This window comes from Anastrepha ludens, chromosome 3, assembly GCF_028408465.1.
Source record: "Anastrepha ludens isolate Willacy chromosome 3, idAnaLude1.1, whole genome shotgun sequence".
In the NCBI taxonomy this organism is placed as follows: domain Eukaryota; kingdom Metazoa; phylum Arthropoda; class Insecta; order Diptera; family Tephritidae; genus Anastrepha; species Anastrepha ludens.
In genome coordinates this window covers 127681636-127825814 of record NC_071499.1, presented here as the reverse complement: position 1 = coordinate 127825814, position 144179 = coordinate 127681636, and the positions used below count along the sequence as shown (strand labels likewise).

At 38.2% G+C, this 144179-nt stretch overlaps 8 protein-coding genes across 12 annotated transcripts; 2 read left to right on the top strand and 6 right to left on the bottom strand.

Annotated features, from left to right (window-relative positions):
* The first annotated feature begins 3631 nt into the window (after window positions 1-3631).
* Window positions 3632-18620, top strand: LOC128859178 (neurogenic locus notch homolog protein 1). The gene is made up of 8 exons (XM_054095952.1): window positions 3632-3851; window positions 11867-12026; window positions 12373-12605; window positions 12770-12851; window positions 17322-17413; window positions 17467-17854; window positions 17914-18047; window positions 18116-18620. The coding sequence occupies exons 1-8, from the start codon at window positions 3849-3851 to the stop codon at window positions 18344-18346; spliced, it is 1323 nt and encodes a 440-aa protein (XP_053951927.1). The 5' UTR covers window positions 3632-3848; the 3' UTR covers window positions 18347-18620.
* Window positions 18621-19945: 1325 nt separating this feature from the next.
* On the bottom strand, window positions 19946-23282 carry LOC128859179 (ras-related protein Rab-35-like). Its single transcript, XM_054095954.1, has 3 exons — window positions 22139-23282; window positions 21044-21343; window positions 19946-20974 (listed from the first exon to the last, which is right to left on the bottom strand). The coding sequence occupies exons 1-3, from the start codon at window positions 22188-22190 to the stop codon at window positions 20724-20726; spliced, it is 603 nt and encodes a 200-aa protein (XP_053951929.1). The 5' UTR covers window positions 22191-23282; the 3' UTR covers window positions 19946-20723.
* Window positions 23283-24535: 1253 nt separating this feature from the next.
* LOC128859177 (protein suppressor of forked) lies at window positions 24536-28375 on the top strand. The gene is made up of 10 exons (XM_054095951.1): window positions 24536-24812; window positions 24889-25211; window positions 25274-25549; window positions 25645-25756; window positions 25814-26005; window positions 26558-26749; window positions 26805-27218; window positions 27289-27396; window positions 27693-27984; window positions 28063-28375. Exons 1-10 carry the CDS (start codon window positions 24780-24782, stop codon window positions 28287-28289), a joined length of 2169 nt encoding a protein of 722 aa, XP_053951926.1. The 5' UTR covers window positions 24536-24779; the 3' UTR covers window positions 28290-28375.
* A 2-nt stretch (window positions 28376-28377) lies between these two features.
* Window positions 28378-34529, bottom strand: LOC128859176 (uncharacterized). Its single transcript, XM_054095950.1, has 6 exons — window positions 33819-34529; window positions 33515-33739; window positions 30783-31652; window positions 30565-30717; window positions 30052-30408; window positions 28378-29985 (listed from the first exon to the last, which is right to left on the bottom strand). The coding sequence occupies exons 1-6, from the start codon at window positions 34263-34265 to the stop codon at window positions 28918-28920; spliced, it is 3120 nt and encodes a 1039-aa protein (XP_053951925.1). The 5' UTR covers window positions 34266-34529; the 3' UTR covers window positions 28378-28917.
* A 5121-nt stretch (window positions 34530-39650) lies between these two features.
* On the bottom strand, window positions 39651-42222 carry LOC128856755 (alkaline phosphatase). The gene is made up of 4 exons (XM_054092071.1): window positions 41816-42222; window positions 41318-41658; window positions 40669-41196; window positions 39651-40600 (listed from the first exon to the last, which is right to left on the bottom strand). Exons 1-4 carry the CDS (start codon window positions 41886-41888, stop codon window positions 39878-39880), a joined length of 1665 nt encoding a protein of 554 aa, XP_053948046.1. The 5' UTR covers window positions 41889-42222; the 3' UTR covers window positions 39651-39877.
* Window positions 42223-66147: 23925 nt separating this feature from the next.
* Window positions 66148-68269, bottom strand: LOC128856754 (UDP-glucosyltransferase 2-like). Its single transcript, XM_054092070.1, has 2 exons — window positions 67371-68269; window positions 66148-67196 (listed from the first exon to the last, which is right to left on the bottom strand). Exons 1-2 carry the CDS (start codon window positions 68030-68032, stop codon window positions 66266-66268), a joined length of 1593 nt encoding a protein of 530 aa, XP_053948045.1. The 5' UTR covers window positions 68033-68269; the 3' UTR covers window positions 66148-66265.
* A 6891-nt stretch (window positions 68270-75160) lies between these two features.
* Window positions 75161-90304, bottom strand: LOC128859175 (UDP-glycosyltransferase UGT5-like). 5 transcript variants are annotated; one of them, XM_054095946.1, is made up of 2 exons: window positions 89542-90304; window positions 75161-76177 (listed from the first exon to the last, which is right to left on the bottom strand). In XM_054095946.1, exons 1-2 carry the CDS (start codon window positions 90231-90233, stop codon window positions 75259-75261), a joined length of 1611 nt encoding a protein of 536 aa, XP_053951921.1. In that variant the 5' UTR covers window positions 90234-90304; the 3' UTR covers window positions 75161-75258. The 5 variants fall into 5 exon arrangements, with proteins under 5 accessions (XP_053951921.1, XP_053951922.1, XP_053951923.1 ...); XM_054095947.1 differs by lacking the exon at window positions 89542-90304 and adding an exon at window positions 87910-88625; XM_054095948.1 differs by lacking the exon at window positions 89542-90304 and adding an exon at window positions 84007-84808.
* A 4044-nt stretch (window positions 90305-94348) lies between these two features.
* LOC128857731 (UDP-glycosyltransferase UGT5-like) lies at window positions 94349-94975 on the bottom strand. The gene has a single exon (XM_054093474.1). It carries the CDS (start codon window positions 94973-94975, stop codon window positions 94349-94351), a length of 627 nt encoding a protein of 208 aa, XP_053949449.1.
* Between the last annotated feature and the right edge of the window lie 49204 nt (window positions 94976-144179).

Sequence of the window (144179 nt, the reverse complement as noted above, 5' to 3'; positions counted from 1 at the left end):
TGTGGTTGAAGTTTTCGGCCTTCTGAGAACATTTTATACCACCGATAAACGTTGCTTTGGTCCAAAGTAGCTTCTCCGTATGACACAGTCAACATTCACTTAATTTCGTTTTTCATACAAAATTTGATACCATCTTTTCGAATAGGTAAAAATCGAAGATGAGCCGAAACACGTGCAAGCAAAGCAGCTGTCAACAATTAACTGAACATTCAAAATGGCCGAACTCGTCGGTTATGAGTGAGAGACATGAGTACCAACATATCGCTACAAAAAAAATCGAAATTCGAATATACATAACCTGCGAAAATTCAAAATTCGCGATACTTTTTGAACACACCTCGTATAGGCATACAACTTTTTTGTTTCATGCAATTTTGTTTCGGTTAGTAGTTAAATAGAGCGACTACTGTGCTGACATCCCGATGTTCAAAGGGACAAAAAAAAAAAAAGAATAACAAATAACATAACTCCGGTGTTCGCAAAACTTCTACTGCGTTTTTCTCAAAACTATGTTTTTTGAACTGGTTATCACTGCAACTTGGTAGATTTCAATAAAATTTATACTGCTTTGAAAAACATAAAAACTCCTGCCTGATCGAAGGATTTTTTTTTTCAAAAATTTAGATTTTTTTAAACATTTAATTGTCGGTTTTTTCTCGAAAATCTAAAAACTATTTTCCGAGGTCGCCATATTGTTAATTTTGAACAAATAGCTTCGATCAGGCACAATATTATCTATTAATAAAACAAATTTCTTTTGTACAATCGATTTTAGATGAACCTCTAAGGACTTGTGATGATCACCGCAATGGACTTCTGAACAAACGGGCTCCACACAAACAGCGATAACTTTTACAATTATTAATATTTTTTTTTTTAATTTTGCTTAAGTCAAGTCATGATGTATTAATGCCATGTTTTTATTTTTGTAAAATAAAGCCTCTGACTACCCCTAACCCCTTAAATAGCACATTCGATAAGTAAAATGTTACATGAAACTAATTTTCCGGAAATTTCGAAGGCACAAAAGCTGTCGTTATAAGCGTTTTCTCGTAATTCTATCTATACTATCAGACTATACTAATCATCAGATTCTAAACTTTATTAATAATATTTGCTCAACGACGCTCAAATGAAATTGAATGAATTTTTCTCGAACGGTATGCCGTACGCAGAGAACGTTTCCGAACCGGCCGAAAAAGCCTGAGTGCATTCTGTAGCTGGCTTAATTCTTTTCCAAATACATACAAATGTATATAGGTATGTAGACTTATTTTTTTTAATTATCTTAGGTAGAATAGTTGTCTACTTGATTAATGCGTGGCAATCAATCGCAAAGAATTAGGGTTCGAAAATCATTAAATTTGGTAAAAAAAAAAATAGATTAAAAAAGTTAAGAAATATTTTGACAAATCCCAGGTAATAGTTGGAGCCTTTATGAGTGCCAAGAAAAAAATGTATTATTATCATAATATTTGCTTTAGTGAATTTGTCAGTCTTAAGAGAGGTCAATGAATAAAGTAAGCAAAGAATGAATGAAATTATTGTCGGCCTATTAGGTTAATTATTCATTAGATTAGATTTATTAATTATTTTCAATACGCGAGATGTGCTACACAAAGCTGAGAGCTTTAGAATTAAAAATTGCAGATAAAAAAAAAATTTGATAAAGCGGTTTTTAATGCAAATCTATTAAATTTAATTTGTGTTCGGTGGCAAATGTAAGTTTCATTTCGAAAAAAGGAAAAATTATGCGAATTATACAATACATCATTTTTTATTATAGCACAAAGAAATTAATTCAACAATCAAGTGGCTGTAATTCCAATAAGCATATTTTTTTTTATTTTTCGAAAAAGTAGTTATTGCTTATAGTTAGAAAATCCTGTTTCTATTATTATTATTATTGATTGGCTATTTGTGCACTGCGACCTGAATAGATCTATTCCGCAGCCATGTAGCCTACTCGAACAGATTGAGGCTATTAATAAATCCTAAAACTGCTATGGGCTTAATTTCTACCAGGAGGTTTGGATTTATAGCGCAATTTCCCAGGTAATTTAATCTGCGTCGTGCCACTGCCTGGCAGTCGCATAGAACGTGTTCTGCTGTTTCTTGTGCCTCTTTGCAGAGTCTACAAGAATCGTTTTCTGTCACACCTATCTTTTTCATGTGATAATTAAGTTTACAGTGTCCTGTTAGTAGTTCAGTGTAAAGTTTTATGTCCTTTCTGCTTAGGTTAAGAATTGCTTCTGCCTTTATCCGTTCCGGAACCCAAACCAAGGTAACAAAGTTTTTTGATGCTAGGGTGTTGAGGATTTTAAAACATTCCCAAACCAACCTTGATTGGAATGAGAAGCTATCCAGCGATTTTAGAGCTGCTTGACTGTCAGAGAGAATGTTAATATTGGCACCGCGCGTGCCTCTCCGTAGACATTCTCTGGCACACAGCTCTAAGGCGTGGACCTCCGCCTGGAAAATGGAAGTGGTTTTTCCCATTGCAACTGCTTTTTTGAAATGTGGTCCGGCAATTCCAGCCCCGGTACTGCCGTCTTCCATTTTGGACCCATCAGTAAACCACACCTCTGCGCCCTGTTTTAGGAGTATTTCATTGTTTCTCCACGCTTAGCGGTCACTAATGACCACTTTTCTAACAAATGTCCAATCGGAATTGTATGACTATGTTTATATACAAATTAGTTTGGTGAAGAAGTCGATTATTTTCTCGGTAAACGGCTGTAGTGATCGATATGTCATAAAGTATCGATCAAACAACTTGAAGTTTCTGCTCGTTGCAAAAATTTTACGCAAAAATAATGGATTATTTTCTCCCAAACTGATATACGTATGTATATGTCTGTATTCAGATGAGCCGCCCTGTATTGTACATAAGAAGCATTATTTAATCCAACAATCCTACGATTAAACAGTTGCTGTACTTTTAATTGAACACATTGAGCTAATCAAAAAATCGAGGCGAGGCGAGGCATTTAAAGCTTAAAGCCTTAATTAGCACCCAAATAACCCAACAACAGCACCTTCTTTCATCTGTGAAGCACCATATTTGCACGGAATCCACCTCCAGGGTGTACAAGTAATTTATTGTGGATCTGCAGGCGGCGCATCGCAAGCAAATTTAACGATTTTCAAAACAATTCATTTATTTTATTTATATATTTTTTTTCAAACTAACTCATATTTTTTTGTTGCCACATATGATATAAATTAAGGCAAACCTGCCTTACTGCCTCATTGACAAAAAAATCTAATTAACTTGTTCTTACTTATGTGCATTTATACTCCTAGCCACATCCCGCCCACGCAGGACACTCACAAAGCTGCGCTACTAAATTTAGTGTTGTTTGAAAAGGTGTGAAAAAAAAAACAACCAACAAAAGCCGTTCTCAAACGAAAAGCGGGAGTAGAAAGTTCATATTGAAAAAAAGAGAATAAAGAAAATGTTTGCAAAATCTACTCAAAAACTCAAACTAGTTTCCATACTTAACGCACAGACTTTAGCTTGCTGAGTTGTTGAGCGCACGCGTAGCTGTGAGACGACACCTCAGCCGCAAGCCGCAAGCGTCCCCTCAGGTGTGCTCAAATTCACACCGGGAAGTATAAAAGACAAATATCCATAGAAATCCGCAAACAGTTGTATTTTGTCAACAGAGATGCGCAACAGTGGAACTTCGTCTCTTACATATCTATACTAATATATATTTACAAATAAGTAGAAATCGTTTTGAGACAGAACTGCGGATTCTGTACTACAGTCAAGCAAAACGTGAGCTCGTGTGTGTGCGAAAAAGCGAGTGAAATAGTCGCTTAAAACATAAAAGAATAACAAAATGGTGAGTCCTCCTGCCGCAAGTGTTGAAATAATCAACAAACTGTGTTGGAATCACTGTAGGAATACTCATTCGGCCTTTGGGGGAGCAGTAAACAAATTCAGAACGTGACCTGAGTTTTAATTCTAACGCAATCAAAAAACAAAAAAAGCTTAAATAAAACTATATCATTTATTTTAAGCGTGATTGTACTTACGTACAGTATGTAGGGAAGTGTGTACATTTGCTGATTTATTGCGTGGCGACAAAAGGTGATGTGCCGAAAGTCCATTCGAGTGGGTATTTTATACATATGCCGGTGGTGCTTAAAATGAAAATGAGTCATTCTTAATGAAGAGGAAGCGTAATTTTGAGCATTAGCATACTTGTGAAAATAATTATTCGTTAACTTCTTTGAAAAACAAAAAAAAAAAAATTAGTCTAAGGAGTTTGTCGGAGTAGCGAAGTAAAAAGTTCTAAAAACTAGATAAAAGCGTGCCAACTACTCAGATTTGTTGCTAATTTCGAAAATTTGTTTACTCCTTTTTTAAATTTAATACAAGCTTTCCAGCTCAAGCGAATACTCGTTTAGCAAATCAAGGTATTCTATTGTTATTGTCTTTAACCTCTTCTGGGTGAGCAGGTATTCCGTCCCTTCCACTTTCGTTAACTTAGCTGGTGTAGTAAGACAGTGTTGACGTTTCGATTTCAGTTCTAAGCGAAGTAACGAGTAACGCGCGAAATCGAGCGAGTAACTTTGGCTGCCACGTCACCGGATGCTCGGCAGCAGAATTCTGTAAGGATAATAGATTACCAGGTTTGGCTTACAGCTATGTTGAAAAACCAGAAAACCAAAGGGTTAGGGGTAGTCAGACGCCCGAAAAAATGATGATTTTCAATAATTTTTTTTTGCTGGTCAATTGCTTTATTTTACAAAAATAACAGCATAGTTTCGACTTAGCAAAATTTCAAAAAATAATAATTGTAAATGTTATCGTTGTTAGTGTGGAGCCCGTTTCTCCAGAAGTTCCTTGCGGTGATCATCACAAGTCCTTGGAGATTCATCTAAAATCAATCGGACAAGAGAAATTAGTTTTATTAATAGATAATCGTGTGCCTGATCGAAGCTTTTTTTAACAATATGACGACCTCAGGAAATATTTTTCAGATTTTCGAGAAAAAAACTGACAATTAATTGTTAAAAAAAAATAGAAATTTTTGAAAAAAAAAACCTTCAATCAGGCACGAGTTTTTTATGTTTCTCAAAAGTAGTATAAATTTGATTGAAATCTACAGAGCGGTTTTTAAGTTACAGTGATCACCAGTTCCAAAGACATAGTTTTGAAAAAAATATAAAGTTTTGCTATCGATATCCGGAGCTCCCGAGCGCCCTTTGTTAGTTGTTTAATAACTCAAAAAGAACTTTGTCGGATTCACTTGAAATTTTCACACAATATTTTTAAGATATTATACTGTAAGAAAACGCAAAAAAATCCAATTTTATGAAAATTCTGATTACCCCTAACCTCTTAAGCGAGTAAATGCGGCTGCACCGTCACAGGGTACTCCGCAATAGAATTCTACCCCCTTTTTTCCGCGTATTCACACATTCTCCCAATCAGTCGTTTTTGTTTTTGTATATCACCGAAACAACCTCAGTTTTTTCGTGAATAAACCGCTGCCATGACCCCAGTTGCGCCAGCGAATCAGTTGATTTCAAATTCGCTAAGAGCCGGTAAACACTTTGATATTGGCTACACCTTCTGAATTCTTTTATCATGAGTGGCATCAGCGATGCACGAACTTTTTGTATAATCCTTGATTTCACTACTTTGAATCCAATTGCCCTGGAAATTTTAGTGCAGTCCCAATGTCAGTGATGATCAGTCTTTATTTAAGGCTTATTTTTTGTTTAGAGGCAACACAAAATTCTGTGGGCTTATGACTAAATAAACTCACAACCGTCTTATTACCTTTAGACGTTTTACATTGTAGTGAAATTTTATTTTATTCTTCTGAGCCAAAAACAAGGGCCTAACAATGAAAAAGGTGCAGGTAAAAGAAAACTCACGTTTTTTTTTCGAAAAATATACCCAATTAGTTTAAGATGTATTCAGTCTTAATAAAAAGGAGAAAACAAATATTACATAATAAAATAAATTTCTACGAACCTTATGTAATAAACTGTAAATGTATCCCTAGTATTTACACACAGGGACATGAGAGAGGAAATAGTTATTGCTTACAAGTCAACAAAGAAAATTTAACGCCATATTAAGTGAGAGTGTGGCCCGATTTGATGATAAGATATGGCTCGAATGGAAAATATCAGCTCTGGATTACTTTACTCCTGTTAGAACGACTACAGTCAAGGAGCACATTAGGTGTTTCCTGGGCTTACCATTGTATTGTAGTACTTAGTGAAACACCGACCTAGTCAGAGCTTAATTAGGCTACTACAACAACAACATTAAATGATCTTTATTCTTCCCTTTATTGTCGGCAGCCTATTTTATACATTTATCGAGGTGTCACTAGTTGTGAAACTTGTGTCACTACTTAAGTTTCTGCTGGTAAATTATGCACATAGGATAGCTCATAAATTCTGTAATACTAATGCCAATCTTTTTGAGTTGGTACAACACCTCCTCTGTGAATGTCCAGCATTTCAAAGAAGCCGTGCCAAATATCTTGGCTATAATTTCTTTGAAGACCTGGAAAATTTGGAAAGTGTCACACTGGAGGGACTAGTATCCTTCTTTAAAAGAACTAAGTGGTTTAAGCAACTTAGTTAGGGGATGGACATCAAATGCAGGTATCACAATGGGTCTCAGGGCCACCAAGTGTATTGTCTTAAACAAGCGACCTGGCTAATGCCTTCTCGGCGCTTTCTGGGGTGGTCTGATTTGTAATTATTGGTTTTTAAAATTAAGTTTTTGTTTTTAGTTGTCCCTTTTTTTAGTTCTTGGCTGCTATGTTTTTTCATGCGAATTTTTAGAATTTTCATTTTTATTGAGTCTGTTTTTTTAAGTAATACAAAAACAAGATACATCTCAAATCGCAAGGCTAAGGAATTTCTGTATTGCCAATCTGAATAAAATTAAAAATAAAAATAGAAAAGTAGCACAAAAATGTAACAGAAATACGTAGCTAGCGAAATTTAAAATAAAAAAGGTATCTAAAAATATTGCGGTGCACATTTTCGAAGACTATTTTTAAATGTGTATTTATAAGCAGTCTATTTTTAATTTCTTCAATCTAATAGGAATCAGAAACTAGAAAAATAAATGTTTTTATTGGCAAAGCTTTTTATTTGATTTTTGTTTTTGTTTATTTGTTTTTAGTGATATGATTTATTTTTTAATGCAACTTTGAAGTGACTCAACTCATCTGGTTAAGCATTGAAAAGCCAACAAAAAAATGTAATCGAACCGGCCAAACGGTACGTGGGCGTTCTTCAAACAGTGAACTTGATTTTTAAGTTAATTGCTTTCAAGCGAATTGGTTACGATTCTCTATAAATAGAGTTGCAACAATATTTTGCGAATATGCAAATCACAAGTGTCACAAATGTGTCATCATCTAGTTTTGGGATTTTTTCTATGCGAGTAAATACTTAAACACTCACAGATTTATATTAGCTGAACTCTGTAAATATGGACTTAGTCAACGAGCAAACAATGTGTGGTAAAAATCAAATAAGCGCAAAAGCAATTAAGTGCTGACAAATTAACTGACCGGCAAAGTGTGTAAATAAAAAAGATACGAAATTTGTTTGTTTGATGTTCGATGAGTCGAATCGGTCAACAGAATCGGGCATTGTAGACAAAACCTTGCGATAATTATTAGGTCAAGCGCAGCAACAGAATTTGGGAAAGATATTCGGTTCACTAAATTAGTCAGAATACAGTCTATTGTAAAAGTAATGCAATCTATTTGAGCAGAAAAGGTTTTAAACTTTCGCAAGTATTGCATTACTTGAGGCAGGGTTAGGCTGAGTTGACTGCTATCAGTGTACCGCATTGGCAAACCTATGTTTCTTCAGATTAGCTCTGCAGTGCCGTCATATCACTAAAAATATTTGCCTTCCCGCACACATGAATTACACCCCCAGATTAATTACAGAGCAGATGCCAGATGGTTACTGCTTCAGTCATGGCTTCTGCTTTCATCAATTCAGTTTCTGCAAAAGTCATTGTCGGTGATAGTTACTCATTCTTGTGTCCCGTTATATGTAAGTGACCTATAAATGTCTCCATGGTATCCATGGTATCCATAGCCTCTCTCATTGCGATCTTTCCTCCACTCGCATAAGTCTGTCTGTGTTGCATATGCGGACCTGTATTTATCTCTTATCCATTTCCTTCAGAAATAATTAAGTAATCAGAACGGAATCCAGGTTGCCTTCTGTTACTTGATATGTTCAGTGTCCGGGCACCCAAGCCAGGTGAAAGTCGAACTGCTTTGCCATCATGTTTAACGGTGTATGCCTGTAGGACCAGAACTTTTGTGTCCAACCGTACAAAATTGGTAAAAGCATAGCCGCTGAATCTTAGTATTACTGGATGCACCATAGACTGCGAGGTGCAGTTTGTGTGGAATACCTTGTGAGGATCCATGCGCCAGCTTATTGTTATTATGGAAGTCTTATTATAAAGTAGTTGGCTTCGTAAAGTTTTCACAAGCATTGCTTCCGTGTATGTGGCATTCATTGCGTACCTAAAACTATTGAAAAACCTTTCTCTCGAACATTCCAAAATCGCCTCATTGAAAGCTGTCTTTGTGGGTTTTGCTCGTCAAAGCAGCATTTGTTAGCAATAGTGTTCTAGTATCAAGGTTGTAAAGGACTTCGTATACTTAGGAACCAGCATTAACACCGATAACAATGTCAGCCTTGAAATCCAACGTAGAAGCTCTCTTGCCAACAAGTGCTACCTTTTACTAAGTAGGCAATTGAGTAGTAAAGCCCTCTCTCGACGAACACTCTACAAGACTCTCATCATTCCCGTCCTAACGTATGGCGCAGAAGCATGGACGATCACAACATCCGATGAAGCGACGCTTGGAGTGTTTGAGAGAAAGATTCTGCGCAAGATTTCTGGACCTTTGCACGTTTTCAACAGCGAATATCGCAGGCAGGGCCGTGGAGAGAGTATTCGGGTCCCGGGGGAAACTTGAGATGCGGGCCCCTTCAAATTTTTTTTATTTATCAAAATGCGTATTATGTTATAGTGATATAACATTTAAACATTGAAAAACTCAAAACACTCAGAATTAATTATGAAATATTGATTAAAATTAATTTTAGAAAACTCTTCAGCAGATCTGAAATAAAAAACGCAGCTGAAAAAAGTTAAAATTTTTTATTCATTTTGTGAGCCTTACAAATATTTGAAAATGACTGCCAAGATGCTTAGAATTTTGCTTTTCTTGCTTTAGCTGAGGCAAAAGCTCTTAGAATATCATCGAAGTCGAGTTTCCTTGCTAACTCAGATTCCAAATACAAAGTTGCCAATCCTGTTACTCGACTCTGAGTTGAACAAGAACGATGGTAGTCTTTGATCCTTGATAAAGTGCTGAACGATCTTTCGGCGCCAGCAACCGATACTGGCAGGGTTCACAATATTCGCAAAGCAATGCAGATGTTCGGGAACAGAGTATCCAAGTTTTTAGCTGTGATGGCATTCAACAAGTCGAACGGAGGCATACAACATTCCGAATTTCCAGTAAAATTCGCCTTGTACACACTCTTCAAGTGATACATCTCAATTGAGATTTCTTCCGACACATCAGAAGGGTATTTTTTAGCAAAATTAAGAGCTGCTGTCTGAAGTTCTGCTTTTTCAATTTTAGGAAATAGCCACAGGAATGAGAAAATGTTGTTTATGTTTTTAATTGCAGTAAACCGATTTTTAATACCAGTGATAACTGAGTCCATGATGACGAGAAATGTGTTCCTCTTGAAATCAATTTCTTCGACGGTCATATTTTCCGCTGAATTCTCAGGTTCTTCATCATTACGTTTCTTCTTTCGTCTTGTTGGCAATGTTGACGAAGTGTTTGGCAAACCTTTTGCAACAGTTTGACATTCTTTTAAAATCGATCCTCATTGGCTGCGTAATAATTGTAGATCTGCTACTAGGCATTCAAGATTCTTTACCTAGACGTCAATCGTTGCTTCTTTTCTTTGTAAAATCAAACTGACGTAGTTTATTGCTGTGAGAATCTTGAACCATATGGAAGACATTAAGACACATTCAAATTTACTTATGTACTTAATAATTCCATCGACATCGCGTTTCGTTTCTACGGTGAGATTAAGTCGTGTCACTTTTGTAAGAGCTTTCCTCAGTCCAGGTAGATTTTGAGCAAACGCTTTGACAGCATCAGCAGACCATCTTGCATCCGATAAGCGGTGAAGTGAAGTTGGTACACATTCTTTCAAAATATCCCATCGTATCGTACTACTACTGAATATGTTGAAACATTTTTGAACGACTCCAAAAAAAGTAATTGCGTTAGGGCAGCATTCAGCTGCATCGACTCCTGCTAAATCGAGAGTATGAGCTCCGCATGGTGCGTAAAGTGCATATGGATTTTTTTGCAAAATGTGACCTTGGGCTCCTTTGTACTCACCGCTCATGTTTCGCCCATTGTCATAACCTTGTCCACGGCATTCATCCAGTGAAATCCCATAATTTTCTAAAGTTTCACATATCAAAGCAGCTATCACTTCACCAGTTTTACCATGACAATCAGCAAAAACCAAAAAACGTTCTTCTATCTGATAGCTTTTTTCATCAGGTTGCAGTCTCAAACATCGTAAAATGAAAGTTGTTTGCTCTACGTGACTCGAATCAGGTGTCACATCAACTAAGATAGTATAATACTTGGCCTCTTTTCTTTCTTTTAAAATAACATCGATAACATGACGAGCACAGAGCCTTATAAATTCATTTTGCACATCAGGAGACAGGTGCATACCATATTATATTTATTCTTCGTAATCGTGATCATAACATTCGATATGGTGACACCAAAAAAAGTCTGTGACGGAACTCTGGTAGAAGTATTATTTACTATATTTTTTCGAGCAGGAAATTTCTTGGAATTACCCTCGAGTCCGGGCCCCTCTGAAAACTCCGGGCCCGTGGGAAAAAGTACCCGATTCCGCCCCCCCCCCCCCCCCCCCCCACCCCCTTTCGTCGGGCCTGATCGCAGGCGATGGAACGATCAGCTGTATGAGCTTTACGACGACATAGACATATATATATATATATATATATAATTGGCGCGTACACCCTCTTTGGGTGTTTGGCCGAGCTTCTCCTCGTATTTGTGGTGTGCGCCTTGATGTTGTTCCACAAATGGAGGGACCTACAGTTTCAAGCCGACTCCGAACGGCAGATATTTTTTATGAGGAGCTTTTTCATGGCAGAAATACACTCGGAGGTTTGCCATTGCCTGCCAAGGGGCGACCGCTATTAGAAAAATGTTTTTCTTAATTTTGGTGTTTTCACCGAGATTCGAACCGACGTTCTCTCTGTAAATTCCGAATGGTAGTCGCGCACCAACCCATTCGGCTACGGCGGACGACATAGACATAGCGCAGCGAATAAAGTCGAATGGATACAAACGCTCCGGCTCTGAAAGTATTTGATGCGATACCAGCTGGTGGTAGTAGAGGAAGAGAAAGGACTCCTCTGCGTTGGAAAGATCACCGATTGGCGCCGGTTAGCACGAGAAAGAAACGATTGGCGCGCTTTGTTAAACTCGGCCAAAATCGCGTAAGCGGTTATCGCGCCAATTAAGAAGAGAAGAAGATCTAGCATCGAAGTTTAAGGGTCCGTAATTTCTGTTAGGGTCAATGCTATTTTAAAAAAAAAAAGCAAATTCTGAAATATAGTTCCGTATGCGGTAGTCAAAGCAGCTGAGAGAGTTTTAGTTTGCCTCTCACAACTTTCATTTGAACTTTTTTGTTTTTAAATTATTTGTAGTAAATTTTTAACTACTTTCTCCTCTCTTCTCCTTTTTTCCAGCCTTCGAAAATTGCCTTGAGCGCTTTGCTCGTGCTTGCCGTTATCAGTAGCCTTCCAGCATCTTTAGGTAAAAATGTAGACAAACGTTGCGTGAATTGCACATACCGCACGTACTACACCTCTGGCGGCACAACGCAATACACAGCGCGCGACTCAACCGGTATTTCAAAATTCTGAATTCAATAGCACACGCTGAATTTCATAGCACAATTTACGCATCGCTCACACATACACATACGCACACATACACATAAATAAATGCAGTAAACGCTGACAAAGCTTTTCGGCGCCCAGTCAGCTTTTTGCGAACTTTTAAATCATTAACATTATCAGAATATTTGCTAAATTACTGCTAGACTAATAAAAATCATTTCCGTCACATTTCGCTTTCACTTTCAATTTGTATGCCATCTAACAATTTAGACCGCCTTTCTCTCTTCGCTTAGCCTTTTCAAAGACATTAGTAATTAAAGAAAAATTTCTTTAAAATTATCCACTTCGTGCAGGCGACACGTATGGCTGTCATGGCAATCCATGCGGCGTGAATGCTGTTTGCCAAGAGGCGTCTGGCGGTCGCCCTGTCTGTTCCTGTCCACCCGGTCATAGCGGCAATCCGCTGACTCACTGCAATCGTGGCGAATGCTTGGACAATGTGGATTGTCGTGGTGATTTGCAGTGCAAGGATAATCGCTGCGTTAATCCTTGTGTGGGTGCTTGTGGCGCCAACGCTAATTGCGAGGTGAGTTTGCTAAATCGAGGCGGTTGGTTTTTGCATAAGAATTGTGTGAATAGTTTATTGAGTGTTATGCCATGTTTACACAGAGATTGTATTTCAAAATGTGCAGCAATGTACTGAAATTTTAGCTTACTAACATTTTTTAATTTTTTTTTTTTTTTGCACAGCCAAGGAATCATGTTGCGGTCTGCAGTTGTCCAACCGGTTTTAGAGGCGACCCATTCACCGCTTGCCATCGCGTCGATCCTGGTGAGTGTATTTCTGAACTACATATACATTTGAAGCATTGTGTTGTAGTGTGTTTGCGCTGGTTATGTTGGCTATCAAGCCAAAAGACCTCAGCTCAATATCATAGATACATATATAGAAATTAAAAACAACTTTAAGTTTGTTTTGTAAAGCCCAACGTTTTAAGTAACCAGGGCTGCAATAGAGCACTATGCCAAACACCTTCTATGACTCGTTTGCCTGTTGCCCAATAGTGGTTATTATTGGGAGTGGAATTTGTTGAGGTCGTTCAACCTCAACGCATACCGACACCTTCAGTAGACATAGTACATACTTATGTACTTCTCTAAGCCCTGCGCTCTATTTCCATGTTAGGTGTCCATGCAAATTCACGTTCGATTGAAAATCACTCTTTCTGTACAACAAAATTTTAACTTTATTTTTTTATTTTTTTTTTGCGTTCGTCAACTGAGACGGAAATCTCATAAGACACCCGTGTAACGAATTGCATAACATTAAAGCAAAATAAAAAATGCAAACACATTCATTTTCTGCGCTGGCTGAATGTTACTCATACGCCCAGTTGCACTAATTCGCCGCATTTGTCTATAAACACTTTTTGCGCTAAGAGCGCTTGCTTGGCCCTGATCTCGGCATAGAGAAACACAAGCAGCCTACGAGGGTAACACAACGTAAATAACAACAACAACGTTAATAACCGCAAGCGATACGACGTAATACCGCGAACTGTGTGATATTTTTCCTCAGCAATTACAATGACATTTAAAAATCGCCGCTGCCAATGTTTAGGCGTACAATTTGAAGAGATAAAAAAGTATCAAAAGCATATTCGTTGTTTTTATTCCATAAGTTTAGCTGCTGCTGGAAGCAAATTAACCGCCCACTTATGTAGCTTTATGCGGATATGCTATTCGTCGCTGAGATTTTTCTATAATTTATTAATTACTGCAAAAATGTGATTGTTGGCCATTTATGGTAATCATTACTATGCATTACCTCAGCGCAATTGCTTGATTAAGTCAAGAGAAGTAGGCGCTTGGCGCCAAAAATTCTCAAGCGAAACAACTATACGCAAATGCGAAAACAAAGTCCATTCACACAGTAGTTAACAGAAAACACAGATTCGAAATCAGTTTGGTGGACACATCAATAAGCGGCTGCTGGTTCCGGTTCACCTTGAAGCGCTGCCAAATTTTTTTTGCGTTTTAATTTCGTCTTAAACTTTAGTTGTACTAAGAGTGAATCGAATCAAGTTAAAACTATGAATTACCTTAAAAGCCAAACAATAAATTTAACATAATAATCGTTTTTAAATTTTCATAAAAAAGGGTGCAATTGTGTGGCGTGTTTAATTGAGTATGCCGCGAAGGCAAATTCCACAAGTATTACTTGGTTGCGTTTGTCCGCTGTCTCCGTTTTGCGCAGTCAGAGCTGCCGTTGAACAAAATAATTTATAATTTTACTCAATGCATCGAAAAAATTTGTCTAAACTAAATTTTTTGTTATGGCAACAAAAAAATCGCTCGTTTGCTGGGAGATCGTCATAACAAAAAAATAACACCAACTGAAACCTGCATTTTGTGACAAGAATACACTTTTTTAGCAAACCCAAATAAAAGGTTTAACAATAACAGGTGTTATTGGTGAATGGATTGCGCTATCGAGAGATGATTAACGATTTTTTATGGCCGGAATTGGATGGCATTGATCTGGACAACATTTATTTTCAACAAGACGGCGCTACGTGCCACACAAGCAACGAAACCATTGATCCTTTACGGGAAAAGTTTCCGGACCGGAAAAGTTTTCTCTCGAAGAAGTGATCACCATTGGCCACCGAGATCTTGTGATTTAACACCTTGTGACTTTTTTCTTTGGGGTCACGTGAAAGAGAAGGTCTACGCCAACAGTCCAGGGTCTGTTCAAGACCTCAAAGATGGAATTCGTGCGGCTATCGAGGGCATAGGGCATCCAGTTTGCAACTCGGTTATGGAAAATTTCATGAAAAGAATATTGTCCTGTACGTAGTCGTGGTGGATATTTGCCTGATGTTTAACGGTATACCTTCCTCTTTATAATGAAATAAACATCCGATCATTTATATTAAGAAATTGCATTTTTCTTTGAATATAAAAAAAACTCTTATTGGAAAACCCTACACATGGTGGCGCAAAACTAATCACCTTATCGGAAGATTTATTGTATAATTTTTGAAAAGGCTCGCATGTCAATCATATTTTACACTTGTGAAATAGACAGCTGCAGTATACATACAGGCAACGAAGCGCGTAAAGCTAAAAAAAAAATACTTCCAGTTTTTCATTCTTTTTTTATTTAGTAAAAAACTTATTCAAAAACCAAATTGGATGACCGAATTCTGGTTAAATTATAATCAAATGGTTACCCTGTTTAGAGCGTTGTTTGCCATATTGATGTTGGTGTTGACGGGTTGTAAGCTTTAGCGCGCAAGTGCAAAACGTACATACATATCTACGCTTCGCTATCCGATCGACAATGAAATTGCTGCTCGGCAACAAATCACTGCCCGGTCATGTAAACAGGAAAATAAACTAAACTCTTTATGAAGGCGAGGGAAGGCAGACGTTTCCACACACACATAGGTACAAATGTAAAATAATAAAAAAATTTTAAGCAATAAAAGCGTAATTTAAATTGTAAACAAATAACATAAATATGATTAAAAAAAATGTCAGTAATAATAAACAATAAAAACAGCAAAATAAGTTATAATAAAAAAGCCAAAAAATGTGCCAACAAACTATAAACGAACAACAAGGGAAAACCCAAGACTTGTATTAATCAAAGCTGACTTGAATTCTACTACTTGGGCTTTACAGATTATATATACAGGGTGGTCCATTTAGCGTTTGGAATATTGAATGTATATTTTTCAGTGATTTTTTTTTATTTTTATTTGAACTAAACATTGCCATTAAGCTTGACAATTTCATTCAAATGACCACCACAGTTGGCTTTACAGTAGCCCATTCTAAATTTTTCAATATAATTTCGCAAATGTTTTTTATACATATCTCAACAATGGCAACTTTGATGTAATTTTTCTGCTCTCTTGAGTCGTCTCTGGATGGTTGGCGTCAAGGATGATAGATTTTTAAGGTTTGGCCAAAAACTATGGTGAAAAAGAATCATATTTCGGCTGCCATATCACAGGGGATTCGACAGTTGAATACTGCATTCACACACTCATTCAATCAGTTGTTGTTCATATGGCAACAAAGTGATATTGTGTTGATTTTTTTCGTATATCACTAACTCATTATTAGTTTTTTCGTAAGCAAATCGCTTCTTTACCCAGTTACGTCAGCCTATCAGCCGATTCTGTCAGATTGGTTGAAAACCGGATAACGGTATGTTATTGGCCACACCTTCTCAATTTTTTTCACCATTGGTCTGCGTAACATTTACAATTAACGGCGTTCTACAAAAAAAGTCTAGTATAGTTAAATCCAACCCTCCGTTTCGGCAGATTATTCGCTTTTAATGTTCCCCGACCTTATTCAGTCGAAAAGTAACTTATATTTAAACCCTTAACTAAATTTTTGACACATGCCTCATATTAGTTTAGCTGTCAATGTAAGAAAATCGTTAGTTCAAATTTTAAAAACTAAGTTGACCATCCCGTATTATATTACAACCGACCTTTTATTCAAGATTTATAAAGATTCTTAAATGAGTAAGTGGTAGGCGCAAGGTAGTGAGAGCAAGAGAGCATATCCGGGCCCCGGGGGAAAATTGCAAATGCGGGACGTTTCCAATTATGTCTAACTCAAATAAATACGTATACTTTTCGGAATTACTCTCGAGTCCGGGCCCCTCTGAGAACTCCGGGCCCGGGGTAAAAAGTCCCCGAATTCCCCCGCCCCCTCTCGTCGGGCCTGGGTAGACGGATCTCGAACGGATCACCATCAGCACTAACGATTTGCAGATTAAATAAACAACCGGTCCCTAATTAGAGGATAAACAGAAAATCATACCGGCTGATGGAAAACTGCAGATTTAGAGAGTAAAATCACCTGGAATTATATCTGGCTCAGAGCTGACTCCCTAAAATTGATGGGAACGTTTTGTATTGTAACAAAAGAAGAAACAAGCGGATAAATTAGTCAGATAGGGTTAGGAAAGAGAAAAAACGAGGAAGATACCTTTATACATAAGTCTTGGAGGCCAATTGATAATACTTCTTCATATCGAATTTCTGTTGGTGTAAACCTTTTTTTGTGTCAATCATGTCAGCTCAAAATTTCGGTTGGAGATCTTCTGATGGAGAACTGTGAAGGCTTATATACATAGTATTGTAATTGAATACTTTTTGTAACCAAATATTATTATTATTAGTTGCTATTGCGCCAGATTTGAGCGCATAGTGCCGAAATCAAATGTTAAGCTCCCATTATTTATCCTCACCATTTTTTCTCATTTTCTTTACAGACGAACAATGTCATCCAAGTCCCTGTGGCGCCAATACCAAATGTGAGATTATAAATGGCGTGCCCACATGCTCGTGCGTTCATGGCTTCACTGTAAGTTTACCCAAAATACATAAATACACGTCATAAATTCTGCCTTCCCATAGGGCAATCCCCTGAGCGGTTGTCGCCATGAATGCGAGCACGACGGTGATTGCAGCGCCCGCGACATGTGCAGCAACTACAAGTGTGTGCCCGCTTGCCAGCAGTGCGGCACTGGCGCCACCTGTAACTCCGTGTCCGGTCATCGCGCTGTATGTGAATGTCCCAAGGGTTACATTGGCTCACCATACACAGAATGCCGTCCGGAGTGTTATGGCGATGTCGACTGCCCAGCCAGTCGCCCCGCCTGTTTCTATGGCATTTGCAAAAATACGTGTGATGGCGCGTGCGGTGTTGGCGCTGATTGTAATCTGCGCGGTTTGACTCCTGTGTGCAGTTGCCCACGTGACATGACTGGCGATCCGTTTGTGCGTTGTCGCCCATTCACAAAAGGTGAATAATAAAGACTTTTTGGGGAGCGAAGTATAACATTGATGCTTTTTGTTTTACAGAGGATCTCTGCGAGCCTAATCCTTGCGGCACAAACGCCATCTGCATTCCTGGCCATGACAATACAGGACGTGAACGTCCAGTCTGCAATTGTCTGCCTGGTTACACTGGCAATCCTTTGTCATACTGCTCGCGGGTTTGTTCAACAATCGTGCACTAATTATATGGCGAAGTTTTATATATGTTTTTTTTCTATACTCACAGGGTGAATGTTTGAGCAACAACGAATGTTCGGACAATAAAGCTTGCATCAACTATCAGTGCGTCAATCCTTGCATCGGCAAGTGTGCGTCGGGCGCTACTTGCGAACCAAAGGCTCATTTGGCGGTGTGCAAGTGCCCAGCTGGATATTCGGGCGATGCTTTGGTGTCGTGTCGTCAAACGCGTGCCTTCCCCGTAGCCAAATACGATGGATGTGTCCAATGTGGAAAATAGAATAACTGAGATCGTTGAACAGGACGATGGTAACAACTGCCAAGCACTAGAGAAGATGCACATTTGGGGTGTAAGCTGCCATCTACCTTTTACACCGCGTCTTTCTGGGATTCTAAGTGGATTTTTTCTTTGTTTTTAATTTTTTTTCTTGTTATTAATTTTTTTGTACTAGATTTAAATCCTTTTACAAGCTGTTCCGAAATTTAAGATTTTTGTTTTATTTTGATTTATAAATTAAGCATATTTTTGTAATAATACTTTGGTTGACATATAACCGATGTGTTTTTTTTAATAAATTTTTGAATAAATTTAATTAAATTTTTTTTTAATTAAATTTCAGTTGGGATCGAATGGTGGTCTTAAATAGAATTAAAAAACAAACAAAAAAAGTTAAATTAAGAACAGAGTAGAAATCAATCCTGACTTGTCACTTGGTTATGAACGTTAAAGAACTAACATAACACCAGAAACTAAGACGAGAACAACCCTAAACAATTTATGGATACTGTTTTATGTGGTTAGAGCAATCAGAAGGAGAGTTTTGACTGAAATAAAAGTAAATATTAAGATTTTGAATGACACCTGCAATTCGAATTGGGTTCAGGGCGTTAATTCAAGCTTCCAAGTCAGATCCTTTATGGGAAGAACTCTACGGGAAGGGCAGCTTACAAGTCTATCGTATTATAACCCATGGGTGACTGTTTTATGTTGTGTCATTACATGAACGCAGACTTCTGATTTAAAGTAGTTAATTAACTGCGAGGAAGAGACGGCTGGCACTGCATCAATTGGGAGATGAAGTTGAATTAATAACTTCATTCTGTGGAGAGAAACGAATATTTATACCCGAAAAGTTTTTTGACGGGTTTTATGCAGCTGCTGACTGGATTAAAAAATTTATAAAAAATTAATTTGATTAAAATAGGCTAAAGAGTCTAAAATATAGAAGTTAAAATGTTATACGTATAACGAAGCATTCAACATTTTTATAATCTACGAATTTGAGGCCTAGTAGGAATTGCACGATTAAAAACAATAATTAAAGCTTATCAATACGAAATATCCAAAACTCAACAAATAAATAAAAGTATGGCCGTATTCAAGTCTTGTGCGCAAGTTTTTGCGTAAAATTTTTGTGCAAATGGTTTAAAACTGTTTAATGGTCGATCTTTAGCTACTGGGTGACGCTACCACTACTAACATTTTTTTCTGTGAAATGTCACCTTGACAACGAGCACAACCTTTAAATTATTTGATCCATACTTTAAAGAATGGATTTATTTTCCCAAAACTAATATATACTCGTACAGCAAATTCTACACACAATGCGGCCAAATATGCTGATATGCGTGTAATTCCCAATTTGGTAAAGAACATTTTAAACAGCTCAATATTTCTACAAATCTGAAATTCAAAGCCATTTGATATTGAGATTTTTCATTGCATACAATTTTTCGGAGGTTTACCATTGCCTGACCAATTTTGTTAGAATATTATAAATTTAAAAGTTACAGCTGAAAAATCAAAATATATCAATAATGATTAATGCTCTGTGCCAACCAACCTTCGGCTGCAGCGTAAATATTCAACACCGGCATATTTAATGATGAAAAACTGGTTTTCTTTGTATTTTTGACATGGTAAGACGTAGTATCACTTATATTTAGTAGACTTTACTGGTTTTTACTAATAATTGAATACAGTTTTATAAACGAAAGTGTTTCTTATGCTCTTTGCCAGTTGGCAAGTTGGCCAGTTGAAAGATGCAGCCTTGAAATAACAAGCTTGGGTTACTTAAGCTTTAAAGTAGAGAAATCAATTTAAGGGTCTATAGTTTAACTTAAGTATTTAAAAAAATACGTTCCATATGAATGTACATCGTGTGTATGTTATTGTATATAGTAGGTAATATGTATGTATACATGCAAATATCTGTGTATTTATAAAACGCTACGCTATTGCAGTTTGCTGCAGTTGTTGTTTTGGTGTGACTTCATTTTCATCGTATTTACCTTTTTTGTTTTACAAAAATCTTTTTTTATCATATACTTTTGTTTCCTAATTTTAGAATACCGTATTACTTTTGCAACTGCCAAAGCCCGCTCCTTTACATTACATTATGCTGAGTACTGCAACACTTCTACCGATTCGATTACACATTTTTACAACTGCCACACTCGAATACGGCTACGGTGTTCAGGTGTGTGCTAGTGGAGTTTTGTTTTTGTATATTTCCTAGCATACATATACGTGTATTGTTGGCGCATGTGTATGTGGTATGTTTTTCGTTTTTTAATAATATATAATTTTAAAATATGCTGAGTACTGTGGTTTTATTGCGCGTTTTACACAAAACCGTTGAGGGATTGCGTGCATTTCAACTGCAACATTTACTTTTTCGTTTACTCTTTTGTTGTTTCAGAGTGATACTGTCCTTTTGTTGTTCGTTTTGTGCGTTACGCAGCTTGTGCTGCAGCACCTGCCGCGTTATGGCGAGGAACATCTCCTCCACGTTGGTATTGTCTTTGGCGGACGTCTCGAACAGCTCAATATCCATTTGACGCGCAAACCGTTGCGCATCCTCGGTGATGACCACTTTACGATCTGGATCGTCATTTTTGTTTCCCACTACAGAGAAAATATGATAAGCACGCTTAGATTTGCAATTCAGATATTCTCAAACACTCGGCTATTTACCCAACACTTTGTTGACCACATCGCAATTGTTTTGTATCTCATCCAACCATCGACGCACATTTGCAAATGACTCCCCATTCGTTACATCGTACACGATTATCACACCATGCGTACCGCGGTAGTAGGTGCTCGTTATAGTGCGGAAGCGTTCCTGTCCGGCAGTGTCCCATATTTGCAATTTGATGCGGAGTCCATCGATGACAACAGTCCGGATCTTAAAATCCACCCCGATGGTGGTAATGTAAGTGCCGGCAAATGTGTCGTCTGAGAAACGTATCAGCAGTGATGATTTGCCAACGCCTGAAAGGCAAATGAAGCGCCAAAATTAAATTTAATTGAAAACAAACAAGAAAGGGAGGTTAAGTGGAAAATGCATAAAAGCAATTAAAAGTAAATAAGTAAAGAAATGAACTACGAATCAAATGACACACTTAAATGTTTTGCAGTCTTCTTCGAAAGTGTTGCCCAATGAGTGTGCTTAATCCGTCCTACTGCAAAGTGTGCGATTTTTAGCACGGATTACATTCCGACTTGTGTCAGAAATAAAGTAATAAACTCATACCGATTTTTTTGTTGAAATATTTTCAATAGTTAAATTTTCAAAACCGTAATTAAACCAATCTCCCAAACATGTTGTTTTTGTAATGGTGACAACATACTGGGGAGCATGGAGACGACCATAATATATGTATGTGACGTTATCGTAGCATTAAATTGGCTCTTTTTTATAATTTATTAAAAACAAAATTTATGAAAGTTTGATTAAATATACCACTTCAAATTACACAGTTTCGCTCATCAAAAAACAGAGGAAGCAGGCACATCCGTCACACAAACTAGCGGACCAACGACCAGCGTACAAAATTAGTCATCTTCTGTTTTATAGGCTAGTTGGCAGTTAGCACAGCGATGCATACACCGGCTATGTGTGCCTTTACTTGTTTCTTTGGTTTTCTGCATTGAGTTCTTTCTATAATTAGCTTATTTCAGGGACGTAATGCAGTTCATTCCATAGCATCTATTGACCCAAATTCCCCTAAGGATGTGCAAGCGTGCTTTTTTCAATTATGCTACATATTCCTAAGAGCTACTCACCACTATCACCTATAATAAGTAATTTAAATAAATGGTCAAAGCCTCGTGCCATGTCGTTTAGCTATTGGGCACGGGTGGCGTTTCCCCTTCGATTAACAATAGCAGCAACACCCACTCAACGAACAGCAACACAAGTAAACAATTATCCCAGTTAATGTAAGGAATTGAGCGTGGACTCGTTGATTTTCCACTATTTTGTGCGGAGTTTTTGTTGCTATGTTTTCACGCTAAATCTTATTTTTTATTTTCGGTTCGTTTTTATCGCTACAATGTCCAACTACACTGATTCTTATGCAGCACTGATAAGCGACTCAATCGGCTATGTAATGCGAGGCCGGTTGGTGGTAGTGGTGGTGGTGTTGTTGGGTGTGAGACACCGACTTTTAGAGTACGCTAATAACGCCTAATCTGGAAGAATGCTGATATTTATCGCTTCTGATATGCAAGACATGTTAAAAGTTGATTTTCAAATGTAGTTTTGACATTTGTAGTGGCTACTGAGATATAGTGTTGTCGATTAGCGCTGCTTTCAATACGAATTGATTTTGGCAATTTCGGCGAAGGTGGGTGGATATTAGAAATGACAGCACCAAAATATATGCACTGTTCTTGAGGTGTGAGATGTGCCCACCATTCAGGGACTTGTATATCACAAGCAGAATATTACGCTCCGTTTTTTTCTCTAATTTCTCGTGTCAAGTGACCAGCACCAACGTCTCCAACTCCCCTCATTCACACACTCAACACTTCACTTTGTAGACGACGACAACGGCAGCACCGACAATAGTATATGTGCTCACGGCAAATACTGTGACGGCAACGCAAACAGCGGCTGAGACGACGTTTCTTTCGCTGTTGCTTCGCTCCCTTTTCCAGGTCTTTCACTTGATTTCTCTCCTTTTGATTCTATGCTATGCAAACTGGACAGACATTTGATTTGAGGGTGGGTTATTATAAGTTTTTCCGAATATTTTCGAAGAATACACAACAGTTAGGTTTATTGTCCGTTTTATCAGAAAGCAAAATCTTTTAAAACTCGGCTGCGGTTTTTTAATTGAAACTTTATTTCAAACGCGACGTCTCATTCACTTTCTGCATTTACTTTAATCACAATCATCATCCGTCATTTTTGCTACTGCTAGTTTTTCTTTGTTTCGCAAGAGCTGCCACCAGAGTCATGTCATGACAGTGGATAAAGTAGTGATGCCTGATTATGTATATATGAAAATAAAAATATTACATATAAGCCATCCTCGATTCACTTTCGATCTTTGTTTGAGTTCTGTTCGCTTGACTAAAAATTTGAAAGCAACAACAATGTGTTAATGTTATATTTACTATTATTCGGATTTTTAAACGGCCAAGGACTATCACTCCGGCAACATTCATCAAATATGTATTATAAAGCCTCTTCGATTCGCCAAACGTCTGCAAGTGGCGAATAAATGAAGCAACTTTAATAAATAAATATATGTTGGTAGCACTGGAAAAGAGCTGCCAAAAATTACAATTGTTTGGAAGCACTTAATGAGTCTAAGTAAGACGGGGTTCATACAGGGAAAACTTTGTTCGTTAAACTCGTTACTTGTGAATCTCGTGCTCTGTCAACAAACTTTGTGTTCTCGTTTCTGTCTATGTTTTTGTTGACAGTAGACACGCTAGCTGCGAATCTTGCTCGATAACTTTGTTGTTGCTTTCACATGCAAACTTTTTCGTCAAGTTAGTAGAGCTTAGAGATAGCGAACAGAGAAATGGTGAATCGAAGGTGCCTACAATAAACATTAATGTTTATGCAGCTAAAACAACAAAGTTATCGAGCATAATGCGCTACCAGCGAGTATGACTATTACCTCATAAAATTGAAATAACCCATTATATTCAAAGCTGCCAGCTCCCTTCTCTGATATTATTTATTTTTAATATTCATTAAGTGCTTCCAAACAATTGTAATTTTTGCAGCTCTTTTGCAGTGATGCCAACACATGTTTATTTATGCCAGTTGCAACATCTATTCGCCTCTTGCTAACGGATGGCGAAACGAATACGGCTTTAATTAGATAATATATATTTGTATCATCTTTGTTGCGATCAAGTTTTTCTATACATATTATATGTGATATTTAATTTCGACATTTTTATATAAAACAGTTCACTTGTAAGAAAACTGTTTTTTACAAAAATATGCTTATACTATAGACAAACAAGCTTTAATTTCGGACAAGATGTTGTGGAAAAGTTTGAATACAACTAAATTGGTATAAAGAATATGTGAATCTATATTTCCTCGAAAATTTAAGTTTCAGCATATGGCATCATGCATTAGGTGTGGTGAGTTTTACTTAGTTAAAAAATGTGAAATGTCACAAACGTCAAATCCTCTATTGACGTTTGTGACATTTCACATTTTTTATACATGCTAAGGCAAAGTTTACTATCACTTCTGGCGTCTTTTGCGAATTTCTGAAATTTGCGACAAATTAAGAAATATATTAGAAGAAAACTATTGAAATTTCGCAAAACGAAGTACAGTTTGTATACAATACGTGATTTTGTGCGGGTATAACAATATATATATATATCTGTTGAGCGGCACTACAAAGGATAGCAACAACCGCGTGTGCCGGTACTTAAAGCAATAATCATGTCTGTACGGGAGCAAATTAAAATTGATATAGTAAGTAGATGTCGCGAAATGATTAAGATATATTTGAATATCTGAATTTTTTGTGAATATCAAAATTTTCGTGCAGGAATGGGGCCACGAACGTTTGGTGCGGTCTCAACAGGTGGTGGAGATGCGTCCCTATGACATCGAATCGTGGTCTGTGTTGTTGCGTGAGGCACAAACTCGGCCGGTAAACGATGTACGCAGCTTGTATGAATCACTGGTGAATGTATTCCCGACTACAGCGCGTTATTGGAAAATCTACATCGAGCAGGAGATGAAGGGTAGAAACTTTGAACGTGTTGAAAAGTTGTTTCAGCGTTCTTTAGTAAAAATTTTAAATATCGACTTGTGGAAGTTATATCTGACTTATGTAAAGGAGACAAAAGCTGGGTTAAGCACGCACAAGTACGATTTTTTGTTACGACAATTTAATGCATTCAAAATTAAATTTGATTTTTTTGTTATAGAGAAAAGCTTGCGCAGGCCTACGACTTTGCTCTAGAGAAAATTGGCATGGACTTGCATTCGTTTTCCATTTGGCAGGATTATATAAATTTTCTGCGCAGTGTTGAAGCAGTGGGTAGTTACGCGGAAAATCAAAAAATAACAGCTGTACGACGAGTTTATCAGAAAGCGGTGGTTACGCCCATAGTCGGCATCGAACAATTATGGAAAGACTATATTGCGTTCGAGCATAATATTAACCCAATAATATCGGAGAAGATGACTTTAGAACGTTCTAAGTAGGTGCATGTTGTTGTTGTTATTATTGTTGTTGTAACAGCATAATATCTATTTGTGTAACTTCGATTTGTGTTATAAAAAAATCTGCCTGCAGGGACTATATGAACGCACGCCGAGTTGCCAAGGAGCTTGAAATACTTACCAAAGGACTGAATCGCAATTTACCTGCTGTACCACCAATGCTATCCAAAGAGGAAATGAAGCAGGTAAATCTGCCACACTAATATTTCCCTACTACAACTAATTATTTTTATGTATTTCAGGTTGAACTGTGGAAAAAATTTATTGCTTTCGAGAAATCAAATCCACTACGAACTGAGGATACAGCACTAATAACGCGTCGTGTCATGTTTGCAACGGAACAGTGTTTGCTGGTGCTCACTCATCATCCGGCGGTGTGGCATCAAGCCGCACAGTATCTCGATCAAAGCGCTCAAGCGTTAGCAGAAAAAGGCGTGCGTATTGTGTTGCATAAACTTATAATTGTATTTTTAGAATTTCACAGTTGCACCAGTATACTTTTACTGCCACTCCAACTTTACCACGCATTTGTGGAGTGCAATTTGCGGATGTTGCGAATTTACGGCGTTACTTTGCGCGCAACTATAAATAACTTACGACAGTGCTTACTTGTGCAAGTCCGCAGTTATGCGGGAAAATATGCAAATAAAACGCTGTGTGCTGCGTGCTACGCGCAACACAATATTATTACAAATCGTCCAACTAGTTTCTTTTATTTATACAAAAAACTTGTCCACTGATGCTTGGTTGTATTGATGCAGTTGCATGTGATTTTTGTTAATTAAAACAAAGAAATAATTATACGAATTATGAAAAATGCTCAGTTGCTATAAATGTGAAATAAATAGTTTTGTGTTCCGCTAATCATGCAAGTGCAATGATGCTTCCAACGACATCGCCCACTCACTGTGTTCACTTGTAAATACGAGACCACTTGTTTCATTCACTTAAAATTGTTGTAATACTCACTTTTTTCTCATCCACAGGATACGCAAGCTGCTAAAATCTTCGGCGATGAATGCGCTAACATATTAGAGCGTTCGATCAACGGCGTTTTAAACAAAAATGCTTTGCTCTACTTTGCTTATGCCGACTTCGAGGAGGGACGCATGAAGTACGATAAAGTACATGCTATGTACAATAAATTACTGTCCATACCGGATATTGATCCGACACTGGTATGCAATATGCGCTCGTTATGAAAACATTAAGCAATTTTCTACCCTTCCATAGGCTTATGTGCAATATATGAAATTTGCGCGTCGCGCGGAGGGCATCAAATCGGCGCGCGCTGTCTTCAAGAAAGCGCGTGAAGATGTGCGCTCACGCTATCACGTTTTCGTTGCCGCTGCTCTGATGGAATACTACTGTTCGAAGGATAAGGATATTGCTTTTCGTATTTTCGAACTTGGTTTGAAGCGCTTTGGCGGTAGTCCAGAGTACGTCATGTGCTACATTGATTACTTGTCACATTTGAATGAGGATAATAACACGCGCGTGCTGTTCGAGCGCGTACTATCGTCAGGTGGCCTCACACCAACGCTCAGTGTGGATGTGTGGAATCGCTTTCTGGAATTCGAGTCCAACATTGGCGATCTCTCGAGTATTGTAAAAGTGGAGCGACGGCGAAGCGCTGTGCTGGAAAATGTGAGTAATAGCTGGCGGTTAGAGGTTAGAGACTTGAGCTGGTTGTAAACTTTTCGCCCTTTATTTACAGCTGAAGGAGTATGAAGGTAAGGAGACTGCACAGTTGGTGGATCGCTACAAATTTTTGGATCTTTATCCCTGCACAAGCGTTGAGCTGCGCTCTATCGGTTACACAGAGGTGAGTTGAAGTTTGCTAATATTGAATTCTACCAACAAAAAGGCTACACATTATTATTATTTGTATACGTTTGTAATTGAAACTTCAATGCTGCTTGCGCTGAAAACGCTAGAAAATTTACGTAAGTTTGCCAACTGGCTGCTTCAGCATTTTCTTTTCATGTCGTACGCTACAAATGCCCATAGCGTCACTCTCCTCACCTCATTAGAAGATTCTGCATAGTTTTCGAGTTATTGACAAATCATTTACTATATTTTAAATGTAACAGTTATTAACTGTCTCTATCGATCTTCCAGAATGTTGGTATCATGACGAATAAATCACTAGCCGCCACAGCTGCTAAACCAGATGAACCCGATGTGGAACAGGTTGTCTCATTGCCACGCCCTGACTTCTCACAAATGATACCCTACAAGCCGAAAGTGAATTCGCATCCCGGCGAGCACCCGCTTGCAGGTGGCACCTTCCCACAGCCGCCCGCATTGGCTTCGCTATGTGCACAGCTGCCGCCGCCGGTCTCCTTCCGCGGCCCGTTTGTCTCCATTGAAATGCTTTTCGACATTTTCAACCGCATCAAGCTGCCAGATGGTGCGTATTTTCTTTGCTGTTGTCAAACAAATTTGTTCTTTTGCCAATTTATCACCATTTACAATTTGCCCTTTATAGCTGTTCCCCTGCCCGTCGGTGATCATGGTTGCGATACTAAACTCTTTGATCTGGCCAAGTCGGTGCATTGGATTGTCGATGACAGCGTGTGTACCGGCGATGCGGGTAGCCTGAAGAGACGGCGCATGCTACCCGGTGGTGACGACAGCGATGAGGAGACGCAGACACCGGCGCCACCCGCCAATGACATATATCGTTTGCGACAGCAAAAACGATTCTCCAAATAAACTATGCATTAACACATTTTAATATACATTTAAATATACTTATAGCTCTTGGAACTTAGTAAAAGCGCTGAATTTTACAACGTAAACGTAGTTTTGTCAAAATATTTATTTTTTATTAATACTTAACAAAATGAGTAGGCTGATTTTTAATTGACTATAAAAGTAGCTTAGAAATTTTATGAAAATCAGAAGTGGGATATAATTGTTCGGCTCGAACAATATAAGCAGCAGAGTTCAATAATTAAAGGGTAATCCGCAAGGGATGTAATAAAACATTCGTTCAATTTAATACTAATTTTTAAGTTTCGGTTTAAGTCAAGGCGCATTCAATGGATAAAAAAAAATCTAATCAGCCGGATTATTGCTATCACATTTAATAGATTCTCCTTGGTTTAAGTAATATTTTCTATAAAGAGAAATTTCTAAAAATTTCCTTCTGACAACACTATCCGTGGCGATGTCTCGTCTGTTCTCTATGCAGGCTTTCTTCCAGTTGTTTTTGTTGTTTTAACTGGTAACGCGTTAGTTGTAGCCGTTATTGCGTGCGAAATTCCACAAAGTATTGTATAATGTTGACTACAGCAAGAGCGGCATCCCGGTGGGTTATATACATTTAAATCATGGTAGCTCAACCTGTTTCCTCCTTCTCATCTTTTGCATGCCCTCCATTCTTCTTCGCTCGCTCCTTTGCAAACTCGGTGGGGTGATGCCGTCTGCGATGCTTGTACAGCCCCGCGAACTGTGCAAACTGCTGGCAGCACATTTTACACTTGTATCGCTTCACATCCGAGTGCAGCAACATGTGCGCATAGTAGCTTGATCCCGCACCAAAGTCCTTGCCGCAAATAGGGCACACCTTTTCGCGTATATTCATGTGTGTGCGCATGTGACGCTCGCATTCGAAGGCTGTGTAGAATGCCTTGCCGCACAGCTCACATGGATGATCGCGTTGATTGCTATGACGCTTAATGTGCTGGTTGAGCTTACTGCCGCTTACGTAGCACGCACCACACTGGTCGCATATGAAAGGACGGCTCTTGGTGTGCGAGCGTTCGTGTAAGCGCAGCGTGGCGGCATCAAAGAACTTTTTCGGACATTTCGCGCAGGCGTGTGTGCGTTGATTGGTATGTCGCTTAAGGTGGCATTTTAGATTGCGCAGCATGGTGAAACTCATGCCGCAAATGTGGCAGACGTTGGCAAGTGCAGCGGCTTTCTTTTCGGGCACCGTTTCCGGCGTGCGCGTTGAGCTATCGACTTTACGTCTGCTTTTGTTGCTGTGCTCTTTTCGCATATGACGCTCTATTTCGGTATGTTTCTTGTATTGCACGCCACATTTTGGGCAAATGAAAGGTGCCACATGTGGATCTAAGAAATTTAGTAGTTCATAGTACTCATAGCAGGGTTTGTATATTTCGCCTTGCTGTTCGGCAGCAAAACGACGCTCCTTCTCGATCCGATAGGTGCAGCGAAATTCAACAATTCGCTGTTTAAGCTTCAGTGGTGAAATATTTATATTGTGCGCGTCACGTAACTTGTCGCTCATCGATTTGAAAAGCCCTTGACGCAAACAGCGACGCTTGAACTGGGTATGCTGGGTATTCCACAGTTGCGGATACTCGTCATATACCTTGATAATTTTCTGATTTTGCTGCTTGGTGAGCAAGAGTTTTGGCGCATCGCTAGCCTGCTCTGTCAGCTGCAAACAAACGTTATTTTAGAACGAATATAATTTCTATTTTCCGCCTCCCCTTATATTACGTACCACTTGACCCAAAAAAGCGAAATCATCGTAGAAACACCATCTCGTACCTCCACCTTCCACCTCGATGCGTTGTCGCTCACGCTTGTAATATTTAACATAGTCGTGCATTTTGCGATGCACTGTGGTCCAGGTGTAACGCATTTGGAAGTGTGAGTTTAGTTGTGACGTCATTTGGCGCCAGGCATTGCGACGTCGTTCACGTGTGCTGAAGTCTGCGTGGTCGGGGTCCCAAAGCATTGGATATTGCTCATAGAGCCGGATCAGCTTGTGCGTTTGATCGGGCGTGAGCCGAGCAAAGGACTCTGTTTCGATAATATCCGCATCATTGTCTGCCTCAACTTCATTTTGATCATCCAACTAAAATAGAAATTTTAGAAATAAGTGAAGGTGCTTAAATCAAGAGTACTTTTTCATTCCGTTTAGCCAAACGTATGCCGGGGCAGGTACCAGAACTTTTTTCACAATATTATGATACCGTCCTCCTTAACTTATATCGAAGAACAGTATACTCACATCTCGTAAAATACCGGAATCGCCATTCGAGGAATCATATTCCTCCGAAACCATTTTTTCATCCGCCATGCCCACTACATCTAGGGGACTATTGCTCACATTCGCGCTCATCGTAGATGTGCTTACTTCTGGTTCTTGTGTATTGAAATTGTACTGAAAATGTAGAAAATTTCGTAAAATACTGCTAAGTAAATTCTGTACTCTTAGACACCACTTACCGCCCTCGGCAGCTCTATTACTTCCAAAATTTCTATTTTGTTTCTTTTTCGTATTTTGTTTCTCTTTTCTACCATAGGCTCCATCTCTGCATTTGTGTGATAACCAGAGGGCACTACCAGCGTAGGAGCTGCTATTTCAGTCGCTTCTAAGTTTCCCTCATTTTGTTGGAAAGTTTTCGTATCTGTCTGGGCGGGGTATGCGCTTCCAATCTTTGGCATTTCAATTTCTAATTCATTCCCACAGCACTCCAACTTATTTGCTGCAAGTGTTTTCGCGGGTGGCATGCCGGCCACATTCTCCATTGCCACTTCGAAACTTACTTGCTCTGAGCTCATGCATTGTAGGAATTTTATTTCCTCATCATTCTTTGCTACTTCCGTGTTTTCTTTCTTTTCACTGACTTTCTCTGCCTCTGCATCCTCCTTTTCTTCTACTCTTTCTTTGTTTTCTTTGTTGTGCATATACTCCCCGTTTTGTGGCATATTGCCTTCTGAGCTTGCGCAACATTTTGTCGCATCTTTGCAAATCCTATTGCAAATCTTACACAGCTGCGGCTCGATGTGCTCCTTCAAAAATCGCAGCCGCTCATAGAATTCAAAGGAGGTCGTGTACGGTTGACCCTCCAAATGGCTTTTCAGTTCTTCGAGCTTCGCGAGGCGGCACCGTTTTCGCAGCATATTCAGCCGACGTTGCACGGCGTGTGGTTTGAGATTTATTCCATGTTGCTTCAATTCGAGACTGATGCTGCGGTATGCCTTCGCCTGCGTCTCGGATTTTAGATCGATTTTGTGTTGCTTATGCCAGAGCTCGGGAAATTTCTCATAGATCTCGATTAATTTCTCGGTTTTGAGACGTTGAAGGGCGGGGTTCTGTAAAGTAAATGAAAAAAGTATGAAAAATATTCATAAATTATTAAATGCTAGATAACGTATGGATACAAATTATGGATACAAATGCTGCCGAATAAGGGTGATTGCAACCTTTACTGTATGTTACGGAACTTTGACGTCAGGATATTGACTACTTTGCGCGAAGAAAGTAAAGCTAATGTCATCGATCAGGTCATGCCATGGTGTGAAATTTGGAGTTTGCTACCCCAAGAGGCTGTCCGTTGTTGTTGCAGCAGCAGAAGACATTTCTGGTACATTTTGCTTGAAAAGCATTCATCTGCCCCCGTGAGGATTTTGGTGCCTTTGCGGTAATCTTCTATTTGACCGCAAAACTTCGGCAGATTTCTGTTGGATTCACGGACCACGGTTGCTGACATGGTACCAAAGTCCTTGAGAGGGGCTTCATTTGAGCTCTTCAAAAATCACCGAATTAAACGCTCAATCACACTTCCTTAACCGTGGTTGCCAAAGTTCACTGATTGGCTCTTTTGCAGAGGAGTTTTTGTGAGTTCTGTGCAACAATCTGGGAAGGTCCACTAAGACAATATATAGGGTTTTCCAAACAGGTGTTATTTTGATATTCAAAGAAAAATGCTATTTTTTAATAAAAGGTGGTTCAGCTACAAAAGCCGGTGTTGATTTTGAATAAAATACAATTTTTTTAGGAAATTATTGTCACTTCTCTTTATTATGATAATATTGGTTGGCGGCGGCACACCTCCATCCGATGGTCCAAATTTTCGATGACGCTGAGGCATAATTGAGGTTCTATGCCGTTAATGTGCCGAATTATCTCATCCTTTAGCTCTTGAATTGTTGCTCGCTTATCGACGTACACCTTTTCTTTCAAATAACCCCAAAGAAAGAAGTCCAGCGTTGCCAAATCACATGATCTTGGCGGCCAATTGACATCGCCGCGACGTGTGATTATTCGGCCATCAAATTTTTCGCGCAAAAGAGCCATTGTTTCATTAGCTGTATGGCCAGTGGCACCGTCCTGTTGAAACCACATATCGTCCACATCCACATCTTCCAATTCGGGCCATAAAAAGTTCGTTATCATCTCACGATAGCGAACACTATTCATAGTAACTGCCTGACCGGCCTCATTTTGGAAAAAATACGGCCCAATAAACCGCAACAAACAGTCACTCTTTGTGGGTGCATTGGTTTTTCGGCAATCACTTTTGGATTATCATTCGCCCAAATGCGGTAATTCTGCTTATTGACGAATTCACTGAGGTGAAAATGTGCCTCATCACTGAAGATGATTTTCTTCGAAAATTGGTCATTCACTGTTGCCATTTCCTGTCACCATTCTGACCATTGACGACGCTTGAAATGGTCAAGAGGCTTTAGTTCTTGAGTCAATTGCACCTTGTAAGTGTGTAAATGCAAGTCTTTATGCAAGTCTCGGATGCTCTTAGAAATCTACGGCTCTGATGCAGCAGTTTCTAAAGACCAGGTCTTTTTCTATACTGACTGCTGGACCCCTCGGACTATCAATGCGAAAACATGGCAATCACGGAGAGGCAATTAACATCTTCACAGGCTTCGGCCTTATGAATGTCGTCATCGATCGAATATCGATCACTACCTATCGCAGGCAAAAAACTCGAATCCTCTCTTGAGACCCAGGTACCACTGGCATACTTAGGATACTCCGAAAAGGTCATTGTCGACTTATATCCTAAACTTTCGGTCAAATATCTAAATGTACTCCCAAAAATCAAATAAATAAAATAAACAAAACATGTTTTTATCTTATGAATGAAAGGCGGAAGATGCACAATGGCCTAAGCTTTGGGCTACATGTAATGAATTAACATTAATTTACATACCTCAACCCGTTTTTTCATAAACACCGCCATGGTGTCTGTTTGAGCGCTATTCACTGTCATGCCTTCGGTTTCATTCCCCCGCGTCTTCTCCACACACAACTTGCTATCAACTTCTGCTGCGCCTAAACTACTTGTCGTGCTAATGAGCGTCTCTTCGAAGTCCGTAGCTGAGCGGAGAGCGATGTCAAAAGAGCGTGACAATGCGCTTTGCTCATTTTCATAAACCTTTTTTGTATAGAAATATTAAAAATCGAAAATTAAATTTTTCTTCGCTTCCTCTTCACCCAATCTCGCGTTTACTCACTGCTGTTGCTTGACATGACCCACTTTCTGCCAAAGCTGCCACTGCTACCTCCACTTCTCCTCCGATTTCCCACACTGTGTATGCTGCTGATTCAATGTTTTCACCTCCAAATTCAGTATTGTTGTTCGTTGAGCTTATTCGCTCCGCTACCGCTGCCCAACGAGTAGGTAAAGTCTCACAACTTTCGTTTGTCGTTGTATCTGGCAGTGAGGCATGCGCCTCTGCGGTCCAATCGTAATGCCAGATATCCATATGCTCGGCAAACTCGGAAAGCGTACAGAGAGGTCGCTCCTCGCAGAGCAGACATTCGATGGCGAAGAGTTCGCCGACACAGTCCCAAACAAACACTTCACCACATTTTAAACGTTGCTGGCTTAATTGATATGTTGGCATTGTTGTTGCATGCGTGGCCGTCGCGCAGGCGCCACCAATGGGTTCGTTAAACATAACAAATTTCGATTGTTTGGAAGTAAATAAAGACTAAAAATTAAACTTTCCCTGCGGCATACCAAAAACGATTTCTAAGAATGTCTACTTCACTTATAAATGCGATTTGATGACGTCGCACTTAAAGTTAGAAAAAGAATACAAACAAAGTTTGTATTGAACGCAGCTTAACCATGCCAATCAGCGCACACACAGAAATATTGTCCCGATCACGATGACAGAGCGACGATGACTACGGTAAAGTGCGCCAGTTGAGGCTGAGATTGATGAAAATCACTGGCTCGAATAGTGCGGAGAAGCAGACACAAAAAAAAAAAAACAAGAAACGACACTCGACTACGTGTAATGGGCCAACTGGCCGTAGCCAAAAACGGGAGCCACAGCGACTGCACACGCAATAAAAGGGCGGCAGTAGGGGAAAGTAACTCTAACGAAGCCACCAAATGAAATCACAAAATCATAACAAAGCCAATACCACAAAATCAACGGGGCAAACAAAAGGCCTACAAAAAAAAAAAAAAAACTCAGCACGGGGGACGTCGACGACGGAGCAGAGTTGAATGAACGAAGAAGCAGAGGAGAAGAGCAGAGTGGCCGGTAAACAACAGGTATTTGAATGCTTTGGCTGGTTGACTGGCGGCAGCAACAGGTAGCGTGCCCAGCGACTACCGGCTTAAGACAATGCAGAAGAGCCAGACTCGTTGCCAACAAAAGCCAATTGGTGACACATACACAAACACGCGCGCATGTGTTGAAATGCCTTTCTCGTTGGCTGTGTGTAGGCAAAAGGGCTAAGTGGCTTTATATTTACCTACAATTTGTTTACTCTAAACGTTTGCATACAGTGCTTTACAAAAGTAAATGCACCGCAGATTCCTTTACTTGTTTATGCCATACAAATTTTCTATAGCTGCTTTTGATTCACCACTTTCCTGTACGCCAAGCGAAACATTTCTATGTAAAAGCAACAAAAGTTTAGCGGTATTCAAGCAGCTTGTGCCACCAGTGCTTCCAAGTTTAAGAAGGCATATTGTTTAACTATATTTGCTTGCCAAATTTAATCGTTCTCTATTTATTTGTATACTTTAAGATACATTTGGTCTCGTTTGCGTTTCTTTGATCACAACAAAATGCTTTACATTTTTTTTCTTCGCTAATTGTCAAAACAAAAATATTGCAGTGCTGCCAAATCATATTGCAACCTTGGATTCAGTTTTTTTGATTTTTTCAATACTTATTTGTATTTGGAATTAATGGTTGTAATGTTTTTATCACATTTTGTGGTGGGCGTCTTCATGTTGTCTCCTAAACGGGAGATCTCTAAACTTCTCTGTTGCTTTCTTATGGCAAATGATATTTTAGAAGCTGATTTTGATAACAGAACTGAAAACGGTAGTTTGACATTGCCAGGCAAAAGCCAAATACAATTTAAGTTCCTTTTAATGACACAGTGAGTGTCAGTCTGATTTCTTTATGTTAATCATCAGCATCAGACAGCATTACAGCTTCATTCGCAATTTTCTTTCAGTCGTTACGATTTTTGGCTGTTTCTCTCCAGTTCTTTACGTGCGTCTTTTTCAGGCCACTGATGACTTGGTCTAGCCAGTGCACTTTTGGCCATCCCACAGTGCGGCCGATTCCCAAAAAGCTGGCCAAAAGTCGAAAAAAAAGTTTCTAGATAGAGTTTTTTTTGTCTTTGGGTTGGCTACAGTAATGCCTTGAGTAGTGAAAACCGTTCATAGCAACGTCCTGTACCCTAAGTATCCTCTGTATTTTCAGTCGCAACGTGGCCTTCGTTTGAGCATCGTATTACTGTCGATGAATAGTGAAAGTTGTACACATTGGAAAGATTTTGTAATGGAGTAAATTGAACAAAACCAAATGGAATCATCTTCGGAAGGTTAGTAAAATACGAGAAATCTTTAGTACATATCAATACCTCGACACAAAATTTTTAGCTGCAGCAATACGTAGATACATTTTTTGCAATTTTTTTATAAAATTTGAGTTTTCAAACTGTATAGTAATACAACGCCGTCATATGCTGCTTTGAAACCTATTAAAGGTTACTCAAAAAAGTAATGGTTACTGAATAAAACAAGATTCAGCTGCTACCACTTGCTAATCAGCGACCCCGAAAACATATAAATTTACATGCATCTTGATTATGTTCTTGAATATACGCTATTTCACGTGAGGGGGTGGCCAATAGAGGTGGAAGGGGGTGGATTTTCAAAATTTTAAGATCAAATTCGTAATCAGCGACCCCGACAACCCTCGAGTAAGAAATTTTGAATCAATTACTTAATTTTTTGAGTTTTGGCCAACTTTTCGGGAATCGTCCTCGTGCCTTCGAAACCAGCGGATTATAAGTGGATTATAAATTTAATATTTAGTATTTTTAAAAGTAAAAAAAATCCAATTTCTGCATAGAGTAAAATAATTTTAAATTAAGTCTTATAGGTATACTTAAACAGTTGATTATTATTTGCAATACTTATTGTATTCAATAAAACAGTTTTATCTTTGAGGACCACTGTTGGCATACTCGTATATATGTGTGTGTATGCGTGCGCCTAAGAGAACTCAAATGCTTCTCTTATGCTGAACGTCATTTGAAACAGAGAGGAGAAATGCTATTTTCGTTGCCCATTGTTAGACAGCTGATTTGCTTTTCTGTTGTGCATAAACAAAACCGGTTAGTCTGTGAGTCGCTACTCGAAACGGAAAATTCAATATCAGCTTAAAAGGTTACCTGTTTGAGAGCAAATATTAGGTTTACAATTATTTACACACCCATTTGAGTATATATTTATGTATGTGTGTGTATGTGTATTAAGTGTCAACTGAATTGATTTTACGTGTAAAAATTCAATGCAATAAATTCAAGTTTTCTTAGAAAATATGCCAGCAATTCCAGTCATTTCAAGTCAGCCCCTATAGCCGTAACGACTACGTACCCTGTAGGAAAATCCACTAGTACCGAACTTATGCGCTTAGAGGGAATTGAGAATCATGAGAATCAGTTCGCATGCCTTCTCTTTTCTATGAAAACAACTGCTGAATTTTGCATAACGATTTCCTTGGATGCCAATCGCCATCGAGCGATGTCTCTTTGATTGTCCGAGATCCTGCATACTAGTCTTGAACTCGAAAAATTATATTCCGGATTTACACGAGGAAACATTTGGAAGGGAAACATTTTGCTCATGGGAGAAGGACGAACGGGGAAAAGAGAGGGGTTTTTTTGTTTTCCGTACTGGCGACACACTTTTTGCTTTTTATTCGTATTGACAAACTTAAAGAAGTAAACGTCTAATGCAACGAATGTTGCCGTAACAATTTTTCCTGTGTGACTCCGAATGAAACATCAAAAGAGAATTTCCAGTGCCTCCCTTCCAGATGTTTCTATGTGTAAATCTGGACATATTGCATGCAAATTGTAACTGTGTCGCCGACGTAGTAATCAGTAAGGAGGGTAGAGTATCAGCCTACCCATACTCCTATGTATTGGCCTACGGTTCTGGTGGTCTTGGGTTAAATTTTTAGGAGCGTACAGACATTTTTGTGATTTTTCTTGAATGATTGTGTTTCAATACACTAATTGGGTAATTCGCATCTGACTTCTGAAATAATAAGTTACATTCATTGAATTCGAAAGAAATTCCATCACCATACGAATTCGCGTTGGACGCTGTAGTCATTCCACGATCGTAGCTCGCAATGCGCTGACACAGGCTGACAAAATTTAATTGACTTTCAGAACTAAGAGCAAGACTACAATTGTCTTTGATGTTGATTATTTGATGATATGTTAAGTCCGAATATGACCTCAGAGTCATCATTTTCCCCATCAATTCCTAGAGTTCTAAATTATTAAAATACGTGGGTTTTGGCTACATTTAAGATTTTACGAGTATAACAACGAAAAAAATCATTATTTTTCTCGGAGAAATCTTTTGTTTTTACCTGCAGTTACCTGCGCTTACTTGTGGGTTGTTTAGGAGATGGAGAGCTGCACTTTGATAAACTTCAATAAAATGGTCATTATGTTACATAACCTCCAATATAGCCAAAAATATTAATTTCAACACATTTAAGACGGCATATCTCGAAAGTCAGGTACTGCGGCTATTCTAAGTTCATGTTCGTATTTAGTATGTCAGAAACCTTTCCAAAAGTGTGGTCTGTCTCTTGATTAAAAATTTGTGCCGATTTGCATTATTTGCATTTACTCTTCGACCTTCGACCCTGTCATGTTTTGTAGACAAATTTTGCTATTTCAGGCAAAATGGTTGAAAGTTGGCAAAACTATATTAGTTCTAAAACATAAACTTTCATTTACTCAGGCTATTCCTGCAGGGACATACATACATACCGTTGTATGTGTGTGTTAAAGCTATGGCTATTAAAGTTATGCAGGAATGCTTAGCCCTTAGCTAATGACGTCTCTAAATAAAAATAACTCTAATGGTCTGTGGTCTGAGTACATAGACGGGCTTATGCCGATCGCGTTAACCCCAGCTTCAGTCAACTCCTTCGAGGCAGAATCTACCTCAACTATTTCATTCATCCTTTTGTATTTATTCCTAGAAGCGATAACGACCAACTCGCTTTGCGACTTCCACAACATACGATTAGACGGTTCCGGAACATCTGAGATTTAATTAGTTGCGCCCAATCGCAGCATTTTCGAGAAGTTTTGCTTGGCATATCAACTACTACTAATTAGAAGGCTTTGAATTTGGTCTTTGTTTGTCAAACAGACCGAATCACACAACACAAATTGGATGCGGAACCCGCTTCTATAATAATATTTCTTGACAAATTGTCACACAACCTTAAGTTATTTGTTTTTGTACTTTCACGAACTCGGCTATGGCGGTCCTCTAGCGTATAATTAGGCGTCAGTTATGGGTTAGAGGTACTTTAAAAGGCTTGAAAGTACAAGAAGAGGATACCAACTCAACTAACCGTTACGAAAGTTTAAAAGTAAATAAATAAATAAATAATTGGCGCGTACACTTCTGTTAGGTGTTTGGCCGAGCTCCTCATCCTATTTAAGGCGTGTGTCTTAGTTTTGTTCCACAAATGGAGGGACCTTCAGTTTGAAGCCGACTCCGAAACGAAAATGGTTTTTATGAGGATCTTTTTCTAGGCAGAAATACCCTTTTGGAGGTCCGCTATTAGAATTTTATTTTAATTCATGTTGGTCGGCGATTCTAACCTTCGCATTCCCGAATGGTAGTCACGCACCAACCCATTCGGGTACGCCGGCCACCGAAAGTTTTGAAGCAGTTATTATTCCCACGTGTTCCTATTCCCATGTTTAGTAACAACCTATCAACGCCTACCAACTTATATAATACGCCACTGAAAGGCCGATTTAAATTGTCCAATGGGAGGCACCACTTTTATGCGTGGTGCTCCTCATTAATTATGTATTTGGTTGCTTATTTTTTAAGTACATGATTTCCTGAATTTGACTATGCGTCATCCCCTACATATGTATGTGTATATAAATACAATAAATAAACTAAATGATAATGAATATTGTAGCAAATCTAACGCATCAGGTGCTTCCTTCCCAACCCCCTTTCTACCGTCGCCATTCAATCTCTCGCTTTTACCACTCCATCTGTACACGCCGTTCTTCTCACGCTTGTGTCACTCTGCAAACACGCCGCGTAGGCAATCGCATGTGGCAAGAAGTTTTGCTCGTAGTTACCGGTGAAGAGATGCGCAAAAGGACCGCTCGCAAACACGCCTACATCGTCGCCACCGTGCGTTTCCGATTCCAGTGGCACCATCGAAGGGAACTGATAGTCTTTGTTCTTCATGTCGATTTTGTGCAGATTCTTACGTTTAATGGCACCATTCGCTTTGAGCACATTGTATTCGAAACCAGGACCATTGGCATAACTGAGTGTGGCATAGGGCAGATGATCATCACCCAGCTGGCCGTTATTAACGCCAATAATATCATTCTTCCGTGATGAGTAGCCAGCAACGGACATAGTGTGCGAATGATCGGACGTAACGACGGTGAGTGTATTGCGCTCGTCGGTGCGTGAGCGTGCCAAAGTGATGGCCTTATCGAATTCGGCCGTCTCGTCGAGCGCTTTCATGGCGAGCGTGTCATGATGTGCGTGATCAATGCGACCGCCTTCAACGAATAGGAAGAAACCGCGACCGTTGCTTTGACGTTCCAAAATGTCCAATGCGACTGAAGTCATCTCGGCGAGTGAGGGCGTTTGTGTGGCGTCGGCATCGAGATGGAAGGGCAAGTGATTGGCGCCAAAAAGACCCATGACGCGCGAGGTAGAAGCCGGTAGCTGTAGAGAGAAAAAGTGCTTGATAAGTAATTTGTTACTGTTGAAGTTGCGTTTGCTAGTGTACTCACATTCAGCAGCTCGCTACGCGTCTGCACATACTTTGCCGTATTACCATGCATGCCCTGCCATTCTTTAATCAAATTGCGGCCATCCAGCCTCTGACCCAATTCGCCTTCTAATTCGCGCTCGGTGTTCGGTAGAAAGTGTTTACGGCCGCCACCCAAAATAACATTCAATTTACGACCTACGTCACCTTGCACCAGTTGAGCGGCGATATCGGTGCACACAAGCGGATCGCCGTTATCGGATAACACCTCCGCATCATTCTCCCAATTACGATTGGCAATATGTGCGTAAACACCAGCTGGGGAGGCGTGTGTTACTGACGTGGTGGTAACCAGGCCAGTTGCCATGCCGTGTTGTTGTGCCCATGCGGCTATAGAAATGACGTGATGTTGACTGTTGTTTTGACCTAGACAATCATTCGGCTCGATGGCAGCGGATACGCCTATTGTGCCGTAGTTGGTTTTAACACCACCCAGATAAGCGGTGGCGGTGCAAGCAGAGTCCGCGACCTGGGTATTGGTGCAGTAGGTCTGTAATGGAAAGAGTAGTGTGAGCATTTGGGAAATTTTAATGAAGGTATGAGTGAAAAAGTGAGTTGAGTGTGCCCACTTAAATTTATATGAAAAAAGATAACGCTGTGACGAAGCCTACCTTACTGAGACCCACATAGGGGAAACGCTCGAAGCTGTATTGCTTTTCCTCGCCGCCTAAATAGACGCGCCCAGCTGTCAAGGTTGGTATGGACATGCCATCGCCGAGGAAGAATATAATATTTTTTGCAAGATTCATATTTAGTTTTGACTTCTCGGCAATCTGCTTTTCCAGTATATTCTGTGCAATTGAATTCCAGTAATGCGAATATTCTTCTTCCGTTATGGGTGCATCAAAGTTAATAATTGGCATGGAGCGTTTCTGCATGGAGTGAGAAGGCGCAGCGGCCTTGAAATTAAAGATCGGATGCATGTGGCGCTCGCTAGGCTCGTGATGAATGGCTGTATGAAAGGAAAAAGAGAGAAAAATTGAACTCGGTTAAAGCACAATAAAAAAACAAAACTTGAATGCATGTTGCAAGGAAAGCGTTCAACAACGTTGCATATCTATGAACTCAAGCAGCGTCTAGGCTGAAAAAAAGTACAGTCTCGCACTCACCATAACCTAGCGTCCGATATACAGCGAATTGCCACACTAATAATAGTAGAATAGATACGCGTAAACAACACATTTTAAAGGCTTTGTTTTCTGCTTTTGTTAGTGGCCCGAATTATACAGTTTATACGAAAGTCGCTGATCTCCGTCAACGTCCCCTGAGATCCTTTTTAAATTTAGCAAACTAACGCTTTGCTAGTGTACTAAGCAGCTCGCTTTGCTTACAGTTTCGGCACTCACTGATTGAACTCCTCCGCCAACGGTGGTACTTATAGTGATATTGCCGCAAATCTCGTAATAGAGATTCGGGCGGCCGGTCGGTCGCTTATCAGTCACAATGCCGCACTCGGGATGAGTCCAGTGGATTGCCTGTGATCTTGCTGGCCAATGTGCGCTGTTTGCGTACCGAGTGCGTTGAAAAACAGGCGAGCGTTGATAAACAGACGAAGTCGCACTGATGTACATACACACATACATAAATATATGTATGTTTGTGTGTAAATGCATGGATGCGCTTGTTTTTCCATTGTTGGACAAATTGGGCAAAGGCGGCTGTTGTTGTTACTAGTGCCGCACGTTTTTTGTTTTTTCTCTGTTTTGCCTAAACTCGCCAGAACGCTTGTCAATAATTTGTGTGCGCGTATGCGTGTGTGTGAGCAGTGCTACCCTGGCAGGAGGCCCGTCACACATACACAAGCATTTCGAGCGCGCTAATCAGCAGCCTGCCTGTTCACGTGGCGCAGCTGCCGTTCAATGTACGAACATCGAATAATCACGTGAAGTTTGCTGGATAGGCGTTTGTGGCGCCGAAACGTGCTGACATAATTTCTCGCAGGCGGACAACAACACCATAAAATGGAAAAGTTATGAGCGCTATTTATAACATAAATAATAAATGCATGTGCGTATATAATAATTTTCAATTGATAATAAATTTATTTGAAATAAAACTGTATTTTGTAAACAGGCGTCTGTGTGCGTGTGAACTTGTGCAAGTCATAGTTAGTTGGTGTGCAGGCCAAGTCGCTGGCCTAGCGGCTATAAATAATTGAATTGAAGCCAAGCGAGGTGTTTACACAAATAGAAGCGCTTATGAGAGCTGTGTGCATGTATGGGTGTGAGCCTGTATTTGAAATATTGAAAAAAACATGCGGGGTATTGTGAGCATCACGTTTCTCGTGAAAGTAAGGCTGATAAGCGGGACAGGCGACGATGCAAAATATCACAAAAAAAAAAAAAGGAGCACGAGCAAGAACAGCAAGCGTGTCTAGAGATTAAACTATTTTGCAAAAATTAAGTAAAGAATAACTAATTTTTTTACGAAAAATAAACCATACTCCCCTGCACAGGGGCGTAGTTGGTGGCTAATGGTTGCTTAGAGTTTGAAAGCCTGTGTTAACTCATTAGCGCAAGCTGAGTCTAAAAATATTTTTTTAAACACTTTATTGTTATTTCAATTCTAAAAAGGACCGAAGTACCAAAAATAAAATAATATGCAAGCTATAAATAAGTTTGAACTCGTTATAAGGGCGTACCAAAGTACAATAGCGCTTACTCTGAGCAAATATTCATGGACCGCGTCACAGCGGCACACGAAGCTTAACTCAAGCAGCACGTGAGCGTCATAAATGCCGAGCCTCTCTCTACCGATTCGTGATGTGTTTTTCTATAATAATATGACCCCATAGTCTTAGTCATAGTGACACCGCCGGAAGTTTGCGACCGAGTTTGCGGTAACATTCGTAATGCGTGCTTGTTCTTACACAGACCCATCTCCGGGTGGGGAATGGCTATTTCTAACTGCTGAGTCGCAACAGCTACTAGAAAATTTTTAAAAATTATTTCCTATCACTTAAACGATTCACGCGCACTGCAATGAATCTGGCATCTTTGGATTTTCGAGGAGCCTCAGTTGCGACGTTCCCTAATGGCTTTAGTGTAATTGCATGTAGTTATTTCAGCATCTGTGGCTCAAATATCAAATACTAATATAAAAAAACGTATTTAGCAACCCACCTGTGAAAGGAGGGCGACTCTCTCCAACGAAGCCAACAAAACCACGCAAGATATCAGAGAGCGCAAGTGGAGGTGGTTGATGATGAACATAACTGTGAGAGGCTGCCGACTCTCTCCATTTTTTTCCATCTTGTCTACAAGTGGTCTACGGACTTTGCTGCGATCTACCGGCTCTCGGGTTCCAAGGTTTCAAGTTCAAATTGGTTCTAAAATATTAGATATACCCGTGATAGCTCGGATTGAGTTGAAATCAAAAATAGCTATGGAATGAAATGATACGAGCTCAGCAATAATTCATGATGAATTGTACTTATTTTAATGAGCTTGACTCTGGTCTTATATAAGCTTATTAAGTAAAGGACTTTCGCCCGCATAGGTAAATGTTTTATCCTACTTGTTTGTGCTTGAGATGGGTGAGGCTAATGCCAGTTAACACTCTCTTCTCCAGTCAGCTGCAGAGTTGTTCGCCTCACTGTTTTCTTTTACCACGTCTGTGGCTCAGTCATAATTTTTTAATATCTCCGAATATACTTGGGGTCAGGCTGTAGGCCTCTAGTGAAACGTTTAACAACAGAGAATGATTGTGAAAAACGTGCCCTCGTAGGCACCTCTACAGACAGCCTCTTCAGTCATTTGCCTCTTATAGAAACAAATTAAGCTGCATGTCTCAAAGTAAGGGGAAATCGCGGCCTAAAGCTTTCATACACATAATAAGTATCATTTTCAGGAACCTCCCCTCTTCCTGTTATGAAGCATAGCACTACTGATCACAAAAAGTATCTACCATCCTACTGTATATAGTAAATACAGGGTGTTTTTTTAGCTATCGATATCGATAACTATGGTTTGACAGCTGAGAATGGCAAACTGTGTTAAAATTTCTGTTCGGCAAAGTTTGGTTTTGGTTTGCAGCCGCCGTAGCCGAATAGATTGGTGCGTGATTGCCATTCGGAATTCAGATAGAACGTAGGTTCGAATCTCGGCGAAATGAAGAAAAAGTTGTTTCTAATAGTGGTCGCCTCTCGACACGCAATGGCAAACCTCCGAGTGTATTTCTGCCAAGTAAAAGCTCCTCATAAAAATATCTGCCGTTCGGAGTCGACTGTAGGTCCCTCCTTTTGTGGATCAAGACGCACGCCACAAATGGGAGGAGGAGCACGGCCAAACACCCAAAAGGGTGTACGCGCCAATTATATATATTTATAAAAAGTTTGGTAAGTCATCATGAAACGTTTAACGCCAAAAAAAAATCTGTTCGTTAAGCTCATAGATCGCTTTGTCCATTTTACATGCGGCTTACACGTTTCCAAAAATGAATCAGCTAAACATGAACGAAATTTGGCCCCAACAAAACGGCAGAACGTGTCATAAGCGCGCTTAACCATCGACTTATTGCAAAATCATTTTGGTGACAACTTTCCTTCCAGAAGTGGGCCTGTTCACTGGCCTCCTCGTTCGTGCGTTTTAACGCCTCTGGGTTATTTTTTATGGGTCTATGTTAAATCATTGGCTTATGCTGGCAATCCAGTAACTCTTAAAGCATTGGAAGTCAATATTCAATCCACCATTGACGTCGTACGGCCAGATTTATTGGAAAAAGGAGTCAAAAATTGGACTGATCTAGTGGATATAGCAGGGGCAGACATATGCCGGATTTCATATTCAAAAGAAATATGTCATGAAACTATCTACCAGATTATAATAAAGAAAAATTCATTACAACAATATTTCTTAAAAAAACACCCGATATAACTGAAGTATTATATTATATTATTATATATTTAACATGCGCTAAATTGATTTCGCTATGTGTTTTGCACTTGCGAGCTCTTATTTTGTGCATAAATTGTTTTTACTTATTTTTTGTACTTCCTGTGTGGAGAAAAAAAACAAACCACGTTTTTGTTATTGATTTGTTTTCATTTTTTAATTAGTTGATTTAATGATGGATGACAAAATCTCTTTTTGAGTTTTTGAGAAGGAAATGGGTATGAGATTTTTTATATGTAATTGTGTTTTTAAGCATAAATGCATGTCTATACATAACAGTATCTACTTATACATACATATATACCTGTAATTTTTGGTTTACTAAGAAGGGCATCAAAAGCCATTGATTTTTTCAAATTTTTTTACAGAAATTTCACCTACAAAAATTGTCAAATACAGGAAGTACTTAACTCTGTTAATTTTTTATTTTTTAATATTTCATAACTACATAAGTAAGTATATAAATGTTAATAAATAAGTCCAGATTCCTCTTATTTTTTTAATAAAAACCCATAGCAATACCCAGTTGGGAATTGTCATTTTTAGTCAGCAGTAAAGTTCACTTAGGCGACTTATTTTCTTATAGATAAATTTTTCATAGCCCAGTCCTAATTGTAGCTCCTTAGAAAATTTTCACCACGAAAATTGGCTCAACTCTCAATTGACTTCGAATGGCTCTTCACCTACATACCTGCTAACTGCCTTTTTCCTGCCCAGCCGTTTTCATTGCAGAGTTCAGTTCCCCTAGTGGGTTATTGGTTAAGAGCGTATGTTAAAGTTTTTGCAACACCAAACCACTCGACTATTTTTTTAATGTAAAAATTAACCCTCTATAAGGCTCTCATCAAGCTCGTCCTATAGTATGGCACAGAAGTTTGGACGATGACAACATCCGATGAGGCGTCCTTTGGAGTGTTTGGACCTTTGCTCGTTGGTGACGGCGAATATCGTAAGCGATGGAACAATGAGCTGTATGAACTTTACCACGACATAGACATAGCGCAGCTGATCTTTATCCAGGGTTTCGTTGGCTGAATCATGTCGCCCGAATGCATACAAATGCTTCGACTTAACTTCATTTGGTGTTTCCAGCTGGCGCCGGTTACCTTGAGAAAGAAACTGATTTCCAAGAAACTGGTGTGCTTTGTTAAACTCGGCCAAAATCACGGAAGCGGTTATCGCGCCAATCAGGAAGAAGAACATCTTCGGCAATACAGCTGGTCACCTCTTCATGAGATCGATTTTCTGTTTATTTAAATAATTTTAAGCCAGAAAAGCCCGCTTTATTTTGGGATAAAAAGGAAAGTACAGCCGGTTGTGGCGTACAGATCTTCTTGTTGTTGCTGTTCTCCATATAAAATTGTTCAGAATGTTGTTAAGAATGCAGTCCGGCGGGTATTTTCTCTAACGCGCTTAGAGCCACGAGTCATGGTAGCGACTGCACTTCTTCTTCGCCTCTGTTCATGAACTTCTACGCGTGAACAAGTACGCCATTTTCTAATATACTCTACCCTTAAAGTGTCTATACTACCAGGTGCGGTGTATCATATTTTTCCACATTTCGAATATGTCTTTGATTTTCATTTCCTAGCACTCACAGTTAACGTTATCGAAACACAATATCGAGCTGTAAGAACTTTTCCTTTTTCCGCTAAAGCTTTTTGTCCACAAAAGGCGCTCTCGGTGATTACATTTCGAAAAGGACCCTGGCAGATAAGACCCTAAGAAGGGTAAGATTGTATATCTTTGTAGGATATTATTTCTCAAGAAATAGCTGCCTTTATGGCGTACAGCCATCGGAAATGCCTATTTGGTGGATTCCATTCGCTTACCGTCATGGCTCTTTGGATGTTAGAGTCTGTCTACCTAGAGCAAATTTCCAGCTTGGTCGTACATATACAAAAGAATTTTTTTAAATTTTATACATGTATATTAATACGTGTGTGAGTATTTACATACAATTGGACACCCATACATATGCACATATTTATACTTGACTGAACAGTTGAACAGCAGCAGACAAGATTAGCTGGAATGTTCTACATAGTACAAATAAGACGCCTCTTTGTATATTTCTAAATAAGTATGTATGTTTGTATGCATAGGCCATAGTGAAATATACTGACACAAATCCAATACCCATCTCTATCAACTGAAATTAGCTTATTTGAGCACAACTGTACCTTTGAAATGCAAGCCTGCCTGACTTGACGAAAAACTAAATACTAAACTATTTACACACTGATTTAAATTTAGGTATACAACAGATTAATACACATACATACATATTTCCGGGTGAGCTCGTGCTCAGTTTAGAGAAATTTGACCGGCCATGAATATTTTCTATGAACCAAAAATGCTACCAAGATTGATAAGTTTTCTGAAAACAACATTTTTTCACTAGTCTGCAACTTTCAGTTATGAGCAATTGCTTGAAGAAGTTTACTTTTCTTCTAACTGGTCCATATCCAAACGAGCTATGAGGCATCAGGTGCCAAATGTCGCAAGAATACCATTGCCAGTGTGCTATCAGGCCATGTGATATCAAGTAAATAAAATCGTAGACGCTGGGTAATGAACTGCTGAACAGATGAACTGTTAATGCGTTTGCCCAAGGAATACTTACATACATACGTAAAATGTTACGAGTATTTTGGCTTTTTCATTCCTTCTTTTCCAGATCACCATGTTCAGTGACCCCAGAATATATTTAGCACCTACATACCAGCTGGGTTTAAGAGAGAGCGACATTGCAACGTCTGACTACTTTAAACTGACATTGAAGGAAATATCATATTTGAAGCTTCGATGTTGAATCGCTCGAGTTCATGGAGAACTTTCTGGCGTGTATTTATCGGTGATATCGAATCGCGGCTCCCTAGGGGATCTTAGTTTTATGTACATAAGTATGCATATGAATGAAAATGAGGTTTAAGCTTGCATATGAACAAAATGCAAGTCTACATGCTTTTACTTCTCCCCTTCACATGTATCGGAAAATAGACTCAGTTGTTTGCCGTTGCTGGACGACGCTCGACGACTATAAGCAGCAGTTTCTATCACTTGATAGCTCATGTCCACAGTTGGCTTCTAGTCACAGTACAATCAAATGCTATTCATGTCTTAACTCACGCGGCTAAAGCAGTCGTTGGAGGTTCAAGATGGCATGATAAACTATCTCTTATCATCAGGCAAACATCTTAGTGTTTCATTGTTTGGCACAGAAGATTGCGCGATGACACGATCTGGTGAGTTGGTTCTTTGAGTGTTCGTGTAAGAGATTTTGGGGAGAGAATACCTCAATGGAATAATGAGCTGTATGCCCTGCACGCAGGCAATATTATAGTTCAGCGAATACACCCCCAGAGGCTATCCTGATGGTTCAGTAATGATTGCACGTGATGGGGTGAATAGATGGTGGCGAAGATAAACAGTAGGTGATGAGGGAGATCTCCGATGCGCTTGAAAATCCATGTGGCTTCTAATTGGCGTGAACTAGCGCGGAATTGAAAAAAATGGTTGATATTTTTTTCAAAATCGACTAAAACTTGTCAAAGAAGGTGTGAGGTTAAGAAGCTGTCTTCTTAGCTGGTGTACTTAACCCACTCAAATTGTCTTTATATAATTCTTCTTCTTCATGATTGGAAAGAGCAGACTAGAATTAGCCCATATTTGACCTTCCTTATGGTATCCCAAGCGAAACAAACAATTATATTTCCACGCAGCTGCTTAGTTGGATTTGGCAGGCTTCTCTATTTTTACTCTGAGAATTCTCCTTTTATAACAGACTATTTGCTTAATTTATAAAAAAGCCAAGTAAAAATAAATAAAGAATTATCGCTTGACAACTGACTAAGAAAATCTTAGATTTTTGCTAAGCTCTTGGATGCCTTAGTGCGGGATTTATCAACGAAAATTACTAAAGCTGACAAAAAAAAAAAACATTTTTAAATGACATTGAAAAGCAGCTGGGCATAGAACTTTTTGGCTGGCGGCAAATTGTGAGCTGCAAGCTATACGATTATATTTTGCTGTAGAGAGGTATAAATCACTGCCTGTTCATTTCTTTCAAGTCTAGTCGAAAAGTGTCGTTAATGAAAATAACAGGAGAAGTGAGTTTGTAGGATGAAGCTAAAGAGTGCCTAAGGTAAAGGGCAGTACATGCAATTATTTGTAGCTTCGTGATTCTTTTTTAATGGCTTTTCTATTTTTCAAAAGCTATTTATTCAATTGAAAATTTTTATGGTAAAGAAAATCATTTTTGTAAAAAGGAATTATTAATTTTGACGTTATGAAACAGTGCTTACAGCACTTTTCTCTTCGCACACCCTGCTCTCAGCCTTAACACGCAGGCTAACATGTCAGTATTTGTGTGTGTGTGACAGGGATGTGTATAACGGTCAACGAGCCATACATATTATTCACATTTACACAAAGATATGTCAAGCCTAATTTGAATCGTGCTGGCTTTGTTTGTTCGACTTGTTAACATCTGGAAATGATTGGATTAAATGTTACTACTGCATTGCCAGTTCCAATCAGGCATCTGGATATGGTTTGGTGACGTCACTAAGTTGGCGTTAAAGCTTTTGGTAAACAAATAAATAGGCTGGTGGACAAACAATCATGCACATGTGGACAATATAAAAGCAAATAAATAATTAATTTAAGATGTGAAAAATTTAAACTGAGGAGGATCTCAACATCTGCAGATTTGTTTTCGACTTTAATTTGGCTTTGCTATTGCCCTTACTGTGGATAAACCTGCAAGAGCTGGGAGGTACAAAGTTTTCTTTTAAATCACAATAATTAAAAAAAAAATAACTTCGACCTGCAAACATAATTCATGAACATATTCTTTAAATTGAAGAAGTTAAGGAATACGTTTTCTCATGGCAGAAATGCACTTGGCGGTTTGTCATTGACGGCCGAGGAGCGATCGCTTTACAAATAATAAGTCTTTACTTTTTGATTTAGCATGCCCATAGTGCGATCTCAGTGTTTCGAACTCGTAATCAACCGAATGACGAGTCACACAGAAATCAATCGGCTACGCTGGTTGCCAAATGATTTTTCAAGCATTAAATGAAAGAACACCACCTCATGTTGATATCCATCATTTTTGTTTTCAAGCTAACGTTTTCCTTTACTCCTAAAATAATTGGGTCCGGGCACTCATATCACAGTTTTACATCTTATACGGTAGTCCGCACTGTATTCACCTTTCTAGACAATTGCGGAGGCCATCCGTATAATCACACTTGCCTTATTGTGTAAAAGAACAGGTACAACATTTCTGCTTCAGCGTGCATAGCTGCTACGGATCGAATGGAAGAGGTTCTGCAAAGATTTTGGTAAGCTGGATAGCTTTTACAGTAAATTCTATTACTGATATCAGAGTTCGAATATGTAATACCTATGTAGCATCGCCATCGTTGTGGTCGATGCACGTTGGTTATAATATTTTAACATATCGAACTCATGTTTTATTGAAGACGTTCCCTCACCTATACACCTAATCTACCATAAAATATACAGGGTTACATTATTCAGCCGCTGGGACTTAAAATCATCTGCTGACCAGTTCAGGGTCCTTATGCAAGATCTGTGGTGTTTAGTACACTTCTTCCTCGCCAAATGTATTCATTAGTATACTCCATCGTTGGCTAATTTCGGCAGGGTAATTTCACTAAGAGAGTGTTCAAGAGAAGAGTCTTAATACCAATGCATAGCTGAAGCTTTTCCCATATACATAGTTTGTACCTAGGTGACGCATGTCAAAAGCCTGTTGGTGTCACCTTGACGTTGCTCTCTTGTTGTTGTTTTTGTAGCAGCATAAACATTAACCATACCAATACAGGGAATGCTGCTCGCTCGGATTACGTAGAACCGACTGCCGTGGTTCGATATGCTTTTGGATAAATTTGCGTTTAAATTTAAAATAATACAGAAGATAGCATATTACGCGAGTCTAGGAGGCAACATGAGCTCTTCATATGGTCTGCAGTGGGTGGTGTTTGGTCTCCTATGATGACATTCCCGGGACAAGTGTTAATGAAGATGTTAATTGTTCTTCTATAAATATCATTTTAGGTCTGTTGATAGTCCGTCGCATCAGATATTGCCTTAGCCTGCAAGGGTTGATATTCGGCTTCCTGTGAGGACATTTACGGTCGGTAGTTATAGACATGGTCCTACAAGTTGGATTTTATCTACCTATGCCAGCCTAGCAATTCTTAAAAAATAAAAAATAAATAATTGGCGCGTACACTTCTGTTAGGTGTTTGGCCGAGCTTCTCATCCTATTTGCGGTGTGCATTTCTTAGTTACTATTTAATTACCTAAGATATGTACTTGGGTATCAAATGGACTGGAGGATACCTAGAATATCTTCAATACACAAGGCACCTTAAGAATTCCTAATGAAGAATAAGAGTTCACTGGTGGATTCTCAAGAATCACAGGATCGGCTATACATTTAAAGAAATAAGCATAGGTCCAGCAGCCTAGCGTCTTTCGACCGTTGTTGATATATGTATTGTGGACACATAGCAAACTTATACAAATATGATCGGTGCGGTAATCTGTAAAAAGTTTAAAGTCGCACATCCACTATGGAGTGTTGTTCAGATACTCTTTGAAGCAAAGTAATTGCGATTCTGGGCTCGGTGTTTTGGCAGTTTTCTAGATTCAAGAATATTCAATACTTGAGCCTAGTATTATGAGAATCACTGCAATACGTGACCAACAAAGTCGACTCAAGTGAAGTTTCTTTAACACTGAAACCGCATTTCAGAAGGTTACAAATGTGTTGTAGCAGATTAAAGTGTTCTAGTAACTTAACTTAAGCCTCTTCTAAAATTATGGGAGGCTATTAATAGGGTAATAGTTGCCGTTCGGTGTCGACTTGAAACTGTCCAACAACCAATAACCACAAATAGGAGGAGGAGCTCGGCGAAACACCCAAAAAGGGTATATGCGAGAATTATATATATACCTATATTAATAGGGTATAAATATTTTATATACTAAATATTGAATTAAGTATACGTGTGAACTGACTACAATCTGCTACTAATACAACTCATAGTTATCGACTTTCGATATCCTATGCTCTTTGCTGTACTTTATTATCACTGTTTTTCATGTGATTATTTTAAATTTTTCTTTAAATTATTTATTAAAATCTCCCAATTAATTTGTTGCTGATAATTAAAAGTATAATTGCCACGTTGGCTGTGCTTGGGACCCCTCGAACTTTTTAGAAGGGCTTGCTGTTCTTCTTCCGCTACAAATGCTTTAAATCAGTAGTGTGATATGGCGTGGTGTTCTTCACCAACACCCAGCCTTAATTGTTGTTTTTCTTAATAGCGAATTGAAAATCACATCAAAGCAGCATAATTTGTTTTATTTCCACAACCATTAAGGGCGAGTCGATATATCGCACCCTAAATACAAAAGGGGCACAACTCAAAATTTTCCACACTCGAGCTTGACTTGTTTACAGTAGCACAGAAAACAAACTATGTGACATATTACGCTGAAATTTGCCATGTAAGCTTATAACAGTCCTAGCAGAAAACAAAAAATTTATTTCTGCCATATGTCATCCGCCGACCGTTTTATTGATAACGTCTCGTTCATATTTGAGCTTCTGCTCATTTTGAGTTGTGACCCTTTTGTATTTAGGGTGCGATATGTATACTGGGTAGCAGCAGCGCATATCGACAGTTGCCAATAAAACAACTGTACTAACATTGAATAGAAGAGGGAAGAATCAGGTGCCTCGTCTAGCCGGCAGTAGGATCTACATATGTTCAAACCCAACAATTTTGCGCTTCAGTGCGGCCAAGTTAACGGTTGGGTAGCTCAGTTACATATGCAGTGATGCTTTGACCGTAGCGTAAGCTGCGCGAGACAAACCTAAATGAAATTTATAACCAACAAAACAATTGAAAAAAAAAAATGCCATAAACTAGAACCGGATAAAAAGAGTAGCAAGAAATAAAAAACAAACAAACTAGCAAAGCAAACACTTTACAGTGCTACTGCTACATGCACACAGTGGCGTTGGAGTGTACACTTCGGTAAACTTAATTTAAACTGATAGCTGAAATGGGTGACATACAGATGGGTGATGCTGACGCTGACGCTCAAGCATCTGAAGCAGCAAACCAGACAGTGGCAGCAGGTGTTCTTGTTCCTGAATTGTGGTGCATGTTTTTATTGTGGCTGTTGATGTTTTACTCTGTTCTTCAGCGTTGTTACAGTGTGGCTGCTGTTGACTGCGCGTCCATGCTTTCCCCAATTTTCGCTCTTGCCGTGTAAAAGTTCGCTTTGCGTAGTTGCTCACCTGACCACAGCTACCTCAAGCTCCGCCTTGTTATTCATACATCCCTTGCTTTTCTACATTTCGCCCAGCATTTTCGTTATTCCTACAATCTGTTAAAGCTTGTTTTTTTCGCTTTTATTCTCTACATCTTTTGTTACTTTTGAGGATAATAAATTTTGAAAGCTACAATATATATTTGCCAGTGCTTGTGTTGCTTGCCTTGCACTTATGTTACTGTTATGTTGCTGTGAAAACATGTATGTATACATCTCTTTGCTTAAAGTTACGCATTTCGTCTGCCCTCTTTATTGAAGCCGGAAGTACCTTGGTCTCAGCGTATCGCCACCAGCTTCCGCTGTTGGTTGATTTTTTTGTTCAGTTGGTTCGGTGTCTGGCTGCGCTGCCGTGCAATGCCTGTCTGAGTTGTATGCTTTTTCTGGGTTTTTTGTGCTGTTTGTTATCTATAGGTGCTTCGTATTGGATTCATACATAAAGTTGTCGAATTTAAAGTGGCGCTTTAAGTATAAAAACTCGAAAGTTATGACTTCGAAATTTTCTTGAAATCAACAAAGCCGTAGACGAGATTTCGTTAGAGTGAAAAAAGGAGCTGCTAGGTACATGAGTGGTTAGTATCAAAACATACTTGCCTTTAATTAAATTGAAAACCAAGCGCTCTTGTGGAATGGATTCGTTTTCCAAATGCTGTTGTAATAGAATCGAAAAAACATAAAAAATATGTGACCTAACCATTGGCCCACCCTATAAACTGAGAATTACAAATCTCCTGTATGAGTTTTTCGACACTCACATACAGGTATGCATGAAGTATAGTACGACTACAGGAATGCCAATCAACACTGTAAGTCGCTGCTACTTGTCCTGCTTTACCCGCAATTGTGAGTTTCTGCTGCTATGAAAATCGGCAAATTCTAGTTATGGTCAGTTATGTTTGCCTCAACGATTTCAAAATTCAACCTTTTCTTTGTTGGAATTTCACTACTTTTCTTAATTTTTTGTCTATACTTAATTTTTTTGTATGAAAGCTTAGCTCCGTGTGCACGTGTGTGTGTAGAAAAAGGGGTGGAGGAAAGTCATTGAAAAGGTTTGAATACTAGCAATTGCAATGCAGCTGAGCAGTGGAAATCACTCGGATAGTGCTTAAGTATCACACATACACATACATACCAACAATACTATACAGGAGGATATCGTATCCTACCATGTGAATGAACGGGAATACCCTGTAGGGCCAAAACAAGTTAGTTTGAGAAATTTGCTATGGCAAGTAGCACATTTTTTCTACAATACATTTTCAGGAGAAATGCAATTAATGTAATAATAAAATAATAATCCCAATAGTTGGATTTGCCTCGAAAGTATGCTCTAAATTTTGGAAGAAATTACGTTATTGTTATAGCCTATGGTAATTTTTTTTTAATTTTTGAGTTCATTTGCGAAATTCTGAGGGATTCAGAGATTAATAAATTTATAATAAAGAAATTTGGTTATTGCATACAATTTTGCGCTACTAAAAAAAAGCTACTTTAGAACTAGTTCTTAACTAGTTCAAATACAACTAGTTGGAAAAGTTGCATACAATTTTGCGCTATTAAAAAAGCTACTTCAGAACTAGTTCTTAATTAGTTCAAATACAACTAGTTGGAAAAGAGTTAGCTTTAAACTAGTACACTGAAAACTTGTCTAAGAACTACTCTTATCCCTAGGTCTTAACTAGATTAAATACAACTAGTTAGAAAGGAACTAGTTTTAAACTAGAATAATAGAAACTAGTCTAAACTAATTTGGTTCGGAAACTAGTTCAAAACTAACTAGTCTAGAACTAGTGTAAAGCTCGCCGGTATTAGATTAGTTATAATAATGTAACTGTACGTATAGTATATATTTCATGCCAATCAACTTGTCTTTAGTGTGCGCTAGTTGTAAGCTGGTACCCAATAAACTAATTAAAAAAAAGCTAGTTTAAAGAAGAAGGAGGATGGTTCCATGTGTAGAAGTCCACGCAAGTGGGGAAAGTTACTGATCGCCATTCACTTGGGAGTGGCCAGGACGATTCTTCTACATATGGTTCAAGCAGCTCACAACGGCCGGGATTAGCCCACGTATCCTCTGGGTAGCTTCCGAACACCCGTTCGGGAGTGAGCTAACGTGAGAAGGCGAAGCATTCCAGGATAGCTGGTTGTGCGCTGGGTTTGGGACCCGCCACTTAAAAATCCCCCGCAATGAAAAGAATTGCAAAGCCTCGGATGAGAACTGCCTTTACTGATGACGACCTCTGCAAACGAAATAAGGAATATGATTTGAAGGCATGCACCTGAAATGTCCGGTCCCTTAATGGGGAAGGTGCCTCTGCCCGGCTGGTTGATGTCCTCGTGAGAGTAAAGGCTGACATCACTGCCATCCAAGAGATGCGATGGACGGGGCAAGGTAAGAAAATCATAGGACCTTGCGACGTCTACTACAGCTGCCATGTAAAGGAGCGCAAATTCGGTGTCGGTTCACTCCGGTGGACGAGCGTCTCGCAATAATTCGCATCAAAGCACGATTTTTTAACATCTCGCTAATTTGCGCCCACACCCCGACGGAAGAGAAGGACGATGCGACCAAAGATTCCTTCTATGAGCGCTTGGAACGTTCCTATGAGCGCTGCCCCCGCCACGACATAAAAATCGTGCTTGCGACTTCAACGCCAGGGTGGGCAAGGAGGGAATTTTTGGTCCCACAGTCGGAAAATTCAGCCTGCACAACCAAACATCCGGTAACGGAAAGAGGCTGATCGACTTCGCCGGGGCCCGAAACATGGTAGTCTGCAGCACCAGATTCCAGCATAAAAAGATACACCAAGCTACCTGGCTGTCTCCTGATCGAAAAACGCGAAACCAGATCGATCATGTTGTGATAGATGGAAGACACGCTTCTAGTGTATTAGATGCACGTACGATCCGAGTACCCAACATCGACTCGGATCATTACCTTGTTGCAGCAAAGCTGCGCACCCGCCTCTGTGCAGCAAAAAACATACATCTACCTACGCAAAGAATGTTTGACATCGAAAAGCTGCAATCACAACAGACATCCAGAAGATTCGCCACTCGACTCTCACTCCTGCTCTCGGAGAGCACTGCCCAACAAACCGGCATGCGCGAGCAATGGAGCAACATTTCTCGTTCCCTACGAACCGCCGCCGAAGAAGAAATCGGATTCCGGCGAGCCCGAAAAAACAATTGGTACGACGAGGAATGTCATGCTGCCGCGGAAAGAAAGGATGCCGCCTATAGAGCCACGCTGCGATCGGGCGCAACGCCAGCCATGTGGGATCGCTACAGAGAGCTGAAAAAGGAAGAGAGACGTATTATCCGACAGAAGAAACGAGACGCCGAAATACGTGAGTGTGAGGAGCTTGAGATGCTGGCCAATAGGAACAACGCCCGAAAATTTTACCAGAAAGTTCGGCGGCTTAGAGAAGGTTTTAAGACCGGGGCGTTTTCCTGTAAGAACAAAGACGGCGATCTGGTGACTGACGTACAGAGCAATCTTAAATTATGGAGGGAACACTTCTCGAACCTGTTAAACGGTGACAGCTGCGCATGTCACCGAGAAAGTGAAGATCCCGATACCCCAATCGTTGACGACGGAATTGTCGTTCCGTTACCCGACCATGACGAGGTGAGAATAGTAATATCACGGCTAAAGAACAACAAAGCCGCGGGTGCCGACGGACTGCCGGCTGAGCTATTCAAACATGGCGGCGAGGAGCTGGTAAGATGCATGCATCAGCTCCTATGCAAAATATGGTCGGATGAAAGCATGCCTGCCGATTGGAATTTAAGTGTGCTCTGCCCAATCCATAAGAAGGGCGATCCTGCAATTTGTGCCAATTACCGCGGGATTAGCCTTCTAAATATCGCCTATAAGGTTCTAGCGAGCGTATTGTGTGAAAGGCTGAAGCCCACCGTCAACCAAGTGATTGGACCTTATCAGTGTGGCTTCAGACCTGGAAAGTCTACCATCGACCAAATATTCACAATACGCCAAATCTTGGAAAAGACCCATGAAAGGAGAATCGACACACACCATATTTTCGTCGACTTCAAAGCTGTATTCGACAGTACGGAAAGGAGTTACCTGTATGCCGCTATGTCTGAATTTGGTATCCCCTCAAAACTAATACGGCTATGTAAGATGACGTTGCTCAACACCAGCAGCGCCGTCAGAATTGGGAAGGACCTCTCCGAGCCGTTTGATACCAAACGAGGTTTCAGACAGGGTGACTCGCTGTCGTGTGACTTCTTTAGCCTGATGTTGGAGAGCATCGTACGAGCCGCAGAACTTAATCGCTCAGGCACAATTTTTTATAAGAGCGTACAATTGCTGGCGTATGCCGATGATATTGACATCATCGGCCTTAACAACCGCGCTGTTAGTTCTGCCTTCTCCAAACTGGATAAAGAGGCAAAGCGAATGGGTTTGGTGGTGAACGAGGACAAAACGAAGTACCTCCTGTCTTCAAACAAACAGTCGGCGCACTCGCGTATCGGCACCCACGTCACTGCTGACAGTTATAATTTTGAGGTTGTAAAAGACTTCGTGTATTTAGGAACCAGCATTAACACCGATAACAATGTCAGCCTTGAAATCCAACGTAGAATCTCTCTTGCCAACAAGTGCTACTTTGGACTAAGTAGGCAATTGAGCAGTAAAGTCCTCTCTCGACGAACAAAACTAACACTCTACAAGACTCTCATCATGCCCGTCCTAACGTATGGCGCAGAAGCTTGGACGATGACAACATCCGATGAAGCGACGCTTGGAGTGTTCGAGAGAAAGATTCTGCGTAAGATTTTTGGACCTTTGCACGTTGGCAACGGCGAATATCGTAGACGATGGAACGATGAGCTGTATGAGATTTACGACGACATAGACATAGCGCAGCGAATAAAGATCCAGCGGCTTCGTTGGCTGGGTCATATCGTCCGAATGGATACAAACGCTCCGGCTTTGAAAGTATTCGATGCGGTACCAGCTGGTGGTAGCAGAGGAAGGGGAAGGCCTCCTCTGCGTTGGAAAGATCAGGTGGAGAAGGACTTGGCTTCACTTGGTGTGTCCAATTGGCACCGGTTAGCACGAGAAAGAAACGACTGGCGCGCTTTGTTAATCTCGGCCAAAATCGCGTAAGCGGTTATCGCGCCAATTAAGAAGAAGAGAAGTTTAAAGAAGATAATATATTTTAAGTTGGGAGTTGATTAAAAATCATATTGTTTTGAAAGGGCTGAAAATTATTTCTAAACTATTTTAATATCCACTAATATCTGAGTAGTTAGTCTGCAACTAGTACGAGTCAAATTAATTTAGATAAATAAAACTAGAGCGTTATGAGCCAGTTGAAAACTATTTGCTTGAGCTTTATTGTGAAGGGCTTTGTTTCTGAAAATAAGTACCCTATATGCCAAGCGCCACCAGTTCGCTTTATAGAAACCCATTCGAATAAGTAACTTTTTACAATTTTAAATCAACAGGGTATTATCATAAATTTCACATGTACATGCATGTATTTCAACATATGTATGTGGCACCGCAGTTCAAGAGGCAAGTTCAAGCGACTGCCTCAATTTGATTTATTTGCTCCATGCCAAATTCGTAGTTTGCTAGGCAAAATCGCAGCAAACAAAAACCCACAAAATAAAAAACAAGACCAAAAACAAAATCTTTAAACTAGAAATAAAGTAATAAAATTCAAAAGAGGCTTCGACCGGTGTGGGGCATATGCAGCTTATGAAAATTTTGAGCTAGCAAAAATTTCAGATGAAATATGTCCGGCACCTGTATTAAATGTCAAATATCTGGGAAATTTTTTAGTTGCAATTAATTTTATTTTCTGCTATACAACAGTAAATGTATTTGCTCTATTCTTTAATAAAAATGCTAAAAAAATAATCTGTGTCGTTCGTTAATTTCACGCTGCGCTGGCTTGCTCTGCTCATTGACTGCTTGGCATTTATTATGTATGTATGTATGAATGTGAATGTACGAATTTGTTTTGCTTGGCGCTCTCACTTCCGATTCGCCTGAAACTATGCACCGAAGGCATTTGCATATAAATTAGCACCAGCGCATATGCAATAACTCGTTTCGGTTTGCTTCTGTTTGTATGCTGACTTACTTGGGCTCTTCTGACTGGTGCAACTTTGCTGGCGTCACGATTTGCGGAAACGGGAAACGCAAATTTTCTAAGCGTAAGATTTAATTGACCGAAACTAAAAATGCTTCCCGAAGCTGTGCTGTGCTGTGTACTTTTGGTGTTGCGACTGGACTATTTTTATGCGAATGATTGTGTGTGTGTGTGCGCACAAGTAGGAATAATTGGAGAATACAGGCGAACGAGCACGTGAATATGAATAGTTACGTAGAAAAATGCGCTTGCACTATATGTAGGTGAACATACTTTGCTTGCTCGACCAATATTATCTGAGGCTAATAGAAGGTTGAGGCGGTCGTCGGCGGTGTAAGCGCCAATTCTATATAATAGAGTGTTTTAAGACGACGCAAATTTCTCGTCAGAATAAAGGCGGCGATCCGGTAATATCTCTTCAACCTGCTGCATAGTGACAGCAGCTGGAAGTTACAGAAGAAGAGAAAGTCTCAAACTCCAATCGCTGATTGACATTCCGTTAACCCACTATGGCGACATATGTATAAAAATTGCACAGCTAACGAACAAAATCAGGTTCAGGAGCCGAGTGATCGCTGAGTTCTTCAGACATGCCGGTGAGGAGCTGGTAAGGTTCACACAAAAACAGCTATGCTGAATATTGGATACTCCTCCGATCATTATGACCGATATGATTATACAAAGACGATTATACAGATACCGAAAAGTTGTCGCTTACGTTTGGTAATTGAGTGCGCTTCACCGCGCCATTGAGGATTTCAGATCAAAATCATGAGATATTTGCAACAGCTTCATCATATTATATTAAGCCGCATATTTCGCGGGCAGAGGCACCAAACCATGCTGAAATTTCCTTTGCTTGAACTTGAATGATGCCCAAGCATTGCCAACTTCAGCGACCCTTCGGATCATCAACTTTATCGAGTATTCAGCAAGTATTCAGAACTCTCTTGTGAATTTCTCCGAATAAAAGCGATCCTTCCGCGCTTGTACATTTGCAAGATTGCTCTGCATAGGCGACTGGGCAACGAAGGTTTTGACACGTTGTCTCTATGCTCGTTAGCTCTCGAGCTTCTCGAGTAGTTTTGTCACAAATTCTGGCTTGCTGACTCGGCGTGCTTCCACTCTTGAGTCATCCCTGCTATATTGTACCTTATAAGTCCAGGTAATGGTTGTCCGACTTCGCGTCTGCAAACGCCAAATGAGTCACTGCGACTTCGCTGCAGGGACTGCAGCCCAGTAGCTTATAGGCATCGCTCACATAAGCATTTTTTGCAACCGTTCGCAAATAGTTAGACTGGATAGTCTTATTTTTGGTTCGGTTTTATTACTTCCTTTGCTCTTGATTTAATAGGTAAATATTTTATGTTTGAAAAATGCTGAAAATCCTTTTGGTGGCTTAGAATTTCTTCAACTTTTCCTGAATTTTCTCGCATCCGATCGCTTTCACATTTTCTTTTTCAGCGCTGCTGCAGCTTTAAACGCTTGCACGCCTTCGAAACTTCTGCTGCCTTGCAGCTAAGAGGCAACACATGGAATACATATTGACACAACTCATCGTGGAAATGGCGATGGCTGTGCGCAATTGAACGTACCAAGTGTGGTTAGACACTGACAATATTGAATTTGTAGTAGCGGCAAGCAAATACACAAATAACGCAAATAACACAAATACTCGTTTGAGTGGAATATGAGAAAAGCAAATATTTTTCTGCGCTTGTATGCCAAGCCAATCGAGCTGAAATTGTGGTTCCACAAGTTGCTGCTGGCGTAGTGTTGCACTGAATGGGATATGTGTGCTGAGGGCTGTAACTTTTGGTCGGCGTGAGGTGACTTATGCTGGGCGAGATGTTGCATCAAATGCCGCCGTTGCTTGGCTACTTTGAACCCTTTTTTATTTTTTATATATTTTTTGCATTATTTGTATTTTTATTTGCCTTGGCTGATCCTATATCCTATGGGTATTTCAACAAATTTGTTATGAATGTTTTCTTTTTTTGTTGGGAACAGCGTTTGCTGTTTTTGCCGCTGCAGAGGAATCGCAATGCTTGTAAAGTTTATTTAAGCTCAGGTGACCTGCAGCAGGTATTGAAGCAGTGAATTTATGTTGGCCGATAAAAGTCAAGAAGGTTTGCTTTTTATTTTTCATTTAGAATTTTTCTCGCACAAACTTTTGTGGCAGTGGTTGCGTTTTATTGCGTGAAATGAAATTTGATGGCATCAGATTTAGTAAAGGACTTTGATTTACTAAGGGGAGAGTGTGCCAAATTACAATTTAATGTTTTTGCGAACATTTATATTTCTATTTTATTTTATTTATATTTTACTATAATTTAAATTTTTTTTATATTTCCTTAAAACTATGTACAGGTATTCTAGGGTGATTTATCTAGAAATAATTTATTTCAGCTAAAGGCGTTTTTTTTTTATTTTTATAGTTTTTTTTGATGTCTTGAACATTTAACTAAAATATTTTTGTAAGAAGTTTTTTGAAGATTTAATGTTTTTTGGGAAAATTTATATTAATTTATATTCTAATTTATATTTCTAATTCATTTTATTTTTGACGTGATAACGACTTATAATTCGATTTAATCGGCTGCACGCACGAAATAATGTGTCGTTCTCTTTTTTATTTTTTATTTATTTATTTATTTATTGTCTTTGAATGGATACATTCTTACAGACTATATTAAGCTAATGTACAATAGTTTAGTAGTTACTAAGAAAAAAACGATTTAAGATGGTTGACTAAGATGCCATACGGCCATGTAAAATCAGCACCAGAAGAATTGAAGAACATATTTAAATCTGCACATGCCCTAGGAATCGGAGCATTCACCCCATAGTTGGTTCTCGAGAAGCCAATTTTAAAGGTTTCGTACTGTCGGAGCCTCATATTGGGTATATTATATTAAATTGAATTTTACTTAAAAGGGAAGGACAATCAATAGATCCAGAAATGATACGAATAATAAAAGAGCACGATAGAATAGATCGTCTGCTATCAAGTGGTTTTAAGTCAATCAATAAACATCGAGAGCGGTACGATGGTACAGGTTCAGAAAAGTTTAAAGATCGGAGCGCAAAACGAAGAAAGACTTTCTGAACTCTCTCAATCCGATTAGACAGACCTATTTGGTACGGTCTCTAAATAATAGCGGCATACTCTAATCTTGATCTAACAAAAGCACAATACAATGTTTTGAGAGTGTGTGGGTTGGTAAATGCAGAACAATTTCGGCGTACGAATGCTAGCATCGCATATGATCGTCTTATGACGTGGTTAACATGGCTGGTGAAATTCAGCTTATAGTCGAAAATAACGCCTAAGTCTTTAATTTCCTCAACGGATTGCAAAGATAAACCAGCAATACTATACGAAGTATGCAAATTATTGTTTGATTTAGCATATTTTACGTGAAAGCATTTGCTAATATTTAGTGACAAACGGTTTTGCTCAATCGTCGTTACCTTGCTCATTCGTCGTTATCTTGCTTATGCGTCGTTACCTTGCTTGAACTGCAAGCGAGAGCGCGGAACGAACGACAAAGATCACAATCGGCCCCCACATTCGGCAACATTCGATATCTGGCTTTCTCCTAATTGAGTGAGCATATATATGTATGTATATGCGCATATGCACATAAATTCACATATTTGTATTTGCATAATATGCCTTCTTCCTGTGTGCATGGTAATGACCCATTTCTCTGTTGAGAATAGGACGATGATAGGAAAGGGAGTGTTTCGAGTGTAATATGTCTTGAAAAAGGCATATCGATGATGTTGCCTCTTAGTGTTGTTGACTTATTAACGTCAGATGCACAATCGAAATTGAACACATCTTTCATGAATTTGATAAGTGTTTCGTAATTTTTCACGTTTGTGTAAATGTAACTTGATCTATTCCATTGCGATTCCATTTACCTCCTTCTCTATATCCATACAAAATATCTATCAAACAAATAAAATTAAAATTTTGTTTTGAAAATTGCAACCATTACATCAGTATTTTCTTATGACGTTGTCACGTTAAACTATCGTCAGTAAACCGACTTTACAGACAACCTCTTTTTTTATTATTTTTGTTTTATTATTTTTTATTTTATTTATATTTAAATGTAACTTATTTAGTAATTTTTGTGTCTTTTCTTAAAATTATAGATTTATTGGGGAAAAATAACATGCCGATGAACTTAGATTGTTTTTAATTTTATCGACATTTTCATTACCATCAAAAATTCCTGAACGGAATCGACGAAACCAAAACTGCAAAATTAAATCAACGAAATGTGTTTTTGTAATCAAGCTCCCATAGCAAGCATACTGATATGAAATGCCATCCTATTAGAAATTTGTTCAAAAATTATGAAATTAGTTTGAATTATGTTTGCAGTAATAAAATGTTATCAGACATTCTAAGGAAATATTCCCAAAAGATTAAGCACTGCAAATTTAGGAAAGATGTGGTTCTTTTTTAGTTTGTTGTGTTAATATATATAACTGTAACTTTGCATATATGCCGTCATTGAGAAGGAGTGTTGGAATGAACATACTTTTTTTGTACCATATTTTTTAATACACAATGGCAATGTAACGCACATTTAGAATATTTGTCGAAAAAGCTATGCATAATTTTTTAATAAAATTTCTTTTATAAAAATGAATTTTGCTTTTATAAATTATAAAAATACATTTTTTTTATAAAAATTTTTATAATACAATAAATAATAAATTTTTATAATATAAACAATATTAGAATATAAAAAAGTCGATTTTCATAAACAAAAGTTATTAAAACAATTTAGAATATAAAACAAAAAATTATTTTTGAATAAAAAAAGAAATTATAAAAAAAATGTATTGTATTTGTATAAGAAAAGCTGTTTTTATAAAAAAATGTATTTTTATAAATAAATTATTTATGAAAAAAACAATTTTTTTCAATAAACTTTTTTTATGAAAGGTTTTTTTTTATAAAAATCAACTTTTTTTTTATAAAAATAAATAAAAATCAACTTTTATTATACAAACTCAGTTTTTTAATAATTTGTTTTTTTTTTTTATAAAAAACGTTTTTTATAAAAATAGATTTTTGTTTTATATTGTAAATGTTTTTATTATTATAATTCTTAAATATTAAAGAAAACATATTAAAAAAAATATTTTTTTTTTTTAATTAACTTTGGTTTATAAAAATTAACTTTTTTCATAAAAATCAACTTTGGTTTATAAAAATCACCTCTTTGTTGTATAAAAATACATTGTTTTCATAAATTTTTTTTTATAAAAATAATTTTTTTTATATTCGAAATTTTTTTTATTATAGCTCTTAAATATTTTGTGAGTTCTAATTAAAGTGAAACAGTTTTTTAATCATTTGATGTGCAACTCATAATATTTTGGTGAGTTATTGCGTTTCCCCTATAGTTTATTTTTGTTTTTAATTTTTAAAAATCTATAATAGTTTATCGAATTATTGGCGCGAACATTTTCCGAAATTAAAGCACCATGAAATGTTAATTGGTTTTGTTAAGTATTTTTGTTTTTCTTAAATAAATTAATTTTTTAGCATTTCGTCTTTAAAAGTAATATTTAAAAAATATTTTTAAAAATTAGAAATTAAAAAAAAAATAAATTAATTTTAGATAATTTAAATGAAATTTTTTTAATTATGCTTTTTTAAATTTGTGATTGATTAAAATTTCGTAGCGATTGTTTTTCAATGTGAAATTTTTAAAATCTTGTAACTGTATTATTATGATTTTTTATTACTTATCCATTTTTTTAAATAGTAATATTCCCTTCATTTAAAAAACTAAAAAAAATAAAATTATTTCAAAAATTTAAAACCTAAAAACCGTTGCGAAATTAATAATACAATAATTCTCATATTTAAGAATTCACAAAAACAAAAATGTGTTTTTAATTTAAGAGACATTTTTATTTCGTTTTAAATTATATATATGGTACATAGTACATATAAAGTCATTCAATGCACTTATAAGTTCTTGTATACTTAAAGCTTTACTTTTACATTTTATTTATTTATATAAATATTTTTCCTGAAATATTTCCTAAGGACTAGAGTAAGTTGCGAAAATGTATTTCCTTCTATTAGCTCTGATTTCCTCTCTATTCTCTTCTATTTGTTCTTCTTCGCCTTACCTACTCCATTCATTGCGCTACTCTTCTTCTCTCCCACACGCTTCATTCCTTTTTCAACAAAAAATCTCACTATCACTACCAATAAACCTACGATCACCGCCATGGATGCTAACAATACGCCCAACACGTCCAACGACATCAACTGCCAACGATTTAAATGCACCGCAGGCGACTGCATGTGCTTCGCCCCCTTGTGTCTCAGCACATAATCAACCCACCAGACAACAGACTGTCTTGGTGTCATAGGACGATCGCGGTACAGTTTCGAGAAGTCACGCACCGCTTTTGTGTACTTGGGATTGTGCAGCACTTCTTCAATTGCTTGTCGCAAAGTTTCTTCCTTCAAATTGGCATAGTCCACATAAAGCCCGTAACCCTGTTTTTGCACATCCTCCATATTCATTGGCTGATCGCCGTAGAGCGGTATGCCCACCATGGGCACACCAAAATGCTGCGCTTCTACCACACTGCCTTTGCCACCATGTGTGATGAAAAGTTTGAAGTTGGGATGTGCGAGTATGTCGACCTGCGGTAGCCAGCTTTTGTACACAATATTCGAAGCATTGCCCGGGTATTCGTTGTCAGCCCAATTCCAAAGCACTTTATAAGGGAGCTTGGACATCACATTGAACATTATTTGTGCTTTGCCCGGAAGCAAATGGGCACTGCGTATGTTGCTGCCCAAGCTAAAATAGATTACACCTTCGGGTGACTCGTCAAGTAGACGCGCAATGTCTGGGGGCAAGGGATCTGGCTGTTCCTTGATTTGTATGCCACCGATTTCTATGAGGTTGGGCACTTGCGGCCGTATTGGCCCTTGTGCAAACCAGTGATTGATGAAGACCAAACCGACATTGCGACGCGCTTCATCTAAACTAGGAAATCCATGCGCAGTGGGAAAGTTGTAACTGTAGCGAATAAATACAGATTAAAGTGATTAATCAATGTTTTCTGAAGATTTTGACTTATGGTGAAATAAAAGCGTGCGCTTATCTTTGTTTATTTGCTTGTAATCCTGGAAATTTCATATGTCGCAAGTCTTATTATTTACCCAAGAAGAAAGATTACTTAGTTAAGCTCACCTGTAGTACTTCTGCACCTCTCTCTCTAGTAATGGTCCCATGTAGTAGTATTCAAATAGGTATATGAGGTAATTCCTTAAACGCGCCCGAAAGTCCATTGGTTGACTTAGGCCACTAAACAAAGTCGGCACGTAGGCGTGTTCACTAGGATTTCCGATCATTTCGTTAAGCGAAAATACTGTTTGTACCATGAATGAAATAATAACCGGACACTTAAAGTGACTGCCCAGCCCCACATGAAAATCGTTGATAAAATAACCCAACAGCAGCAGGTCGAAGGAGCCCTCACCATGCTCCCGCAAGAACTGTTGCATTTCTGGATGCCACATTGTTCTGTTTGCCATCTGCGTGGATTCGAGCACCAATCCCGGGTACAGTTTGTAGAATGGTGGCGGATTGTTAACCAATTTATTCATGTAATTAACCGACAGCATTAGCGTATCGAGGTGTATGTAATTGTATTTGGCGTCTGGGTAAACATTTGGCTTGGTTGCAATAACGGTAACATTGTGCCCAGCACGCGCTAGTGTGTCCGCCACGGCGCAATGGATGAGCAGGTGCGAGCGGCCGGGTGATGAGAAGAAACCAAGAATACGCGCCGCATCGCCAGTTGTTAGCATGGATGCGCTGAAGGCCAAAACGAAGGCGACCAGCAGCTGCATGCTGTGCTGTAGGCTTGAACTATTTGTGTTAAAATGCTGAGCTTGCAAATGATAGTGGTTGATATCATAGTCCTGCGACGACTAAGTTTGCTTAACTTAAGAAGACGAAATAAATAGTCGACTTTCGAGACGACCGCGCGTGGTGCTGATTGTTTTGGTGATAAGAGCATGCGTGTATATGTCTGTGATTGAATATATTGGCGTAAAATGGGATCTGAAGTAGAATTTCGGATGCACTGCGAGAAACTCCGAACGCGTCTTCTATTCATTTTAAAATACCAAAGAAGTCGCATTCCTACATTGAAAGCCTAAGCTGTAAAGAGAGAGGATTATATTAAGAGAGAGTGTAGAACAGGCGATGTCAACGAAAATCTTCGTGACCGAGATTCCACAGCTTAAAAGGGATGGGAAGTTCACTGAACCATATAATGAATTCTGATCGATAGTTGGATAATAATCCATGCGGGGTATTTAGAGTGTAGGGACGATGGTATTAAGTAGAAACCATTCCTGCGGCTTACGAACACAAATTTGCCAACTAAGATGAGACTATTCACAAATCGCGAAATTAAGGCCAACTTATACACTAAAAATTGCATAAGTCGTAGAAAGATAATCTATTTTCTCTATCTTGGCTGAAAAATTGATGTTATTTGGTTTTGATCCCTTCTACTATATGCATTTGACCGATTGTATAATTTTGACCTAATCCACACTAGCCAGGGTAAAAATTAGCTCACAATCCAATCTTATTATTATAATAACCTCCAGTAGAGGTAAAGTTAGTTTAGGTAATAAAGTTGCTCCCAAAGACAAGAGGACGATGAGAATTGAATTGGCCAAGAGTTGAATTCCGGACGACGGAAGCAGGCAAGCAGAATATATAATTAAGTGAAATTCCGAAGAACGACTATTTAGGCTTGTGTTAACCGCTTCGTATTGCTGATTATATTTAGCAGGCGGATGATATATCTGTGCATCAAATCTGTTAGTTCCGCAGGCGTGGCAAAGCATTGAGGGGAAAAATGCCTAAGACTTATTTTCTCGAAAGCAAGACAGCGAAGGGCCAGGTGTTGAGATGATTCCAACTCACCAGCTATCTGGAGCTTTCGCAAAAAAACTCGAATTAATGCCAAAATTTACCGCAGGGGTGACTAACCGACAATGCTGGGAAAACATTGGCAGCTGAGGCTTAGTAGATCCTTCGAGCGCTTTCGATCCATGCGTGGCTAGAAGGATCTCGTGAACGTAGAAGCTGATGTACTTATATATACTGGCCCAGCACTAGTCGATTCCAGTGAAATATCTTCAAACTAAGACCGATCGATTACGGAAGAATTGCGGACATCTCTCAAAGAGATGACAGAATATTTCCTAATCCACTTGGTGTCAGGGGGGTAGTGGTATACAAGAGAGTTATAAAGCAGACAAATTAGCGAGAGTGAACTACCATTCGCCTCTCTCTTGATATGTAGGCATTACCGCATCAGCCAAGACGAGATGGGGTTTTAAAGTTTTTTTTTTTTAATTTTAAGGAAGAAACTTTAGAGTTCACAATTAATTACAACCATGACACCTGCGATATAAATTACTTGAAACTAACAATAAATAACAATACTTAATAATTTGGTAATTTAGTTACTCGAAAAGTAGGACACTTTATGTGCCCACCACTGTAAGTCGGAAGCCAGTGTATGTTTGCAAACATTTCGTCAGCGTAAAATTTTTTATGATGAGCAAAACGCGTTTTATATGCATACAAAGAAGCTAAGATTCAATATATTCATAGTATATACATATATATCTGCAAATTTATGTATGCACGTAGGCACATTAAGAAGGATCTGTTTTCATTTCCACTAAAATATTTCGGAAAAATTCGTGAGTTACCCCAAACTGAAAATGCCTCCCAAAATCGTGTTTTTTATAAGTAAACTAAGTTTTTAAAAATATATTTTCAAAAAAAAAAAAACAATTAAAAGGTTGGCGTGAAAATGTTGAAACATTTTAGCAACAGAACCAAAATAATGATATGTGCAAACAACGAATTGCAACGAATTAGAATATATATATAATTGGCGCATACATCCTTTTTGGGTGTTTGGCCGAGCTCCTCCTCCTATTTGTGGTGTGCGTCTTAATGTGGTTTCGCAAATGGAGGGACCTACAGTTTCAAGCCGACTCAGAACGGCAGATATTTTTATGAGGAGCTTTTTCATGGCAGAAATACACTCGGAGGATTACCATTGCCTGCCAAGAGGCGACCGCTATTAGAAAAATGTTTTTCTTAATTTTGGTGTTTCACCGAGATTCAAACCAACGTTCTCTCTGTGAATTTCGAATGGTAATCACGCACCAACCCATTCGACTACTACCCATTAGAATAGTTAAATAAAAAACTTAAAAAGGGTGAAAAAAAACCTTTCCAGTGATGCCTTAGATGTCTAAATCAGTCAAAATTTGGCTGTGTTACTCAAGTTCTTCAGAAATATATCTTCAAAAAAAAAAAAATCAAATATAGTACAAACAATTTTATTATTTTAATTCCTTCTGTGCCTTTGTCCGGCATTATTAAACACGCGCTTAAAATGCCTGGGAGCCCCATTGTTTGAGGGTCTGGAGGATGTCTCAAAAGCAGATCTCCCAGCTCTGCTTAGATTCGCCAAAAGCGTTGACATCCTACATGATGTCTACTTTCAGAATTCATAGAGGTCGGTTTCCATCTGGTATCGCTAGGGACTAAAAGGTCTATGCGTGGCTTAATGAAATTTTTTAAGAAAATTTTTTAATCCTATTTTTTTTAATCCCCTCAGATGACAGAGGAGATTTTAAATCTAATTTTATTTATAAAAACAACATTTTCGGAGGTACCTTCAAATATTTTTCGGAAAATATTCAAATATTTTGTCGAAGGTTTCTTTTTTTAAATATCGATAATTTCATATTCCCGCTGGGAACGTCTAAAAACAAATTTTATTCAGAAAAAAATTTTGCAAAAAATTTTGATGGAAGTTTTTTAAAATATAATTCATTTTATATATCCGCAGGAAAACAGTACCGTTTTTTGCTTGTATGGAAAGCGATGCATCCTAATGTGCATATAAAGAAACAGTGTAGCGCCCGGCATGCCAGAGAGAATTGCGTATATTAGCGGGCCAAAACACAAACACAGAATAAAAGATACAGTGGCGAAGGCAAAGAAAACGTGTACAAATACTCACATGCACATAAAAGAATGTGCAAATTGTTGTGAACGGAGGTAACGGCAGAATGAATGAGTGAACAAATTAAACATAGAATAGAAAATAGCGAAGTAAACAATCTTAAAATCTTCTTACCAACACAAGCATGCAGGCCCATTTTTCACTAGAAGCTAGAAAACCTGTTTTTCTCTTTTTTTTACTTTTAACTTAATTACAGATTTTATAGATTGTTCTGTTCTTCTAGAAAAAATTTGTTTTATTAGGTGCGCAACTAAGTTCTCGTTGTTTTTTTTGTTACAAGTGAATCATTGAAAGTATTTCCCATCGCTAAAACTGTTCATCTTTTGAGGCTATCCACGGATAAAGCCATTATTTGATGTCGTCATATGAACGGGACTGCTGGTCAGCTAGACCATGTGCCATCGATCAGAACAGGTGATAATCGGATTGCGCAATATATGGAGACTATGGCGGGTGGGGTAAGATTTCCCATTTCAGTGTTTCCAGGTAGGTTTTAACAGATTTGGCAACGTGAGGCCGAGCGTTATCATGCTGAATCACTTTTTCATGCCTCTCCGCGTATCGCGGCCGCTTCTCGCGCAGTGCTCGGCTCAATCGCATCAATTGAAGTCGATACCGATTCTCAGTGATGGTTTCGCTTGGTTTTAACAATTCATAATAAATAACACCAATTTGGTCCCACCAAATACATAGCATAAACTTCGCAGCGTGAATATTCGGCCGAGGCGACGACGTAGAAGCATGACCGGGCAGCCCAAATGACTTTCTTTTCTTTGGATTGCTGTAATGAACCCATTTTTCATCACCCTTTTTTGCCGCTGGAGCAGTTGTTCACAGACGAAAAAACGACATTCAACATCCCTTGGTTTGAACTCATAAGGAACCCAAGACCCCCGTCTCTGAATCATTCCCAAAGCATGCAATCGCTTGGAAATGTATTGGCGGGTAACTCCCAATACTGAAGCAACCTCTAGACACAGATCCTCATTGAGCAATGCCTCCAATTCAGCGTCTTCGCGGTCGTCAACATTAAAATCACCGTCTTTTAAGCGACGGAACCAATCTCGGCACGTTGTTTCACTTAAAGCAGCATCTCCATAAACTTTTTGTAGCTCTCGATGCACTTCAGCCGTTTTTTTTTCGAATTATTATTCGGCACAAAATCACACATTTTCACAAAACCAAAAATATATGATACCAAAACAAAATCACTAATGTGTCGAAGCAGTTTGTTTACCATATGTCTAAGCTTGGTTTATGACGTTTAGGTTATGTTAGAATCGACTAGCACACACTGCTGGCGACATCTCCGTGGCGATAGCGTCCTGTTTTTGAAAAATTTCGAGAAGGAAAACACAGCACCGTCAGCAGAAAAAATTGTCAAAAATCAATGCGATTTTTGAGCCACTTAAAACTTGCATTTTGGACAACGGATAACAAAACTGCACACTCGAAAATTTTCCAGAAATTCTGATTAAAAGGTTTGAAATTTTGATGAAAATTCGCCGAATTTGTAATATATAAATTGTGATATTTTGTGTTCTATGGTTTTTGTTGTAGTATTTTAAGTATTGTTTTATAAAAAAAACTGAAATTAAAAAATAAATAAAAAAACTTGTCAATATGTGACAATACTTGAAAATAAATTATCGCCATTTCATCAAATAACGAGTGACGCCTATGAAGTGTTTTGAAATTATTGCTAAATATAGGAAATAAAAACTTTTAGCCACACACGCACACACATGTATGCATAGCTTATCTTTCACTTATGTACGTTATGATTGCATGTGAGGCCATTTGGGTGATCCGGATAACCCCACAAGGTGTGGAGACTCTACATGCGAGTGTACATATATAAATTATGATAGTAATAATAAGAGAACGACCGAACATCGAACGAAGGTCGAACCGAATTTCGGCCGAAACCGAACCGAATATTTTCAAGTACCCAAGCAATAAATAAGCGCATACTTTTCAAAAGTCAAGTAGCTTTAATACTAAAAAAGAAAAAATGTACATAAGTTTCAATCACATCAATTTCAGCTAATAACATAAACAGCATTTTCACCTTGCAAGCGGTATGGCTAAAGCGGTAAGCTAAAGAGCTGACCTGCAGCACTGAGCTCTCCAGCCTCACACGTTGAAGGCGCAGATAGATATTTAGAAGCAACTTTTTCAACAGAATATTTGAGCTTTAATATCAGTATTTAAAAATATTGCAATTTCTTGGCTGCAGATATTTTATAACATTAACGATCAATTCAATATTTATTGAAAAATTATTTGTTTTAATTGTCAAGTCGAAACCGAACCGAACTTTCATGATCGCACATGACCGAAATCGAAGTTCGGTCGTTATCTGGTAATAATAAAATAAAATATAAAAATGGGGGACAGGTGGCAATGTTTTTTTTCATTGTACTGTATTTTAAAAATAAAATCACAGGTGTTTAGACGTACTTTTGCGCTTATATGTACATATAAATAGATATACACAAATACATATAATAAAAATTAACCCTGGACTTTGGCAGCATTTTTCATATCTATTTTATATGTTTATGAACATACTTAACTTAGAAGTTCATGTATTATTTAATATTTAATTCTATGCTTAGTCTTGCCATTAATTCTGTGACAAATTTTATAATGCACGGCGAGAATCAATTCGCAGAAAAAGCTCCGTTATTTTTGCTTTTGTTCGTATGCATTGTCTACTCATAAATTATACTCAGTTTCGCATTGCAAAAGTGCGGCAAAAGTGCGGCAAAAGTGCAAGTGAGATTTACTTCTGAAGTGACAGACAGAAACAGAAGTAGTCGTCCTCGCGTGGTTCGCGCCAGTGTAGCCATAAAAGCCGTTTGAGAAAGAATTCGCTGAAATCCCCTTAAAAAGCAGAAAATCATGTCCAGGGAAATGAATGTATCGACCAGATCCATATCAAGACTAATTAAAGATGATCTCCACATGAAAGCCTTCCCTTTTGACAACGCGCTTAAAGAAATTTAGACTCGACAGAAGCAAGCGGCTTTTTCGGCGGCACGCGATTAACGGCCATGAAAATATTCTTTTCACATATGAGAAAATTTTCACAGTTGAAGAAGTGAATAGTATTTAATAAGCAAAACGACAAAATCTATGCTAAAACTTCTAAAAACGCAAAAAAATGTTGTTCCAAGGGTTCGGCGTGGCCACCATCCAGCCTCTTTTATGCTTTGGTGTGGAGTGTCTTGTAAAGGCGTTTCATCTCCTCATTTCTGCGAAAAAGGTGTTAAGACCGTGGCCAAAGCGTACCAGGAGGATGTCTTAGAAGGCGTGGTGTGGCAGTTAAGCAGTACTCTCTGTAATGGAAAGCGTTTGATCTTCCAGCAAGATTCCGTTCCAGCCCAAAAGGCTAAAACAACCAAGCAGTGGATAAATATCAATATTCCTGGGTTCATGGCCCCAGAAGATTAGCTGCTTGGAAGTTCACATCTGAATTCATTGGACTACAGTTTGTGTTCTGAATTGGAGAACATGGCCTGTCGAAAACCTGATAGAAATTTGGATGGGTTGGAGCGCGACTACCATTTGGAATTCGGGGTATGTTGGTTCGAATCTCCGTGAAACACCAAAATGAAGAAACAGTTTTTTCTCATAGCGGACCCCTCTTAGCAGGCAAAGACAAACCTGCGAGTGTATTTCTGCTCCAGAATAAAAAAGTTTAATGCGTATTTTCATTTGGAAAAATTCGTTTCTAAAATCTTTATTTTGTACAAATATTTCCTTATCTTATTAGGACAGTATTTGTCTTCTAATTTCGCATAACGATAATATGCAAGAATATGGTAAATATTTTCTCATCAAATTTCTCAAACGCTAGGAACGCTAATCCATTCAAATTTATTAACGAAGCACAAAATAAAACAAATAAAAATATTTATTTAGTTAAAAAAATCGATCATACTTTACAACTCAATTATTTATAATACTAAACTATATTAAAAATATTTCTCCCATTTACTCGTTCTTTTTCGCTTTCTTCACCTTAACTTTGGTCACCTTGGCTGTTTTTGTCTTTCTCCTACAACACAGCAGCATGCAAATCTTCACGAACACAGCCACAACGCAGCCAACGATTGCCAATAAAAAGCCGATTACATCGAGTGACATTAGTTGCCAGCGATTCATGTGGACCGCCGGCGATTGCATGTGCTTGGCGCCGTTATGCCGCAGTACATACTCCACCCAGTAGACGACTGTCTCACGCGGTGACATTGGACGGTCGCGATACAAGCGCGAGAAGTCACGCACCGTCTTTGTATACTTGGGATTGTGCAGCACTTCCTGTATGGCTTTGTTAAGACTCTCCTCCGACAACGTTATGTAGTCCACGGAGAGGCCGTAGCCCGAACGTTCAACATTTGCCATATTTGATGGCTGATCGCCAAAGAGCGGTATGCCCACCATGGGCACGCCATGATATTGTGCCTCCACCACGCTGCCCATACCGCCATGTGTGATGAACAGCTTGATATTAGGATGCGCGAGTATGTCGTCCTGTGGCAGCCAATCCTTGTAGATGATGTTGTTCGATTGACCAGGTCGGTCTGAGTCGCCCCATTTCCATAGCACTTTGTAAGGCAGCTTCGAGATAACATTGAACATTATCTTCGCCTTCTCTTCGGTTAGATGTGTACTTTGAATGTTGGTGCCCAAACTGAAATAGATGACACCCTCTTTGGCTTCGTCGAGCACCTTACCAATATCCGCGGGCAGAGGATCGGGTTTCTCTTTGATTTGTATGCCACCGATTTCGATTAGATTGGGAACGTTGGGACGAATTGGACCCTGGCTGAAGTGGTGATTGACGAAGACCAGCGAGACATTTTTGCGCACCTCATCGAGTGGTGGGTAACGATCTGGCGGGAAGTTGTAGCTAAAAGAGAAGACAGTGGAAAGCATAATGAGATTTAAATAATTGGTAAAGGGTATATTTGAATAAAGAAAGGAGGAGAGCATCAGAGCATCTTCTGATACCAATCACTGCTGACACTCAATTAAAAGTGAATTTTATAGCACGCTCCTAAAATTCCCAGAAATTTTCAACTCTTAAAATTTTCGTTGATTAATTCAATAGTTTCAATGGCTTAGAAAAACTCACGTAAATGCGTTGAGCTGTGAGTTCAAGTCTTTCTGCTTAATTTTCGACTATTTGTTTTTAATTTCTATGAGCAGCTTTTTCATAACAGAAATACATTCAGAGGTTTGGCATGGCCTGCGATTGGCGACTACGATTAGAATAAACTTTTGCTATCATGTCATACCATATAACTGAATTAGAATTTCACGAGCCGTAAAGTTGAAAATATAAACTGTTCACCTGTGGACCTCGTGGTTTTCTGACTGCGAACTTCGATCCGCAATATATTGATCACCGAACTCTGACTCTTGCGCTAATAATTGAACTTATTTAATTGGTAGAGAATACTCTATGGTCTTCATTTTTGTCCGATGTCTTATATGGCCTTATTGATTTTTAAGTCAGACTGGCTTGCTTAAAGCTTCTTAAGTCAGAGTTTCTTGCAGACTCAAGCCGAGGAGTTCCAGTTTACGAATATATAACCCATAACACAAGCGATTGCTCACTTTAACTTCGCGAGCAACACATTTTTTTACTTTATATATATATTATATATATATAATTGGCACGTAAGCCCTTTACGGGTGTTTGGCCGAGCTCCTTTGTTGTTGTTGTAGCAGCATAAACATTCCCCATACTTACATACGGGGAATGCTGCTGGAGTGACAGTCCTTGGCCGGATATAAATCCGGGTCGTTTCGGTAACGTAGAACCGACTGTCGTGGAAACGTGGCCGAGCTCCTCTTCCTATTTGGTGTGCGTCTTTATGTTATTGCAGTAATGGAGGGACCTACAGTTTCAAGCGGATTCCGAACGGTAGATATTTTTATGAGGAGTTTTTTCATGGCAGAAATACACTCGGAGGTTTGGCATTGCCTGCCGAGGGGCGACCGCTATTAGAAAAATGTTTTTCTTCATTTTGGTGTTTCATCGAGATTCGAACCGACGTGCTCTCTGTAAATTGCGAATGGTAGTCGCGCACCAACCCATTCGGCTACGGCGGCCAAATACTTTGCTTGTATTTAAACGTCAGAATCACTTTCACCCGGTACATTTTTCCCACTTTTATTTCCTACTTTCCTTTCTCAACGATTTCTCTCAAAACAACTTTTCATTCTCAGACAAATTTATTACTTTTTCTCTCACTCAACTTACTCGTAAAACTTTTGTGATTCTCGCTCCACTTTCAGGGTTATAAAATATGTTTCGAAAATGGATACAACAAAATTCTGTACACGTTCCCAAAAGTCCAATGGCTGCTTGCATTCGCTGAACAGGGTCGGGACATAGGCGGCCTCTATTGGATTCTTCACTAAATTGTGTACCGCAAAAATGGGTTGTACCATAAACGAGATCACAATTGGTGCTTCAAAATGCGCGCTGAGACCCAAATGAAAATCATTCATGAAGTAACCCAGCACAATGAGATCGAAGCTGCCTGCACCATGCGTGGCAAGGAAATGCTTCAAATTCGGATTTGAAAACGATTGATTGGCTAAATTGGTGACTTCTTTAATGAAGTGTGGATAACGTGCGATCAAGGATTGCTCTTTTTTAACCAAACGACGTAGAAAGTCCTTAGGAAACAAAGGCAGATCCAATTGTATGTATTCATACTTGGCCCACTTGTAGGGGTTTTTGGTTGAAGACAGTACAGTGACATTGTGTCCCGCTTTGTTGAGCGCGTCAGCGATGGCACAATGAATGCGCAGATGCGATGGTGAAGGTGATGGGAAGAAGCCAAGGATACGCGCGGAATGTACTAGCGATGGTAAGCTAACGAAGCCACCCAGGAGAAAGACAAAGAAAAACGCGACGGTGATAAATGATGTACCGCGTAAAATCATTATAACGGAGCTGGTGAATACCGAATCACTTTCATATCCAAAGGCAACTGCGTACATCAAAAGTTAGTTGGATGTATTAAACCAGTCGCATCAACAAAGAGAACAAAGATTAGATCATTATTAATGAAGACTTTGCTTACTAAATATTTGCATGAGGATTAGACGGGGCAAGAACCACTTAACTGCAGCAAAATGAGATTAAGAAAACACTTAACGGTATCAGTATTTACTCAAGTGTGTGGCTGCATTTAATACAAACGGCGAACTTTTAATAGCAGGTGGCATCTATAAATTTGCTAATATGTGAAAAAGTTGATAGAACGCCTCTGATACGGTGTGATAAGAGACGTGGGACTGGCACAAATGATAGATGAGAAAGCGTTTTAAGTAACTGCTCTAGACATGAGAAGTCTGAAAGTAAAAATAAGGTTTTTTTTATCTCGGCGCCTAATGAACAATGGCGAGCAATAGTTGTAAAACAATAAATCTTAGTCCAATTAGTTTAGTTTGCTGATTAACTTAGGTAGAGCAGAAACCTGTTTGTTTTCGAGCAGAAAAGAGGAGGTGTGTAATAGGGTTTTATCTATAGTCATCTCATCGGATAGCTCAGATAATTTCTTGCTGCCGAAAAACAGCCACTAAAGTCTGCTATCTAGGAGGCTGGTATCTATGTAGATGAACCTTCTGATTCTCCAAAGATCTTAGGGAAGATGAACAGTTTAAATAGAAAGTTGGCAGAACACCAGGGAAAAAGATGAACTGAAAAGAATAAGAAGATACTTCTGAACTAAATCAAAGAGTATCTACGAAATTTGATCGAGTAGGAAGTGGAGGCTCTGTCATCCTCATGAGCAGCTCAATAAATCGGAATCAAACACATGCATATGCCGGTTTTGAGAAGTGAATAAGGAAACTCCAAAACACAAGCACCCACGAAATTAGATTTCAATCTGCTAGTTGTTGTGATCCTTACTACTCCCAAAATGTGGAAGAAAAAATTGGAATGAGTGATTAAATTTGTAAAAATTTCATAGCAGAAATACACTCGGAAGTTTGCCATTGCCTGCCCAGGGGCGCCCGCTATTAGAAAAATTAGTCTATTATTTAATGTTTACGCACGAAGATTGGAACCTACGCACTTCCGAATGGTAGTCACGCACTAACCCATTCGGCTACGGCGGCCGGCCAAAGTCTTAATAGAGTTCACAAAAATGGTTAGTGGGAACTGAGATTAACTACATTTTGAAATTTAGTTGAAATAAAATTTGCTTAAAAACTGGGATCGGTTTATGTGCGGCCTGTTGGACCTGCACTGTTTGTGTGAAAGGCTAAAATGAGAGCTAGAGCAAGTCAGCAATTGGTCTCGGCTAGGAAAATAGTTTTAGAGATATTTTAAAAGTAAAAGTTTGCGTTGTTCAAGTCGTCTAGCTCAAAAAACTGTAGTCCCATCACGCATTCACAACGCCTAACTAAAGCTCGGTTAGCCACACAGTCACACCAGCGCCCGTTATCTATTGTTCAAGCTATTTTATATAGTATACAATGCCCGATTCTCTCGGCATCCGAAAATTGTTAATGAAATGTTGTATCCATCCAACAGGTTCACCAACGTAAATCACTTAACACCTTCCACAAAATTTGGGTTTGTTAGCCCCTCAATCACACTTGAACACTCTTCTCACTCACTTGTAGTATTTTCTTGTGTGATACTCCAACATTGTTTGCACCACATTTTCCTCGATTATCGCGACAATCATATTTTTTACACGCTCTCGGAAATTCATTGGCTGCACCAAATAGCCAAATATGCCTGGTATATATGCCGGCTCGCTGGGATTCCCCACATATCTATTCACCGCATAGATCGGCTGAATCATGAAAGAGAAAGCAATGGGGCAGCGAAAATGCGCCGCCAAACCTAACAGAAAATCGTTCATGAAATATCCGAAGAGCAGCAAGTCGAAATCCCCCGCACGGTGCTGCTGCAGAAACTGCTGCACGCGCGGATGATGCAACGTTTCATTGGCATTTCGATTAATCGAACTCAACATGGAGCCAAAGCGTCGCCAAAATGCTTGACGTTTATTTACCATATCCGTAGACATGAGTGGATGTGCGCCCATGGTTTGCAATTCGATATATTTATATTTGGCATGCTTGCGTACATTCGGTCCGGAAGCGATGACTGTGACGTCATGACCGGCATGCGCCAGCGCATCGGCCACTGCGCAGTGTACAATGATGTGCGATTTGGAAGGTGAAGTAAAAAAGCCAAGTACACGCGCCGCTTCACCACATGCCGACGGATAGACGGAGAGTAGGCACGATACGGCGATGCAGATTCCGAGCGCTCGGGGGCGGCACGGGTAGCGCAAGCACATCTTATGGAGTAGACGAACGAAACGTGAGATGACGGTCTATGGTGGTCTATGTAATTGGACAATTCGTTGAATACTGAGTGGTAGAACCCGTTTTCGGCTAACATAAATACACAGCAGGCAACAACTGTTAGCTGGCGGTTTTTACTTTGGCTAGTGATGACTAAGTAAAAATGCCTGAAATTCGGAGACTTATTGAGAGTGATTATTGTGGAGCTTGCTTCTTTTTAGTTGAGTTGTGTTGTTTATGCGCGTGTGCGCTTCAAATGAGCAGTGCAGTCGACTTTTTTGTGTTCCAAAATTGTGACGCTACATTAATCCATTTGGGGCTTGTACTGGTTTGCGCTCTTTTTGCAGGCAATGCTCGCAAATGGCTGATTTACTGTCATTGTCACTTACCCGGCTGCACATCGCGTTAACAGTACTCGGTTCTTAGAGAGTTTTTCAGAATCTCCTGTTGAGCTGACAAAGTGCTTACAAAACACAAACTTCTTTTTCCTTTTTATTAGCTTCTTTGTATGGATTAACCCAACCTAACTTTTAATTTTTGCTTAAAAACCTTCGCTTTTTCAACACTCTTCTTATTTCTCCCTCACATTTCGTGTACATTCTCGTTTAATTTTTCCAACTTGAATTTGCGCAATATTTTGTTATATTTTTCTAGTTGTTGTACAACCACTCTACGCCAGTTTTTAGCTGGTCCTCTCTGACACTCACAGTCGTACTCGCTTTCTTTTGCTGGCGCAGTATCTGCGTCAAAACTGATAATTTCTGGTTTCTAATTGATGTAGTTACAAAGTGGTTCATATATAACTAGTGATTTTATGGCTCCCTCTAAATTTTCACTACCGCGGCGTAAGTGTGAGAAAATTTTCTTGACGCCAGTTGCAAGGCATTGTGTTGAGACTTTGCTATTGATTACAAGTTTTTGTGCGAAGAGTAAATGAAAAACGCCGAGTAGGGTTGGGGGTAAAGGTTGGAGTCAAATTTAATACACACTCTAATTAATGTGACTATAATAAAATTTTGACATCTAATTAGAAAAGTGTGTCGACTGGATTCGTTAAATTTTCTTCCTAATGGATTCTAGTGTAAATAATTACAACAACCCCTAATTTAATAGAAGCTATGCTAATTTTTGTATCAAGTGGGGGCAGGGGTAAGGTATTTGAATTTTTTAGCTTTTTTTTAATTTTTTTAGATGAATGCATAATAACTGAAGAATATTGTGTTGAAATTTCAAATTCATTGGAGCTTAGTTGACAAAATTGTGAGTATTCAAGCGTACGTTGCTCCAGGCTGGGTTTCTTTACTTCTTCGAGTTTAAAGCGTTTTTTGAAACTTGTTATTCTTGAAGTCTATGTACGCCATTGCCCTAAATCAACTGTGCCAATCCTTTCGAAATTTTGAATAGTACTTCTTCTTATAACTTTACAATAACAATTTAACCGATTTAATTTTTGGAAAAATGAGTTTTTTGGTGAAAATGAGCTTCCAGGTGCTACGAAAAATTGAAAAATAAAAATAAAACCTGGGAACACTTTGCCAAACAAATACTCTAATAAATGCAGTTACGTTTTTTTGCTTTAGATGATTCTGTTGCGAGTTATGATGCACTCGTATACCGAAAATCAACTTTTTTCCAAGGTTTCTCTGGAGATTCACTGCCGAAAGAAATTCTGAAAAATGTGCCATTTTCACCTCACTCTCTACAATGCCTTTCTACCGAGCAACACTTGAACAATTTTTCTTGTGAAGTAGCCTGGTCACTAGCGTGGTAGAAGTCCACGCAAGTGCGGAAAATCTCTGATTGCCATTCACTTCGAAGTGGCCAGCACGATTCTGCTGCTTAAGGTATAAGCAACTCATAACTTTTGGGCTTTGTCCAAGTAGCTTCCGAACATTCGTTTAGAGCGAGCTAATGTGAGAATGTGGTTTACGGTCAATTAAGTAAGTAAATAAGCCTGTTCACTGGGGCCCTTCTGCAATATTCCCCCTGGTTTTAAAGCAGAAATGAAATTTTGCAAACTAAATTTAAGGCAACTTCTTTGCTCAAGAAAATGTTCACAGAATACGTGCGAAACCGTGAAAAAATGCAAATATTGACATGACATTTGGCACTAAATACCTCTGACAGTATTACCCTAACCTAAGTGAAACAACTTACTAAACAAATTTTAGCTTAATTCCCCTTATTCATTGCTTAGATCACTGGCCACTGCTTTCTACTTCGACTTACTCAAAGATTTAATGCATATCGTTTCGGCTATTGCAGAAACTAAAAGAATGAGAAGAAGGAAGAGTTTGTCAGACATCTTTTCTGTCACTGTCTTGCGCGCATGCCACTAGGTTTAGATACTTAGGAATGTAAATATCAGGTAGATCAATGGGTTTGCACATAAAACAAAATAGTTTAACGAGAAGTAGGAGTAACAATGGATCGGCAACGGTCTAAGTGAGCTGTTTCAAAGACCGACGCCACTTCTACTAACCCACCTACCTACCACCTTACTTATAGTAGTAAGATGGTACATTATTTTTTATATGACAACGTTGAAGTGATTGGCGGTCAAGCCGAGCAGTAGCAGCCAATATAGCAACGAAGGCTTCATTCCGAATTCAAATTACGTAATATCACACGAGTACAGACGAGCTTGCGATGTGACAGTAGACTTCGTTAAATGTATTGCTTCACACTACCGAGCGTTAAGTTCTAGGCGATCGCACGTACAAAAGTAAACTGAATGCGACTTTATATTGGAAGCATAAATTGAAAGTCATTGAGACAATGTTTTGCATTTTGATAGTCTCTTATCGATAATTAAAATAAATATCTTTATGGCCACAGCAGCTGCTTATACGCAGTTGCCTGTATTGGCTTGACAACAACATTTTCATATACTAGAGAAAACTATTTCGGTGTTTTGTTAGTAGTTTTTCTTCATCGGGCAATGCATCGTCATATTTAGTAAGTTGGATGACAAAAATATGATTTATTATCTAACTTTTCTACTATATATAAGAAAATAAATAATGTGTAATGAGTAGTACTGTATCCACAATAGCTGGCCAATTTTAAAAATGTAATTTATTGTTATCTTCATAAGCTAACGCCTTTTACAACTTGTTTGTGAAAGCCTCTCAAGAATTATGGACAAAACAGGTGACCTTATAAAGGGTGGTTGGAGGTACTTTTTCCAACGGAGAACCGTACAATTTTATTATGAAAACCGAAAGACCGACTCCGACTTCTACCTACCCATCTACCTACCACCTTACTTATAGTAGTGAGATGGTAAATTATTTTTTATATCCCAGGTTAAACCTTTTTTCTGAAGTGATTTAATAGAATTTTTGAATTTGTTTCCCCTTTTGCTTTTCCCTTCTTTCAAAAACTTACTCGTAAAGCTCTTGCTGTTGTTGCCTCATCAACCGTACAACGCCAAACTCTTCAAACAGCGTAACCACATAGTTCTTCATACGCGCAAAAAAATCCATCGGTTGTACCAGATTACTCAACAAGGTCGGCACGTAAGCCGCCTCGCTGGGATTGCCTAATAGCTGGTGGATCGCAACCATGGGTTGTGCCGAAAAGGACACGATAATAGGACATTGGAAATGCATAGCTAAGCCCAGATGAAACTCATTCATAAAATAACCAAGTATGAGCAAATCAAAAGCACCAGCTCTATGTTCTTCGAGAAAACGCTGAACACGTGGATTTGTGATAGATTCGTTTGCTGATTTGGATATCGCCCTCACTATACCATCAAATTTTCTATAGAAAGGCTTCGAATCATTTATCATGCCCGTTAGCACGGCGCTGCCGAATCCTGTGCCATTAATTTGTATATACTTGTACTTTGCATTTGGATATGCATTTTTCGTGCTGGCAATTACAGTGACGTCATGGCCTGCATTAGCCAATGCGTCGGCAATGGCAGCATGCACGATCAGATGCGATTTGGAGGGTGATGGAAAGAAGCCAAGTATGCGCGCCGCAGTGACAGCGTTGAAGTGATTTGCGGTCAAGCCGAGCAGTAGCAGCCAATATAGCAACGAAGGCGTCATTCCGAATTCGAATTACGTAATACAACACGAGTACATACGAGCATGCGATGTGACAGTAGACTTCGTTAAATGTATTGTTTCACACTACCGAGCGTTAAGTTCTAGGCGATCGCACGTACAAAAGTAAACTGAATGCGACTTTATACTGGAAGCATAAATTGAAAGTCATTGAGACAATGTTTTGCGTCTTGATAGTCTCTTATCGATAATTAAAATACATATTTTTATCGTCACAGCAGCTGCTTATACGCAGTTGCCTATATTGGCTGGACAACAACATTTTCATATACTAGAGAAACATGATGGACAGAATAATGAGATGGCACCTATCGTGGTGCCGTTACTTTGCACTCAGCGAATTTGACAATCAGTTACGTGGTTTTAGCTTCAGTATGGCCAGATTACCATTTTCGTAACTTGATTTAGCATGTTTTTTTGTTATTTAGTCTCGGAGTTTTAGTTCTTTCTTCATAACATTTTTCTAGCTTTTTCTAATTAAAAGTAATGTTTATAATTTTGTAAAATATACATTTTTTAAAAATTAGTTCAATAATTCACTCCGTTTTATTTAGCTTTTCTTTTTTTAACATCTGGTAGCATTGCCCGCGATTGCAGTTGTTGCTGGTGTTCTTCTGCTTTCAGCAGTCAAATCTCTCTCTCGCTACAGCAGTGTTGCCTAGCTTTGGATATAAAAATGCACTAAAATGCCCATTTAAAGAAAATAAAACACCAAATTTTTATTGAATTACTTAAAGAACTTTGTATGTGTGACGAATTGTATTTACAATGTGCGTTTGTTTAAAATAAATGTGTTATGCTTATGTACAATCTAATTTTTGGTTTTTTTTGTTAAGCGAGACTCTTTTGTTAAGGGAACGATTTTTTTGCTATATTTGAGGTTATGTATCTAGATAAGGTACTCTTTTTGTAAAAATGTCAGTATGGTTTCTTTAGTATTTTCTGGTATTTTGTGGCTTATTTTTGCAATGAATACACCTCTTGATGCCCTATGTCCCACTAAGGATTGATGGCCGGAAGAAACGATTACACCATGGTTTTAATTCGCATTCAGGAAGTTCAAACGCTTTTTAGAATGTGTAAAAAGGTTTTCAATCTTAAGAAGAATTGAGAGAAGAAGATTTAATATTATTGCATAACCTTAAAAGGAGCCAAAAATTAAATTTACCCTTTCAAATTATCAAATTTTATAAGAGTCAAACAATTGTCGTTAGCACTAAAATCTTCTCAGAGTTACCTTTTTTTAACCCGTTTTTGTTTAATAATATAGTTTTTTTTAACTTAAAGTTTAAAAAAAGAAACAAACACGAAACTTCAAAATTTTCGCATTTTGGGTATAAAAAAGCATTAAATTTATTATGAAGAGCAAGTGGTTGGCAACGCTGCACAACTCAGAGAAACGTGACGTTACGCACTCTTGATGGGCGCAATCAAGGTGGATTTAATAAGGTGACAGCATTCACCCAGCTGAATTTTTCGCCGTAGGTATGGCTTACGTCAAAATGATATGCTTTGTTTGTATGTATTGGTATGTTTATATTCGTATGTTTACATTTGCTTGCTGATTTTGACATGATGCTTACACCAAACGCAACAACAAATACATGTAGGGTTTTACTTATATGTGTTTGCTGTCACCTGTAATAAATTCGCCTTGGGCGCAATCTTCTTTCTATCATTCTTGCTAGAGAAAACTATTTCGGTGTTTTGTTAGTAGTTTTTCTTCATCGGGCAATGCATCGCCATATTTAGTAAGTTGGATGACAAAAATATGATTTATTATCTAACTTTTCTACTATAAATAAGTAAATAAATATTGTGTAATGAGCAGTAGATACTGTACCTACAATAGTTGCATTTTTAGAAATGTAATTACAACTTGTTTCTGAAAGCTTCTCAAAAATTTGGCGCAAAGCAACTTTTTACAATGGAGGTTTTTGACAGATCACACGTGACTACTGTCAAACTAAATACATAATTTTTTTCAGTATTCATTAGCGTTTCATCAAGGAAAAGCGACTCTTCGTGAAAAGTGTTTTGGGAAACGAATTTTGTTCAGCGATGAGTCCATTTTTTTCTTAATGGCTACGTCAATAAGAAAAATTGCCGTATCTGCGCGGAAGCGCAACCGGAAGCTATTCAAGAACAGCCATTACATCCATTGAAAACAACCGTTTGGTGCGACCTATGGGCTGGAAGAATCATCGGCCCATAAAACTTCAAAGTTGAGACTGGCGCCAATGTAACAGTGAATGGCGAACGCTATCGCGCCATGATAAACGACTTTTTGATTTTGATGTCGCAAATTTAAGTCCCTGATCTCTAGAACTCTTGGTTCCCACAAAACGGCGCTACTTGCCCGTGAAATAATGGATTTACTGCGTCGTTGTTCGGTGAGCAATTTACCTCTCGTCTCGGACCAGTGAATTGCCACCGAGATCGTATGATATCACACCCTTGGATTTTTATTTGTGGGGTATGTATAAATGCTTCGATTAACGCATGGGAGCCAATATTGATAAAGTAATTCACGAAATATCGACCTAAGTACTCCAGCGGGTCATTCAAAATTGGTATTTACGGATGACCGACTACGGCGCAGTTGCGGCCAACATTTGAAAGGAATTATCTTTAAAAAATATATGTATGTAATGAATGGTTCTACTAAAAATAATAAAGATTGCTCAATCAAATTGATTTTTCGTGGTTTTATTTCAATTTAAAATTAGATACATCTAAATTGATCACCCTTTATTTTTCTGGAAACGGATTAGTGGTAGAATAGGTGGTACACCGCCCATATTTTCAACAAAATTTAAGGTTTTTACGCTTCAAAGTACTGTCTATCGTTTGCCACTAACTCAACATTCGGGTGGCACAGGAATAACTAATTCTCCTACGAGCCAATCCAAGAATCGATACATTTTTCGACTTCTGCATAAAAGTAAAAATGCTAATCAGTCAAAGTATGTGTCAACGATTAAAACAGAGGATAGTCGGAAGTGGCAATGTGTACCTAAAATGTACGGTAGGTGAAGTACTCGTAAGACCTATTTCAGTGCCTCGAAGTATGCGTTCACGCCTTTTGCGGCATGAAACTGCGCGTTGTTATGCGGGTGTATTACTTTGTGGCCCATTTTCAAGCCATTGTTTTATTATTATTACAAATTAATTAACTAATATCACATTTAAACCCTTCCCCAACCGCACTTACTTGTAGAATTCTTGCAGTGGTGCTTCCATGAAGTTATCAATAGCAAACACTTCGAATAGATACCACAGAAAATTTAGCACACGATCGTGGAAAGCCATTGGTTGCATCAATCCGCTTAGGCGAGTGGGCACATAGGATATCTCATGAGAATTCGCTAGCCAATTGTGCAACTTTTGCGTTGGCGCTGCTACAGAGAACATTACAATGGGACACTTGAAATGTGCACCCAAACCCAAATGAAAATCGTTGCCCACATAAGTGATCAGCAGTAGATCGAAGCTGTCCTCTTTGTAGGAACGTAAAAACTGCTTTATTCGCGGTTGTGCCAGTGTTGCATTGTGTGTGCGGAGTAGAGGATGTAAAAGGCCCGTGTATTTGAACCCCGTCATGTCTGGCATATTTATAACCAGTTTAGTCACATTATCACCAATGGTGGGCCCATCTATGCGTATGTACCGATATTTGGCGCTCGGGTAAACATTCCTTGTGGCACCAAGCACAGTGACACTGTGGCCAGCTTGGGCGAGTGCATTCGCCAGTGCGCAATTCATCAGCTGATGCGATCGCATGGTGGTGGGGAAGAAAGCGAGTATGCGCGCACCATCGCTGCTATGGATGATGGTGGAGAGTACGAGTACGACGCTGAGTGCAATAAGCGATAATGATACGGATGCCATAATTGCTTAAACCGCAAACCGCGCGCTGACAAGGCAGTTACACTACTAAGCGTTTTGCCGCTGTTAGTTGACTGATAACTTGCTCGATATGCATGTGTATGTATGTAATTTGATTTTATATCGCAGATAAGAACTTTGATCATTATTTGCACTTGGATTTAACGAAGTGTAACAGATACAGTAACAATTATTTGATTACACGTAGCTGCCACAGGCAAACTAAATACTTTTATCTTTTAAGTTTTATATAAATTTAACTGCACCATAATCTGAAAATTCAGAAAGTGAAAAGGGACCTTTCGAAACTAAGAATCAAGCACAGTAGCCAAGAGAGTCGTTAACAAGTTCCCACGATATCCAAGCATTGCCCACGAACATTAACTGGGATCTATCTCGTAGACTACTCTCGAAGTTTTAGGAAGGGAGCGACGAAATTGGACGCCCTTTTCGATTCTATCAAAGCCAGATTCTGGAAGAAATGTCGTTTCGGAGATAGGCGGTTTTTGCTCCAGATTATATGCAGTTCGGGAAGGCTGCTTTATGCATGTGTGCTTGAAGGAACCGGTATTCGTTGGATGGACGGGGGCGTTGTTTAGATATAACTTTCTGTTTTTACCAGCATTAGTAATAGCCTCATGGGTTGGTGTGTGATTACCATTCGGAGGTGCACAGGTTCGAATCTCCGTGCATGGCACACCAAATAATAGAAAAAGTTTTTTCTAATAGGGGTCGCTCTTCGGCAAATAATGTAAACCTCCACGAAAAAGCTTCTCATAAAAAACCATACGGAGTCGACTTAAAACTCTAAGTTCATCCATTTGTGGGACAAAATCATGACGCACACTACAAATAAGAGTGCCTTCTTACGAAGGTAAAATAAACTAGAAACGTTCTATTTGTTCGCACTATTCCAACTCTCCTAAGTACCAAATTTCCTCACCACTTTCTAACTTACTCATATAACTGCTGTGCTTGTTGATCCAAATAGACACACAACAGATCCTCCACCAACGCTGTAATATAGTTTTTCACTCTTTGAAGAAAGTCCATTGGCTGCTTGAGATTACTGAACAAGGTAGGCACATAGTCTACCACATCAGGATTGCCCACAAAGCGATTAATTTGTAAAGCCGGTTGTATTACCCACAATATCACAATAGGACATTGAAAATGCGCCGCTATACCCATTTGGAATTCGTTCATCACAAAACCGAATAGTAGAAGATCAAATGCACCCGCGTGATTATCATGCAGAAAGGCGCGCATACGCGGCTCCCACAATGTCTCATTCGCCATTCGCATAGACTTTCTGGTTGTGACCAGCATACTCTGAATGAACGATTGCCGGCTATTGACGACGCTGCGCAGTGCTTTTCCATCTACTTGGCCACCATTCGGCAGCTGTAGCTGTATATATTTATATGTGGCATTTGGGTAGACATTCTTGGTCATGCCAATGACGGTGACATCATGTCCGACGCGTGCCAACTCTTCTGCGACGGAGCAGTAGATCAGCATGTGCGATTTGGAGAACGATGTGAAGAGCCCGAGTATGCGTGCGCTGGCTGCGTCTACCGATTGCGGCGAGTGCAAGGTGGAGCAGGCAAGCGTTGTGATTATTAAAATATTTAACTTTGTACTAAACATATTTAATACCGAGAATTTTCACAAGGCGAGCGTTTTAGTTAACTGACTTCTTGAAAGGTTTGCGTTAAACTGCGCTTGAGATTTGGACGTTATGTATTTGAGGTGCAGTCGTTGTGAGTTCAGCGAATAAATATGAAAACGACTCAATCAGGAAAAACGGGAATTTTGTGATAACAAAGCGTCGCTGCGTCTAATGCATCACTCAAGCAATTAAATTCATAAAGTCAAGCAAGTTACGGCCAATCAACTCATGCACTGCAGTATATAATACAAATAAGTAGAAGGCATAGGCGCAAGTCAAGTTGTGTAAAAAAGACAAACGTTTGTATGAGTCCAGAAACGCAGGGCAGAAATGGGCGTAAAAACACTATCTCTTTTTGTTTGTTGTGTTCTTCCAGAAACTCGGATTGAGAGAATCTTAACGTTGAGATCTACGCAACTCATGTGGCCGCAGAGCTGATAAGCATGACTGACCACCTCTCTTCAAAACTTGCCTGCCTTGTGGACAGTCAAATTGGCGTTTAATGCCCTTACGCCCGGGGCATCTTCTTTTTCTTGATTGGCTCGATAACCGCTTATGTGATTTTGGTCGTTTTTAACAAAGCGCGCCAGTCATTTCTTTCTTTCTCATGCTAACTGGCGCCAGTTGAACATACCAAGTGAATCCATGTCCTTCTTCATCTGATATTTCCAACTCACAGGTGGCATTCCTCTTCATCCTATACCATCAGCTGATACCACATTGCATACTTTCACAGATGGAGCGTTTGTATCCATTCGGACGACTTGACCCAGCCAATGTATTTGCTGGATCTTTATTCGTTGCGCTATGTATACGCCGCACACTGTGACTTTTTATCGTTTTAGGAAGCCAAAATTAAAAAAAAAAAAGTTCTGCGAAAATGATTTTCTTTCGGTATGTTGTGTAAAAATGACCAAATTTTACGACAGTGTACTCAAAATTTATCAAAACTATAGTTTTAAGAAAGATAACCGTTTACAAACACAAGCCGGTGCGTCAATTGAATAATTTTTATTTATTATTATTATCAATTTCATAAAATTGAGTATTTGGATTAAAAAGTTTTTACTATCGATACAAATCCGCTCAGTAAAATATCACTAAAACAGCCATAGCCTAATATTATTTTTGATATTTTACTGAGAAAAACTTATATTGGTCCATCGAGTTCCGTCCATTCTTTAACAGCGAAACGACCTTTAGGATTCTGTGTTTCAGATACTGGAATAAAATTTTGCTACAATTTGCTACCACAGCTTTAAAAGAAGTTTTCATGGCGATTCCTCGGAAAGAACTTTTTGAAATTTGGCTGACGAGCTCAAAAGAAACGCGTCGTGATGCGGTGTTAGAGAAAATTTTTGCGGTGATCGGAAGAGACGTGGATACTAAAAAGTTAGGAGAGCGTATAAAAAAACTGTGTTAGCAATTTTCTTCAAAGTGGGAGGGGTCTTGCCGAGTTAAGGCCCGTGTTCTAGCCCGTAATTATAGTTGGTTTTCTAAGAGTGAAGACTTTGGAAAATACCGTCTTGATGTTGGGCCATCAACTTCATCCTCTATTAGATCCAATGTAGGTAGACCACATGTGGTATTTTCCGATTCTTCTCTTCGCACAAAGAAAAGAAAAGCAAATAGTCTTTTAGCAGTATCAAATAGCGAACAAGTGTCAATGGCGGCAGAAATGGGACTTAGATTAAACGGTAAGAGAAATTCCGCAATATTATTTAAAGAGCTGTGTTTGTCTTCACCGCCAAGAGGTACTGTGTTGAAAAAATCTCGACTTTCGAAAGAGCGCAACAAAAGTTTATCGCCAGACCAAGCACTTGCGCTGATAATAAATGCAAATAATTCAACATAAAATACTGTTCCATTCAAGACATATAACATCGTCACGCATGGTTCCTATTGGTCAGCTTTCCGAAGAAGCGCAAGAATCGAGAAATAAAGATGTCAGAAATTATCGCGAATGGTATACAATGAAAAGTTCACGAACTCAAACCAATGAGGATTTATTGCACAGGTTTCTAATATCATCCGATCCCTACATTTGCAGCTTACGTAAGCCATCGAAAACCAAGCGCGGGACTTTGCCTCAAGATGTAATTGCATTGCTGGCCCAGAAAGAAGTATTATGAATAATTGCTTTCGAATAAGTGTTTATGTTTTGTTATGTTTTATCTTTAGAAACTGTTTATTGGCTTACTATTAATAAAATAAAGATTAGTGACATATTTATCATTGAAACAATTTGTGATTATCTCCTTCATTGAGCAGTATAATGTAGTATAAAAAGGTACCCAGGGGCTGAATGAAATCTTTTAAATATTAGTCATAAGCCTCTAAGCTAAAGTTAAGAAATCTAAACAATTTGTATTTAAATTGACGCTGGAAAATGCTTTTAAAGTAGAAAATATGATTATGTGGGCAAGGAGAAAAAGTGGGCGTATCACGCCCATTTTTATTCTCAAATCAGATTTAGGTATCTGCAACCACACTGCAAAATTTGAAATGAATTGCTCCATCGGTTTGGCTGTTATTAATTTTGGCATCGTAAAAGTGAAAAAAGTCACACTGTGCGCCGTCCTAAAGCTCATATAGCTCATTGTACCTTACGTCAGGGACTACCAACTCAAATCACTAATGTTCACTAATGTCAAAGATTTTAACAATTTTTTTCTCCATCTTGCTACGATGTAGCAAAAAGATTGAAAAGATTCTTAACACAACATCAATCACTACTGGGTTCCGCGTCATAGTAGCTTTTCATGAAATAAGGAAATGGTAGTGGATGAAAGGGCTATAGAAGCTATTAATGAATAAATTTGAACGCTTGCAGAGTATCACATAAACTTTGGCTAGGACTCGATAAAAAGTGACTAGATAAAAAGGCGCTTAAAAACGTATTCCCACGGGAATACTTAAGGGTTCCCTGGACTATTGGCCATATGGCCGCTAAGCTCGGAATCTCGCATAATTAATAATAATTTTGTAGGAGTTATAGAGATTCTCTTTACCTCTTTACGGTGAATTAATAAACTGCCAGTAAATTTCCCACACTCCGAATAACCCTTGAATTCTGCATTGCCATTGATAAGGCGGAAATTATATTCCCCGGTCCGTTAGGGGTCTCCTTTCTGCTAGTTGAAATATCGCGCATACCGCTCTCGATTTCTGTAGATTCTGAACTCTGGCGCCCTATGCTCCAATATGAGTTAAAGCAAAAAAAAAAATGATAGTAATAAATTTTATATACTCTGATCTTACACTAAATATTTGCTTTCTCAGAGATTAGCTATACGTTCGCGATAGGCGAGCGCTGTTTGAAAAAATTGTTCCGCCCTTTTTGATATTTTATTATGATAGTAGTTCTAGTTCTACTGCCGATATTTTACGCTCAACCAGAAGTATTCGTGCTCTTTATTTTTTGCATATTATTATTTTGGTTTTTTATTTTGGTCTTGTGATAGCGAGCGTTGAGTTGAGTGACTTTCGTACTCTGATAAGAAGCATTGATAGGCTTTTGTTTACAATAATAAAATAATTTACAATAGATTGCGTAAACTGTGACATTGAACTGGAATATTATGAAAACCATAGAGACGAAAAATTTCGCCATATACCTATCCAGCTATCTGATGTCACCTGTCAGCTGCTAAAGTATTTAAACCGAAAATTTAAAAAAAATTGATTTGATATTCACAGCGAAACCTTAATGCTTTTCCCTTTAAATCTTTGAGTGCTAATGAATAAATCAATGCTGCAGTGCTATTTCTCTCTCATATTATACGTCAGTTGCAACAGTATCGCTGTCAGCGGCCACCGAGTATCTCCAGTCACCAGTCAGCAATCATATTTACTATTATGCCATTTTTCTCTTACGCACACTTCAGTTGACTCAGCATTCCTGTCAGTTATCATTGAATTTCAGCAATCACTAGTCACCAGTCAGCAGTCAGCAGTCACATTTAGTGCTATCCCATAAATCATCAGTGCTATGCCACTGAGTGTCACCAGTCACAGTTTGTATTATATTCAATAAATCATCACTGCAATGCCATTTTTCCCTTCTAGGTATGTCTGCTCATTCCCTCATCACTTACTTGTAAACTTTCAGCCACTCTCTTTCAAAAATCGGCAACAAAATCCACTGCTCCAAAAAATTAGCCAGGTAATTCACCACGCGATCCATAAATGTCAAAGGCTGCTTTAGATTACTAAACAGCATAGGCACATACGACTGTTCCGCTGGGTTACCCACCAAACGATGATTCACGAAAGTCGGTTGTATCTGAAAGGAGGACACAATCGGGCAGCGAAAATGCGCACCAAGTCCCATCGCGTAATCATTGAGTGAATATCCCAATATCACCAGATCAAAAGCACCTACGCCATTATTGCGCAAGAATTCTAGCATCTTTGGATGATTGAGAGTTTGATTGTCAATAGCGGAGATCGACTGCGGCATGGTGAATAGAGACAAGTAGAAGTGCTTCGGTTTGCTGACCATATTTTTCATCGAGAGCTGACTCGTTTGTGCAACTTCTGTCGGATCGATCTGTATAAATTTGTAGGGCGCTTTGGGGTAGACATTTTTCATGATACCGATAACAGTCACATTGTGTCCAGCGCGTGCTAAAGCGTCGGCAATGGCATTGTGTATGAGGTTGTGGGACTTTGATGACGTCGGAAAGAAGCCGAGTATGCGCGCGGCGTGCGCGGGCATTGCACTAAAAGCAATGCACAAGAGAATAAAATTGAAAAGCGCGACCGACTTACGCGTGAACATTACGGTTTATTTTGTTTACTTTTACTATTTACACATTTAACACTGAGAACTACACGGAAGTGAAGTTTAAAAAAACTAAAATTTTTACTAACCACAACTGCTTAATATAGTTATTTACTAAAAACCGAAAGTGGGTACACTTCACGCGACATTCTAGGTTGATAAGCTATTTATTATAAAGGGGGTTGCAATAAGAAGTCTTTTTTTGTGTTTGTATAAATTTGAAGCATTCGGAATGAAAATATTATGGAGAGTCAGCTTGTCATGACTGAGACAGAGTTTTCGCTAAATGTTCATTGTGCCGCCGCTGAGAGACAACGGTTTGTTTTTTTTTGTAAAAGTTCCAATCAGTTGTTTTAACTAATTGAGAATCTTGAGATGCAGGAAATAAGGTTTCTTCAAGTTCAGTGGCTTTTAGATTAGCCGCTTAGGCTTAGTTTTTAACTTACTCCCTTAAGAAATATTCCTACACTGGGTGCTAAAATCACTTTATTTAGGTTGCCGTAGGAACTACGCAAAATTATTTGAACTGAAATTTGAGAGAAATTTATTTTTGTGTCTATGGTTGTGTGACATTCCTTTGAAATTATGTTAGTTAATAGATTAAAAATAGCCTACTAACATTTGCGCTTAATGCAAAATCACACCAAGCTATAACACAAGCTGAATGTGGAGGCTTTTTAACATTGCCAACAGTCATTCAATTGTAACAGTCTTTCAATTCGTCTGAAGTGGTGAGTTTTCCTGAAAAACCAACGAAATTTGGTGTCCACAGATATACAATTTGAATAGCAATTTTTGACGTGATAACGTCTTATAATTCGATTTAACAGGCTGCACGCACGAAAAAATGTGTCGTTACCTTGCTCATATGTCGTTACCTTGCTCATTGCCGTTACCTTGCTCATTTGTCGTTACCTTGCTCATTGCCGTTACCTTGAATGAACTGCAAGCGAAAGCGCGGAACGAACGACAAAGCAAACGAACGGCAACGTTCGACATCTTGCTCTCTCCTACTTAAGTGAGCGTATATATGTATGTATATGCGCATATGTACATATATAAATTCACGTATTTGTATTTGCATATGCCTTCTTATTGATTATTATTAATTTGATTCACTAGAAGAATTTAAAATAAAACCAAGTTTGTTAATAATACCTGTTGTTTTAATGTTATTATTATTAATTTTTTTATTATATTATATATGAAGGAAAAAATGTATGCATACAAATCATATGGACATATCAAATATACGAATCTATTCCGTACGCAAGCAAATGTAAGCTAATGTGCTTGAACTGCAAGCGAGAGCGCGGAACGAACGACAAAGAGCACAATCGGCCCCCGCGTTCGGCAACGTTCGACATCTGGCTCTGTCCTACCTGAGTGAGCATATATATGCATGTACATATATGCGCATTTGTATATAAATTCACATATTTGTAAATATTTGCATATTCCTTCTCCCTGTGTGCATGGTAATGAACTATGAGGATTATTAATTTGATTTATTTGAAGAATTTAAAATAAAACCAATTCATCATCATCCTTACAGAATTTATAATTAGTGACGACTAGTTGTTAATAAAATACTTGTTGTTTTAATGTTTTTATTATTACTTTATTATTATATATGAAGGAAAAAATGTATGGTAATATTTACCACATACCTTATAAGATATGTTGTATACTAATATATGTATATAAACATGCAATCGAAAATCAGACTTTGGAATCACTGTGCCTTTTTCAATATCTGCAAAGTGAGCAGGCGAACTCTGCGAATAAGGTTCGTTATTAGAGTTTGTCCTGCATTGATTACGTCATTACAGAATTGTACTGCAGTATCAGTAATTTGATAAATGTTTCGTAATTTTTCAGCTTTGTGTAGATGTAACTTGAACAATTTCATTGCGATTCCATTTACCTCCTTCTCTATATCCTATCAAACAAATAAAATTAAATTTTCTTTTGAAAAATGCAACCATTACATCAGTCTTTTCTTATGACGTTGTCACGTTAAACTATCGTCAGTAAACCGACTTTACAGACAACCTCTTTTTTTTTCTTCAAAATTCTTCCTCTTTTGAAATTTCTTCATAATAACAATTGCAAATCTTCTTCCATATTTACGTGGATCAAAAACTAGCCATTAGAACCCTTACACTATCCAAATAGGCTCTTATTGAGCTATTGAAGGCTCCTACTGCAAAACCCTGTATAACTCGCTATTGTGAGCTAACCATACCAGCAGCTGAAAAAAGACTGAGAGTGTATAGCCGGCAGAAAATTGAATCAATCAAACAAGTATGGTAATTTGGGTAATTAACCTACAGAGAGCAAGAAGCCTTAATGAATGATGGCATCGAACTGGTTTAAATTTGTTTATTTCTGAATTTTTTTATTGGGTGTAACTCCCTTAGTTTGAAGCTAAAAAATCTCAGTCTACTAGCGACTAGGCGAATAATTCAAATACATATACACAAAAATAGGCGCACAAAAAATTAGTAAATAGTAATAAATATGAATAAAATAAGTACATAAAGACATGAGTAATAGCTGCATAAAAACTGCTTTCGCCCTCTCAGAGTTTCAAGGTAGTTGTTAAGAAAAGTGACAAGATAAGTGTTGTCATGATGACGTGCAGATTTAGTAAAGCAAAAGCGAGAGACAAGCGATAAATACGCGCATTGTTTTGGTGTGGAAGTGATGAAGTATTTATTGCTGATTACAAAATCTGTAAATTGATAATTTAGCTCGTTGGTTGCTGATTGATAAGCGCTATTAGAGTTTACTCCCGCACATATTTAGTAGCCACTATCTGTATTCGCGTTGAACTGTCTATTTGTGCATAGTGCTGCGATTCCTAAGAAAATTGCGGGCAAGCGATAACGTTGTGCTTAATATTTGCCGAATTATTTGGTGTTTATCTCAAGGGTGGGGAAAGTTTTCTACACTAAATCCGGGGAAGATGAGTTTCGGAAGACGGCTAAGACTATGAAATAGTTCTAGTCGCAGCGGAATAGCTGATGACTATCTTTTTGCGAACTCTTCGCGGACCAAGTTTTCTTTTATCCTGCAGTGGCCAAATACTTCACATTACGTTACTCTGTTTATTCGTATTTTTTCCAGAAGCTGAAGTGCGTCAAAACACTTCTTTACATGTACAAATTTTGTAGTAAGATCCATAGAACTGACTCTTATCCGAAAACTCAGAGCTGCTAGGCAGCCAAAAAACATGTGCTTATTCTTTATGGGTCCAATATCGTGTTTCCTAGGGGGGACATAGTACAGTAATCCTTCGGTTTCAGTAATCCATAAGTTTAAGATGTCTTATCATCTGAGCCAGAGTCCGAGGAAGTCTAGGACAGTGCGGGAAGCTTGTGGCTTGGAGCGGAGTACGTGTGATATTTGCATCACATTCCCATTAACCCCCCCCCAACTCGATACAGGTCTAATATTCTGCACTGTTCATAATCATTTGCTTAAGGATAATGTAACTATATTGATGCCTTTGTTCGTTATTCGGCCGAGTTTCACTTTATATCTGCGCAAATGCCTTTTTGTGATATCCGAATATAAGTCCTACTACTGAATATAGGCCTACTATACGCTATTTTATGATCGCAGAAATTTACTAGAAGGCTTGCCTTTGATTGCTGAAGGGTGCTCGCTTAAAAAAGAACTTTTTGTGGGCATCGAACGCATAATCAACAGAATAACTTTCATGTACTAAAGCAACCGTAACGTCAGTCAGCTTAACGATAAATGCACAACGCTATTAACTGTAACATTTTGTTGTAAAATTGCTTGTCTATTGGACACACGGTTCGTGTTGCTAGCGCCATTGCTTGCAGTCTTGTTGAACGGCTCATTGGGAAGATGTCAGCAAGTGACATGACTTAATAATTAAATTATGTTACTATGTAAAAGCGTCCTTCGATGACGTTGTTATTACAATTACCACTGTGGATGGTCTTTTACCAATATTTATTTGGGCTATGAGCATACATTTTTTGTCATTACTAATTTAAATTTCCATAGTTTTCAAGTGCCTAATTAAACGAAGTAATTTTGTAATGGAATACTTGTAGTTAGTTGATGTGTACGTAGAAGTGTTAGGTTGTGTGAGTAGTAAGCGCTTTGTTTGTGTAATTTATTAATTTTTATTCTTTTGTCGCAAAAGTTCTTAGATTGTCTTCATATTGGACGTTTGACTCTACTTCCTGGTTTAATAGACTACGTAGGTATGATTTAATAGAAGCTGAGTTATGGCGTCACATTTAATTGTGAATTATCCAGCGAAAAGCGAATTTTCGGTAAAATGCGGTGTGAGGCGCATCAAATGATGCTCAAAAAGCTTGTGGTGGTGGGCGTTTATTTTATACCTATACTTTTAAGTGGCTTGCCGACAGGCCTTGTATATATAGGGTGTTTCATTAGAAACGCTAAGATTTTGCAATTAAATAAAACAAATCATTTAAGTGACATTGCCATACTGGATCGGTAATCACGTCAAACTATAACTTGTTTTTTTGCTTTCATTTGCGACTGTTGGGCCTAATGTCCTCCTTACAGTGAAAATTAATCACCAGTAGCCGTCTAACTCCAATCTAAAGCCCCTGCTTCCTGCGGTTGGTTCTTTGGTTTGGTCTTAAATATTAAAAAGAACCGTAAGAAGTATTTTGTCAATAGATGTCGTTGGAGTCAGCTATCTCCAGTGCTACCAATCACATTGTGTCATATCATATGGTGTTAGAAAGGTGACATTTTAAGCTTCATTTAACCAAAAAAAAAATGAAATTCGGAGAAGTTCAAAAAAGTTATAGCTGTTCAAAAATGAGTGAAAATAATGAAGAAATTCGCTATATTTTCAAATTTTTGTATAAAAAAGGGAAGAATGCCACGCAAGCCACCAATGAAATTTGTGAAGTTTACGCAGACGATGCTGTATCAGTTCGTGTAGCACAACAATGGCTCGCTCGCTTTCGTTCTGGAAATTTCGATGTGAAAGATGCACCTCGCTCCGGTCGACCTTTCGTTGAAAAAGTCGATGAAGGTATGGAAAAGATTGACCAGGACCGTCACATTAGCTGCCATGGCATCGCCAAGGCACTAAACATTCATCATCAAACGGTTTTGAACCATTTAAAAAAGGCTGGTTACAAAAAGAAGCTCGATGTTTGGGTACCACATGAATTCTCTGTGAAAAATTTAATGGACCGAATTAACATCTGCGGTTCTTTGCTGAAACGAAATGAAATCGAACCATTTCTGAAGCGAATGGTAACAGGAGACGACAAGTGGATTAATGTGCAAAAAATATCATGGTGCAAGGGTGGTGAAGCTCAACAAATGGTCGCAAAGCCAGAATTGACGCCTCGAAAGGTTATGCTGTGTGTTTGGTGGGGTTGGAAAGGAATCATCCACTATCAGCTGCTCCAGCCTGCTCGAACGATTGATTCTACACTTTACTGTCAACAACTGATGAGATTGAAGCAAGCAATCGAAAAAAAATGGCCAGAACTGATCAGCAGAAAGGGCGTCGTCTTCCACCAGGACAACGCTAGGCCACACACATTTTTGCTGACTCGGCAAAAACTGGGAGAGCTTGGCTGGGAAGTTTTGATGCATCCACCATATAGCCCTGACCTTGCACCATCGGACTACCATTTGTTTCGGTCAATGCAGAACTCCCTTGATGGAGTAAAGTTGGCTTCAAGAGAAGCCTGTGAAAATTACTTGTCGCAGTTTTTCGCCGAGGAGCCACAAAAGTTTTACACTGATGGAAGAATGTCTCTAGAAGAAATATGGCAACAGATGGTCGACCAAAATGATACATATTTGGTTTAATAAAGTTCATTATAAATATAAAAAACATGAGTTGAAGTTTGATTAGAAACACGAAAAGACTTTTTCGATTACCCAATATTTTCAACATTGAGTAGAGTTCAGAATAATTTTTTTCCCACAAGTTTTCAGTTTTCTGCTCAGTAAACGCAAGCCTACAGATAAACCAAGTTTTAGAAGAATTGATGACAAAATACGATCCAAATGGAATTCCTCCATTTGCAAATACTCCATCCAGCTGAGTGTTCTTAGCAAGCTGAAGTTATTAATTGATGAGAGTGTTTATGTGCACAGGCATATGTCTGTATGTAACTTTCTTCTGGCCATGGAGAGACTCCTGTTTTACATTCCTGAAGTATGATCACATTCACTTAAACGGTAAGCGCCTCATGGAAGCTAAGTATAGCAACAAGCATTAATCACCATTACTATCTGCTTCTTCGCGCAATATCAGCACCACTTTCCAGCAATCAGTTTACACTGCTGCCTCCTCGAACTTTTACACGTAAATTTTGGCAATTGAGCGCCTTGTTATATGCAGTACTCCGACATTCAATGGAGTGTTGCCAAAATTAATGTCGCCATAAACACTTCAACATTTACGAGCCAGTAGAGCTTTGCTTCTCCGAGCACTAGAACAACTCCCTTCCTTCTCCCTTCCCCCATTCTCACCTACTTCGACTTCCGATTTGAGTGCAAAAATTAGGGTAAATTTATATATAGCTTTTGCTGAGAATAAATATTGCAAAAAAAAGTAGCAGCAAAATATGCAGAGGAACAACTGCAACACAGCGGCATGGCAGCTGTTCACATACATATTTATAAGTGTATACACTCTCACATATTCCAACATCGATGCAGTGAAATATTTATTTACCTGCTATCTTTTATAAGAAGCACCGACGAATTCGAGCCGCAGCAACAATTTTGGTGCTCGCCGTAGTTTATGGATCTGCTGTAAAGTGATTTTTGGCTCTTGATAGTTGTATACATAAATTTTAGTGCTTTCATAGTTGTTTAAACAGAAACTCCTTGTGACAGAAGGGTATGAGCGGCACAAAAAGTTATATGAAAAATCTTTGGAGTGGATATTTTCAAAAGCAGCCGAAGTCATATTTATAGAAATGTGGAGTGGAAGGAAACTTATAAAATGCAAGAAAGATAGTTACTTAATTTTTTTTTAATAAAACAAAAAATTTAATTTAGAGCTCCAACGGATACGTATAGTATATGTACATATGTATTATATTTTGAGTAAATGTGCATATCATTAAATTTCTTAGGAAAATTTTCAAATTATGAGGCTCCATAAGCCTTCTCTTACACAATTCAACGCTGGTATCTATAGATTTCACCGGCTTTTGGTCTTCACAATTGCAAATTATATTTTTTTATTATAAAGAGACATATTCTATATCCACTATTTTATAAAATTTCATTTTAAAACGCTTTTTGTGGTAAAAAAATAATTATTGATGTTAAAAACTCACGCAATGGCAAAAATATAAAATGAAGCAATATACAAATAAATGCGCATTTTTTATATAAAAAACTTAAGTCGACTTAGCACATTTTACTGTAATGCACTAGACTACTTGCTTTTATGTAAATATTTAATCATGATTTTACTAAATCATTTATAGCCATAGCTTCAGTAGCCATCGCAATAAAAGTTGAATAAATACTAAATTTTTCTATAAAAATTCCGAATTTCTTGACTTTGAAGCAAAACCTGTTAAAGTCAGTTTTGCCAAAGATCCACAGAAATATGTATTTGAAAAAAACAAAATAGTAAAACAAATCATTCTGCTAAAAAATCAAAATTGGTTTTCGTTGAGAAAAAAAAAATACAAAAAAGGCAAAATATGTTTGTTTGCGAAGAATAAAGATGTAAAAAAATAAAATCGCAGAAAAACGTCTTCAAATAAGGTGCGAAAAAACACTTTTTATAATATAAAATTGCATTGAAACACCTTTTTGATGTCGTAAACGTAAAAAGCCGTAAAAAGATTTTCTTTTCGTAAATCTTCCTGGTTTTTGATAAGTTTATTAGTATTGTTGTGTAGTTTTGTTTAAGTTAATTGTATTATATTTAGTATACAGGAAGGAATTTTGTTTAAGGGTTTTGTGTGGCTTTTTTATCAATAAATTTTTAATATGATCAAATTCCAATTTTAAAGTGCAGAAACTGAATATATTTTTTATATTCGAAATTTTCGGGACCACCGGGATTTTTTACATGTATTTATTGTTTTCAAAATTTTGGGGTGTGTTTTTAATAAAATTTCAGGTTTAGCTTGCTATAATTTAAGTGCAATAGTATATATAAAATATATATATTAATTTTATTACTTTTCCTTAAATTCGGGAGTTTGAAAATTTAATTTTTATATATATTTATATTGGAATTTCATATTTATATTGTATATAAATATATAATTTTTAAATGTTCGGAATTTTATAATATTCGATTTTCATAATTATTTTTATTTCCGGTCTTTTTCCAATCAAAGTTTTTTAATTTGCTCAACTTTTACCCAATTCAATGTTAAACTGGTAAATCTTAATTGTAGGTTTTAAGTTTCGGAATTTTTCAATCATAAATTTGAATACCGTTTTTTAAGTTCGGGATTTTTAAATATTATTTTTTTATCTAATCGCTTTGCACTTTATCCAATTATATTTAAATTTTACCCTATTCAAGGTTAAACTGGGAAATCTGAAATGTAAGTTTTATTTTTCAGGATTTTGTAATCACCAATTTAAATACCGTTTTTCCCCTTCGGGATTTTTGAATTTTATTTCTGAATTTTAATATCTCTTTTTAAGTTCGGGATTTGTAAATCTTAAGTTTTTATCTCATCATTTTGAATTTTATCCAACTAAACGTTAAACTGGAAAATAATAAATGTAAATTTTACTTTTCGGGATTTTGTAATCAGCAATTTTGATAACTTTTTTTAAATTTTAGGATCCTTTAATGACAAATTTTGAATTCCAAGTTCTAATTTAATTTTTCTTTTCATTTTAAATTTTAAACTGATAAAACTTATATAATTTTTTTAATTTTCGGGATTTTATAATATTCAGTTTTCATAATTTTTTTAATTTTCGGTTCTTTTTTCTGTCAAAAATGTTGAATTTGATCAGAATTTCATATTGCATTCCATTTTTTCAAGTTAAAATTAGCTTATGTCAATTTTTTTTGTTAGGTGCCCAACTAAGTTCTCGCTGTTTTTTTGATGAAAATACTAAACTACTAAAATACCTATTCTTTTGAGAATGGTAACACAAATGACATGTCAAATGTGTTCGTAAGTTACTTAAAGGTTTGACATTTACGAAATGGGACGCTATACGCTTGAACAAAATTGGGAAATATTGAAAACCTATTTCCAAAGTGGTGAGTCTTCTTCTTTTTTTCCGATTTTCACATCAGTGGCTACGTCAATAAGCAAATTGTCGGATTTGGGGCTCAGAAAATCCACACGTTACTGTAGAGAAGCAAATGCTTCCACAACGAGTCATTGTTTGGTGCGGTTTTTGGTCTGGCGGCATCATCGGGTCATTTTTTTCGAAAATGAGCGAGGAGCCGCGGTTACAGTAAATGGCGAGCGTTACCGTGACATGCTCAACGAGTTGTTTCCAAAAATTGAAGAGGATGACATGGACGACATTTGGTTTCAACAGGACGGTGCAACTTGTCACACTGCCAAAGTTACACTCGAACTTTTGACTACCGTTTTTGAAAACCGAATAATCAGCCGAAATTCCGATATCAATTGGCCGCCTCGGAGCTGTGACTCGGAGCCCGTTGGACTATTTTTTGTGGGGAGCCGTTAAGGACAAATGCTATGCGAACCATCCAGAGACGATTGATGCTTTAAAACACGAAATCGAAGTTGTCATTCATGAAATTGGAGCTCAAACAATCGAAAATGTGCTTAAAAATTGGCATGATCGGATGGCCTACTGTAAAGCCAGTTGTGGCTTTCTCGCATCAATTGAAGTCGATACCGATCCCCAGTGATGGTTTCGGTTAGTTTTAACAATTCATAATAAATAACACCAATTTGGTCCCACCAAATACATAGCATCAACTTCGCAGCGTGAATATTCGGCCGAGGGGACGACGTAGAAGAATGACCGGGCAGCCCCCATTACTTTCTTTCCTTTGGACTGCTGTAATGAACCCATTTTTTATCACCGGTCACAATGCGATGAAGAAAATCCTTCCTTTTTCGCCGCTGGAGCAGTTATTCACAGGCGAAGAAACGACGTTCTACATCCCTTGGTTTTAACTCATAAGGAACCCAAGTCCCCTGTTCTTGAATCATTCCCAAAGCAAGCAATCGCTTGGAAATGGATTGGCGGGTAACTCCTAATACTGAAGCAAGCTCTTCTGGCGTTTGACACGGATCCGCATTGAGCCTTGCCTCCAATTCACCGTCTTTGAAGCGACGGAACCAATCTCGGCATGTTGTTTCACTTAAACCAGCATCTCCATAAACTTTTTGTAGCTCTCGATGCGCTTCAGCCGCTGTTTTTTTCGAATGAAGGAGGAAAATCAATACTTCCCGCAAATGACGATTATTCGGCACAAAATCAGACATTTTCACAAAACCAAAAGTATACCAAAACAAAATCACTAATGTGTCGAAGCAGTTTGTTTACCATATGTCTAAGCTTGGTTTATGACTTTTAGGTTATGTTAGAATCGACTAGCACACACAGCTGGCGACATCTATTGACAAACAGCGGGAACTTGGGTGCGCACGTAATAACTGAGATCTTTAATTTTTTTAAATTGGCCTACATGTAATTTTCTGTAAAATATTTTTTAATTTTCAGTAAAGCGGCGAACTAAATTCATCCACTTTCTTTTATTTCACCTTCATTTATTTAAATTTAAATTTTTTTTTGCTTTGAATTTACTTCGCACCCAATTAATGCCAGTCACCCACTAAGCGGGGACTATTGCAAACACTTAATGTGTGGTCAGAAAAATTTTAATGCGAATTACTTAAATCTAAATGCACACAATAAATTGGGTTACCAGCGCCTTATTGTAGACTATAATTATTGCGCACTAATGTGAGTTTGAGTAAATCGCTAATAATTTATTTAGTTTTTGTTATTTCAATTCGCATTTCCGTGTGTGTGTGTGTGTGTTTATTGCATGCAATATTTTTCCAATAAATATTCGACAATTCATTTACTCGCTACATTCGTGTCAATTAAACTTGTCAAATAAGTCACAATTACTTGAACCCAAGTGCACACATACTTGGACACAAATTGCATGCACTCAGCAAAAAATAGCGCGAGATGGATGCATTTCAAATGCATCTAATTAGGTCAATTGAAATAAATTTCCGACGAAGCGAAATTGTTTTGCAATAATCGTATTGGCATTTTTTCGGCAACTTTAGCAGCGCATGGCAGACGTGTGCCACAAACTGTGGCATTCAAGAAATATGGACAGCTTAAAAAGTGAACTCAAAAAATATGAAGCAAGAAAATAAGCAACCGAAAGTGCTACAGGATATTGCACTTATGCGGCGAGCTCGCGGTGTGCCATAGACTGATAAGTGAAATGTATGAAATGAAGAGCGTGGCAGGGGCACGAATAAGCAGATGGCCTGTCTGTCGAACAAACGAGAGTATTAAATAAAAGTGAAACTGTTTTTCCACCTACCATGTTTTTCCACGCTATAAATTGCTTATGAGTGTGTGTGCTTGTGGGCTTGCATGTACCTTCGTTGGATTTTCATGGCAGCTGTAGCTTGTAAATTTCAATCGCCTGTAAGTATGCTCATAATTTATGCATGCGCTATTTTCGGCGCGGCTGGCAACAAACCTCTATGCATCTGTGTGAATTGTGAATGTGTGGGTTGCTGGGTCACAGTGTACCATTGCAAAAGGTTATAAATACCCGTTTAGTTACACAAAATGTGTTTGTATGTATGGCTAAAAGTGTGTGTATGTATTTGACACTTGTCAAAAATAAATGACAGTTTTTCGAAGACCTGTAACTAGCTATTTTCTCTGCTGTTTTTCCTCGCTGTTCTCAATGTACTTTCCTGCTGCCCAACCCATTGAAGGTTGCACTAAACTGCAAGGATTCCGCTGAATTTAATTAGAGTTTTGTTATGTGGTGGCATGCGCGTGATACGAGAAGGTCAGGTAGACTAAGCTATGCCGCTGGCGGCGTTTGGCTTTCGCTCGCGAGAAAGAGTTGTTACACCGCTAAAATAACTACTGCCTGGTTTTGGTGCGGCCTTGCAAAAATGCTATGTAAAATTGAAAGTCAATGCGCGCTTTAAGGGGATAGAATGATAGAAGAGGCTGGCGAAATAGTAAAACGTTTGTAATTAAATGTAAACTTATTTCAAATTTCTAATCGGCTGTGGGAAAATGTGGGCTCTCCATTTGGGGGAAAAATATGAAAATATTTTACTTATTTTATTTATTTATTTTATTATCTTATCTATTTATTATTTTATTATTCCTCATTTTATTTATTTTTTGTTTATTTATTTGTTCATAATTCTTTTTATTCCTCATTTTAATTATTTTTTATATTTTTGTTTTATTTATTTTATATTTAATTAACTAATTTTTTATTTATTTCACATTTCACTTATATTCTATTTTACTTATTTGTTATTTTTTATTTCTAATTTTACTTATTTTTAATTTTATATATTTATTTAGTTGCTATTTCATTTATTTTTAATTTTATTTGTTTTTTATGTTATTTATTTTTTATTTATTTTATTTTTTATTTTATGTAGTTCTCATTTCACTTGTATTTTATTTATTTATTTGTTGTTTTATTTATTTTTAAGTTTTATTGATTTTTTGTTTTATTTTTTTATGCTAATTTTTCATTTGATTTATTTATTATTTTCCATATTTCATGTTGCTTATTTTTCATTTCATTTCATTATTTTATTCAACTATTCTTTTATTTGTTTTCCATTTTACTATTTATTTTATTTATTTATTATATTGTGTAATTATTTGCTATTTTATTTATTTTCTTTATGTCACTATGTTTTCTACGTTTGTATTGTTTTATTTTAAATTTTTCTTATATATAATTTTTTATTTATTATAATTTTTTTTTAGCTCTGTTCTTTTATTTTTATCATTTTTATTTTAATATAGTGTTTAATTTAATTTTATTTCATAAATAAATAATGCTTTCTTTAGATTTTTCTGTGTTTACTGTAATTTCTTAATTTAATTTAATTGTACTTTTTATTTTAATTTTTATCTTTATTTTTCGTTATTTTCTTTTCCAACTCATCAGCTCTCTCAATACTTGCCTTTACCCTTCGCTCTTTTTCACAGTTCTCTCACTGTCTAAGCAGGAGTTTCAACTCAAGTAGCATAGAAATGGAAAAAAATATAATTTTGTGCTCTTACTGCCAAAATAATACCACTTATGTGCTTTCAATTAGACGGAAAATATTAAGTCTGCGTCAACTTTTGCACTCACTACACCTCCTTCTCATTTGCTTTGTTCTCTTGCGAAAAGCCGACTACTGACTTTTCTTGCTTAATTTTGTTTATATATTTTTGTTATTTCATGTTCTTGGTACGCACTTCTGAGCGTTAATGAAAATAATAACTAGCGTCTATTACCAAGTCGTCTGTCCAAAATAACTTTTTGTTCTTCCTCTTCCTTTTCCTTTCAACTCTACTTTTATTTATTGCTTTGCTTACTTTGGCATCCTTTCCATTGTTCTGTTTATTTTTTACCATCTTAACTCTTCTCACCATCCATTCAAGTTTCTGCAGTTTATTTCTTTTCTTTCCTCCTTTGCATTTGTCCCATTTACTTGTTTTTCTTTTGTTCCTTCTTGCTTTTAAGTTTTTCAGCGAATGTTAAGTTTCCTGACTTTTGATAGTTTTATTTCAGTATTTTAGTTGGCAAATTCAATTTCGGGTAACAAGTTAAATTGATTACGAAAATGTTTGCAAAAATTTACACCTTCCCAGTTTTTTTTTTAATTTTTTGTTGATGTTCAGAAAGCGCGCAGTTGAAAAATAGTTTAAGTAAATTTTTTTTTAAGTAAAATAAGAAGCAGGTAAAAGAAGAACAGACAAAAGCTCTTTCTTTTTTTGTTGAAAAAGTTGTTAAAAAACTTTAAGCATTAATATGACTTTTGTTGTGCTCTCCTGCTCCTCAAAGTAGGCACTACTCTGTGGTTGTCAGTGCGCTTCAAAGTAGGTTGAGCTGGCCTCGTTTGGGCTTACGTTTTGTGTAGCATACTTTAACTATTTACGAAAGTTTCTTTTTTGAACACTTTGCAAGCATTTATATATTCAATTGAAAATGTATATTTCTCAGACAATGTATCAATAATGCTTTGCTTGATTGCAAGATGAAGAGACTGCTTTGCTGGCACTGGAGCAAAAATTAAGATTCACTAGTCTACTTAGATGAAGACTAAGCAATTCTTTCAGTGGAGATTTATTAAGGCATTTCGTTTTAATTTTTAGTAGCAGTGCCATGCAAATTATGCTTTTTTCGCTCTTACAACATTAGATGGCACTCGAAATTATATTGAAACTCATAACCCTCCCCAAGGATAAACGGAGAATGCTCACAGGCGTTCTCACAGGCCATTGCAGACTATGAAGTCATCTGAACATGATCGGGATACGGTCTACTGATTCTCGTCGTTTCTGCGACCATTTTCAGCAGAATCCAATCAATCTTCTCCTTGAATGCAGTGCTATAGTGCGGAGAAGGTTGAGATATCTTTGTCAATTGTGGCCAGAAAAAGGCACATACTTCCAATCTAACCCATGAATTTAATATGGGAACTGGGTCTGGTTTAGGTACTGTGATGAGTAGAGGACTCAAAAGGTCTCATGAGGTCGAAGTGCAAAACCTCAAATTAATCTAATGTAACTATTTCCGAGGCAGAACTTGTATCTGATACGTTTGAAAGTCAGGTCAGTCTCTTTGTGGAAGTAGCGTATTTTCGTAGAATTAAATTTTGGAATGCATTGGGAAGTGCTACTAGGATAATAGTAACCAGCGGGGCCTAGCGGATATTTCATCTTCATTTGAAAAAAATAAGATAGGATAAGAAAAGATGAGATGAGATGAGACTAGACTAGTCGATGATCGGTGAGCAATTGCCGTCCCGCCCAATCGATTTACGTTTTTCCTACTAACGGGATTTCTAAAAGTTATGCTTGCCTTAGACCCCTCCAATGCACCCCGTACTGACTGATTAGCTATTAGCACTGAATTCATATTAAATTGTTGTAAAATCATTAGCCATCAATTTTTTGTTTTTTTCGTCTTCTGGAAAATCCGCTCAATCGCTAATAACCCTTGCAATATATGAATACCTTACAGTGAGTTAATTAACATTCAATCACAGCCACATGCAGATTTTAGCACGTATTTGTGTATGAGTTTTGCTATAAAGACGTACGGTTATATGCAAGTATGTGTGTGCAGAGTTATGTAAATACCGACAGCAGCAATCAGTGTGACCGCAACAGACGCGCCAACATCCAACTAGAGCCACAATAATTAACATGAAACAGCAAAACCAGCATCGACAAGCAGATAGACAGACAGGCAGACGCGTAGACACACGCACATTCAGTTATACTCGTATAAGCTCACTGGCAAATAGAGGCAAACAGACAGATAGACAGAAGTAGTGAAGTGCTTGGTTGAACCAGTGTGTGTGTGCGTGTGGGTGTATTTGAGTGCCACTGATCCATTCTTGCTATAAAATTGAAATCTCCAGAGAGGAGCAGAACTTTAGCTATGCGTGCGTGGCTGGGTGCATATACATTTGTGTGCTGAGTATCGTTGAGAATTGAATTAAAAATTGTCGTTCGCATATGTATGTATGCAGGCAGAAATACCATATGTAGAATAGAAAATTCAGTTATGGAGGATTATTTCCGCTATGCGCTTTCAAAGTGTTCCAACTACCCCCCAACTACAGCACTCAGCGCTTAATCTGCTTCTACTTTAAAGCTTTATTATTTACGCTTCATCAGTAGCACTTCTGCTTATGTATGTGTGTGAGTGTTTGTGTCTGTCTGTCTGCCGGTCTGTCTGATAGTGCGGAAATTACTAGAAGTTGATACTGGCGCCAGTAGTAGTTCCGCGTCAAGAGACCAACGAGTCACAGACGTTTAAAGCAGTGCAGCGCCAGCGCCAATGAGTGTGGAAGAGGAGTGCAGACTTTATGTCTGTTGCTTGTCATCACCAGACACCGGCGTTCGTGTGTGCTTATATATAGTTGTTTCTTGCTGTTGTAGAGCGGAAATTGTGTTAAGAGGGAAATGAGTTTACCACTGCTTTCTACACCAACTAACTAACTGACTAACGAGTTGTCTACCGGCTGCTTGACTGCTTGACTGGCTTGACTATCGAGTTGAGTGCCTGACTGTGGCAGCGATTGATATTTTTGAAAATACTTCAAAGCAATATTAAATATGAATGATTAATAGCTCTACTATATGTGTGTGTAAGTGTGCCCTGTGTGCATATGGGTTGACGGTAAAGGTGTTGACTAAGTGCTGCTTAATAGGATTTGGTGCCGCTTGAATTGGTTGAGAGAGTGCAATGGCTTGGCAGATATGAGCAAGAAATTGAGTTAATCCTGAGCTAATATAGTTTCGAAATAAAAAATTATGATAATAGAATTAATTTTGGGTGTACCAGGAAATCTGAAAACTGGTTGAGGTGAATTTGGGAAATTGTTTTTAAGGATATATTAATTATTTTGATGCACTATAAGGTAAGACAGTTGTGGAAATTTAAAAGAATTTATTTTTTCAATTAAAAATCACTTAAAATTGTTGGTTTTTAATTCAATTAAAATTGTTCTCAATTAAAAACTAGAGAATTTTTGCCAACTAAAACTATTTATTTTTTAAATTTGTTTCTTTAAGTTTTTAAATTTTATCATTTTTGTTTAAATCGTATACCTACTTTTTTATTTTATTGTACTTTTTTGAATTCTAAATATTTTTAAGGGCCCAGGTAATTTTAGAAATTTGAAAAAAAAAACTTTGTTTGCTTCAAAAATGCCCTAAAACGTTTTAGACGGCACAAACTATTGGGCTGGGTAAAATGTCTAAGTATTTCTATTGTAATGTTTATCGCCGCCATCCTCAGTGCGGTGCATTCCGTACAAAAAACTTTAAGCGCATTAATCTGGAGCCTGAAAAAGCGAAATTCGAGGTGCCACCTCCTTTTGTGTTCATTATGTGGTGCGATTCGAAGGTGAAAGAAAGGGCCAATATACACCAAGCGCAATTTACTGCATGCATAAGGGCGGGTCACTTATCTCCAATAACTTTTTTTTTTTTTTTTTCAAAAAACTGACAATTTTTCTGAAATACCTGTGAGTGATTTTCAATAAGCCGCCTTTGTGAAATTTCGCTTAAAAGTAGGCTCCTAATTCAATTGCCTTTCCCCAGGGTGTGCCTAAATATTTAGTGTTCAATCGAACAAATATCTACTTAGCCTACTTTTAGGCAACATTTCCAAAACAACAAAATCCATCGAATCATGCACAATATCAACAAATTGAGTTCGATTGAAACTGTCACACAAACTTTTAATTTAAAGAAAACAAACAATTTAAGCACCATAATTTTTTTTACTCTGTCACCCCTATTGCAGATGTGCTTCTACTTATCTGTGTATATCAGAGTCACAGTAAACGAATAAATCCCTTTAATTGATTTATTTCGTATGTGCACGGTCACCAATTTCCTAGGCATACACAGCGAAAGGAAAGCCAAATCGCCACAGCGACAGTTCAAATTGCTGCAATTCATTTGGCGTAAACGAGGTTGCATGATTTTTTCCAATAGCTTTTTTATAAAATGTTCGTTGCAATTCATTTTTTCGGTTCAATACTTGTAGGCCATAAATTTTGTAGTGACCTGGCGCATCAAGCACAGAATTCAACAACAGAGTGAAGCAATAAAAAACAATATAAATGCAGCACAAGAGATCGATACCGAGGCCAGTCGATACATATCTGTATGTACTGAAATATGTGTGTGCCTGTATGCGTGTGTTGACATGAATAATATCGTAGGTATGTAAAATACTGCAAGCGAGCATAGGGAATGAAAACAAGGCATTCGCAACATTTTTACAAATTTTCGGAACAACAATGTGAGAAATGAACAGCTGGCGTTCGTGCAGTTGTTGTTGCTGTTGCTGCATTGCTATTGCACGGCATGATGATTGGTGGAGCAATTGACGTTGCTACCTTCCACAGCGATCGGTTGTAGGTATTTTCAATTAAAATTAATAGAACTGGCTCGCATGTCCCGCGAGGATATGTGATCGGCTGGCAGCAGTGCAATGAAATAAATAAAAGAAGAAAAAGGCGATGAGAATTGACAGCGACAGTAACAACATCGAGAACGGCGAAAAAAGCAGAAAAGTAAAAACAAAAAAAAAAAAACATTCACATAAAATAATTAAAAGGGCGAACATGCTTTGACTCCTTGTTTTTGGCAGTAAGCGCACAGACAAGCTATCGAGCGCCCTGAAATATGCAATGCGTGCGCTTATTTGTTATTCAACACGCTGGGGATCGTCGGAGAAATATATGAAATACAAGCGAATATGCTACAATTGTAAATGTTTTGCGTACAATGAGAACAAAATAGTGTCGAGAGGGGACCGGGAGAAATTTGTACTTTTCAAAAAAAAAAAAAAACAATTAAATAGTTTCACGCGTGTTGTTTGAAGTGAGCGAAAAATCTTATTAATTAATATTGGGCATTAATATTGATACGGCCGCCGCAGCCGAATGGGTTGGTGCATGACTACCATTCGGAAGTCGCAGGTTTGGATCTTCGTCAATTACCAAAATTAAGAAAAAGTTTTTCGCCCCTCGACAGGCAATGGCAAACCTCCGAGTGTATTTCTGCCTTGAAAAAACTTCTCAGAAGTCGGCTTGAAACTGTAGGACCCTCCATTTGTAAAACAGCATGAAGACGCACACCATAAATAGCAGAAGGAGCTCGGCCAAACAGCTAACAAAAGAGTACGCGTCAATTTTTTTATTTTATTTAGTTGTATCTATAAAAGTTCTTAAAAATATAGCATAAGAAATATTTCAAATTTCTTCAGCTTCTGCATCCAGGTGGTCTTTCTGGACATTACTTTTGAAAGATGCTTCTAAAATCACAAACATCCACGCGGCATAATGGTTAATGTTGGTTAATGGTTGTAAAGGGTTAAGGTATGGCCCTTTAGCACTGCGACCATATTGATCTATGTATTGTGCACCCTATGCTGTCTATTGACTGTTAAGTATGCTTATGAATTGTACCAGCTCCTTCTGAGGGAGTGATTGAAGGTATTCATCTGTAAGCATGAACTTGTTTAAAAACCTTTTCCTTCTATGCGTCAACCCCGGACATTCGATAATGAGATGTTCTATAGACTCCTCATCTTCGCAGCAAAATCTGCAGGTGCTGGTGTTAGTTATGCCTAATTTATGTAAGTGTTTGTTGCAGGTGAAATGACCCGTGAGGGCGCCTGTGAGAGTGCGAATGCTCTTTTTGTTTAACGTGAGGGCCATGTTAGCTCTTTTAGCGTTGAAACTTAGGAACTTTTTGGAGTGTCTAAGACCCTCTACGTTGTTCCAATGCTGATTTAATAGAGTTTTGGCCCAGTATTTTACTTTTTGTTTCAGGTTGTTTTTGTTGAATCCGAACATAGGACTAGGTCCGATGAAGTTTTCATCTGCCCCTTTCTTGGCTTGAAAGTCTGCCTTTTCGTTGCCGTCATATCCCTCATGTCCCGGTACCCAAATTAATGAAACATTGTTTTTGGATGCCAGGTTATTGAGTGCCTTGTGGCATTCTAAGAGGGGTTTTGAGTTGTAGGTATAGCTATCTAAAGCTTTTAGAACTGATTGGCTGTCCGAGAGTATTTTGATCTTTACTCTCTTGTGGTTTCTACGTTGCATGATGTTTGCTGCTTCCATTATTGCGTATAGTTCCGCTTGGAAGATAGTGGTGTCCCTGGTGAGAGTATATGATTTGTGGATTCTGGGCCCCCCCACTTCTGCTCCTACACCGTAAGGTGTTTTTGATCCATCAGTGTACCATTTTTGTGAATCATCATTCATCCATTTCGGGTTTGTTTTCCACTCGATCCTCTCAGGAAAGGTAACCGTGTATCCTTTTGTGAAACAGAGGGTTGGGTCAATGTGGTTTGAAACTTGAGCCATGCTTATGGTGTTTTTGATTTTATTTAGGATATTTAGGTGACCGGTTAGGTTGCCCAATTTGAAATTTTCTTTCATGTGTAGCGTGAGTGCTTGCGTAGCTGCTTCCTCTTGGATTGCTATATGAAGTGGTGGGAGATTAAGGAGTGCTTCCATGCCAGCTGTTGGCGTAGTTCTCATAGCCCCTGTGATGCATAGGCAAGCAAGCCTTTGTACTTTTCCCAGTTTGGTTATCGCTGTTTGTTGGATAGATTTGCTCCACTATACTAGTGCCCCATCTTATATATAAAAATGGAGACGTTTTTTTGTGTTCGTTAGTCGCCGATTCACGCCTAAACGCATTTACCGATTTCAATCAAACTTTCACAGATCATTGGTATACGCCCATAGATGGTTTATGTGAAGTTTTAAAGAAATCGGTAAAAGTATGCGTGCGTTGTGTAAGTGTGAAAAATACAATATTTGCGTGTTTCCCTTATACGGACATTACGTATACGGAATGAGAATACACGCAAATGAATAGAATATACACAGGCATGAATAACATTGTATCGATGTCGAGTGACGTATGCGACTGTATTATTCGTAACGCAATAGTTGTCCTCTCTTTTCTTTCCTTTTTATGCATGCGTGACACGGCATCAAAGCACATTGCTTTTTTTAAACTGGAAAAATATTTTGAGCTTCATTTGAACGTTTTATGATTTAGATAAAATAAAAATTCGTTAAATATATTTGATTCCATTAATAACCATAAGCCTGTATTTTTCGAAGTTCAAAGTTTTTGGGCAAATATTGAAACGTTTACTTAAATTAAATGTTAAATACATATATATAAATTCGCAAATGTAAAAGTTCAGATAGATTTAAAATATACGAAATTATTCAGCGGTTGAATCCATACATAACTTTGTTCATGGGTTTGAGTAATTTTTTTGTGGTGAAAGTCTAAAACCAAGAAAAGAAAACGCGAAAGCCGACGAGCAAATTAATTGTGTGGGATGAATGTACAATGGGACATAAAAAATCAGTAGAAGCATTGGATAGAACTTTGAAAGAATTTTCTTCAAACTTTGCCAGTAATTCCCCGTTCAACACCAGCAGATGAATTAAAAGCATGTTTAAAGACATCCCATTTATAGAGGCACGTAAAAACTTTGACTTTGAAAACAAATCTGCGAGTTTATTTGCAAAATTATGCATCGGCTGACGAATTTTCAAGACAACTTCTGAAGATAGGAAACGGACAAATTCCTATTGATGCTGCTACTGGCTTAATCACTTTGCCAGATAATTTTTGTAATTTCGCACACACAAAACAAGAATTAGTTTTAAGTGTTTTTCCAAATATTGCGCAAAATTATCAAAATCACAATTGGTTAGCTGAAAGGCAATACTGGCTGCGAAAAATAAGGATGTTGGTCAATTGAATGCGAATATTTTAAATGATGTGCTGGTGAGATTGTAACATTTAAATCAATTGATACAGTTAAAAATCAAGATGACGCTGTAAATTATCCAACCGAATTTTTAAATTTCTTGGATTTACCTGTACTGCCCGCTCATCGCTTACAATTGAAAGTTGGTGCACCAATTATTTTATTTAGAAATTTAAATCAGCCTCGATTGTGTAACGGAACAAGATTAGCAGTCAAAAAGGTCATGAAGAATCTTATTGAAGCAACAATTTGAAAAGGAAAATTCAAAGGTGAATACGTATTGATTCCGCGTATTCCGCTGACTCCACCAGATTTAGCTTTTGACTTCAAAAGATTGCAATTTCCAATACGTCTTGCATTTGCAATGACAATAAACAAAACACAAAGAATTGACTTAGAATATCCATGCTTCTCCCACGGACAATTATATGTATCATGTTCACGCGTAGGTAAGCCATCAGTTCTGTTTATTTATACCACAACTCAGGGCAAAACAAAAAATGTAATATAGTTTACGCAAAGGCTTTGTGTTAGTTTGAGTTTAAAATTGACATTAATTTTATAGTGTAAAAAAAGAATAAATACACATAGAGTGAATTTAAATCGAGTGTGCATTATTCATTTCTAATTTTGAAATGCCTAGCGAAGCAGGCAGAGGGTCCGCTAGTACAGTATAATTGGACTAACCATTTGGGTGTATATTCAGAAGGTAATACTAGGGCTGAGGCCCCAGGATCTCCCTAGTAATTGTTTGGTTGCCCACAAGGATTTCGTGGTTTTTTTTGTTATATTATTTATATGTGATATGTGAGTACAATATATACATAGTGAGTTTTTTATCTAAGGTTAAATCTAGATATTTGACCTCTTCCTTTAGTTCTATCACTGTTTCATTTATTTTCAATGTAGGAAACTCTAACTTTCTTTTTCTTGTGAAGGGGATTATTGTGGTTTTGTTAGGGTTGATCGACACCATCCTTTTTACACCATTCCCATGTTGCGTTCAAGGCATTTTGTCTTTAAGTCTGTTAGTGTCCTTCCATGGTTGCCTTTTATTATAACAGATATGTCATCTGCATAACCAATGGTTATAAATCCCTTATTGTTTAGGTGCTGCACCAAGTCATCAACTAGTAGGGACCATAGCAGTGGAGAAAGAAGTCCTCCTTGCGGACATATACCTGGCATCTGAATTTTTGAGAACTTTTTGGGTGTGTTGTTGGAATCAATTTTCGACTACTTTTTCCAATAAAGTCAATAGTCGTATGGCGTCAATTGTGGTTTGAATGTTTAGTTGATTATTTTTTTTATAAATTATAGATTACAAATTTTTTCTCGATGCTTAGCTTATTAATTTTTGGAAACGAAAATTCAGTCAGCATGGCTCGATAGCGCTCACCATTCACCATGACGATGAACTTCGTGAAGAGATTTTTTTATTTTTTTCAAAGTAAATTTCTACAATTTTGAAGCGTTGTTCTGCGTTAAACTGTTCATTATGACTTGGCAAACCTTACACAAACAGAAATGCCCGTTATTAGAAGAAAGATTAGCCATCATTTGATATTTCTAGTCCCCAGCAAACATCAAGTCCAGAACTTAAAGCTAGCGCAGTCACGTTCAGTAATAGTTTCCCCTATTTGTAGATTGAATTGCTGGAGCATAGCATAAAAATCTGTTTTGAAATAGTTTGGGAGGAGTTCTGGAATCTTTTATATGTCGCTGTGGAAGGCAGATTACCGTGACAGGTACGTATGTACACACAGCAATTGATGCTTTAAAACAAATTCAGTGCAAACGTTTTATCTTTCTCCTTTAATAAAAAGTGACTTTAAGCGAAAATAAAAACATTTGATCTAAATAAAAAGGCTTCATTTTACTCTTCTAAGTATACAAAAACATACAATTCATGCTTCACACACATATATATACTTGCATAATACATATTATGTAACTGGGAACAGCACTTACTGGCCAAAATGTGACAGTATTAGTATGTAAATGCGATTGCACCACTGGGACGAACCAACTACGAAAATAACGAAGAACAGGCACTCTGTTACCAGCAAAATTGATAAGAACACTCACACACACATATACTCAAAAGCAACAGGCAAAAAATATTACGGGAATGGGACAAGAACGAAATATTATATTTAGTGAATATATGGTGAAAGGATGGTTCCATGTGTAGAAGTCCACGCAAGTGGGGAAAGTTCCTGATCGCCATTCACTTGGGAGTGGCCAGGACGATTCTTCTACATATGGTTCAAGCAGCTCACAACGGCCGGGATTAGCCCACGTACCCTCTGGGTAGCTTCCGAACACCCGTTCGGGAGTGAGCTAAAGTGAGAAGGCGAAACATTCCAGGATAGCTGGTTGTGCGTTGGGTTTGGGACCCGCCACTTAAAAATCGCCCCCAATGAAAACTTTAAAAAAGCCTCGGATGAGACCTCCCTATACTGATGACGACCCCTGCAAACGAACTAAGGACTATGATTTGAGGGCATGCACCTGGCATGTCCGGTCGCTTAATGGGGAGGGTGCCTCTGCCCGGCTGGTTGATGTCCTCGTGAGAGTAAAGGCTGACATCACTGCCATCCAAGAGATGCGATGGACGGGGCAAGGAAAGAAAACCATAGGACCTTGCGACGTCTACTACAGCTGCCATGTAAAGGAGCGCAAATTCGGTGTCGGATTTGTTGTGGGAGAGAGACTTCGTCGCCAAGTACTGTCGTTCACTCCGGTGGACGAGCGACTCGCAACAATCCGCATCAAAGCCCGTTTTTTTAACATATCGCTAATTTGCCCCCACGCCCCGACGGAAGAGAAGGACGATGCGACCAAAGATTCTTTCTATGAGCGCCTGGAACGTTCCTATGAGCGCTGCCCCCGCCACGACATAAAAATCGTGCTTGGCGACTTCAACGCCAGGGTGGGCAAGGAGGGAATTTTTGGTCCCACAGTCGGAAAATTCAGCCTACACAACGAAACATCCGGTAACGGACAGAGGCTGATCGACTTCGCCGGGGCCCGAAACATGGTAGTTTGCAGCACCAGATTCCAGCATAAAAAGATACACCAAGCTACCTGGCTGTCCCCTGATCGAAAACGCGAAACCAGATCGATCATGTTGTGATAGATGGAAGACACGCTTCTAGTGTATTAGATGTACGTACGATCCGAGGACCCAACATTGACTCGGATCACCACCTTGTTGCAGCCAAACTGCGCACGCGCCTCTGTGCAGCAAAAAACGTGCATCTACCTACGCAAAGAATGTTCGACCTCGAAAAGCTGCAATCACAACAGACAGCCAGAAGATTCGCCACTCGACTCTCACTCCTGCTCTCAGAGAGTACTGCCCAACAAACCGGCATCCACGAACAATGGAGCAACATTTCTCGTTCTCTACGTACCGCCGCCGAAGAAGAAATCGGATTCCGGCGAGCCCGAAAAAACAATTGGTACGACGAGGAATGTCATGCTGCCGCAGAAAGAAAGGATGCCGCCTATAGAGCCACGCTGCGATCGGGCGCAACGCGAGCCATGTGGGATCGCTACAGAGAGCTGAAAAAGGAAGAGAGACGTATTATCCGACAGAAGAAACGAGAGGCCGAAATACGTGAGTGCGAAGAGCTTGAGATGCTGGCCAACAGGAACAACGCCCGAAAATTCTACCAGAAAGTTCGGCGGCTTACAGAAGGTTTTAAGACCGGGGCGTTTTCCTGTAAGAACAAAGACGGCGAACTGGTGACCGACGTACAGAGCAATCTTAAATTATGGAGGGAACACTTCTCGAACCTATTAAACAGTGACAGCTGCGCATGTCACCGAGAAAGTGAAGATCCCGATACCCCAATCGTTGACGACGGAATTGTCGTTCCGTTACCCGATCATGACGAGGTGAGAATAGCGATAACGCGGCTAAAGAACAACAAAGCCGCGGGCGCCGACGGACTGCCGGCTAAGCTATTCAAACATGGCGGCGAGGAGCTGGTAAAGTGCATGCATCAGCTCCTATGCAAAATATGGTCGGATGAAAGCATGCCTGCCGATTGGAATTTAAGTGTGCTCTGCCCAATCCATAAGAAGGGCGATCCTGCAATTTGTGCCAATTACCGCGGGATTAGTCTTCTAAATATCGCCTATAAGGTTCTAGCGAGCGTATTGTGTGAAAGGCTGAAGCCCACCGTCAACCAACTGATTGGACCTTATCAGTGTGGCTTCAGACCTGGAAAGTCTACCATCGACCAAATATTCTCAATACGCCAAATCTTGGAAAAGACCCATGAAAGGAGAATCGACACACACCATCTTTTCGTCGACTTCAAAGCTGCATTCGACAGTACGGAAAGGAGTTACCTGTATGCCGCGATGTCTGAATTTGGTATCCCCGCAAAACTAATACGGCTATGTAAGATGACGTTGCTCAACACCAACAGTGCCGTCAGAATTGGAAAGGACCTCTCCGAGCCGTTTGATACCAAACGAGGTTTCAGACAGGGTGACTCCCTGTCGTGTGACTTCTTTAACCTGATGTTGGAGAGCATCGTGCGAGCCGCAGAACTTAATCGCTCTGGCACAATTTTTTATAAGAGCGTACAATTGCTGGCGTATGCCGATGATATTGACATCATCGGCCTTAACAACCGCGCTGTTAGTTCTGCCTTCTCCAAACTGGATAAAGAGGCAAAGCGAATGGGTCTGGTGGTGAACGAGGACAAAACGAAGTACCTCCTGTCTTCAAACAAACAGTCGGCGCACTCGCGTATCGGCACCCACGTCACTGTTGACAGTTATAATTTTGAGGTTGTAAAAGACTTCGTCTATTTAGGAACCAGCATTAACACCGATAACAATGTCAGCCTTGAAATCCAACGTAGAATCTCTCTTGCCAACAAGTGCTACTTTGGACTAAGTAGGCAACTGAGCAGTAAAGTCCTCTCTCGACGAACAAAACTAACACTCTACAAGACTCTCATCATGCCCGTCCTAACATATGGCGCAGAAGCGTGGACGATGACAACATCCGATGAAGCGACGCTTGGAGTGTTCGAGAGAAAGATTCTGCGTAAGATTTTTGGACCTTTGCACGTTGGCAACAGTGAATATCGCAGACGATGGAACGATGAGCTGTATGAGCTTTACGACGACATAGACATAGCGCAGCGAATAAAGATCCAGCGGCTACGTTGGCTGGGTCATGTCGTCCGAATGGATACAAACGCTCCGGCTTTGAAAGTATTCGATGCGGTACCAGCTGGTGGTAGCAGAGGAAGAGGGCGGCCTCCTCTGCGTTGGAAAGATCAGGTGGAGAAGGACTTGGCTTCACTTGGTGTGTCCAACTGGCGCCGGTTAGCACGAGAAAGAAACGACTGGCGCGCTTTGTTAAACTCGGCCAAAATCGCGTAAGCGGTTATAGCGCCAATTAAGAAGAAGAAGAATATATTTTTTATGTACGTGTTTATGTATATATGAAAAAAAAAAAATGGATTATAACTACAGTGCGTTTAATAATAAAAGCACAGGGACTTTTTGCCAAGTTTTGAAAATGTTGTTGCATTTTTAATTTTAATATTCGTTTTTAGGAAAATATAGTTTATTATCCTGCAAACACTATATAAATACAAAGTTTCAAACTTTGCAAGTTAAAAAAACTGAAATATATTTTTATCAAAACCTCAAATTTTTATAAAAATTTCAAAATTTTTGATAAGTAATTCTTATAGAAAAATTATAAGTATGCTGGGTTTTAGCCCATTGAATTTTGTTATAATAAATTTGTAGTAGCTTAAAAGTTGTGTTGATTTCTGGCAGTTTTTTGTTTTTTTGCTGACTTCTTGCGTATTTTCTCTCAATATAACGAATTACTGAAAATTTGTTTGGAGTAAAAAACAGTCCATAGAATTTTGTTACAATAGAGTGCAAATTTGTAGTTGTTTTAAAAGTTGTATTCATTTTTGAAATTTTTCTTTTTAACGTCCTATGTACTTTCTCCAGGCAACGAGTGATACAAATTTGTTTTATGGATGAAAGCACTCAATAACGGCAGCAAAAAAAGCCAATGCTCAAAATCAAGGCGATTATTGAGATACTTCAATTATTATATTACATATTATAGCCAAAGCATAAAAAAAAATGGTGGCAAGTGGGATAAAAAAAATTAATTCTGTTTTAAAAATGTGTGCAACTTTGATATAATATTGAGAGAGATTTAAGGTGCCCCAAAGTTTCCATTGGTTTTTGAAATTTATTTTGTCGACGGTATTGCGCATTTTCTGTAGTATAAAAAAATTTAAATTTGAATATCACATCAAACACTATTTTACAAAAAAAAAAATTAATAAATAAAAATTAAATTTCCTTTTGTTGGTTCATTTTAATATTTTTGTTTTAAATTATGGAGCAATACAAATTAAGAACATCCCAAAACCTTTATCCGATGTTATTGGAAACAAGGGATTTAGTACTAAATATTAATTTTGTTAATTTTAAGTATTTTTGTATAATTATTTTGATGCCGTATTGAACAACTGTTTTTCGAATAACAATTCTACTACGCTTTAAAATTTTCATTTTGTTTGTCGTGGAACACCTCATATCCATAGGCACATTGAGTGTATGAGAATCCCACTGTACGATACCAAATGACAAAACCAACAAATGCCAGCGCTCGAGCTATTATATTTCGACTACCACCCTGCAGAAGCCAGATAAACACAAACACAAGCAGCGCCACAATAACACAAATATTATATAAACACACGCATACATACAAACAAAAGCGTTGTTAGTCGCGACTCAAATGCTCTCTCGCCTGCCTTACCTTCAGCATGGGGAATATTTGTTAAGCGGCGCTTAAGGTGACGACCGACACACAGAGCAGAAACACTCACAGCCACTCACCCGCGCAGCCACGCTCAAACACACGCGCACCTATAGCCGCAAATACTCGCCCATGTGTGCAGTGATAAGAATTTTTAAATGCATGCAATTTGTTTTGAATGCAGCAGACGAATGAATGTAAGTAAATACGTAGTTATGCATATGCGCCATATCCCCATACGAGTACACACATACATACATACATAATATACATACATATGCAATATTACTTGTGCAGGCGTGTTGCTCTCATAAGCGCGCATTTGATTTCGCCTGTCTGCTGCCAACCATCTACTGATTGCATCTCGAATGAGCTGCCTCGTAACTGACATTGCTTGCTACTAGCAGAAGTATACCAGACATGAGTTGTAGTTGTTGCAAATGCAGTTGTGTGTATAGTTGTTGCTTCTATGCAAACCACTAAATTCGAGTGGTTGTGTGTGCGTGCAATCCCACTGCGCCCGTCACTGCACATTGCATTTCGCTTAAGCGCCCATTCACGCGTCTTTTCCACGAGAGATTTCTGAATGCGCGCCGAGACATAATTTGCAAAATAATCTGGAGAGTAGTAAATGAAAATGCTGGGAAATTACTTCTAAGTACTGTCAGATTAAAATGGAGATATTTCGCTGCATTTTTGTTATTAAATGAAATGATATTTTTATAGAAAACAATTTCTTTAGTGACAGTCAGACTGCAAGCATTCTACTGGGCCCTGAAGCCTTTCTAGGTGTGAATTCTGCACCGATTCAGTTATGGATTGACGAGTTCACGAAGTCTGCCCCTAGAAGAGTTTGGTCTGAGTTGGGTAGTACAGTTGGTCTGTAGAGTCAAGTGCTTTGTGGAAGAACGCCTGTGGTCCGTATATGGCTGCCATGGAAATCATTGACGACCAAATATGCCTATCCTGCCGTGAGAATGAGGTCACTGCAAAGCATTTTATCTGTAGCTGTTCGGCGATGTACTGAGTATAGATAAAGTTCATGCTCTTCCTCTTTCGCCCCTCTTAAGATTCATCAATGAAACCAAAATATTCGCGGAAGACTGACCTCAATCCAATTTTTCAATCGGATCAGGTGGATCAGCTCTCTAGAGCTAATATTCGGAATCAGTACTACAGGAATCATGAATTGGATCAGTGATTATGTATGTAATTTACATAAAGAAGATGGTCGAACGATGCAGAACTGCAAAGTATTTTGTGACAAGCCCGAACAAAAAACTCTGGAACTGTCTTCTAAAACTTGGAAGAAAAGGCATTCGGTTGATGGTCGATATTATTACAGGTCACAAGCTATTGGAATCATTGAGAACCCGATTTGCCTGTCGCGCTTAAAGGAAGCGGATAACACCGAACAAAGTATTACTTTCGAGAAACCACCTTTCTAGAAACTACGAATGCACAAAACTGTCATAAGGAGAGATGGCATTGAAGGCGACTTTAGAGCTATGGACATTTCTCATATCTAACGAAAAGCTGATGACCGAGTGACGAATTGTAATGGAAGCAATGGTTTACCCCAAACTATAAAGGTATGATGATGACGATGATAGCACTGAGCATTTTCTCTGTGAGTGTCCTGCTTTAGCTAGAGCGAGGCCACGAATTTTGGGTTCCGATGTCATGAAAAAGAAGAATCTGGAAAATTCTCACAGGACTATCTTTGTCTCTGTCTCTGTCTCTATTCCATCCTATCTCTTTCTTTATGTTACTTCTCTCTTTTACTTCTTGACTAGCAACCCACTTACTTTCCAGCGCTTTGAATAAAATGGACTTTGTAGATGAGTGTTTTAGGAGTTATCCATTTGTGGGTGCTACTTGGTTCGCCATTTTCAAAATTTCTTTTCAAATAATTTCGCTAGTGTTGAAAATATTTAGGTTAGCTCGAGGCGGTTGTCGACTGTGGGATACACTCAGGCTCATAGCTCATTGTGAGGTCCCGTGCGGAACTTGTCCTTGTCTCTCCCTTCTAAAAATATTTAGAATATCGCTGATTTCTACAGCACTGAGAACTTCCAACTCCAAACTGTCTACCTAAAATGGTAAATCTACGTCTACATAGAGCAGGACAGTGGCACAGAGATGCCAAATCGTCTTTTCCACTTCCGCAAAAAATATTTAACTGAGCGCCTGTTTGGGATGACTCGGCTTTATTCTAATGATTGAAGGCCTTTCCTTACACTGTAGCTGGACTTACTTGTGTCGTCGTTTTTCACTTTACTCCGCGGCCTGCAAAGCTAACATTTTTTTACGCAATCAAAGAAATAACATTTTAATTATATTTTTGAAGTCAGAAACAGTTAATTACTCTTTGTTACAAGAAATCTAATTAGTGTCCAGATCATGCCGCAATGCGTAGCGACGCCAAAAATGTAAACAATGTGAAAGCGTTAAAGCAGTAACAATTAACGCTTCAGCAGCGGAAGCAAAAAAAAATAACGAACACTGTTATGGGGCTGGCATTAGAAAACGTGCCACCGCAGCTTATCAAACAACAACGCTTTAATTACCAACGAAACTGGCCGACTGAGGTGGAGGAGAAACTATAAAACTTAGAAGAAGAAGAAGAAGTACAGTCCCAAACGGGAAATATGCGCGCTAAACATGCAGAACTACATTTTAAGCTTTTGCGCCTGTGTGCATGTGCGTGTATGCCGGCGTGTATGCGCTTCCGCGAAAATCAAATGCAATCAAATGTGCAGCCAAAAAGCAGAGCTATGCACCAGAAGTGTCTGTTCGTGGACCAGTGTGTGCCGATTGGCCAACTGGCATAAGGATTAAAAAATATTCCAGTGACGTTTGCAGGCCGAAAAATAATTATTGACACAATTACGCGACTCTGAGCCGACAGACAACAGCTGCTGCATGGCACTGGTGGCGAGCACTCATTCACACTAATTGGTAGCTGATTTGTTGGCTGTTTGGCAGTGAAGTGGTGGACTCATTTGTCCAGTTGTCGGTAGGTTCAAATTGTTTAATATATGGCAGTCACTTATAGTTTTGTTGCACTTTCCAGCGCCGACATTCAACCACAACTGGCCGCACAAATTACTGCTAGAGCTCACCTAGTTGGCTGCCAGTTGGCGGCTATCAGCGATTGCGGAAATTATGTGCATGTCAAATGATCAAACTTTGATGGAAATTATCGTAGACTTTCTCCTTCACTAATGCACTCCGGCTAACGACAGCTCATCTCTACGATTGCTGTGTGTACTTTTTGTTGTTACATGTGCGCAAAGCTCTGCCTGCCATTGACATCTTCGATGAGCTGGAGTTGCAATATTCAATATTTGCCAGGAGCTTGCGTGCTAAGCTACCCTTTACGTAGCAGCCCGTCGTCTAATTACTACAAAACTAGTGGTTTAACGCAGCAGATACCCGTTTATCTTGAAATCCGACGGCGAAAGTGGAAATGGATCGGTCACACACTGCGAAAAGCAAGGAGAATGTGGGAGGTCATCTAACGTGTGGAGGCGACTAGTGGGAGCGGAAACGCTACGAGCTGGACGTACTTGGCGGCAAATCAAATTCTTAGCTTTAAAAAAAAGGAATTTTAACTTAATTATTGAGGCCCTTGTGCCTCCTAGGAGCTACGGGAAAATATGTATAAATATATCATAGGAGAAATTTAAGTTCGCTACTAAGCAAGGAAACACACTAAAATTTTTTATGTAAGAGACGCCACCTGTATATAGTATTCTTGCTCAGGATGAACGATGACTTGAGCCAATAACAGAGCTTCAAAAAAATTAGACACTTCACTTTAAATCAGGTCGTGCAATACATTTTATATATATTATTTTATTTTCTTATTATGCTATTCCATTTTATTTTTTAATTTATTTATTTATTTATGTTTTAATTTATTTTTTAAATATTTTATTTATTCATATATAAATTTTTTACTTTTTTATAAATTATTTTATTTTCTTGTAACAAAACCCAAAACCATTCAACTGTAAAACTATTTTCCAATTAATTCCAAGTACTGAATTGGCTTACAAAACGGCGATGTGGAATTTGCTAAAAAATCATAAAACCAAAAATCGCACACCGCTGAGCAGCAAATTGCATTTGCAGCACAAAAATTCTTTTGCACCGTTAAACTCCCATGTGGCTGTTAGTCAATTCGGTTGATCGCTCTAAATTGTGTGGCGAGCTAACAAATTTCCATGAAAATTTACGCTTTTCCACGACGGCAATCACCGCCAAAAGGCTAATTTCGACACAATGGCCACGGTGGCATGCAACATGCATGACACTCGCCACAACTCGCACACGCATCCCTACATATTTTACTGCTGGCGGAAAGTTTCCGAAGTGAAATATTTGAAAGCTGCTGAATGCGCGGCATTTTAATTAATGTCGTCAACAAGGCCACAATAAAAGCCACACTGCCAACAATTACAACAACAATAACTGAGTAGAACATGCACACGAGCAAAATATTACTATTAAATATGTGAAATAACAGCAATAAAAATAAAAAATTTAGTTCGTGTTTTTTTAGAACACAAAATATATAAAAGTTGGCAACTCGTTCGGAATTCCCATCTTTTCAACAGTATAACGGATATCCGTGATATAATTATTAGCAGGGGATTCGGTAAAAGTAATTTTTTCACAAGATATGCTTGCATACAATCCAAAAATGTGGAGACAGCTTTTCACAAGTGTAAAGATTTCTGCACAATTTTCTTCAGACTAATCTAGACCTCATATTTGAAAACTGGTGTACGTAGTCTTTTAGCTCAAAAGCTGTCTAGGTAATCAGAACTTTTATCACCTTTATTCTCAATCAGACGGCAGGAAAGTGGTAATATACATGCTCATGGAGCAGGGTCCGTATTCAAATGGGCACAGAAAGAATCAACTAGTCCCACACGATCGCGCCTAATCACAACGCACTTCCCGACAAGTGGTAAATTGAACATGAAACAGTGTTCCAGAGGAGGTCGACTCAGACGTACCGACGACAATTACATACACTTGAGTTAACGACACACGACCATATCATACGCAGACGCGCAATGTGCACCCTTTCGAAGTTCCATCTGCTTTATAACGAAAGTCGTTGATAGTCAACATATAACCTCCATACGTCATAGATAGAGAAACTGAAACACAATCACGGCTCCACCCTCGCCGTAGTGCAAATGCGGTCGCGGGGTGGAAGTCACCCGAAGACAGGTGGTCGGTTTTAATGAGAATATACCCCATATATCATTGGTGCGACGGCATTAATCGAAATGTTTCTAATATTTTCGTCCTCTCCTTCCAAAAAAGCAAAAAAAAAAACTATGTAGTCCCTTTGCCATCTTGGGCCTCTAACTCTTAAAACCGCATGTCAAGTACTAAGCAATAGTTCGGTTGGCTTATATATTCTTCTGTATTTCCTTTGCCATAGTGGAACAACATCATGGTGCAAACACCCAAAAAGGATATACGCGCCAATTATATGTATATACATATTTCTTTTGCCAAATGTCTACCGGGACTAGTTTTCTTACGCAGCTATTTATAGTATGTTCAGTGCATCAGCGCAGATCGACGCGGCATACAAAAAGACCAGTAGTCAGCTGACTACCCTACTATATAGGGCATGTATAGTATGCTACTGCAGTATGTTACCTTTCCTTCATCGGCAGTGGCTAAAGTGAACACAAAGCCACGAGGGCCTACCTGATGGCCACTTGCGTGCACATAAAAGACAGTCAGCTTCAGACCTCTTATTCTTCGATAATTTTTAAAATTGTTTGATAATTTACTATACGCATACTCACACATTCCTGGATTGCGTGCAGTTGCACTTTCCAGAAGTTTCAGCGTTCGGCGACATTATTTGTATAACTTTGAATCGGTTTTTAGAACTTTGCATGCGGTTGTGCATAGCAACGGATCGAGTATTAGAGGAAAAATATTTATTAGATTTTAGAACTCCATCAATCAGAAAGATCTGTAAGCCTAACTCAGGAAGAGTTATTAGGAGAAGATGATCGATGTGGGTCAGATGCTATCAATGGCTTTATAATCTTTCTAGAAAGGTTTTGAGGAATTACAATTAATTTTCCTACAAAATGAGTCCTCTGTAAACGATATATCTCACGTCACAGTCTCTGTCATTCTATTTTAGATATATTCTTCTTAAAATTTTCACATTTCCCACGGTCCGCATTCTGTCTTGCACAGCAGTTCAAACGCATAACTGCTGCGCTATCCTTGGCTTTATTTTTTACAATTTATCTCATTAAAGGATAATAATCGTTAGTGGCTAACCGCTTTTGCTTTGCTCATACGCTGCAACAAAGTAGAAAATACGGCTTAGCTCAACTGCATTAAAAAGCTGATTATCACACAAAAGGTGCAAAGGAGGTGCCCTAACGCAGGGGCAGCTAACATGGCCGTGTAGACTACGTAAGTCGGTGAGTGGGTGAGTTTTCAAATGCTTAAATGAGCTCGTAATATTTCTACATATGTGAGCTACAAGAGGATGTACTACAGCCTGCAGCGGTTCATTAGTAGAAGCTCAAAAGTGCAGGAGAAGCTGATGCTTGTTTATGGCACTTCTAATGGTTATGCAGTTGAAGGACACTAATTTCCTGCAGCGCTAAATGATCACATAAAAATACTTAAATTGAAAGTATGTCTCTTAAGATTTTTAGCTTCGCACTTAAAAAAAGTATATGATAGAGCATGTAAGATTTGAACAGTGTGAGCGTCAAAATGAAAACCATTATTTTCTCGGTGTAGTAGTAGTGGCTGTAGTAATGGATATCTCGTAAAGTATCGATCAAATAATTTAAAGTTTGTGCTCATTGTGTAGGCGCCATTTCACACTAAAAAGTTATTTTGCCGTTCCTTTGTTCTATTAAGTTGTGAGTTAGAGGGTGTCAACAATGGAAGTCAACAAAAAGAAAATCCGGTAAATGCAAGCATGGGCTCTGAAATGGTGAATGGTTTTTATGGTACCGATACTGGAACAGCCAAATTTGATGGCGTCGATTCGATAATATCGCAGAAATAATCGAAGTTGACTTCGCCCAAGAGCTAAGGGTCAACCATAAAACAGTTTTAAAACATTTGCGCAAAATAAAAATTTAAAGTAATGTATTTTCTATTATTTTCCTAATATTTCTAATACAATTTTAGTGGGGATTACCAAACATTGAAAAATCACAAAATTTTTCTGCTTGAAATTGTTTAGGATATTTTGTTTACCACAGCCATAAGTATAGAAGTAGCTAAAAATTATTAGGCGAATTTTTTTGTTTGCTAAATTTTTGTTGTTTTTACTCAAAAAAATTTTGAGAAAAAAAAATTCCCAACATTTTTGTAATTTTTTACTCAAGAGAATTTTCAGAAAACATATTTACCAAAAAAAAAAAACAATTTTCAATTTTCGGAAAATTATTAAAGAAAAAATTTTCCGAAAACAAAATTTCAGAAAATATTGTTTTTTCAAATTGTTTTGTACTAAAAAAGTTAAAATTTTCGGAAAAATATTAAAGAAAATATTTTCCGTAAAAATAGCACGAAAGTATTTTTTTGATTACACTAAAAATATTATATTAAATTTTTAAAAATTTTCAGAAATTTCTTTTCAAAAGAGTAGTTAAAAATTATTAGGCGAAATTTTTGTTTTTTTTACTCAATATTTAGGAAATATTTTTTTTGAAATTTGAAATTGTTTGGCTTTTTCTATAACCAACAGTCGGTGGGCTTTATTGTCCCATATGAAAGCTATAAATTTATATAAAAGGGGGCGCAAAATTATTTACCCTATCGGAAGGTTTATAATTTTTGCAAATGGCGTTTTATGTCAAGCAATGCAGCGCGCAAATCTCAAAATAAAGATTTCCATCTCTCAAAGTCATGTTTTTTTTCAACAGAAAGGGGTTAAAAAATGAAATTGGACGATTAATTTTGCGCCATATATATTGGCATTAATAAACTCTCTTTAGATGGCTCTCTTTATGGATATCTTTGCATGTTTAGGCAGACTTCCTGACGCACAGTAACTCAAACCATTTTCTCTTACAAAGTTTAGACTTCAACGCCGTCAGGTTTGGGCAACCACAACTTGTCTCACTTTGTTATTTTTAAGTTCGCATATTCTAAAATAAAATATTTTTTATTTAGTTGTAAAACGTTTACTTTTGCCAACTTTATCATATTCACTTGCCAACAACTTTCACGTAATCATTGCGCTCATTTTCATTCTCTTCTTACTTCTTTACTTAGCCTCACTTGAACCTTAAGAATATCTTTGGTGGAACTGTCAGACAAACTAATCGCATTACCAAAAGCGTGCCAGAGATTGAGAAAGCGAAAGCGAATAGCATAAAAAATGGCACGAAAAAGAATAGAGAAAAAGAAATAATTAAAAAGAATAAAGAATAAAAAATATAATATCATGTAAAGCATATCGTCACAAAATCTCTTCCGAGTTTCATTGAAAGCAGACGAATTTATTGAGCAGCAAGACGGCGCTCAGAATATTTCCCGAATATGTAAATGTCAAGTTTAGTTTTACGTTTCTTACCTTTTCTATGTTACTATGTTGTCGCGGTGGATTCGAGTTTCCTTAACATTAACCTTAACATCCTTAACAACATTTTTCCGTTGCAATTCTATTATCCTGCTAGACGGGCTGCGCTTCAGTAGCATTCTGCTCTGATTCTGGCAGGAGTAGATATAATTTTCTTAGCATTCTTTGAATTAGTGTAGAATTAGAAACTAGAAAAGAATAAAATATATTGTATGTATGCACAATATTACAAGTACAATTTAAAAAAATTAAAAAAAAAAATTTGTAATCTAAAATTCTAAAATAAAAGCAAATTCTGGAACGCTGAAAATATTAACCTTAATTATATTCTACCCACAAATTTTGCTTATTTTTGTTATTTCCTTTGGTTGTTGGGGAAAACAATCGAGGAGGATTTGTATATCAAAAATAGTTCCCGTATAAAAGCTCTCATTTTTCTTTATCTACTCGGGTTTACGTCTGTTAAAAATAGGATTAAGTTTGTGGAACACTTTTCGTTTATCTGCGTACGTAGCTTCTCCTTCAGTTTGTGTTGGGCGCAAGTGAATAAACTAACAGTTTTATGTCACATGCATAGACAGACACAGATTGCGTAGCTTTTTCATATCAGAAATTCATTCGAAGGTTTTGCCTCGTCTGCTGTGGGCCGGCCGCTATTAAAAACAACTTTTTCCATTATTGCAATTGGATGGCAAGCAGTGGCTACGGCGATCACCATTTATCTACAGGATGGTCAAATAAGACCTGCATCTAACTTTCCACGGTTTCAGGAATAGGAAGAACACTAAGAGAGCTTTGGCTGCCAGTCTTTAAGGCCGACGCTACCTCTTAGGTTAAAAAACGGAACTCAGGACTAGCGTGAAAGTTGTTATATTTTGAACAATTTTGTACAAAGTTTGACACTAAAGTTTGTTTAATAGTTGTTCTTGTAACGCAGCGTACAATGTATAAAAAGAAATCGTAGCGGTATATGCGGGTGGTTAGGGCATATTTCAAAAAAAAAAGAAAAGTTAAAAACCCAAACCATTCATAAGGCAAACATGAAGAATTGTGGCATATTCAATATTTTCCAATAAAACAGTTGACAGTTGGGCCATAAATACTCGTACATTTACACCTACCTCTACGCTAGCTTTGCTCTCCTTTTCTTTTGGCAAATAACTTGGACAGCGGCAAGCATCTAATCCACGTGGGCACACATGCAGTTTCTCAACTTTTTTTCGACACTCCATGCATATGGGTATGTACGTACAGTGGTGGAAAAAAAATAGACTATTACCTTTGATATGCATTTCATCGTTCATATCTTAAATATTATTGCAATATTAAATACCGATCTTGCACACGTTTGTTTGTTTCAATATACTGCTCTCAACAACAACAAAATTATTTACCTTCCCATCATAAAAAAAGAGAAAACACCATCCATGCTCGTAGAGTACTTAAATAGGTTGGCAAATAAAATAGACTCATAACAGTTTAAATGGGAAAAGCTCCGTTAATTTCCACTTAAAATTTTTCAAATCAAAGAAATCAGCTAGTCCAGTATTGTATTGTCATGAATAATTATTCACTAACGTGCTTTTGAATTGAAAGTTTGTAAAATGGGTCCCCGCGTTCATTGTAACGAAAGTGAAAAAAAATCATAGAAAATCTTCGGAAAAAAGGTTATACCATCAAAAATATTGCCGAAATTGTTAAAAGATCCGATCATTTAGTGAGAAATGCGCTTAAAAGCAAAAATAGAACCGACGAAAAACCGGGAAGACCACGGAAGACGACCATACTAGAAGACCGCGCTATGATCCGAATATCGAAGTCGCACCCCTTTGCCACATCCAATGCAATTAAAAACAACCTGCCTATCAGTTCGCGAACCGTTCGTTATCGTTTGGAATTAGCAAATTTACCCGGGCGCATAGCGAAAAATGTTCCACTTTTAAGTAAAAACAATATCCAAAGAGAATGTCTTTTGCCAAAGAGCATTTAAATGAGCCTAGCAAAAATTGGAGAAATATACTATGGTCTGATGAAAGCAAAATTAATCTTTTTAGCAGCGATGGTCGCACTTATGTCCACAGACCTCCAGGCAAAGAACTGACAGAACGGTATACAAAAAAAACGGTGAAACACGGAGGGTAATGAAGGTATTCGGGTACTGGAATGGCCCTCGCAGAGCCCAGATCTCAACCCAATTGAAAATTTATGGGGAATAGTGAAGCGAGAGCTCTCTAAAATGCCAAAAGCTACGAATAAAATGGATCTATGGAGAAAAGTGTTACAGATTTGGCAAACGATTCCAAAGGAACAGTGTGAGCGGCTCGTGGACTCGATGCCCCGAAGGTGCGCTGCTGTAGTCCAAAATCGAGGTTCAACCATTAATTATTAATGCGTATTTAAAGTTTTGTATCCTTGTTTTAGTGAAATAGCTGTTATTTGAAAAAAATTTGAAATAAAATGAAAAAAGTCTATTTTTTTTTGCCAGTCTGTTTAGGTACTCTATGAGCAAGAGTCGTGTTTTCTCTTATTTTTAATGGAAAGGTTAATATTTTTGTTGTTGTTGAGAGCACTAGATTTGAACGAAGAAGCGTGTACAAAATTATTAAACAATTGTGCAACAATATTGGGGATATGAACGATCAAATGCATTTCAAGTCTAAGAGTCTATTTTTTTTCCACCACTGTATGTATGCATGTGACTACGAGCTCACTTCTACACCTTTGCCGAAAACTGGCAGTTTTCCATAGCTTGCGGCAACTGAACCTTCGTAGGCGGTAAATTCATTCTGGCTTCTTGGCCCTCCTGCATTGCATTTCAGCAGCTGTCCGGCGCGTTGCTTACTCGCCTGCTTGACTGCTCGTTGGCAGCAGTTCGAAGATAATAAATTTCGTACCACATTTACTGCAAATGCATTTGCATATCCTTTGGAACGTGTCACTATATTAGAGAGTGTGAGTGTGATAGTGCTGTGAAGTAGCCTAAGCACTGCTTTTGGCTCACCAACTTCCCTTGCTGGCTTTCACTGTGGTTCATTATGTTTCGCATCAGACGCCCGCCTCACGCTTGAATGTCACTGTGGGGCATTCGCTACTCCCTATCAGCGTTTTTTCCAATGCACTACATAATTACACGTTGTGAGCTTATGTACGTATGTGCATTCGAGCATTGGCTGGCAGCTTCGTTATGTGATGCTGGCCAGACTCCATTAGAACTTGGAGTAACGATGCCGTCTGGACACATTTGCCTTTGCACTGACGCGGCGTCGGGGAAAACCTTTTATTGCACTTCATTTGGCACTCAGAAACGTAGAAACGTAGGAGCTGGCATGGCAATATTACATTGTCGCAATCTGGAAATATGCAGATTTTAGTACTTATAAATATAGCTACCATGCAGGAAAAGCTGCACGTACTTGTGAGCATGCAAACATTTCGAAAGAGAAAAACCTGATTAGTCTCCTTAAAATTTTCAACCTTAACATTATTTTTAGCGAAGAAACGATTCAAATAAAATAAAAGTATTTTTCCTGAATGGAACAACCAAAAAATCTTATTTTCAACCTTAACATTATTTTTAGCGAAGAAACGATTCAAAAAAAATAAAATTATTTTTCCTGAATGGAACAACCAAAAAATCTTATTTTCCTAGACTATAAAAATTAAAATTAAAAATGTTGCATGAGATAAAAAAATAATATCAAAGCATAAAACTCAATATTCCTGAGTAAAGAAACTTAAAGGTGCATACCTTTCTGCTGAAAACTAATAACTAATAATAATAAATAAAAAAATATAAAAACAAGAAAAAAATAATCCTAAGCTATTGATGAAGTTTCGGTAAAATGATAAAGGAAATTGAAAACATTAAAAAGCGAATCATACCAAAATAAATGCCACGCAGTGCAGAATGACAACTGAGCAAGTTTACTGCCGGCGATTTCGAATTTCATCTGCGATGGCATGATAACGCTGCAAAGCCAAAGGCCCTCCCGCGGCGGGGAGTTGCTTCTGGTCCCTTATTTTTTCACAACTTTTTCTTTCTCTATTTACTTAGTTACAATGCCAAACGTGAATGCTGCAAAACTGCTGGACTGGTCATGTAAAGTTCTTTTAATAGGAAAAGAACATTTTTAGTAGCCATTCGCTTTGCTATGCGGACCACTATACTACAATTTTTAAGTTTTGACTTTCTTTTTCGGTTATCTTTTATTTTTTCTCTTTTTCTCTTTATCCTTTAAAAATTACAGTGGATGATCGCCGTACAAATTTCAATCATTAATTGAAACAGTGAAATGAAATTTTGCAAAGAGGTTTGACATGGCAGATGTGTTAAGCAATCTACATATGAAGAAATCAAGTAAATTAAGTGATGTTAATGAAAAATACGAAAACAAGTTACGGTTGAGTTGTCTGTTGACAGAGTTGCTTTTAGGCATTAGCCTGCCCCTTTCGTTCTTCTGCCACGAAAAATATCCTAAAAAGCCATTTGTCGTTCGGAGTCGGCTTAAAACTGTAGATCTCTCCATTTGTGGAACAACATTAAGACACCCACTACGAATAGGAGGAGGCGCTCGGCCAAAAATTTAACAGAAGTGTACGCTACAATTCTTTATTTATTCATTTTTTATTAGCCTGCAAAACTTCTACTCTTCTTTAAGTATGAGTAGCTGGCGTGTTTTGAATTCTGCCTCTGCACTTAGTCCATTTAAAAATCCTAAACCCAGACATGCTTATCTTCTTCTAGCTAATGCAGGGCAGTCCAACAGTAGATGTTTGAATGATTTTAAAGATTCTGCGCCACAACAGCTCACCAATTTCTGACTCTTTTTTGTCATGATAGACTGAGAGTTTATTGTTCTTCTTCATTTTAGAAGCTTCTGTTTCTCTGCTAGACTCTCGATATGAACGTAGTCGGCAAGCAGCCCCATAGCTTTGCATAGTTATCTCCTACCTACGGAGTAGAGCTCTTGAGAATTTTTCATGATCCTCCCTGCCCACATGAGTTTGGCTGTGTTGCAAGTTTTTCCATCTCGCTCATGCCTATTTGAGAATTCATTCTATATTACTGGCTTTGCGTAAAGTCTAGGCTCAAATGTATTTAATCATAGTACGCTACTTCATTTCTACTTTCATTGCGCCCGATCACTTTACAGTCATAATTCTCCCACTGTGTGGTCACTGAACAACTGAGGCGTGCGCTTTTTAAGTGGCACTCGCTGCCTTCATTAATTTACCACAGACTGCCACTGCAGATGATGATGTTGTTGATGGTGTTACGCTTCGTTGCTGCCATGAGCAGCTCCAACAGTTCTACTTGACTTCTGCTTCACTTCTTAGCGTTTGGCCATTTTGCTACTTTTACGCTTGCCAATTTGATATTTTGTAAACTTAGTTGTGAACAAAAGTTTTATTTAAAAAAAAAAACAATAAATCAAAAATTAAATGAAATTGTTTCGCTTTTATTTTCTTTACTAAATTTTTCATTGAAATACCGCCGTTGACCACTTCTTAATCCAGCTGACCGTTAAGCGCAGAAGAAGCTGTTGACTGCTGACGAAGTTGCCAAGTCAACGAGTGGCTTTTTGACGAAGGATTTTGTGAGTGCTATTGACAGGAGGTGGAACGTAATGGAATTTCCGAGGCCACAAATATTGTAGTAGCCGTGCCGGCGAGGGAGTGGGGTAGGTTCACTGACGAGCAGAAGTGAGCAGTTGAGTTGGAAAAGTTTTTTGCTAAAATTTTACCGCTAGAAACATGGGAAGAGCAACAAACAAGAAAAACAACAATTAGTGGTTTTCCCTGCCGCCTCACGCGCCTTTTTCGAAACCAATTAAAATTTTGCCAAACTCTGTCGACGGCGACGCCACCGCAGCACTGACCACAGCACTAAAGTAATTTAAATTTACACCTCGTTTGACAGCGGTCAGAAAAAAGGGCGCCCAACACACTTACATGGATTAAAAAATTCACACACAAACGCCCACTTACACGTGAGAAGTTTTCGGCTCCGAAAAAATTGAGTAACACACACTTGCAAAGCCTGCATATGTGCATATGTGCGCACACCACTTAACGCCCGAAACTCAGCGCGCCTTGACGTATGCAATACTCATATGGCGCAGTGCTGCTTTCTACTAACTGGCTGCTTGTTGTTTAACGCGCTTGCTTGTGGATTCAAAAATTATGTAGCGTAAAGTTTAATTGCCCACATCCGCCAACGGAGAAAACTACAACAAAAGCATAAACAGCAACAACTATAATAAATGCCATCATAAATTTGTGCTGTTAGCGTAACAAGCGCGCCGATTTGTTGCAAATCTGTATGAGCTTTTCGGTAAATCACAGTAGCTCGCGATAATTTTTCGGTTTGTGCGCCTAAAAGCAGGCAACAAGCGCGATTAATTGCATTAACAAGTTGCAGTAGCGCACGGCCACACAATTTATGCACCACTTCTTCAAGCGTTGTTGGGAGAGGCAAAGCAACAGTGAAAATAACAATAACAATTGCAATAGTTTGGCAACTTAAAAGACAGTGCACAAAAGCAAACACAAAACGCTCCTAACACAATTCTGTCTTCTCGAAAGAGCACAGTTGGCATATAAATTTCACAGTTCAAACGAGTTTGTAACGACTTTGTTCACGACTTTTCGCTTTTTACTTGATTTTCTTGCTGCTCGATTGTTTTTGTTACCAAAATTTCTTTGTAACCCCGTTTTTCTTTTTTAAACCCAGTGCAAATATGGATAAGGTAAGATTTTAAAGATGCATTCTGCTCTATCTGCCATAGTAATCCGCAGACGATGGATGTAAGGAGATGAGTCAGAGCCTGTAACCTAGGAGGTCTAAAATTTCTCTCTTGGGAGTAGTGTTTACTACGGTGTACAATAGCTAATTCTGCTACCACAACTGGTGGAAATGGATCACTTGAGGAAAAAACCAAACGTCCAAGCATTTTTACCCGAAGGCTGTATGGGTACCAGTTAGAATAGCCAATAGTAAAGGAGATCAATTTAGAGGTATCGGATTTGAAATAGAATTTTTTTTCCTTGTTCACTCCTCTCGTTAGTATAGGCAAGACTTGTCTTGCGTTGGCTTCGATAATCTGTTTTTGATTTCTGACAGGGTAAGTGATTAGCCTGCCGCTACTAGTCCTAAGTGGTGGGAATGCCCACCTTTCGTTGATTAGGAACAATGCCTTGTCACTGCTTGGAGCACCATCTGTGTGTCAAATTTTTCTGGCAGATGGATCGCACAGATGGTTGAGGACTTCACTAAAGTGGTGTTTCTGCGCTATTACCGCGCAGGCTAGTGCACTTACACTAGACTACCGAGGCCGCAATTGAAATAAAACAACGAAAATTTAAATTGATTTAACAATATCACTACATATTATAAAACAAAGCCGCTTTTTCTGTCCCTATGTCCACGTAATCGCTTAAATCTTTAAAACTACGCAACGGATTTTGAGCGGTTTTTTTTTAAAGATAGATTGATTGAAGAGGAAGGTTTATATCTATATAATATGAAGAAATATATAAAGGGGGCGTGGCAATCGGTCAAAATGTGGCAAAAAAACATAATTTTTTTGTTTTCACGGCCATAAATCATAAACGAATCAACCAATTAAAATGAAACTTTCTTAGAGTTTAACTTCGAAATATTTACTTTCGTTCTGCATCAAAAAAAAATTGATATATTTGTTATTTAACCAAAATTGTTTAAACAAAAGCAGCTCTTTTCCAAAAAAAGCTGTTTGTGTGTTTGTTCGCTGTCAACCGAATGAAGCAACAGGCGTTAAGCGATAATCTCACCACACCTCATTAATGTTGAATTACATCGTATGGTGACGTATGTATGTATGTATTTAAGAATCGCTCGCATTATTTCATGTACTGAATTCCATGTAATTATATGCACATACAATTTTACAGCGAAATAAAACGCTATTTTCAGGTTCTATATTAGTAAATCGCACATACAGTATGCAAAGTTCGTATTAGTACACCCTCTTACAAATGAAAATACCACGTATATTTTCAAATTTACTTTAAAGCAATTGATTTCAATCGTAGTGCGGTATTGTATAATTCATAAAAAAATTGAATAATAACAAAAACTCCGAAACATTTGCATAGAATTGAAAAAAATAGCTTTAGTAGCAGTGTAGCTATTTCTACTGCAGGCAAAATTCGTATTAGTACACTTAGTATGCGTTGAATTTGTAAACAATTTGTTGGTATTTACCTTTATTTTCGAAACGATTCAATGTTTAACCTTGGGCAGTTGCGTTTTAGTAGCCATTTGTTCAAGTTCGCGGAGTTAGCTTGCAATGTCGCCAAAGTCAAACGAAACTAGGAGATTAATAATAAATATGAACAAAAACGGAAAGTCTTTATGCGAAATTGCGAGAACATTGCAGAAAAGTGTGTCTACAATACAAAACTTAGTCAAAATTTTTAGAGACAGTGGAAGGATTGACAAAAAGCTTCGAAATGTGAACAGGGCAAAGCTTGGGCAGAGGCACAAGACTTATTTAAAACTAGAAAAATACTTTTCTATCAAAGTTACACCTCAAACAGTGCGCAATTATGTAAAAAAATTGGGATTTAGAAGCAGAACTGCGGTTAGAAAACCGTATGTAAGCTCAGTCAATAGAAGAAAGCGTGTTATATTCGCCAGGCAATATTTAAACAAAAATATGCGGTTTTGGAAAAGGGTAATTTTTTCAGACGAGTGTAAATTTAATATAAAAATGTCCGACGCATAAAAATTTGGAGAGAGTGTAATACTGGCTTTCAAAAACGAAATCTGCAGCCTTCTTTCAAGCACGGTGGTGGTTCTCTGATGGTATGGGGATGTTTCGGGGCAAACGGAGTAGGAAAGTTGCATTTTATTGATGGAATTATGACTGCGAGGCAATATATTGATATTTTAAAAAAGAATCTACGCAAAGGTGCCAAAAAATTGGGTTGCAAAAAAAAATGTATATTCCAACAAGATAACGACCCTAAGCACACGGCGTTGGATACAAGGTTATGGATGCTTTATAACTGTCCAAATTATCTCAAAACACCACCACAAAGCCCGGATATTAATCCCATAGAAAATGTATGGTCGATTTTCAAAAAGCAGCTGGAACATCATCAAATAAGGAACCGAGAACATTTAAAAAAAGTCCTCAAATCAGAGTGGAAGAAGATTTCTCCAAATCTCACAAAAAAATTGGTGGAATCTATGCCGAAGAGATTGTCTGCTGTTCTAAGGCAACGAGGGTATCCTACAAAATATTAATTTTCTGAACTATTTTTTATTTACTCTTTAAATCATTAAAAATACATGTGTACTAATACGAATTTTGCTTCTGTGAATAGTGTTCATTTTTTTCTTTCTTATTTTTTTTTTTGCATTTCAATACACTTTGTGAGCGGTTTTTTTATTTGGCCTTATTTTAGTTAATTATCTATAAAATAAAACGGTTTCAAGCATTTGTTTTAAAATTAATTTGAAAATATACGTGGTTTTTTTATTTATTAGGGGGTGTACTAATACGAATTTTGTTTGCATACTGTAATTAAAATACAGTTTTTGAATCGTTTTTATTGATTCGGAGCGCGTTTAGCTTGCTATCGATTCCATATAATAACATTTTTTGTCATTTACTTTTTACGACAACTAATAGCTTATTTTCGAAGCGATTTCAACAAATAGGTACAACATTAATCCTTATCCAATTAAATACCTTAAATATATTACATTGTTGTTTTCATATAGATCTATGTATATGGCTCTTTACAGCATATAATTAAAAACAATATTTTTCAAGATATTACATCAGTAGTTAGTAATTGAGATCTACCGGAAAAATTGCGTTAGCTGTTGCGTCATCCGGCATTGCCGCTACTCCTTTGGAAGTAGGCCGAACCGCACACTCTACATTCAAGCTCCCGCTGAAAATCGCAGCCGATGATGATAACAGCGTCTGTAGTGTTTCTAGACAGAGCAATACAGGAAAATTGATGCGTGACTGCTCATTAATAGTCTGGGACGAAGCTATCATGTCAAACAAGACGTCTGTGGAAGCATTGGATAGGACAATGCCCGATTTGAGCAACAAAAATTCACCTATGGGTGGATGTACAATTCTGTTCTCAGGAGATTTTCGTCAAATCCTACCAGTTGTGACTCGAGGAACACGTGCTGACGAAATAAATGCTTCGCTAAAAAGATCCCACCTTTGGTCGCATGTCAATAAATTAGATCTTAAAACTAATATGAGGGTTTCGTCATCTTCACGTGAGAACAGGCTATTTCCAGAGATCCTGCTAAAAGTTGGCAATGGAAAATTAACACAAAGTGAGGGAAGGATTAACCTAGAAAACCTTTGTGTTTTGATAGACAACATCCAAGAGTTAGTCAAAAATGTCTATCCTGACATTGATAACATAAGTTATAAGACAATATCTTGGTTTAAAGAAAGAGCTATTCTGTCACCAACTAACGAACAAGTAGATAAAGTAAATAACTTGATTATTTCAAAGATTGATGCGCCGACGAAAATATACTACTCGGTCGATACTGTTCTCGATTTGGAAGAAGCTGTTCAATTTCCTACAGAATTTCTAAATTCTTTGAACCCGTCTGGACTCCCTCCTCACAAAATGGAGCTGAAAATAGGTTGTCCTGTTATTTTATTAAGAAACCTAAGTCCACCTAAACTTTGCAATGGCACGCGTTTGCCGGTAAAATCACTGAAAACTTTCATAATAGAGTGCACAATACTCACAGGATGTGGTACCGGAGAAGATTTATTGATTCCCCGAATCCCCCTGATACCATCGGATCAACCATTCCAATTTAAACGCTTACAATTTCCGGTAAAGACATCTTTTGCAATTACCATTAATAAATCTCAGGGTCAAACCTTCAACGTTGCAGGCTTAGATTTGAGTGTTGACTGTTTTTCACATGGCCAACTGTATGCCGCTCTTTCAAGAGTAACCTCTAGAGAAAACATGTTTGTATTGTCTAATGACAAGAAGGCTATGAACGTTGTATATAAAGACATTCTGTAATATAGTAATTGTTGTAAAAATAAAATAAATACATATGTAAAAATGCAAAAAGTTAATATGCAAAAATGTAGGGTATGAATTTAGATATCCCAAAGATAGCAGGGAATCTTCATGCTATAAAGAAAGGGGAATTGTTTTACTCCAAATTTAACGCGGGCGGGCCACGGGCAGTAATGAATAAGCCAAAACTACTGGATCGATTTTAATCATTTTTTCACTGAGTGACATAGGGTATATATTTTATACCCGTGCGAAGCAGGGCGGGTTGCTAGTTTATTATATTTGGGTAGAACTATTCATGACATTTATTTTTTGAAGATAATTCCTTTCAAATGTTGGCCGCAACTGCGCCGTAATTCGGCCATCCGTAAACACCAATTTTGGAAGAATCGCTGTAGTACGTGGGTGGGAATAATTTTAGTAAAATTGGCTTTCAATGCTTCAACCCGAACTGGCTTATCCATAAAGCATTAAGACCTTACATGCCCCCAGAAATGAAAATCCAAAGGTGTGATATCATACGATCTTGGTGGGCAATTCACTAATCTAAAAGGAGAGATAAATTGCTCACCGAAACGACGACGCAGTTAATCCATTGTTTCAGTTCTGTCTTCAATAGATTGTGGTGGGAAGTGCTTCACGTGGAGCTGCTACAGATATTTTAAGAAACGTTGGGTGCACTTGAGTTGAAAACAGTGGAAAGATCGATAAAATCCGAATATTCTCATTCGAAGATGGAATACAAATTAAGAGTTTAATCCGATGCTGGATCGGTATTTTTCTTTATATACCAATTTTTTGCGGGCTCTTGCACCATAGACCACTTCGATATATATATAACTGCATATTTTCCATAACTTGTAAGAAGAGGAGGAAGAAGAAGGACTTGAAGCATTCATGTATTTGGCACCATGCTTATATGCATTGGGTAGAAAAAGTTCGTTTACACACGAACCTACTTTTTTTTGTTTTCGTTTTTTTTTTGCTGAGCTTCAGCGTCGCCGTTGTTAACTTTTGGGTAGTCAGAAAACTCTGTAAGTACTTTGCTACCCAATGAAAACACAAAATTTCATGCTTT

What these genes read in the sequence shown, in the direction of transcription:
- LOC128859178 (XM_054095952.1), top strand. An exon ending in CACAGCGCGCGACTCAACCG is followed by an intron (nt 12,027 to 12,372) that starts GTATTTCAAAAT and finishes CACTTCGTGCAG; the next exon opens with GCGACACGTATGGCTGTCAT. An exon ending in TTGCCATCGCGTCGATCCTG is followed by an intron (nt 12,852 to 17,321) that starts GTGAGTGTATTT and finishes TTTTCTTTACAG; the next exon opens with ACGAACAATGTCATCCAAGT.
- LOC128859179 (XM_054095954.1), bottom strand. Translation starts at nt 22,190, where the DNA reads ATGGCACGAGGCTTTGACCATTTATTTAAATTACTTATTATAGGTGAT. An exon ending in ACTTATTATAGGTGATAGTG is followed by an intron (nt 21,344 to 22,138) that starts GTGAGTAGCTCT and finishes TTTGCCTTTCAG; the next exon opens with GCGTTGGCAAATCATCACTG. An exon ending in TGTGGTCAACAAAGTGTTGG is followed by an intron (nt 20,975 to 21,043) that starts GTAAATAGCCGA and finishes TTTTCTCTGTAG; the next exon opens with TGGGAAACAAAAATGACGAT.
- LOC128859177 (XM_054095951.1), top strand. Translation starts at nt 24,780, where the DNA reads ATGTCTGTACGGGAGCAAATTAAAATTGATATA. An exon ending in ATGACTTTAGAACGTTCTAA is followed by an intron (nt 25,550 to 25,644) that starts GTAGGTGCATGT and finishes ATCTGCCTGCAG; the next exon opens with GGACTATATGAACGCACGCC. An exon ending in CCGCATCAAGCTGCCAGATG is followed by an intron (nt 27,985 to 28,062) that starts GTGCGTATTTTC and finishes TGCCCTTTATAG; the next exon opens with CTGTTCCCCTGCCCGTCGGT.
- LOC128859176 (XM_054095950.1), bottom strand. Translation starts at nt 34,265, where the DNA reads ATGTTTAACGAACCCATTGGTGGCGCCTGCGCGACGGCCACGCATGCA. An exon ending in GGTCATGTCAAGCAACAGCA is followed by an intron (nt 33,740 to 33,818) that starts GTGAGTAAACGC and finishes TATACAAAAAAG; the next exon opens with GTTTATGAAAATGAGCAAAG. An exon ending in ATTCCGGTATTTTACGAGAT is followed by an intron (nt 30,409 to 30,564) that starts GTGAGTATACTG and finishes TTTCTATTTTAG; the next exon opens with TTGGATGATCAAAATGAAGT.
- LOC128856755 (XM_054092071.1), bottom strand. Translation starts at nt 41,888, where the DNA reads ATGTGTTGTTTACGCGTATCTATTCTACTATTATTAGTGTGGCAATTC. An exon ending in ATATCGGACGCTAGGTTATG is followed by an intron (nt 41,659 to 41,815) that starts GTGAGTGCGAGA and finishes CCTTTCATACAG; the next exon opens with CCATTCATCACGAGCCTAGC. An exon ending in CCTATGTGGGTCTCAGTAAG is followed by an intron (nt 41,197 to 41,317) that starts GTAGGCTTCGTC and finishes TTTCCATTACAG; the next exon opens with ACCTACTGCACCAATACCCA.
- LOC128856754 (XM_054092070.1), bottom strand. Translation starts at nt 68,032, where the DNA reads ATGCAGCTGCTGGTCGCCTTCGTTTTGGCCTTCAGCGCATCCATGCTA. An exon ending in GAGGTGCAGAAGTACTACAG is followed by an intron (nt 67,197 to 67,370) that starts GTGAGCTTAACT and finishes TATTCGCTACAG; the next exon opens with TTACAACTTTCCCACTGCGC.
- LOC128859175 (XM_054095944.1), bottom strand. Translation starts at nt 78,285, where the DNA reads ATGTACGCAGTTGCCTTTGGATATGAAAGTGATTCGGTATTCACCAGC. An exon ending in GAATCACAAAAGTTTTACGA is followed by an intron (nt 76,178 to 77,536) that starts GTAAGTTGAGTG and finishes CTTCTCTTTTAG; the next exon opens with CTACAACTTCCCGCCAGATC.
- LOC128857731 (XM_054093474.1), bottom strand. Translation starts at nt 94,975, where the DNA reads ATGCCCGCGCACGCCGCGCGCATACTCGGCTTCTTTCCGACGTCATCA.